Below are 132,012 nucleotides of genomic sequence, written 5' to 3' on the forward strand. Positions count from 1 at the left end.
CAGTGGGCTTGAGCTCCGAAAGCCCATATACCTAGTACCCAATATCCATTATAAACTTACCCCACAGAATCGCCCAGCACGTGTTAAACATATAATTGAAGGATTTGAAGGTGTGAAATTACAGTTTTGGGTTCTTGTTGCCTGAAAATGATGGGGGAGAGACACCCAAGTGTTTTCGCACAGACACTCCCACACGTGCACACGTGTATTAGGATACTCGAAGGGCCCCACAGGTAAATGGTAATGGAGTTATGTGTGACAGTGTGGGTGTGGGGAACGATAAGTCCCTCTCCCTCCCAGGTGTCTTGCCCTCTGTACATCCAACATTAAACCTTTTTGTTGTCTTACTATATAGTCCTATTCAATTCCTAAACCTCAAATAAACAGTTTTCTTAAAAATGATTTTTTTTTTGAAGAAATTATTGAAAATGGCTGTTTCAAGATCAAAATGTTAAATAAAGCTATTAGTTTATGAGTTGTTAAAAATGACCTTAATTAAAGAGCATGAATGATAAAAAGTTTTTTTTTCTTTTACAATATAATAAAAGGATGATGCCGAAATTTCAAGTATGTAACTCGAAATCAAAACTATGAAAACTCAAAAATAATCTCAATAATTCGAAATCATCTTATCGTCACAGCGTATCATTATTGAGTTCATAGTACAACTAAATCAAATGGATTATTACAAGACCAATTTAAAATTCAAGTATTATTTCAAATGGAAATGTATAATCTTCTCAATCCTCACCACAAAATAAATAAATAAACTTCGAAGTCTTCAAAGTGATCCGTCAATTCTGCTAATCCACACCTGCAGAACTATCTCATACACCATTGAATAGGTGCACCGGGATTGTAAACACAAACCCGGTAAGATTTGCAGCTCGTATGAGTAAAACAACAATATAACTCGTGTATAAATACAAAAGAGGAATCATGAAAATATTTAATTATAAATGTACTCATTAGTCATTGGACGGCCCATCTGGTTGTCCAATAATGTCTGAAAATATAAGTGCTCATGAGAAATCGGGCAACCCATCTGTTTACCCAAATACATGTATAATACGGGTACTCATGAGCGCCTAGTACTCATCTGTTACCCTTCATGCAGTACGCCGCCAGATATTGGGCAACCACTTGCTACCCAATATCCAAAAATATGGGTACTCATAAGCAGGTAACCTATCTGTTACCTCTCATGCCAGTACACCGACAGACAGACTAGAGCTCTAACTGTATCGTAACTGTCGCCCGGCCAACGCTAGGTTCCGACATGTCAACACGTCCGAAGACATGTCCAAAGATAACAAAAACGTTTTAACATAACTCAAGTTAAAACCACGTACAAAACAATCATCACATGATATTGTACAAAACCAAGTGACATACTCCAATAAATAAATATCAATGCTATAAATGAACTTATTTTGCAAACTGAAATATGACAGTATATAATATAGCAACCCATATATATATGTATCGATTTTACCAATTATACACATACACAACCCACTATATCATATACATATCATAGTTCAATCTTTTTAAATAAGCGCAATTATGAATCTCCGCTAAGGGTAGATTCGTCACTGTGAGATTTTACTCACCTTAGCTTCCTAAGCGTATTTCCCACAATACTGAAAGAAATTCTTCACTCGATTAATCGATCACCTAAAATCGAAAAGAAGTGATTAGAAACGTTACGTAAAATCTCAAATGCCGAAATAGTATTAATGATATATTGTTGAACAATTTTCGGTTTTTACGAACTTATTGTTCACGTATTACTGTTCATATACGCATTGTCCACGTATTGTTTTTCGTATATATATTATTTACGTATTACTCTTCATATACATACTGTTTACGTATTACTTAACCAGTAAATACAATTTACTAATTTACCTTTCAGAAATTATTTTCACAATTATTGTACGTAAAATAATTTTACATTCACCGTATGTAAAATAATTTATATTTACTGTACGTAAATTATTTTTTACATTCACCGTATAAAAATCACTTATTACAAACATTACAGTTTGAAAAATTAATGTTCACGACTTCCCTCACGCGCCGCCTAAGGCAGCGGTATTCTCTCCACCTCCTCCTCCGATCCTTCACCAAATCGACCCAAATTCCATCAACAATCCATCTCAACCATCAATTACAACAAATCTTACCTAGATTGCATGTTGGAGCCACCGGAATGTCGTCTGAGAGGTTCGGATCGCCGATCGTGGTCGATTTCTTGAAGGATGAGGAGCGGCGCGATTCTGAGTTCCAATCTCCTAGCATGCGGCTTCGGCGACGAGGATCAGTGATGGTGAGCCGGTCTCCGTGCTCTGGTCTAGTCGGCGATGAAGCTAGGACGGCGGAGGGAGTCGCGGGCCTCGGGTTGTCACGCGAGCTTCACAGCGGCGAGGGAGGTCGCGGCTTACTCGGGGTTTGTTGCGGTCGGGCTTGCAGAGCTTTTGCGACCGGTGGTGAGGGCCACGGCTGCCCGGTTGGCGAGATCGTCGGCGACGATTTCTGAGAGAGAGGGACAATCGGGGAGAGAGAGAGGAGCGGCTGCGGGGTAAAAAGGAGAGAGAAAGAGGATTTCCGAAAATGGAAACTCTAACTCTTAATACTTCCTTTTTATACCATTCTCCAAAATCGGAAACTAACTTCTGTCATTAATAACTTTCACGTACAACGCCCGATTAGAACGTGTAACTTGTCCACGAACTCGTATCGACGAGTTCTACAACTTTCATGAAGGAAGTTTTCGGAAAAGAGTGATAGAGTAAAAGTTGATTATCGCTTCGCGGAAACGTAATGTTTTTCCAATTTAGTTTTCCGAATACAGTTCTGTTTTCGATATCGACAACGTCGCGAAGCGAAACAAAAGCGTTTTATTAATTTAATGAAGTTTATTAATTTCTAAGAATGCATATAATTTGATCCCGAAAAATCGGGTCATTAAACACACACTCTCTCTCTCTCTCTCTCTCTCTCCAGATCAAAATTCTCTCTCTGTTTCTATTGAAGACGAAGACGACCTCGTCAGTTCTTCTTCTCCATCTGCATTCCGCCATTGAAGCTCCTCTTCTGATATCAGGTAATCACTGCGCGCCTCACATCAATTTCGTCTCAATGGTCATCGTTTTCTTGTGTGATCATTCAAATCATCATAGTTTATTTCGATTTGGGTAAATTATGTTGTGTGATTTTTCAGTTACAAATGTTGTATTTGATGTTAAGATAGGTTTCTAGCGTTGTTAGATTACATTTTGCTCTCAGATTTCGTACATTGCTCGAAATCCTTCAATTTTTTTGTAAGTTTCTTTCGTTTTGTCTCACAGTTATGTTGGTAGTTACTTTATCAGTTACTTGAGCTATTTACTTGATTTTAGCTGGTTTGTTAACTTTAGTAGCTGCATTTGTTATTTTGTTTTGTATCATGATGTTTCTTTCATTTTGTCTCACAGTTATGTTGGTAGTTACTTTGTCAGTTACTTGAGCTATTTACTTAATTTTAGCTTGGTTGTCAACTCTAATAGCTTCATATGTCGTTTCGATTTTGTTTCATTGTATTTTGAATAGTTAGTAGTTTTGTTTTGATTTCTTTCGGTATTCACATGTTGTTTTCCCTTTCGTTTTTGTCTTGTCAAAATGAAGAATTAGATTTGTTGATTGCTTCACATTGTTTTGAGTTTATAGTTTTGAATTTACTTTTGTGTGTTACTCTCATGTTCATAGTTTTATAATTTAGTCTGTTGCTTCGTAGTTACCTTGCTGGTAATTTGCAGCTCGGACAGTTACATGTATGGTTACTTACGTTGTTACAGTTCTAACACTAGTCACACTGATTGTATAGTTACCGGGTGTTTATGGGTACTATCCATCTGATTATGATTCATAATCTCTTTTGTAGGTGGAATGGATGGTTGTATAACAAAGCTTGTATATTCTGGTGAAGGAGCAGCTATTTCATTTTCATATAATTGTTCTTTCCCCGATTTTTGTCACCGCATACAAGATCGTTTTCCAAATTTGTGTAGAGGTGCTTTGAAGCTCAAGTATACTGTTCCTCCAGATACTACTGTTTACTAATTGGGAAATGAAGTTGATGTTTAGAGTTTTAGAGCGGTATAATTCTGATTTTGTTGATGAAGATGTCTGCTTGATGGATGCTACTTGTTCTTCCAGTGTAGTGAGCAATGATGTTAGTGACGAGTCTAGTGTGATGCTTTATGAAAATGAGTACTTGGGTTGTTATAGGCGGGAGCAACCAAAAATGTATTTAACGAAAGGATGAGAATCTCTGATTCACTCCAAATGTCAGATTTTTTAGGATGGTGTGAAAGAGTTTAGGACGAATTTGAGAATGTATGCAATTGAAGTTGGATTTGAATTTGATTTTGTTACAAATAAGAAACATTGTGTTGTTGCTTGCTGTAAGAACAAAGTTTCTGAAGGTAGTGAGTGGTCTATGAAGGCATCTTTAAGCAGGTATATTGTATAATTTTTTCATTCCAGTTTAATTACATTGATAGTTACTAGAGTTTTATCTCAGTTACTTTAGCAGTTCTCCTTGCAGTTACTCTTATTATTTTTATTATTGTATTGTAGCTAGTTTCATTGATGATACTTTTACATAGGTATAATGGTTTCTTTGAGATTAAGAAATTGGTGAACGAACATAAATGTCGTGGTGTTATCTGATTTCAAAAGAGTAAGATGATGGGAAGCAAGATTATAAAAGAGATAATGTTGGATAAGTTGCGGGAGAATTCTAACAAGAAGGCTATTGAAATATGTCAAGATATAAAACAAAATTATGGCTGAGATGTTCCTTATCGTACTGCCTGGTATGGTAGGGAACGTGCTAGAGAAGAAATTCTTGATAATGAAGCTGAGTCTTAGAATCATTTGTCATGGTTCTGCAACCACACCGTTGAATGCAACCCTGGTTCAAGGGTGACAGTACAATGGGATATAGAAACAAAAAGGTTTCTTCGTTTGTTTGTGAGTTATAATACTTGGATGAAAGGTTTCCAGAGTTGCAGACAAATTCTCTTTATTGATGCTATCTTTATCACCAATAAGTACAAATGACAGCTTCTTTCTGCATCAGCAAAGGATGCAAATCAAGGTGCATGCCCTTTAATTTTCTTCTTCTTTTTTGATTTCCTTCATGTGGACTTTGTGTATGTAACAAGTCAAGTAACTTCGAATATATGACTTACTTGACCAGAATTACAAATAGTTACATAAATGCCTCTTTATTTTATTATTTTGTTTTCTCACTTCCAAACATTTATGTGAAGTAACTATGAATCTAATTTGGTTATTTACATAGTTACGTATATAGTTACTTATGTTGTTTTTTGATTATTTTGCAGGTTTGTAACCGGTAGCTTATGCTATTGTAGATACTAAAACTGAGAATAACTAGATCTTCTTTCTGGAATTTTAGCTGAATATATGTCTACATACTCTACAAGGCAGATCACATTCATTTCTGATGGCAATCATGTGCTTTTTAAATCAGTCCAATCAGTGTTTCCTAACACCAATGTTGGTTGGCAGCTCTTCAATGGCTAGATGCTTTGGCCATTTTTGGACATGAACAGAGTACCCCTTGATAGACCATGGGGAATTATCCAATATATCCTTAGCTCCTTCCTCGCTGCGGACTGTGACTACAAAGAGGCGGTTCGTTGGATCCCTCTCATCTCTTGCTGTAACACCAACTGCCCCAAAGGAGGCCCAGGCAGTTTTTAGCATGCCAATAGTTGTGGGTTTGTGAGGGACCCTGTCTGCAAAGATCGCTGCTGCAAGTCAGACATGTTGGTTTAGGCTACGAAGGGAAAGCTTTTCTCTCATATGAATGATAAGGTCTTGTGTATAAGCATTCTCAATTTCCATCTCTGGCTTTTCGGTTTGTGCTTTGGCTGGAGAGTGATGTAGAGCTAGCAAGAGATATAAGGATAGGAGAAATATGGGTTTGAACTGAGGTGCAAGGGGGTAGGTATATACATCTTGAGGCTCACACCTTGAGGCAGAAGGCTCTTTCAAGATTAATGCAGTTGATAAGATTGCCCAGAAATTTAAGGCTAAGGCAAACTCAGTTTCCCAGACTTGCACAAGAAAGGCAAACAACAGAGGAGATGAAGTAGCCTTGCTTCTATGAGGAAAGAAGTAATTGTCTTGACAAAAAGGAGAGAAACAGAGATGCAAAAGCAGGGAAATCTAATTAATGGTCAATGGAGCTAAACTGAAAGGCTGAGCTTGATGGGATGGATGCAGTAGGTCGAAAACTTAGATTGTGGAAGATCTGTTGTAGGGGAGTCAATGGAATAGCGAAATGAAGGAGGTGAGTTAGGTAGCTAAAATTAATGTGAATGAAGCTGGATGGAGTTTTGTTAGAGACCAGGGATAGTTGTAGGGGCGACGATATGGGGAGGTGAATTGCTCACCGGAACTGAGACCAGCTCAGGAAATACTCACAGAGGAGTAGGGACTGAGACAAGCTCAGGGATACGTCCTCAGCCACATTTTGAACCAGTATAGGTTTTATCTGGTTGGGAAGTCGAACACCATGAGGGCCGCGATTTTCGATTCGTTCTATGCGGTTGTCCGGAATATGTGGCGTACAACGGTGCCTGTGGAGGTGGCTACACGCGGCGACCGCTACCTTTTCATGTTAACAAACGAGCGTGATCTTGAGAGGGTAAAGAAGGGTGGACCTTGGAGATTCCAGCGAGCTATGATCTTAATCAATGACAACGATGGCTTCTCTTTATATTATGCAAGTCTCGCTCGACTTTGTCTGGATTTGAGTTGAGATACATGGTCTTCAGCTGCTCTCTTAACCCCTGCAACGACACAACTCGTCAGGGAAACGATCGGTCGTGTTCTCCATCTGGATGGGGGATTCGAGGCTTTGCTAAGGTTAGACTGACCTTGCCTCTCAAAGATCCAGTAAAGATAGAGCGGTGTCTTAGGGTTTCTCCTAATGATGTAATCGAGGTTCAGTACATGTATCTACGACTTCTTGGCCAGTGTAGGGTTTGTACCCTGATCAATCATGGTGGCGAGCCTTGTCCTGCAGAGATTCCTGATGATGACGCCTCGTTAGTTTCGAACCCTAAAACCCCTGCTCCGCCGGCTCCTCCGGCTTTTGTGTTCTGAGATAACTCTGCTCCCAGCCTTATTGCTCCAACCTTGGCTTCTTTTTCATAAAGAAAAGCGCCAGGTCCAAATCAGGGAGATACATGTGTTTCTGTCACCGGCAAAGGTGACTGGAATTCGTCGGAATAAAGACGAGGCATAACCGAACTCAGGAAAGAGAACCAAGCATAGTTTGGAGATCGTTCCTTTGGCTCTTCGACCGGAGGACTTAGGGTTTGTGGTTGGATTTGATGGCTCAATTGGTATTAATCCTGTGTGATCAACAAGCTTATATAAGATTATTCGTAAATATTCTAATTAAAAATAACATCTTTCGTTTAAACTTACTTTCGAAATAAAGGTAGATTCATTTGTCGTGCTAATCATAAGGTGTGTATACTTTAACATTTATCCGTGATACATAATTAACAAGGAATTGTAGCAGCAGCTGCAGCACAATCTTTAGTTCTGGATGATATAACGTACGGGATCCCATAACGTACATGTGGTTACAATAATAAGAGAGACCCGAAGACTAAGACCCAATAATTGGTTGCTAAATAGCTAATCATTTGAGTCAAATATTTATACATCGATTCGATGCGTCCATAACATAATCACACAAAAATTAAATTCTCAAGTTATGCATTAGGTAGACTTGGTATCCAACAACCGATACATATATTTTCTTCATAATCCCATTAGACTGATCTTTGATAAATCAAACTGCACAAAAACACGAAATACTTGCATGCTCTACTTGGCAATTTGAAAACAAACACTTCTTTATTAGTGCATAAGAGAGCTAGCTGTTATTGATTAGAAGCTGCGGTTCAAACCTTACTTTCTCAATTTGTCAAAACAAATTTGAGAATAAAACTACAAACTCTTGCTTCCTCAATGCAACCAAAATGCGAAATGTAAATCCATATGGGTACGCAAAACTTTGCAATTACCTTAAAATTTGCACAACTTGGAAATGTGGGATACTTTAAACTGATCCCATCTTTTAAGGTATATTTGCTTCCAAAGGTGGCATTGTTTAAAACCCATTTCCCAACATATATATCAGTTTTGTGAGCTGTGACTGCTCCATGCAACTTCTAAAATCTAGAATGCTTCGTTCATTGACACCTTTGGTCAACTTGGTCGAACCATGATCGACAATTGTAATATCGATAAGAGGCGCGTTATTTGAAGCTCGGCCTGCATGTTGCTGTATAAGTTTCTTTTGACAAATTGTTTGATTCAGTGGTTCATCGAGTCATTGGATTGATTGGAGGCTCTGGTCGAATACTTCGATTCTGTTCGGTGTTAGTTTTTTTTATTTGCTGTTTGGTATTAGTCATTGGTCTTCATTTGAAGAAGCTTTGTGCTAACACCTTCCTCTAATTACCAGTGACGGTAACCTGGTAACGCCGGGAGTCATAACAATTTGCAAGGTAGCAACATCTCTGATTTGAGCTTCGTCATTGACGCCGTCCAAGATGGCTCGCATGAACAATAAATGCATATTATACCGGCCAACATTCCCACATTGAAGGAATGACCCATAACTTCTCTTAGTGCGCCTATAAAAGGTCCATGTAGATCGCCAGAAAAATGGTAATATATTTCTAAGTTTTTAACTCTCGATCTTAAATTTTGTTCTTGATTCTAACTTAAACTTCATAGGGTCAAAGACCGGCGCATCGCTAGCTCTTTGACTTGACGTGTATTGTGTGCATGTCCCAATGAGCTGACACTAGTATTGCACTGCTGTTTAGTGTTGTGCGAAACTGCGAATGAAGAGCAGCTGGTGATGCTGTTAAATGCACTCTTTAGGAGTTCTTGTGTTTATTATGTGTTCATGATAATGGATATTAGTTCGAAATTTTCCACCCGTTATGATGAGGATACATATTGTTTGATTGGGTAAATAGGATCTGGTACGTGTTTACAATTGTCTGATACCAACTTATGTTACTAGCAGTAATTTCCCCTAATTATATAGAACTGTTCGTTGTGAAGTCATCAATATTTACTGTTGTAGACACTAGACAGAATAAGAAGCAAAGGTCTGTATGAATATTTCCTTCGTAAATGATCTTGTTAAGAACTTAATTTCCTTTTAAATCAACTCCGAGGAATGTCTCACAAAGCAGATAGGATGTGTATGGTTCGGGTATAAGTCTTGACGACTACCCCAAGAAAACATTGAACATTTCAAGGTAACCATGACTTATTGCTAGAATTAAATGGCTATGAATTATATATGTAAGGTGTTGTTGAAGGTATTCTCAACCCTATATAATGCAAGTATAGAGAATAATCCTAGCAGATCCATGCCTCATGGACGCTCTCTGTCAGGAAGACAAAGACATATTTTTCAGACCTTACTTAACTTCTTTTTTGGTCCGCTGGTGACGCTTTTATTTTTCTTGATACCGGTGGCGTAACCAACATGTAATAATGTTTAATTAAGATTTATTTTTATCTCCACTACTATAATGAGATGGTTTGGTGTCAACAATTTCAACAAACTTTTGAAGTCTCTTGATGTGCTCATATTATCCTATATGTATATGCATTATATCCTTAGTTTATTTGTTTAGTTCTCTAATTTATGATTGATTTATATTATTTTAGTGTGTTGATATGTTTGTCTGAAAAAGAGAAGAAAAAAGATTGCTAATAACGATTAAATGACGATTATAAACTTCATTGTCAGAATCTGTATGTGCAGAACATCCAACTTTGCCAACGTCCTGAGAGAATTCCAGATCGAATCAGACCATGAGCCTTATACTATTAGAAATATGCGGATATCTAATTTATGTAGGATTTTACGGATCTTGATTTCGATACTCTGAGAGGAAGTTATGATTGTTTGAGTGACGAGGGGTCAGAGCTGAAATCTGTCCGGGTTCATTAGCATTCACGGAGAGTTCAAGTTGTGTTGCCAACATTCAATTTCAACATATCAAAGTCAATGATTCAAATGAAGATGAAAATATTATATGGATTCCTACTTTTACAAAAGATATTTTAAGGTTTTCCTATTCCATATCAAGTTAGGAGTCTGAAACTAAGTCTTACAATGAAACTGAAGTCAAAGATGAGCAAGAATCTTCCCTATATAAAGGAGCACGAATTTCATATGAGATGAGGTCTCCATAACACAATGTAGACGCCAAAAGAGCAGAGACCATCCATCAATCTTCATCATTTATTTCTTTTATGTTTTTGTTATATTTTCCTTAGTCGTAGTTTGTTAAACTTTTTTCTAGAGTTAGGATGATGCCCCTATCATGATTATTTATGTAGTTTGATGTTTCATTGATAAATTAATAGTTTATTTATGACGAATTCTTAGTCACTATTTGAATTGATGCTTTACGTTTAAGTTCTTTGATTGATTACCTTAAGGGTTTGCATCTAGTAATTAAAAGATGAATTTGAGGCGTACCTACAGTATAATTCAACTTAGCTTCTTGTGATTATGAGTTGTGAATTACATTATTGTCATACCTGAAATAATGGTTTGCATGGTTCTCTTGTTTTCTAGAACGTAATGAGTCATTCATGTTAAATTTATGCCGTACCTGGATAGACTGCATGTTAGGATATACGACCTATGCCGTACCTGGAGAGTATCATACACTTAAGGAAAACTATGATCTAAGTGTCGTACCTGGACTTAGATACGAGAATTGTCATCTAGAGATATAAAAGAATTCACTAGTTGTATCGATACATAAATATGATTGTTAGTAGTTGATTATGATATCATAGGTTCTATCTTGTTTGTTTATTCATTTAACTCTCGTAGCATTTGTTATTTGAAAATCCAAAAAATTATATCTTCCTTTTATTATTTATTTTTAAGTTCTTAGGTTAGATTAATTAAGTTAAAATTGAACCAATTCTCAATCTATAGTTGGAACGACCTCGTACTTGCATACTATACTAACGACGATTCGTGCGCTTACGAGTTTTAATTAAAATTTCACAACATCTCTAAAATGATCATACTAGAGATAAAAAGAGAAAGAAAGAATAATATGTGAGAGAGATAATATGATAAACTACAAAAAGAAAAAGAAAATTAAATTTAGAAAATCATGAGAAGATTGTGGATAGTGGGAAGTAAGGACTATAAAATCAAGAATATCGACGAAATCTCAGATTTTTCGAGATCTCGATATACCCTACGGTTACCGGACAAATATCGTTAGAAAATCCTCGATATTTCCGGAGATTTCGGCATTTATTATGATACTCACAATATTATCGAGATTTTCAGACAATATTCCTTATATTTGCTCCAATCAATGACTATTTCCTTCTATTTCATGCCACGTGCCCCTTAAATTTTCAGGAAAAAGGGGAGGGGCCTCGCGGGAATCGAACCCTGGTTGGAATTGCCAAATATATTTGAGCAAACCATCTCTGCAAATGCATTCTTGTTGTAAAGTTGTGCAACAAAATATAAATAGATTCATATATTTTTCTTCAAATTTCTATAATTACGATATTTTCCTGAAATTTCCATTTTTCAGACCTTTGATTTTTCAATTCTCGCCAAAATTTTAATCATTGGTGGGAAATAGATAAATCAAAACTAACTACTTTTTTTAAAGTAATTATGTAATCAGTAGAAATTTATACGGATAAAAGCTAGTTATTATAATTTGAAGTAGACATCCTCCCATGGTATATAGTATTGTGAAAACTTGTGTGCATCCGTATTCTCCCTCCTCATCAAATTCAAATTCCCAAAACTTATAAACAAGCAAAACCAAAAAAATCTCATTTCAAGCACCTAGGGTGAATAATTATCGGATGTGTTTATCACACCTTAATTAACAATAAGCATCAGAAAAGTCCAGACTAAGAAGATTTCCAGGTTAACCCACAATTAGTTCTGTAAGGTCGTTCTCATTTGGCATAAAGATGTATGGAAATTATTACATGCAGCCAATTAACATACGGAGGCCGATAGGGGCGATAGGTATTACATGCTATGTGAAGAGCAATGCCCTATACGGCTGTTGATGACATCCATTAGCTAGGGGGTTTAGGGTTTGGTAACTACTTATTGTCAATACTCAATACTAAGATATTGCCGGGATATTGGTCTACTTCTTTCACCATTAATGTAAGAATATCAGAAACCCGATCAAACTGGTCAAAAAAACAAAAAGGTCAATTGGAGCTAACCTAAATGAGCCCTCATTTGGTGAGCATTAATAAAAGTTTGGTCGGAGGGAAGAACCTGCAACAATTGACCGAAAGTGTTAACGAATAACTACAGTCAAAATTATTACCTAAAAATCACCGATATTCTCATATTTCTCGAATGATAGTACAATAGCTAGCAATCTCACCCTGGTCGATATTGAAATCATGTCCAGCAAACATGACTTCCATGGTTGGCCACGAACATTGAGGTGAAAACCCTCGTATCGGGCAACTATTTACATTTTATAGGATCACACAATGACACAAAGAGAAAACATTGCAAATCCGTGCGAGCTAGCTTGTACAAAGTGCAGAGCTAATTTCATGCACATTTTCACCTCGCAGGAGTAAGTCTTTATGACGAAGGGGTAAAAGTATGTTTAATGTTGTTATTCGTTGTATTCGTTCTATTCAATATTTTGGATATCAAAAGAAAAATCCGCATATATTTACAAAAGAAAAGGTGAAAACAATAGAGGAAAGACAGGGTCCCAAAAATGCCATGTAAATGAGAGAAAAAAAGCTGGTCTGAAAAAAGGAAATAGAAGGAAGCGTGAAAAAGACAGAAGGGAAAACGAGAGAAAAGAAGAGATGACGTTGTTTCTTTCAAGTGAAGGCGTCGTCGTCTCCGGGTGGTCGTGGGGTCTTTTTCAAAAGCCGTGGGTGGTGGTGGCATAAAATATTATTACCCAAAGGATCTAATCTAACCCCAAAGCATCCTTTGCAGACTAGTCTGTGTAGTCTTCCTTCCCTTTTCAGCCAGCTAGCTTCCAAGTTCCCCAACCAAAAATCCCAACTGTTCTAACCCCCACCCGGGTAAAACCCAGAAACCCTTCACGCTGGGGTTTAGGGTTAAAACTAGCTTGAATCTTGGATTGAGTTACAGAGATGGAGTTTGGGTAAAAAAAGAGAGAAGGGATTTGTTACCAGAACCCAGTAGTATACTGGACTTGGTGTCTTGTTGTTTAGATAGATAGATAGTACAAAGAGATGACAGATACAATGATGAGATCACAGAGATCTTTAATCCTCTTTCTGACCAAACACTGCCACCCTTACCACTGGCATCATCAACCTCTCCTATAGGCCAACACAGTATTTCCATCTCTACCTCCATTTTCCTATTCTGCCCTCCTCTCTCTCTCTCTCTCTCTCTCTCTCTCTCTCTCTCTCAAAGATTGAAGCTTTTTCCTACAGGGCTAGTTAGATTTTGAAAATTGGGATTTGGGTTTCTGTTTCTCTGGGTTTGCCTGCTCGTACTTTGAACTAGGCAGCACAGTGAGAGAAGGAGAGAGAGTGAGAGAGGGTAAAACTATGAATCTCCCCATAACATAGTTCCTAATTGGTGAAAGTATCAGAGCTGAAGCCTATGCATCATCAGAAAGTACCCCAAAACCTGTGTGATGGGTTAGGCTGATTTTCTTCTTGTATCTAAATAAGCTCTCTGTCAGCTTTGGCGTCTGGTTTTAGTAGGTTTTGTTTGTTTTGTGTGATGGAACTGAAACTATTGAATGGCAGAGCCTTTTGCTATCAGGTTTCAGAAATCCCAGAGCACCAGCAGCAGATAATCAACTTTAGAAAAAGCACCAGGCAAATTGAGAGCTGGGAGTGTAGAGATTCACGAACCCAATAAGCAAAAGTCGAGTCTTGCTATAGCTAAAAGTAAGTCTGATAGGTCTAGTACTACTACAACTGCTTCTTCTTCAGCTTCTGCTTCTGCTGCTGTTACTGTTCCATTAAAAGCTGGAAGAGGAAACACACAGGTCCTTGACTCTGGATCCTCAAGCGAGCCATTACTGTTTCCAGTACCCTCATTCTTCTACTTCAGCCATCGAATTTGGAGAACCCACAATCGAATATGCAGGAAGAAAAATGGGGGAGCAGCAGAGCCACAACAACAACAACCTCCACTACCACCACAACCACCGCGCCACCGCCTCGTCCTCCTCCGCTGCTGCTCGACAGGGTTTGGGGATAAGAACCACCACCTCCTCCTCCACGGCCAGCGAGATCGTGGAGACACGCGGCCACATTCTAAAGGCCACCGGCCGGAAGGACCGCCACAGCAAGGTCTGCACCGCCAAAGGCCCCCGGGACCGCCGCGTCCGCCTCGCCGCTCACACCGCCATTCAGTTCTACGACGTCCAGGACCGGCTGGGATACGACCGCCCCAGCAAGGCCGTCGATTGGCTCATCAAAAAAGCCAAGGCCGCCATCGACGAGCTGCCGCCGTGGCATCCGACATCTATTTCCGTCAACACGACAACGTCTCCGATTTTACCGCCTGCTTCCGCGGCGCAAGACACGCACAACAGCAGCAACAACAACGCTGGGGCCCTCCATTTCTCGATGGTGGGGGCCCCGAGCTCCTTGTCTGGTAGCCGGAGAGCCGCTGCCGCCTCAATGGTGGGCAGTGGCGTGGCGGAGCTGGTGAATCAGAACAGCTCGAACTTTCTGCCGCCGTCGATGGACTCGGACTCGATTGCTGACACTATAAAGTCTTTCTTCCCAATGGGCGCGGCGACGGCGGTGGAGACGCCGTCGTTTCACCCGAGCTATCCGCCGGACTTGCTGTCCAGAACCAGCAGCCAGAGCCAAGATCTCAGACTGTCTCTCCATTCTTTCCAAGACCCAATTCTCCTCCACCACCAAGCTCATCATCACCATCACCAAAATGAGCAAGCTTTTCTTACACCGAACCCTCTCGGGTTCGACAGCTCCGCCGCCACGTGGACAGAGCAGCACCAGCAGCAGCAGCAGGCGGAGCTCAACAGGTTTCAGAGAATGGTGGCTTGGAGCAATGCCGGTGGTGATAGCAACAACAGCGGTGGTGGTGGCGGCGGTGGAGGTGGGTTTACGTTTAACTCGCTGCCGCTGAGTCAGTCACAGTCAACAGCGGTGACGCTGCAGCCGTTCTTGTTCGGCCAAAATCAGTTCTTTTCTTCACAGAGGGGACCCCTTCAGTCCAGTAACACGCCTTCGGTTCATGCCTGGATCGACCACAATGACATTTCGGACCATCAACATCAGATGGCCCCGTCAATCAATAACCATCATCATCATCAGTCGTCCATTTCCGGTATGGGATTTGCCTCCGGCGTATTCCCCGGCTTCCACATTCCGGCACGAATCCAGGGCGAGGAGGAGCACGATGGCATCTCAGACAAGCCGTCCTCTGCTTCCTCCAATTCTCGCCATTGAAATCGAAACACTGAACTTCTCTCCCACCCGCCAAAGGTGCTTATTTTAATCAGCTTTAGTCGGTTGTTCTTCCAATCCAAGTTTGCTTATTTAGCAACAATTTTACACATTGTTTACTTGTTTGGTTGATATATATTTTTTAATTTCAGGCACATTCTATTCTTTCAGAGGATGAAATAGGAGATAGTTGCTGATGCGAATTCAGATAAAAGATAGAGAGAAGATTTTCCGGTCATTTCGATTTCAATAGCGTATGTAGACCTTGGGAGGAAGAAATCTGTGTCGGTTTTCGGGTTTCTTTCTAATCCCTCGGTTCGTTTATCTTAGTTTCTGTTTCATCACTTGATTTTATTATGTTGTTGTGCCTATGTTTCCTTGTTTTGAGTTGAGCTCTTAAAGCTTATACTCTGCTTAGTTTTTGTTGGGTTTGTTTTGTGTTTCTGACTTAGCTTTGAGAGTTGAGACTATTATGCAGTTTGTTCTATTATGTTCATTTCTAGAGTTGAATGGAACTTTTGTGCATTTAACTAATTAGTCCTGGCTACCAGAATATATTGTTATTCTAAATACTACTTGAAGCAACCTTATAGGATCACGGATCACCATATATGGAACTTGTAAATTGAAAGCTATGTTTTTTTTGGGTTACAAAATTGAGAGGAAAATAGATAGGGGCTTCTTCTCCCCATCTGACTTAGAAATAGCAAATTCTTTGGTCAATTGTTTTTGTTATTTAATAAACTTTTCACTGAAAAGGGTAAAGCTTCAACAAGTAGCTCAAACCGGCATAAAAAATTGAAACAGAGAATGTATCTCTATCAATGCTCTGGTTTCAGGGTCAAACTAAAAGTCATTTTCCATAGTCAGTACATATTGTTGGAGTTGAGCAGACCAGCAGCTCACAATCCCCCTTGAGTTAAATTTTCCCCAAACTGCTGCAGAATTGGGAAAATTTCCCCCAACTGAGAAAAGCAGGGTTTCCTTTCTCTCTTTTAACATTGCAGTCAAAGTGAAATCCTGAAAACCCATTTTACCCAATTCAGTCAGTAAAGATGGTCCTGTCTGAATGTTGTTGACTTGAAGAAGAAGAAGATCAGTGTCAGCTATATCCCACCTTGAACCCCATTTCACTCATCTGGCTCATTTAGTTCAACCATTGCCCTACATATTAATGTTGCTGCATATATTTGACTGAAAGAGGCTGTGAAATCTGGAAACTACTATGATATTTTTGACATATAAGGTCGGATGTAAAAGAATCTAAGGGTCATGGTCTATAACTCTGTATGAGGTCTGTAATGAGTACAGGGAGGGAAGAGTGGGGCTAAATCATCTGCTTCAGGAGGAGAAAGGAGAGGGATGAACAAGAACAACACAAGAAACTCAATTATGGAGAATACAATTCATTCATATAGAGCAGATGGATAGATACCACCAATAACTACTGGGACTTGCCCATCTGTATATGGTCCCCTGCAATCCCTCCTGTAAATCTTTTATGAAAGAGTACGTAGCTGGAAACTGCTTTGTTTCTTCTTTATATTTCCCTCCCCATACCTCCCAAGATAAAAAAAAAAAAAACATCTAGAGCTTCCATTGAGATTGAGATTAAGATGGTGACATCTTCGCTACACTTGTGTGTATTTTAGAGGAGCGCGCAAAAGAATATTGAGATATTAAGAAATATGGCTCCGAACATCAAATAATATGCTCACAAGTTTTAACTAGTAAAGCTAAAATATGAGCTTGTGAAAAGGGTTGAAAGTGAAAAATAAAGGCTCAAGATGAGTTATGTCTAATATATGCGTAGTGGCGTGCGCAAAAGAATATCAAGATATTAAGAAATATAGCTGCGGACTCCATATATTATGCTCTTAACTATTGCTCTATTAGAACTATAATTTGAGCTTGTAAAAAGGTTTGAAGGCGAAAAATGAAGGCAAACTGATGTATGTTTTAAGGCGAAAAATCAATACTTTTTCATTTGTAAGTGAAATTGATTATACACTGGTGAATCTAATATGTTATCTGATTAGTATTGTAAGAAGAAAGAGAGCTCATCTTTTTCCCTGCATGGTTGCTTTGTGCTCCACAGCTTTTCAGCCGATCATCAACCCCACATTACATAGCTTTTTCTTGTTCCTTTGCTAATGCAATATTAAGAAATGTAATTAGAGATTATAGAATTCAAATCATTGAGTTGAGTATTTTGTCCATCATAGCCCTAAGGACACACAGAAATATATATATGTATATATATCAATGTTGCACGGATGAGCATTAAAAATGGAAAAAATCATTAGGTAGTTATATACACATCATAAACTCACACCAACCACTAAAATACAAAACCAGAAGACATGAAATGTATTTAGTTTTGTGCATCCTAAAGCCATAAGTTACGATGTGGAGTTCCCATCTGAAACTAGCTAGTGGGATCATGACAGATACTATTAGGTTTATTAAGTCGATATTGTTGATTTCATTCTCAGCTGTAGTTCTAAGATAATGACTTGATCAAATTGCTGATAGTTGGCCGCGGAAATCACGACAAATTGGATCGAACTGCTCTTGTAAATATGCTTTTAATTTCATTGATAGAAATTCCAACCTCTCGATCATCTGAGAGGAGCTTCTGTTGGATTAGATGCTGACATTAATCTTCTTTAATAATATTGACGTTTCAATGCTGAATCATAATAACAAAGACTTCCCACTTGTGTATAGGAAAAATGCACAGGCAATACAGGTGAACACAACAACTCCAGGGACACAAGTCAATCAAAGTTTAGACACGAATGCTACCGAAGCAAACTTTACGACGAATTGAAAGCTTGAAAAAACAGAATTTGTGCATATATTGTTTGGATGTCAAATATTCTGGGGCCATTTGAGTAATGGTTTAGTACTGCAACTTACGCAGACAGCAGACTATAGGGCCACAAGTTTTTGTGATGGTATATAAGACACAGAAGAATAAAAAGGTCGCCTGAAATTTCCAGCCTTACATACTCATTCAAACTTCCTGCAAGAACCCTACATATATACGACTGTACGTATATACTCATTCATTTTCAAGCTTCCTGCAGCAACACATCTGCAAGTGTCATGCAAACAAAGTTATTTATGCTATGGATTCATACCAATACAAGTGAGATTGATACAATCCATTATATGGTAAACAGGTTCTAGTTTGAGACGCGTCAATAAAACAGAAGAAGCGTCCAGTGAATACTATCCGGCGCTAGCGAAGATAGTATGAAGCTAAACCTACTTAACCTAGCTAGTCAGTGTAACAAACTACCTATCTTGCCGGAATTCTCCCCCCACCAGATCGATATTTTTAGGTTTCTAAAGATGGCATTGTAACATATACATGTTCTCCTCGCAAGCTGAGTACCTCTTAAAGCTAAACAACCTAAATGCAAAGAAAGTTGAACCTTGGGAAGTCTTGGCTAGTGCAGGAAAGTTTTAGAGAGAAATCAAAAGACCAGAAACACCTGCTGAAATGGCTTTAAAGGTACTTATGCTTCAAGATTAATTCTACATTCATTAGCAATGATAGACTACAAGTCTGAAATACTGTGCCTATGCACGTTTTCTGAATGACTAGCAAACCAAAGCAAGACAACAACTACTTCCAAACTTTGAGTTGCAATTGTATGTGCAAAAAAAATTAAGAACAATGCTGAATTTTTGGTCCCGGCGGGGCTCGAACCCGCGACCTTCGGCTCATAAGACCAACGCTCTAACCAACTGAGCTACGGGACCTTACTTGTTAACTGAGACCACTTTATTTAATTTAACTGTGAAAACAATAATCACCTTCGAATGTTTCCCTTTTCTGTTGCCAAACGGCAGAAGCTGAATGTCATGCAACAGACCATGTTGATTTGTGAACGCCGTTGCTCTCGTTGGGAAAGAAAGCTACGGCAAGGAAAATTCCGGCGGGTCATATAGTTCACAAATCCATTGTGTAAAAACCTTACCAGCTATTTGTTTCATTTATGTTCGAAGATCCTGACTTCAAATGATAGAAAGAAATTCTTCACATTATCAGTTTATCACTATGATCTAGTTTCTGTATTGTGATGCTTTCTACTATATAGATATCAAGTATTCACGTTATTAGTTAGTATGAAACTATGAATGGATGATCTAGATCTTCATAAGAAAGAGAATCTGTCAAGGTTCTGTGTCAACCACCTCTTCTCATCCTTTACGTCTTTCTATATCTACCCATCCGCACGGATTTGACAATTGCAAAGCAACTCAACGGCTTATTTTGATGATTATGTAGAATGATTTGAGAGTTACATGAATCCCATATGGTGATGAATTCAACTAGATATAGAATCCAACATGATTAATGGCCTCCTAAAATTGAATTGGTCATTAGAACTTAGAAGAGATATAAGAAGAAAAGATCAAACAGGTAAAAGGAATCATGAGGTCATCAATGGACTCAAAACGATCATCCTACTATCTTCACATCTTTGATTACATTTTAAAGACATGTGCAAGACTCATATCGGTCCAACCATCTCGAGAAACATATAGCGTGTGAGAAAAGAAAATAAATGAAAACTATTGAAAGGATTACTAAGACAACGTGCATAATCTTCATTATAAATCGAAACTCTATTCTAAATCCACTTGGCTTTCAATTAATGTGATATGATTAAACACACCGGATTCTTAATACCAAACTATTGCAGCACGTAATCCTTTATTTCTTTTTCGGGCATATGCTTAATTCATTACAGAATCGACAGCCGAAGAAGATCAAGAACATTCATGAGATCACATAACCCAAAAGGAGAATCTTAGTGATATATGCCTTGGAAGGAGGCCTTATATTCTGTGTTATCAACAAAATCTTTGGCTTCCTTTATGTGACAAAAGAAATGGTGTCATGGAGGCTCCACTGTCCTTCTCAAATTGGGGGGTGGTACCTGGTTTTCTTGAAGCTTACCAGTTTTTCGGTTTTGTTATGAAATCATTCTTCAACTTGAGGATCGTTTTGCTGGCGCCAAAGTGGGTCCTTTGAGAAAGGTAGAGATAGGGTTTGCTGACTTTGCTCCTTTCAGTGTGTCACGGGAGAGAGAGAGAGAGAGAGAGAGAGAGAGAGAGAGAGATTTCAGTGTTGTAAAAAAAAATATCATAGAATGTGTCAATGTGATTCCTATTCCTTTGTCATATATCAAATTTTGTGACAGTTTCTTCTCATGAATTATGTGCCTGAAACCGAAATTTACCGTCAATTAAAATTTGTTTGTATATAGTATAATCCTGATGAGAAATTATAATATTGTATCTAAGGCTCTAAACCGAAGATTGAATCAGGATCTAGCACCAGTGGCACGTCCATATTTGGAAGAAATTCTCATTGTGTGATTGATGATAGAACAAAGAAAAACTCAATCTAAGCCTGATTGTGTTCAGAATATTCTTGTGTTTCACTCATTATGATGTAATTTGCTGATTGTCATTAACTCATTATGATGTAATCGGAAAAAAAAACTCCATAGAATCAATCAACTAGCAAAATACAATAATTTTCTAAAATTAAAGATCAAGATTATGTATGAATGATACAAACAATAGTAGATCACGATATCATTTTACACCGGCGTTCAGAGGGGCCTAATCAACTCCATATACAATCAGCAATTCAGATTCATAAAAACGAATTAAAAAAAATTTAGATTCATATACAATTGACTCCACCTTGATAGTTCACTTACACCTTAATACTCAATAGGTAGAATAACTTATGACTTTTTTTTTTTTGCAGAAGTGTGGCTTCATTTTATTTGGAGATCTGGATAAGGGTTTAAACTTTCGAACTAAGGTTTAGCTAACATCGTGAATGAGAATTGAGAAATATTACTCATTAAAGTAATAAGTAACTGGTAAGGAAGATGATTTAACTGGATCTAGTAGGTTATACTTTTGTAAAATATTCTCATTTTCCATGATTGATTTAACTAAATTAAGACCTCAATTCAAGCCCCATCACCATTAATTTTGAGAAGTTCTCATGTTTGTTTAAAGTAGTTTTCGTCATTTAGTAGAAACCAAATTTGGTCAAATGACTAGACTAAAAGATACGGTAACTCTTACGGTTTAATGATCACAATTACAAGTCTACGTGACAATAGACCTTCTATAAGCGCCCCCTGACTTTATATATATAATCAACGACGGTAATTACGATATATTTCAAGGATTTTCAGGCCTAGAGACTAATCGGCGCGAGATCTTATAGTATAAATTGAGATTTAAATTTCAAAAGACTTTAAAATATGAAGTAAAGAAAAATTATCATTGTCGAAAAAGAAACTAGCTAACTAATTGATAAGGTATAGCCATTGATAATTTGGCCTTGAAACGAGGCTGACCCATTGTCTCCTTATACAACTGATTGATAAGGTAAGTAACCAGTAGCTGATGATGATGATTTGACCTTGAAATTAGGCTTGATCCAATGCCTTTCAGATTATCTTACAAATATTTGTTTCAATTTATCTTCCAACGAGTTTGAAGCAAATTACACTTTCAAAAAATGCAATACCTTGCAACTCACTACATGGACCACAATATTCACCATCCAAGAATCCCATGTTCAATACTTTCACCCTCTAAAATTCCCATGTTAGGAATTTGGTAGTGAAAACCATGCTAGGAATTTCGTGTTGTATTTCAAGCATGCACAAATAGCATGTGTCTGTGTTAGAGACGGTTTTGAGAAGGGTCCTTGAAGGAGCCATAGATACCGAAAAAACGAAACAATCCAACAATGGTGACAAGCAAGAGTGGCTTGTAGCTCCATTTAGGCAAGAAATTGGAGAGAAAATCTGAGATGGGTGGGTTTTGCTTGGTGGGTGAGAACTCTAGTTTTAGTCAGGGCCGGCCCAAGAGGCAGAAGAGGCGGTCGACTTGGGCCTCATAATTAGGCCTCCTATATACATGTGTAAAAAAAATGCAAAAGAGAAAAAATATGTATAAAATAAATAGAATATGACTAGATGATGAGTACATGACTCGCAACAAGCACCTAGAGGTCTTTGTCTATTTGAGATTAGAAAGAAAATGATTGTTTCCAATCTTCCTTTATTTAATTAAAGCCTCAATCTTATAGATTGAAATCCAAAAGTAATTTTCTCTTCCTGTTTCTATCGTAATTTCATTATATTCTGATTATCGATTTGAAATCAAGTTTTTTTTTTCGTATTCATACAAGTTATTAAGCTTTCGAGTGCCAAATTTTGTAGCCAACATAAATCAGGCTATGTTGTTTTTTATTAATTCCGAATTTTGTTTCAATTTAGTTGTTTTTGTTATATTAAGTATTAATATGAATGTAGATGTAAATGCATATCCCAAATGTAGAATTAGTTTGTGCAGAAGATGTAATTGAACTAAATAGAGTGTTGAACCAAAAAAGATGGAAAATCCAGTGGAAACAAAACCTATTGAATGGGTACCACGTACATTTTCATTTTGGCAGAAATATTTTTGATCTTAGCCAATTGTAGAACATTGATTCAAATAACCTAAAAAATCAGTTTTCTTTATTTGTCGTTATTTTTTTTCATAGGAAGCCTCTCTTATTTCTGGCCTTAGGCCTCACTTGGTCACGAGACGGCACTAGTTTTAGTTGTCATGATGGAGAGCAAGTTTAGTGAGATGAGCTAGAAATCAGAGAGCTCATAAGAGTCGGTCTAGCAAGGAAACGAGGAGTGGAGCGAGAATTTTGGCAACAAATTTGACAGTGTATATTAGTATTCATAGTGCTCTAGATTTGCACATATGGTTTTGAATTTCGAAAACAATAGTTGGAAAAAATGGGGAGAGATTTTTTGGTCATAAATTTTGCCTATATATAAATAAGCTCCTCTCTTCTCTCTCAGACAAACTCAAACTAGATGTGAGAAAAATCTGAAATCCCCCCAACTCTGTTCTCTCTCTCTCTCAAAGTTTTCATCGTTTTCCAACTCTGTTTGTGCTAAAAACGTGCCTAGGCTCTTGGGTTTGTTCCCCTCTCTCTGCGAGATTTTGGGGTAATCTTAAATCCCTCCCACACAGAGATCGGTTGGTTTTCAAATCATGGTTCTTCAAAACCCAAGATTTGGGTCCTTCTCTCTCCAATCTTTGTTCTTTCTTTCATAAAACTCAATAACACATGATGTGATTTAAAGGGTTAAAGGGAGAGAGAGAGAGAGAGGGGTAAAGGGCTAAAGGCTCCCTCATGCTTTCTGGGTTTTTGATCCCACATTCATTCTTGCAATCCGTGTGAGCCCGTAGGAGTGTTAGATTAGCAGAAATGGGTGTAGAGGAAAAAACCCAACAGTGTACTAGTCCTAGTGGTGGCTTTGGGAGATCCTCAAATTCCAAAAAGACTAATAAGCAGAAGAAAGTGCCACAGAGAGGTTTAGGTGTGGCTCAGCTTGAGAAGATCAGATTAGAAGAACAGCAAAAGAAAGCTGCTTCTGTTTTGACATCACCAACCCCATCAACTGCCTCTAATTCCTTTCCTTCACCAACCAAATCATCTCCATGTGTTCCTAATCCCAATCCCATTAGAAATTACCAACCGCCCTCTTCAATCCCATTTCCATCTCTTCCATCACTGGATCTGCCCCCACCAAACTCGATTTTTAGGCCACCCAATGCCGAGGTTGTTGTTCGAAAACAGAACAGTGTTGGTACTGTTCCATTGCCTAACAATGGCTTCGAGATTCCGGGACATGGAAATGGTTATGTTCCCAACATGTGGAATCCCAATTGTGAGTACAATGGTGGTGATCTCCATAAGGAGAGTTCATCGGGAATCTTGGATCCCGGATTTGCATTTCGGCCTAGTTTGAATAATTTGCCTACTTTTGATCACTCCAACCCGATTTGGCCTCTCCCCAATTTTCCTCAAAGAAAACAGCAGTTTCATCACCAAACACAGCCACAACCACCACCACCACCTCCTCCTCCTCCTCCCTCATTGGTAAGAATCATATATATTACTTTTTAATGTGGTGATAGAAATGACTTTCTGAAGTTTGATCTGTGTTTTTTAGTATTTTGATAAGGCATATTGTTGTGTTTGTGCAGGTGAATGTGTCATCAGCTACTTCATTATCATCATCGTCATCTGTGTTAAACTTTCACACAGAGCCCCCTTCAAACCAAAGCTATTACAGCAGCTATTCTACACCAATGTGGTCAGATGAAGAAAGGGTATGATCATCTCTTTGTATTTAGCCATGTGATTGTTTTTCTAAGTAATGTACTAGTATTTTCTTCTCTTTTAACAATGATAAGTAGTACAGGCTGTTTTTTGATCAACAGAAGCATTACAATGACACTTAGCTGCTTAGATTCTGTGCATAGTAGTCTTTGTAGTAGTAATATTTGGTTGCCTTAAACTTGGATATGAGCGGAATTTGTTTCTGTTGATTAAGGATGTACCTAAGGTTAATTTTTTTTTTATTAATGGGGACTATATTTCAAATGTAGTAGATGATTGGCATGAAAAGGCCATATCCGTTTTCTCAAGACAATGATGCCCCCTCAATTAACTTCAAATTCCCAACCTTTGTTACTCAGTCGATGAGAACAGATGAAACAACCTCCTGTGGGAACAGAGGAGGCATCTTCAATTTAGACCCTAGAGGCAACACAATCTTCAGGTTTGGAATCGTTATCTTTGTGATCCATTTATATCCCTCAGAACATGTTTCCTTACACGGTTTTCATTTGTACCATTTCAGAGAAGGTCCTACATGCTCAACTTCGATTTCAGAGTCCAATTCAAGGATTGGCATCAAAGAAAATGGGAATGTTAATGGAGAATTTCTCACACTTGCCCCTCCTGCAAGTAATAGGACATGTCCAAGCCCAAAGTTCAATTTTCCTCCAGGTTATCTTGCGTTCCATAACCCTGAAGTCCCTGACTTTGCCTCGTTTCATTATCAGGTAAGATTATAGCAGATACGCTCACTTCTCATTCATTTGTTTGCTTTACTCTTACTATCTCATTCTCTAATTGCTTCTACTGAACCATTACAGGGAAATTCAGAAGATACAATTTTCCAGTCAGGACGAAGTGGTTCAAATCCACAGCAGGCTTTCTACACCTTCATCCCACCAGCAAAAGCACAAATTGTTAGACCAGCAGCAATCTTAAACAATTGTAATGGTGATGTAGGAGAAACTGTCGATCTCAATTTGAAGTTATAAAATAGTCTTATAAACTTTGCCAGGCTAGTCGTTCTCCAATCAGTGAACCGTGCTCAGAAATTATTTAGGCTTTTCATAAAGTTCTAATGAGTAGGATAGATATGTCTAAATTTGCATATGTAAGCTTGAGCCTTGTGAAAGCGTGGGATAGTTGATAAAGAAAAGGATATGGAGATTCAAACTAGTTGTTACACAATTTTATGAAGCCAGAAGTGTAGTGAGTTATACTATAGGGTTGTGGTTTATGGTTTGATTTCTTTGGTAGGTGGATGGCTCAAGTCACTGGTTTGCTAACAAAACCCTTGCTTGTTGATTGTGGAGACTCCGATTGTGCCATTTATCTTTCCTACCTTCTTTCATTGAGCCTTAGATCAGATCTTCATGAATTGTGGTCATCGTGTCCGGTTTGCACGGTGTTAGGCCATGAATTGTAGTTACTGTGTACCACTTGAAAGCAGGTACACCATTGTACCACAATAACACTGTTATGCAACGAGAGCAGGAAGCTTTGCTCATTGTACATAGCTGTGATGGTCGTGGTTCATGGTGAAATCAATTCTGCTACGCTGATCAATGCTAATCTTTGGAGTTTTTGACAGGGAGATAGTTATTTCATCAAAATGAAAAACACATGCCTCAATAGAATCCGGTTCAGGTATTTGATTCTAACATGCCTGGAAGGAAAAGGAAAACATGGAGCAACAAGATATGAATCTCCATTCCGAATACTGCCGTCAGGTGAGACTACGTGATCAACTTGTCCTTGTTAGTACAGTAACAAGCGGGACTGGTGCACTGGACGTCTATGACCAGCCAAAAACAAAATCCAGAACATAGATCAGTGCCACAGAGAAGGGATACAGTATGAAAGCAATTGATGATGTCCAGAGGGGGAAGGTGGTGCGTAAACTGGCAAAAACACCCATCACGGTGCAGACAATTAGAATGACCAGAACTTCTGCTGAGAAATCCCATGTTAATCCCCTGAAGTACACCAGGGCCAAAAAAACTGATAGGCAAAGCACATTCTTCATGGTAACTGAGCCATACAACTGCAGTAACGAAGAAACATATATTTCAGCAATCAACAAAGATGCCACAGAAATGAAATGTAGGCTGGTCGCATAAAAAGGCCACTTTCAACTATCAAATTATGAAGCATTGAGCTATTATCTGGTCTGCAGGGTGCCAAAACATAAAGGAGATGTGATATGTGAGACACAAACCTGAGAAAATGTCAAAGAGGCAGTTCGTATCTTTTTTCGGCTAGCGAATGTTATTGCAGACACACCCTCACTAGCAGTAAACAAAGGTAGCACAATGAATGAGATGAAGAAATTTGGAATGCTTGTGGCCTCTGAGAAACTGTCAACCACGTCGACCAACGGTTCTGCAACTACAGCTGCAATAAGAGTTCCAACCAACAGCATTCCTATCGCTTTGATGAATTGCAACTTGACATTTTTCCTTCCCTCAATGGCCTCCTCACTTTGATCACCAGCTCCCAAGAGATCATGCTCTTGCTTTGTCCTCTGTAGATAAATTTCTATATAATTAGTACATTATCATGGAAAAGAGAATCGGTGTTTGATAAGCAAACCTTACCGAGTGGAAGTCAGTTAAAAATTTAGGATCAGAGGGAGAGTTGGAATTTGCTACACGCTTTGCAACATTAAGCCACTTTGAGACACCATTGAAAAACTCATGAATATCAACGCGAGAATCGTGAGAAGTATCAAATTCTTCCATCAGTTTTTCCACAGCATCATCCTTATTCAACTCTATTTGATCAAACCGGACTCCGATAATAAGTGCTCTTAATTCAGTAGCCGAAAGATATCCATCATGGTCCTGATCAATTGTGTGAAACAGCCTGGAATACATGTGGTTAGCATGTAGAACAACATCCTTTGACAAAAGAATAGAGGCAACAATGTCTAAACAAAAAGCAGCAAGAAATTAGTACTAACTTGTCAATAACTTCTTTGTTGGGTTCACCATCATCATCAAGAAGCCATCCCAACGCACGCATCTTTAGATGTTGTAATATTCCTGATATAACATGCTTATGTTTTGCATAAGCAATATGTCTCTTCTGGACCCATGGCTGACTTACCTGCACCGACAGTAACAACTCAAATATGTAACAAGCTCTTAATTCTGATGCAAAAGGTGACTGAAACAAATTATGGTATGTGACGTGTGAGTGAATCAAAATGGACTCCAAAACCAAGACATGGTTAGATTAAACAAATTTACGTTTCTTTCAGTGGGGAACCTACAAAACCAATGGGGCATGTATGAATATCATGCATACCTGATAGACACAATACGAAACAAATAGCGTGACAGAAACGATTAGAGCAATCAAAACTGCTATTCGTCTTCCTGATTTTGAATTGAGAATCTGCGGTAGCTGAACAATGAGGAATGGAATGACAGAGGCAGCCATAATCCTTGCAGAATAGCTAGTCCAGATGTCAGTAGTGACACCAGAACCTGCAGTTACGAATAGTTCCTATATGAATCAGGCAATTCTAAGTTGTATCATTCCTCAAGTGAGAACACAATCATTTAGAAGACACAGTGAGTAAGGCCTTCCATGTTACCGATTATAAAAGCTAGTCTGAACTGTAATGAACACCATAAGTTAAGCAGAAACTACTACTTGTAACTTGTAAGTACACATTTCTTTGCTGGTCCTTATGAAGCTGACATTGGGGCATTAGGTTAGCTTATCACTGAAAAGGGTTGTTCTTTAATATCTTTGTGGTGGGTTGATAATCAAACAGGGTCATTTATGATCCAAACTCATCAAGAACCTACTTATATGCTGATTACACTTTGTTAATAATAATGTAATCAACATCTTTGTCAATGCTCACTAACTTGGGATGCTATACAATTTAAATGATGCATAAGTAGCTAGGTCAAGTTATCCAGTTTATTTGTTCAAAAGAAGCATTACGAAATATATGATTCCTTCCATTTCCATTTGATTACATACAAAATTTCTACTCACTGAAAAAATACCATTCCTGTCTCAGTTTCTAATTCTCTATGACTATTTGTTTCAGATAAAAAATGTAAAATAACTATAAATGCACATACCAGTGAAGTTAAACCCTTTTGTGTCCTGGCTGTCTTTTGCAATGGAATCTTCAATATCGCACTTGCCAACAACAACACAGGAGCCCCAAATTAGTGAAAGAACCAACACTGTTGAACCAGCAAGCAACCCAATTCCAACAGAGACCTGACTTTGAGCTTCTTCTGTACTCCCAGAGAGTCCGGATACTGAAAATAATGGGGGCAGTGCATAACATCATATCAGAAACACTTTAGAGCTAATAAGTACTACATTAGCATCAATATATAACGAACATGAAAGCCGAATTCAGAAACCACATAGGGTTGGAGGTGAAGAAGATTCACCGAGAATGAGCATGGCATCGGGAAGAGAAGTGAGGACTGGGAGGAACAAGCCTCCGACGATACCAGGGCCGAGAATCTCAAGCAGAATCTCGCTGCCGCTGGACAGCCACTTGGCTGCGGTATACATCAAGTAACCATAAACCAGCATGAGGAACATGTTCCCAAGAACGGTGGTGGTGCATGGCATGAAACCGTAGGTCTCCTCACACGTGAGCTCCACGGATGATAAGGGTTTGAGACTGAGGAGGTAGGATGAGGTCTCGGACCTGGGTTTGTTTATCCCGTCGGAGACTAATTCTGTTGAGGATGACCGGTAAGAGGTGAACTGGCCTTGAGCATTGCCACAGAGGACTAGCAAGAGGAAGAAGAAGGGTACGTAGGGTTTCACAGACATAGCTAGCTAAGCTAAAAATGGCTTCAGTAGCCTGAAAGTATCTATATCTGAAAAATTAGAGTGCAAGCTCTAGAATTTTCTGAGATATCAGAGAAGGAAATCTAATATGATAGACATATGTGTGGAGTTAAACAGAGAACAGGGAAAATGTGGAGCAGCAGAGTAAGCAGCAAGTGACAACTTCAGAGAACCACATGTTTCACATTTCGCCTGTGACTTCGAAATTTTCCAGGCGGAAACAGCCACGGCTAGTAGCCAGCAAGTACTTATTGACAGCTCAATTGGATTGATAACTATTGGCTCATATGGTTTTGATTGTTTGTGATAGGATACTTTTGTTGATTCCAAGTCCTGTTTTAAGGGTACTTCTTGATATCATGTAAATTAATTCAAAGTAATGACAATACAATAATTCTTATTTTGAGTTGGATTCAATATCTTTCTTAGTTGTAACCTTTTTCTTTTCTTTTTTGTGTTCTTTGTTTTGTTTTAGATAAATGAGATTGTTAGCTACAATTGAGTAATTATTGTGTAGACTATTACGTGATCGATTATTCCTGACCGATTATATCACGTACTTGAATGTTTGCAGTGGTGAACAAGATTTCTAATAATCAATCAGATGAAGTTGACTCGTTTCATTAGGCCGGATAACATGATCTTCCTAGGACTTGTATGTGCGTGTACCATGGTTGAGGACCATGTAATAACTTTTCACTACGACATAGGTAAGACAAAAAATAAAATAAAATAATTGAAAGTAAACTTTAAAATGTCAACTAACATATTGATATGCGCATTTTGTGCGACGTTCTTAATATATTTTTAGCTGCATTTGTACTTTGCTTAGCCCTTATTATTGTAGTATTGAGTCATTGAATCGAGTTATGAGTCTTTGGTGGCGTTTGTTGCATTTTGGTACTAAGACGGGTGTAAAACGCAGAAATTGTCGAGAGTACTATAGAGTAGTATTCCTTGTCGAACTAGGAAACCTAGTTGGGTTAGGATTTTTATTATTCGACATTTTTGTAACATTTGTGATTTATATTTATTCTTTTCTTTCCTTATTTTCAGAATTAAATCAGAGATAATGGCTTGAAAATTAAGGAAAGAAAGAGGAGAAGAAGGAAACAAAATGAGAAAAATGAAAGAAGTAATTTAGTTTTTGAATGAGATGAAAATGAAGAAGTATGCAGCCTCAAAACAGCGAAAGTTCATCCGGCCATAAAAAGAAAAGAATAAGAAAAGAAGGAAACAAAAAAAGAAAAAGGAATTAGAGAACTAAGAGATAATTCTGAAATGTATGTGGCCTAGAAGAAGGGAGAATGCATGTGACCAACAAAGATGATCATCATTCAATCATGAAGGGAATAAAAGAAGAAAAAGAAAATAGAGAATCTGTAACGACCCCAAAATTTCAAGCTTAAAAACTCAAAATTTCAAAGTCGTTAAACACCAAACAATCTCGATGAAATCGAAATCATTTAAAATGCCACAACAGATCATCTCTGAGTTCAAAATACAACTCAGTCAAACCGATTATTACAAACCAAATTATAATTCAACATTATAACAAATGGAAATGTATAATCCTCACAACAAACTCACAAGATAGTCACACAAAATCCTAACACAAGCTAGAGATAAATAACTTCAAGTCCTCTGAACGGTCCGTCAATTCCCGCTAATCCACATCTGCGGAGTTATCCACTATACCATCGAATTGGTGCACCGGGATTGTAAACAAAAACCCGGTAAGCTTTACAGCTCGTATGAGTAAAATGAAAATATAACTTGCATATTAATATATATACGAAAATCCACAAATCAAACAAATATAAATGCACTCATGAGTCAATGGACGGCCCATCTGGTTGTCCCAAAGAAATATGAAAAGAAGCGCTCATGAGAAATTAAGTAACCCTTCTGGTTACCCAAATGCATTTATAATACGCGTACCAAGAACGCTGGTACACATCTGTTACCCCTCTCGTAATACGCCGATATTGGATAGCCACCCGCTACCCAACATCCAAAACAATCTGAGTACCCATGAGCAGATAACCACCCGTTACCTCACATGCAGTACTGTGGCAGACAAACTAGAGCTCTAACTGTATCGTAACTTTCGCCCGGCCAAAGGCTAGGTTCCGACTTGCCAAACACGTACAATAATCTCACATCATATTGTACCAAATCAAGTCCGAAGACAAATCAACATTTTAACAATCTCAATGTTAAAATCACGTACAATAATCTCACATCATATTGTACCAAAAATCAAGTCCGAAGACAAATCAACATTTTAACAATCTCCATGTTAAAATCACGTACAATAATCTCACATCATATTGTACAAATCAAAATCACATGCTCTATATATAAATCTCGTCATCAAAATAATATAAATCACGATAAAATCATAACAGTATATTATATAGCAAACTATATATATATATGTACATATTTACCATTTATACAATATATATAATCCATTATATCATATACATGTCATATTTTATAAACACGTCCGAAGACAAAAACTCATTCGAAAACAAAACTCGTCCGAAGACAAAACGTTTTAACAAACACCATGTTAAAACCACGTACAATAATCACACATCATATTGTACAAATTAAATCACATGCTCAATATTTAATTCTCGTCATCGAAATGACCAATTCCAATGAATTTATAACAGTATATAATATAGCAAACTATATATATATGTACTTATTACCATTTATACAATATATATGTAATCCACTATATCGTATACATGTTGTAATTCAATATTAAAAACTCTTGTAAAATCTTGAATTCCGCAAGGGTAGATTCGTAAATATGTGAGATTTTACTCACCTTATCGACTCGAGTGTAATTCCACAATTTCCGAAGATAATTCATTTCCTTGATTTATTGATCACCTTGAAAAGATAAGAAAATAATTTAGAAACGTTTCGTAAACCTTTAAATGCCGTAACAGTAATAATTTGTTACTGTTCAGCAATTTCTGGTTTTACGAATTACTATTCACCGAGTACTATTCATATATTTACTATTCAGGTATTACTGTACAAATACTCATCCATTACGTATTCATGTACGAGTACATACTGTTTACGTATTTCTGTACGTATAAATACTAATCAACAGTACTTATTGTCTCAGTAAATATTAATTACTGATTTACCCTTCTGAAATTACTTTTTTACATTTACTGAAAGTAATTTATATTTACATTTACCGTATGTAAAATAAAGTTACATTTACCATACGTAAATCACTTTTACATTTACCGCACGTAAGAATAAATTACAAAATTACCCTTCAGAAATACTGTTTCACGCGCCGCCGCACGTGGCGGCGCGTGGGGTACACGCGCCACTCGCCGGCAACCGCGCGTGGGGCCCACGCGCCGACACCAACCAAGGCGTGTATGACGCCACCGCCACCCCCAACTTCTCCTCTCTTCCTCCTCTACCTCCCCACGGCATCACACCGTGCTTAGCCCCCTCAACGCCTCCACACGCGCCGCCTAAGGCGGCGGTGTTCATCAATCCAAATCCAACAAATTTCAATCTCACAATCACACACAAGCATCAATCACTTCAATTCTTACCTAGATCGTACAATGGAGCTGTCAGAACTCGTTGGAAAGGGATGGATCGTCGGTGGAGCTCGATCCCTCAAGGGGGGTTGCCTCGGCTCGAGTTGCGTAGTGATAGCTCATCTGCGGCGTCGGAGGGAAGAGAGGGGTGTGGATCGTGTGCTCGCGTCGGCGGAGGGCTGCTCGAACGGCGGAGGGCTGGAACCCGTCGTCGGTGGGCTCGGTGTGGTTCAACGATGCTTCGTGGCGACGCTGGAGCTTGTGCCATGATCGGTGGGACGTCGCGTCGAGCTGCTGAGTGCCATGGAGCCGGCGGTGAGGAACACCTCCCTCGGAGGAGGGAGATCGAAGGTGGAAGCCGAGAGAGGGAGGAGAGCTCGGGTGAGAGGGAGAAAGAACGAGAGAGAAGAGAGAGAAAGTGGGAAAAGGGAGGCGGGGTGAAGGGTTTCCGAAAATGGCAACCCTAACCCTTCAATTTTTCCTTTTATACCCTTTTTCAAATCGGAAACTAACTTCCGTCGTTAATAACTTTTACGTACGACGTCCGATTCGAACGCATGACGCATCCACGAACTCGTATCGATGAGTTCTACGACTTTCGCGAAGGAAGTTTTCACAAACGATCGACGGAGTAAAAGTTGATTTTCACGTCGCGAAAATGTAACGTTTTTCTAAATAAACATTTCGATAACGTTTCCGTTTTCGATTTACCGTTTCGCTAAGCGAACAAAATTCGTTTAAATAAATTTCACAAATTTATGAACTTAAAATCAATCCAACATTCGCTCCGAAAAATCGGGTTATTACAGAATCAACACATTACCATGTAGCCTCTCTCACTTATTCCTCTATAAATAACATGTCATTCCTACACATTAAGATCACCTCTCATTCACAAAGCTAAGCCGAACCTCTGCCAAAATACATTCAGAAAATTCAAGCCACAAGCATCATCCATCACCACCACAAACCGTGTTCATCTTTTCCCTCCTCCATAATCGAATTCATCATCCTTGCCGAATTCTTCAAGGTTTCTAAAGTGTGATTCATCAATGGCTTGTATTTTACTCTTTGTTTTTATGATTTTTGCGATTTCTATGTATGGATTATTGAATGTATTTTTCGGTTTTATATATGAATAACATAATTTCAGACTTGTTTGGTTTTATGTTCTGATTGTATAAACTCATGTTTATGTATGGATGTCGTGTCTAATGATTGGGGGCAGTAGAGTTTTTGATTTATATTTAGGTTTTATTTTGATTAATTCCTTGAACTTGTGCATTTAAATCAATGCTTGAGGAAGCCATGACCATGGCTCTTCTTGGGTTGCGATTTCATTCACCAAAGTAGTTTTTGATCGAGTTATGCGCTTCATGTCTCAATTATTGCTACTTATATAGGGCTGTGATAGTTCTAGGAATTTGCATGCTTAAACATGATGAGTGTCGTCATGCAGGTTTATATGTCTCCAATTCGACTTAATGTGTTTATGTGCTTCTTTGTGTTTAACTAATACGCTTCGTGAAGTTAGACTCTTTTTAGCATATGTTTAGGATTGAACGCTTCGGGCTCAAATTAGAATTGGAATTAAGATGAACTTGGATTGATTCGAAATATACTTGTTGCCTCTTAGTTGTTTTGTGCGTGTCTTACATGTTCATGAGTAGATTTCGTGTTTGGTAATGTGATGAGTGGTAGATCAATTGTATATAAGTAATTTAGGATTTATTTTCAGTAGTAATTTTATATTCAATCTCAAAACCCCCAATAACATGATAAGTTTTGAGTCCCCTTTGATTCCCCGGATTGAACGATCCTTACTTATTCTATCCTAACGATGATATTTTACAGGGTTTATTATAGACGTTCTTAGTAACGATCTATCACGTATAGACCTCCAGAGTTGCTTGTTGGGGGTACCAAGTACGGTTCAGCTTGTGATATGTGGTCTGCTGGTTGTTTCTTTGCCGAGCTTCTATGATGCCACGGCTGCCTGATTTTCAATACTATAACACTGAGGCAGGTGTGATGAGTAAGATTGTTAAGGCGTTTAGAGTTCCAGATGAGGCCTACTGGCTTGAAGTTTCAAAAGCTTCTTTGGTATAACACATACTTGAAGAAATGAAACCGCAGCAGAGGCCAATTAGGCTTCTTAGTGAGTTTTTCAGACACCATGACTGCCATGCTTTGGAGTTGTTGGAGAAATTGCTCACTCTTGAATTCTTGATCCTTCCAAGTGAATATCTGAAATGGGAACAAACAGATGCCCTAGAGCAACCTTACGTTCTCAGCCACCGGTTGCTAGCTGCACTGCCTCGCAGTCGCTATGAGTAGGCCTCGCCAGCCCTCTGTTAGGGCAATAAGATATAATCAGAATGATCGTTCTGCTTCAGGTATGGAAGCTAGTCGCAACTGGCTTTACTAGCTTTACCAGTGATGCTCTAACCGTTCTACAATAATTAGCATGACTCGATTTGTATATGTTCCCATCTGTTATATAACCAAACTGCCAAATTATAATATTAAAAAACTTTCTCCCCATAATCCGATCATTCCGATGCAAGAAAGAGCCAGCTTGGGGAATTCGAGCTTTATGTTCAATTTCTTAAAGCTTAAAATTTAGACCATGGTAAGTTTACGTACTTGTATGAAATGGTTGAACAATAAGATTGCCTTAAGGGTGTGAGATTGAAGACCTTTGGTAACATTACATACCAATATTAATAAATTGTGATTGAACACCTCATAATAACCTACTCTTCGTGATCATCACCTAAACTCTTCCTGATCATCATATCATTGTGGACTTGTGGTTTTGTCAACTAAGGACCAATGAGGTCTGCAAACAACGCTTTTCTGTATTACTCTGATCAGATGGAGAATAGAGAACCCATAGACCAAATATAAAATGTCTAAATGAGCCGTTTACATACAGTATTGAGAAAATTGGATGCAAATGTGCCTACTCACAACGGTAAAATTATTCAAGACTAGAAATCATAAGAAACCAACAGAACGTAAACTATGAGCAATCTATGAATCCATGCGAGTCTATGAGCAACCTATGAATCCATATGATGTCCAGAGTTTATGACCAGCCAAAGATATAATCCAGAACGTAAACCAGTACCAGGGAGAGTGGGTAAAGTACGTAAGCGATGGAAGTTGTCCAAAGAGGGAAGGTGGTGCGTAAACTGCCAAAAACACCCATCACAACGCAAACGATAACAATGACGAGGACTTCAGCTGAGAAGTCCCATGTTAACCCCCTTACGTAAACCAGGGCCAAAAATACTGATAGGCAGAGGACGTTATTCATGGTTACTGCACCATACAACTGCAAAAAATATGCACAGGAACAAGAGGTCAAATTTCTTGATTCAGTAGGGAAAACATAACTGCTTAAGAAAAAACCAGCAAAAAAGCTATGTGAAACTTATTTTACTTCTAAATTCTAATTTATTAGAGTTAAATAGAGAAGATTTGAGATTCAAACCTCAGAAAATGTTAGCGAGGCAGTCCTCTTCTTTTTACGGCTAGCAAAGATAATTGCGGACACAGCCTCACTAGAATTAGTAGCCAGTGGCAATGCTATGAAAGAAATGAAGAAAGTCGGAATGCCTGTGGCATCTGAGAAATTATCAACAGCATCTACCAGTGGGTCAGCAAACGCAGCCGCAATAAGAGTTCCAGCCAGCAACATCAATCCCGCTTTGATAGAGGTCCTCCTGGGATTATCAACACCCTCGACAACCTCATCGCTTTGATCTTCATCCACCCCCACAAGATCATGCTCTATCTTTGTTTGCTGTATATATTTCCAAGGAGTGAGTCATTCAGCATCCGGATAAAATCCTAAACTCTCAATAAGGAAACCTTACCTCATGGAAGTCATCTAAAATTTTCATAGTGTGACGATCAGAGTTAGAAGTGGGGCGTCCTGCACGTTTTGCCTCGTTAATCCATTTTCTGACACCAACTATGAACTCATCAAGCGATATTTTACGATCAAGAGAAGTGTCAAAATCTTTCAACACTTTATCTATAGCATCATCCTTATCCAACTCTATTTCATCAAACCGGATTCCAACCATTAATGCTCTCAACTCGGTGTGTGAAAGATGTTCATCTCCGTCCATATCAATTGTCTTAAATAACCTGACGTTCAGATGATAAGTATAGAAAGCAGTTAGAACAATCTCCAAGAATTAAAAGACGCACAAAAGGAAAGACATGGAGAACTCCAGGATAATACTATAATGTATAAATACACTAACTTTGTTACAATGTCTCTATCAAGTTCACCACTATCATCAAGGAGCTTTCCCAATGCACGCATCCTTAAATGTTTTAGAAGTCCTGATATAACATGCTTGTGCTTTGCATAAGCAAAGCGTCTCCTCTGGATCCACGGCTGGAATACCTATTATCAACAGCTATATATATATAAGGTCGACAAAAACCCAAATGAACATCAACTCTAAAAAAATCGAAACATATTACACTCAGGAATGGAGGCACCACCTGACTGAATCAGATTCAGAAATTTAGCAAGAAAGATTCAATCAACACAAATGGCTACGATTAAGGCCAGTCCCTTCTAAGAGAATATTCTAAAGAAACAAAGGAGGTTCTGCTTATCAGAATAAACAGTTGTCGGAACATAATTTTCAGTAGTGATATTACTAATACTATCATTTGAACAAGTAACAACCTAAACAGATCTAATCAAGTGCAAGATGCCAAGTTAACCTCTGTAAACAGTAAGCTCACGAGAAGATATGACCATATCTCATAAAAATTGATATGCACCAACCAACGATACAAAATCAATAATTCCCCCAATTTGTGGCCAAAAGAGTTCTTTTATTGTCATGTAATGCAACTGATGTCCAGTGACTTTTCTTTAACTTTTCTAAGAGTTCAATACAAACAAACTAAAATTACAGGAAGAAAGAATGGTCAGAGTGACTGTTACCTGATACAAGCAGTACGAGATCAATAATGCTAGAGAGAAAATTAGTCCAATTAACACTGCCCACTGCCTTGCTACGGTGGAACTGAGGAGCTGCGGCAACTGAACAATAATAAATGGGATACAAGATACAGCCATAATTATAGCAGAATAGCTAGTCCAGATATCAGTACTGATACCAGAGCCTGCAATTATAAAGAGCTTTAATGAGTTTAATCCCCTGAGATACTTTCCTCTTATTCCTGAGTGAAAAACACAATCATCTGAAAAGAGTTGGTCATGTTGGCAATGTAGCATATATTTTGAACCAGTGGACAATCTATGAATGAGTCATTTAGTTATGTGCATGAGTTACAACATCAACTCTATCACATGAAGTGAGCGAAAAGGTATGCGAGTATTCAAACTAAGTACCCTATCCCATGACACAACTTTAAGAATAAAAATATAAGCCAAGAGGTCTCTGCACTTTCACAATTTGTCTAGCAATGTAAGAACCTAAATAATTCCTCATCGCCAAATGTGCAGTAGCATATATTTAGGTATCAATTAGATGGTTAGTAGGATCCAAACAGCACACGGGAATAAAACGTTGACATACCTGTCAAGTTAAAGCCTTTAGTATCTCTGTTATCTACAGCAATTCCATTCTCAATATCACACTTGCCAATAATAACACATGAACCCCATACTACTGTGATGAGCATTACAGTCGACCCAGCTAACAAGCCCATCCCAACAGAAACCTGATCTTGAGCCGTTGCTGTACTCCCAGAAAGTCCGGATACTGAAAACAATACAATTCATTGTATCAACTTCAAATGATAGCTACTATCATCTGATCAATTAATCAAGAAAAAAAAATCAGCTTCAAAAAGAAAATCGTATTCATAAATTCCAAAATGGGTAGCCAAGTCTGATGTGGAAGACTAAAGGCAAGATAAAGTCCCCCACTTTACACATACAAAACAAGGACTGAAGGAACCATCCTTATGTCTGCTTTATTCTGTTTAGCTCCTGTGTTCTTTCTTCACTAAAGATTCATAAGCCAAACACAGTCCAATAAGTCCAGATCAGATTCTTGCAAAATGCCATTCAAATGGGACAAGGTGTAAAGCAACCAGATTGAATATCAATTACAATTCACACGTGGGGTCCTAATTCAGAAAGTGCTTACTATGTTATAAAATTTATATTCCTAGCGACTTTAATCCACAGTATAAAGTGCACTGAAACAAAAATTCCACTTCTTTATAAAATGAAAAATAAAAAAACAAGGAGCTCAAAATTCAGGAGCCGGAAAAGCAGCACCGGTAGGGTGACAAAATACAAAATATAATCTTCCAATATATAATTATAAAAAAAATCCGATAGTAACACATGTTTGAGCCATGATAAGTAAAAATAACAGTTTCATCATACACCGTCGGATTATGAGTGTATATTATAATGTCCGTAACGTATATAGTAAAAGCATTAACTACACTAGTAAGAGAAATTATAAACACACACCTCAAATCTCTTAATACACACCCATACTCAAAACACCACCTATCTAAATTTCATTCCAATATTTTTACTAAATACACCTCATAAAGTACCTAAAATACCATTGAATAAAAAAAATCACAGAATACCTTATTATTTTGCTATACACGGCTACTTTTTAGTGTGATTAGTATATTAATCTACAAAATAAAAGAATATATATATATATATATATCTAAGAAAAGAGAAGATGAAGAAGATAGAATGAATTTTCATGAATTACCTTGTTTGAGACTAAATATAGAAATGATTTTGTTGGGGTAAAAATTAAGGAATGAATAGATAACAAAACTTCCCGCTTAAATTTTCATCAAAATCTATACTAATTTAAATTTTACTGTAATATTTTAATTATTTCCAAATATAAATTATCTATTTTTCATAATTTAATTTCTTAATTGTTACATTACCTATTTTGGTTATTTAAATAAGAGTGTGTATTAAGTGATTATGGATGTGTATTTAAAACTTGTCCACTAGTAAACGTTCATTGCAATTTATGAGAAGAAAAAAAGAAAGAAAGAAGAGTAATTGACTGACCGAGAATGAGCATGGCATCGGGAAGTGCACCGAGAATGGGGAGGAACAGACCTCCGATGATTCCAGGGCCGAGAATCTCGAGGAGAAGCTCGCTGCCGTTAGAGAGGTAGGTAGCGGCCAAGTACATGAGACCGCCGTAGACGATGATGAGAAAAGCGTTGCCGAGGATGGTGGTGGTGCAGGGTAAGAATCCGTACGTCTCGTCGCAGGTGGACTCTGCTTTCAAGGAGAAGGTAGGGCGGGTGAGGGTGAGGAAGTTGGGTGAGTAGGCGGAGGAGGTGCCGAATCGGTGGACCCCATCGGAGAGTAGATCCGATCGGGGCTCCGGGAGGCTGTAGCGGGCGTGGGATTGGGGGCAGAGGAATAGGAGGAGGAGGAGGAGGAGGAGCTTGGACATGGCTGGAGTTTGGTGGCTTTCTCTCAGGGCATAGTGAGGTGAAGAGGAGGTGAAGAGGTGAGTGAGGAGGGGTCGGGGGGATTTAATCGTGAGGTGGCGACAGGTCAGGAGTGAGGAGAGATAAAAGAAAGAGAGAGAAGGAATGGGGAGTTCAGTGTGAGACTTGTCTGTGTGTTTGTGGTGGGGACGACTTAGTTTCCCTTTCAATGATGGCATTATTTGTAAATAATTGATGCATTTTTTCTATTTAAATCTAGCTGTTCTTCCCCCTATTTATACAATTTTCTTCGTCTAGACTTCTAGAGCATCCCATTGGATGAAGTAGGAATGTATCGGTAATTATATTAATTTCATTTTTCTAATATTATGTACTAACTAATAATTGGTATGAAAAATTCATCATTTAAACTAACTAATAACGTTGGTGTGTACCATTGCCACCCTAAAATGAAGAGTTTGAAGGTGAAAAGAGAGGGTGAGAGATCTGTTTATGTAATTATCAATTCGGTTTAATGGTAGAAAATATTATCGTTAGGTCAAGCAAATAAATTTCCATATTTTCTTTTTTGACCGTTGTACTAGATAATTTGTAACATCCGTTTTTATTACAATAGTTTTCATCGATTTAGTTAGAAGTCTTTCTTTATCTTTACAATTTGCTGGCCTTTCATTTTCTCTAAAAACAACCTTTAATTTTTATGAAAAAGAACGATGCATCTGTCCATAATCATTTACTAAGAAAACTATCAATTACAAAGAAAAACATTGAGCTTAAATACCTATTTATAATAAGCATCCAATAATCATTATGAAATAACGCAAGATCAAAGATCGAAAGCACATGTGAACTTATATAAATGCGATAAATATTAAGAGATCCTAATGTAGTAGCTCAATAAATCTTGAGATGTCCGTGCATAGAGTGGAAAGGTAGTTTGGTGAAGATCTTGTCAAAGAGCCGAGGCGAGATCTGAGTGACCTGTATATCCTTTTAAAGTTTTTATTATTGAAATATTGTTGCACTTCCGGTATTGGATCAGAAATGAATGAAAACTAAAATTCCCATCTTGTCCCATTTCTGACATAATTCCACGTGGTAAATCACGTTAGTTTGTACTTCAGGTTGGTAACTGCAGTACTCAACAGCATAATAATAACTACAAGTTCCAAGAGTCCAGGTTAGCGAGTAAATTGCGAAAAGTCTTCAGCACTATCTATAGCCATTGGTTTGAGTATTGTTGGTTTTGACTAAAGAATTTACAGCGTGCACACTCTATTAAAAGAAAGAAAATGTGGATATTCGCATAGTGAAGGGAAAAAGTTCTGAGTAAATTGAAAGTATGTTAAAATGCAGGGGGTTCATAGAAGTGAACTATAATCAGATAGGGGGACCAGACCAAAGGACCACTTTCCAGTACGTATAAGTGAGCTTCTTGCTTGACCCAGCACGAAAGAGTCACACCAGCTAACCATTAAGACACCACAACCAGAAAGAAAGAGTTACCTAACTATCCAAGAAGTCCAACCAAAGAGTCATCTCTTTCAATAGGCACGCCAAGTTCATCAATAGTTCTAGGAACTAATACATATGGAACTTCAGACCAATTCTTCAGTATACAAGTAACTGAAACTTGAAACGATTCCTTCAACAGCAAGGAAATTCCAATCGAGTGGACCAGAAGACAAGGAGATTAGAACTACCCAGTCAATCTAGAAAGTCGAACACACGATTAGTGTATTAAACAAGATCTTCTGGACCCTGATCGCAATCAACATGTTGAGACACTCAGTATTCAATTTTTCTCTTTTAGAGGATAATGTATTGGTTGATCAAACCCATCAACATTATCTTTGTCAGCAATGCCAGATTATGAAGTATGTGGAGGTATACTCGCCCCATATCTATGTCGGCAGAGTTATACAGACTTTTCTTCATGGCCTTCACTACGTTATATTAAGCACCAACTACCGATTCCATCACTAACACATCACCATCTATCCTTGGTTTTATTTATTTATTTTTATACTGGACATATACATCTCCCAGATGAAAAGGAATAAAATATGCACACATGTTAAACTTAATTAGAAACTTAACAGACAAGAGTTTGACAACTTGTATGAGTGGTGCAATTTCTCAACAATCTCACTTAACAAAAAACCTTAACTGCCAAGATCTTTGACATTGACTAATCCCTTGCCTCCAATTATACAATCAAAAACCTCAACATCAAACAGATCTTGAATCCACAACCCCTTCCATACCATTATCATCTTTGCTTCAATCTCCAGTCACTAAGTGCTTATTAGCTATAAGAAATAAAACGGCAATACAACATAATCATGAACATTACATTTATTACCCCATAAAGTTATACACTTCACAAATTTATACTGCCTCTAAGTATTGAACATGAAAATATGTGTACAAATGAGAATGTTGCAAAATAACTGCAGTTAACTATTAGAAAAGGCAAGCTCTAGAGATGATGAGAAATGTAGGCAACCCAGGTATAAATAAACAGACAAAGAGGAAATATGAAATCAATAAAGCTAGGTGGAATTTCAAAGAAACAATTGCATCCCGTACAGCTCTCATTGTTCAAACATCATATGTGAATTGGTGGAATTCCCACACCCACAGGGGCATGCTAATAGTAAGAATGGATATGAAAAGATCAGTACACAAGATAGCTGGGCTTCCAGGATACTTGTGGTTAGGCCACAACTTACCAAAGTTCCATTAGTATCAAAGCAAATAAAATGAACTAAAAATATTGAAAGTTTAGATGGTCTTAGGAAAGAATTGTAGCTCTAAGATAGATGGTATACCATATATTTGCTAGTATGTTCAATGTTGTAGGATGATTGGTAAGATACGGTGAGTGGTGAGTGACTGCATGTGTTGGATGGCCCGATCATGACGAAAAGTATATAGGATGTTTAGCAGACTTGCACAAAAGATACTGATGGTTGTTAACTTCTGTAATCTTAGTAGCTTTCATTATTGTCCACTAAACTAATCTTGAAATTAATAGAGGTTCTATAATAGCAGTCAAGCATACTAGTCCATGCGTACACTCTTTATCAATTCAATTACATTCAAAATCAAGAAGAGAGTTCACAAAATGTGAGGTACAAATACGACATTAAACCAATATTGATACATCTTCTCATTTAAACAGAAAGAAAATGTACTAATTAGAACTCAAAGAAGAGAGTTTCAAACACTCACTCTGGCATCTTTGGAGGCAGATGTCATTCCAGTTTCGTACTTGATGTTAATTTCCACAAACAGTCCGTGCACATGCATCAGGCAAGCATCAAGCTCAGAAAAACCGCACACAGAAACACAAGTATCAGGAATTGGGTCCTTTGAGAATGCACACTTTTTCTTCAGCATCCTCTTAGATGTGCATACCCTCTTGCAGACAAAAACCTCATCAAAAGTTCAGAACTCTTCTCCTTTCCTATAGCACTATTTAATTCTGCTTGTCATCACATCGTTTCGTCACTCAAAATGGTTGTCCTGCAACCACTGCAGGGATAGCAGCTAAAAGGGAACACCACACTTCCACCATCACCAAGGCAGAGGCTAATCTTTTCTTCAGCACTCTATAACAGCAAAGAAATAAAAAGATCTTAGTCATCCAGTCAGCTATAAATTTCTAGGTCATATATATCTGGTATGAATCATAGGATAAACATTAGAAAAGTAAGAATAGATAATCAGGTCAAGATGAGATGCATCTAAAAGATAGAGTATCACAAATTTCATTATATGCATACTTCTCTCACAATGAAGCAGGCAACAGTGCAACACCAATGTGATCAGAAGTTAAGGAGGTCATGAAATGTGTGCAGCTAGAATTGAATGATACAAGGAAAACCCAATAGTCGTTAAATTCCACACGACTAGCACAGCCAGAGATAGAATGTTATCACAGAAATTCCCAAGATGTTGAACTACATACAAAGAAAAAGTCTCTTCCATAGTACGGATATGATCATCAACAATAGGGGACCCTTTTATCCCATTACAGCCCACAAGCACAATAACAAACTAGTTTCTCTATAATGTACCCACAAAAATCCTAACCTTTTATTAATTCAACCCCATATGCCACTGTCTATAACAAGGACAATCAAAACAAACATTACCCTGATTTTGCCAACAAAAATTGACAATTGCATTTCGATGGTCTTCCACAGTCGCATCAAAAGAAACTAAACTCATTCACCTTACTTGTTCTAGGATTCAAACCCAGAACCCCAATAATGCTCAATACAAAGATATCTACTTAATCACCACCACTAATTAACAATTACCACACAAGATTATAAAAAACAACTATCTATTCATAATCAACCTATAAATAAAGCGAGACTGATAATTAAAAATGACCAAATATCAGATACCCAAAGCTTAAAACCCAGTTTATATATTCTTCTTCTGTTTTACATATCTGTAAAGGTCCCAATTGTTGTCACTCTAACCTTAATAGTACACTTCAGTGAAAATGATCAGAACATGAGACTTGAATAATAAAATTCCCAATTCGTAGAAATATAAAGTGAACCCAAGAAAACTTGAATGGTATTTAGGGGTTCTAGTAAGAGAACACTGTTGGGCATGGGGTTTAAGAGGCATTACCTGGTAATCAGCTGGTATATAAGATGAGGCGTCCTGCCGTCCCCTAGAGAGAGAGAGAGAGAGAGAGAGAGAGAGAGAGAGAGAGAGAGAGCGCGGGAGCGGGAGCGGGAGCGAAGGAGAGCGACGAATGTAGTTAAAGGTGTTTGAACTTGGGCTTAGAGTTGGGCCAATCAAAACTGGACTCCTAAATTTTGCTACAATGTTAATTGTTTTTGCTCTCGTTCTGTTAATGTTTCTTCTCACCCAAGTAAAGCTCTATGGTTTAGTCTCTAGTGAATGAAGTGATCTCTTTTCATTTTCCAAGGGGAAGATGTTGATCATTTTTGAGTAAAATCATGAGAAAAGCTATTTTCCCCTAAAGAGATTCACATGAGTGTAAGAGGGCATCGATTGAGCTAATAAATGAGCAAGTCTATTGATTTGATACGTACTCATTAGTGAAAAATTGGATAGGTTATCATACTCGCTCCTTGTTGCATGTTATTTGAATAGTACGGAAAATGTATGATAATTGATATATGCAATTACAAAACTATTGAAGTTTGTTACACAAAAAAATATTGAAGTTTGGGAGGTTATATATGTCACGACCCCAAAATTTCGAGTATGAAACTCAAATTTTGTAGTCATGAAAAACTCTAAAACAATCTCAATAAAATCAAAATCATTTTAAGGTCACAGCGGATCATTACTGAGTTCAAAATACAACTCAGTCCAATTGATTATTACAAACCAAATTTATAATTCGACATTATATCAAATGGAAATGTAAAAATCCTCACATAAACCTCAGATAAATCCACACAAATCCTCACATGAAACCACACAAATTCTCACCACAAGATAGGATAAAATCAACTTTGGGTCCTCAAAGTGGTCCGTCGTTTTCCGTTAATCCACACATGCGGAATTATCCCCTACACAATCGAATAGGTGCACCGGGATTGTAAACACAAACCCGGTAAGCTTTGCAGTTCGTATGAGTAAAACAACAAATACAACTCGCATAAATATATATACGAAAATCCATAAAACATCAATTATAAACGCACTCATGACTCATTAGACGGCCCATCTGGTTGTCTAACAATGTAAAAATATATATGCTCATGAGAAGTTGGGCAACACTTATGTTTACCCAAATGCATTTATAATACGGGTACTCATGAGCGTTGGTACACCTCTGCACCCCTCATGTAGTATGCCGCCGACATTGGACAACCGCATGTTACCCAATATCAAAATATATGGGTACTCATAAGCAGATAACCCATCTGTTACCTCTTATGCAGTACCCCGGCAGACAGACTAGAGCTCTAACTATATCGTAACTTTCACCCAGCCAAAGGCTAGGTTCCGACAAAAACACGTTCGAAGACAAACACGTCCGAAGACAAAAACACGTCCGAAGACATAAACACTTCCGAAGACAAAAACGTTTTAACAAACTCCATGTTAAAACCACATGCAATAAACATCACATCATATTGTACAATTCGAATCAACATGCTCAATATGTAAATCTCAACACCAAAATGAACTTATTCACAACGGAAATTACGATAGTATATAATATAGCAAACCATATATATGTACCTATTTACCATTTATACACATATACAATCTATTATATCAAATACATATCATAGTTCATTCTTAAAACTATAGCATATTCTTGAATCTTCACAAGGGTATATTCGTCATTGTGAGATTTTACTCACCTTATAATCTCGAGCGTAATTCCACGATGCCGAAAGTAAATCCTTTACTTGAATTATCGATCACCTTGAAAAGATAAGAAGTGGATTTAGAATCGTTACGTAAAACCATAAATACCGAAACAGTAATAATATTTCACTGTCTAGCAAATTTGTGGTTTTACGAAATTACTGTTCACAATTTACTATTCACGTATTACTATTCATGTAATACTGTACATATACATATTAATTGCGGAGGAAAACATAGAAACTTTGGCAACGTCGCGCGGCTTCACGGCGGCGAGGCGAGGCGTCTCGAGCTCGGGGTCGTGTGCGGTGGTCCATGCGAAGCTTCCTGGACCGGCGGTGTGTGACACGGACGGCCGGAGGGGCATATCGTCGGTGGTGATTTTTTGAGAGAGGGACAGAGAGAGAAAGGAGGGAGGCGGATGAAGGGTTTCCATAATCCCTAAAAATTTCTATTTATACACCCTTCCAAAATCGGAAACAACTTCCGTCGTTAATAACTTTCACGTACGAAGTTCGATTAGAACGCGTGAAGTGTCTACGAACTCGTATCGACTAGCTCTACAACTTTTGTGAAGGAAGTTTTCACAAACGAGCGACGGAGCAAAAGTCGATTCTCACGTCGCGGAAACGTAACGTTTTTCTAAATAAAAGTTCCGATAACGTTTCCGCTTCCGATTTCCGACGTCGCAAAGCGAAACAAACACGTTTAATGAATTTCACAAACTTTATAAATTTTAAAACAATCTAATAACTGTTCCGAAAAATCGGGTTATTACAATATATATGAGAATGGTACTATATTGAATCACTTTATGTATTAAATCTAATCTTACAAAAAATAATGGCAGAATTGTAGCCAAATGTGGCTACTAAGTACCAAAAATAAAACTTCTTCACTTTAGAGGTATCATTATTTAGGTATATCCGATGACATCATTGAGAATATAGACTAGAAGCAAGGATAGTGGATAGAGCAAGAAGGCAGCTATTGCCGTCCACAGAGGAAAGGTTGATTTCAAACTTGCAATGAGACCTACCACAAGGCAGACTATTAGAACTACTAATACTTCTGCAGAGAATTCCCATGTCATTTCGCGAGCATAAATTATGGTCAGAAGCACAGAAAATCCCAGCACATTGTTCATAAAAACCCCACCATAGATCTGCATGCAAAGAAAATCAATCAATCGTAGTCTCAATTTGATATTTACGTCAGAGCGACAAACTAAGAATCGAATGAAAATAACAGATTAACAGGTGAGGCCTTTGACACCAAATATTACCTCCGAAAATGTCAAATCAGTGGTTCTTGGTGTTTGGCGACTTGCTGCACTAATGGCTGAAGCTGCTTGTCTAGCATTGGTTGCTAACGGAACAAGCACAAAAGCTACGAAGAAAGAAGGTATGCCTACAGCAGTGGAGAAGTCCTGAACATTATCTATGAGAGGTTCTGCTAGAACTGCTAGCACAAGAAACCCTAACACCATATATGAAATGGCCTTGAACCAACTCCAGAATGACTTGTCAACAGGTCCACCTCTTTCAGTCTCTTCATCGACCAGCTTATCTGTAGCATCCCAAGTTCTCTGCAGAATCATTAATTTTTTGAAGAATTAAACTTCTCAACTATTATAGTCGAACGCGTTAGCCTGAACTAATGAATTGTACTAGTTTAGTCCTCAATAGCTTAATCTTTTTTGGGTTTAGATTTGTTTAACATGCATGCTTGGCCGGATCGGGCTAGATTCTTTGAGCCATGCATTTTGTCATGTATGGCGACGATAAAGCAGCTAATACATTTCTCTCGAGCAACATTCGTTTGATTGCACATATAAGATGCATCAAATGAGGTATGATGGTATCTAATCGATCGATGTTGACTAACAATTTCCAGGCAAGCAATAGCTAACCAGCTAATAGCTCGATCAGGTGATTGGTGTTACTACCTGCAGGCTAATGCGCACGTACAATTTGCAATTCATCATTTCCTATTATAATTTTGGAGAAAATCATGCTTAGTTAAGTTTACTTACTTGGTAGAGATCGTCCTCCGACTCTAATGACGGCTGAGCTTGGGTACCATGGGATATATTTATCCATTTTGTTAATCCTATAACAAATTCTTCCTCATTAATCATGTGATCTCCACTTGTGTCAAGTTCTTCTACCAACTTGTTAACTGCTTCATCCACTTCGAGTGGAATGTTACCAGACTTGATGTTCATGATCAGTTCTCTTAGTTCTGTTTCTGAAATATTATTGTTTCCATCTCGATCAATCTGTTCAAACAAGCTGTTGTTTCATGCAGAAAGACTTGGTGATTAGTCACCATATCACAATTATCATATATATAGCTAGGTCGAACAACTTGTATATATGGATTACACGTACTGCTAATCCCATCTCTCAGAGAGATTTAGCAAGCAATGATATCCGGCCATAATCTATCTAACGGTGGTACTTAAGGTGTAAATTTAGTTAAGGAGTTTCTTTCATGTGTTCTTACCGTCTAATATTGTCCATATGAGGCATGCCATTCTCTGTAAGAATCGCTCCAAGGGAATTGCTTTGGACTTGTCTTAATACTTCTGACATCAAATTCTTCTTGATTTCACGTTCTTTTCTTCTATTTTCAATCCAAGGTTGAAAGACCTGCGCAGTAAGAATTGAAAGAAGTTTATATACGAGCACATTAATGATCACTTCAATATTTAATTATTAGGACCTTTGGCAGAAAAATGATCGAGGAGATAGAAACATATAAGCAAAATCTTCTAATCTTTCACACTTAGAGATGGATGTGTTAGTGCTTGTTAGTGCTAGTTAGTGTGTGTTAGTGCTAGTTAGTGCAATTCACTTTAGCATGATTAACTCCACTTGTAATTAGCTTATATATAGATCATCAAATGTATGTAATAGGCAATCAATCAATAAACACTTATCTTCTTGGTATCAGAGCAGAAATCGGCTCTGTCTTTTTTTTTCTGTGTTTCTTTTCGAGCAGACGAGCTTCGGCGGAGCAGCAAAGACCTCAGAAAGCAAGCCTGCTCTGTCCCTTCCAGTCAATTCTATAGTAGTGTTTTCTGAGGCAGCTTGGACACCCACAGAACTTCTCAAGGCACGGAAGCTCCGCGATCTTGGTCCCAGAGACTGTTGAATGCGCTCAGCTTATTCCATCATCACAGAGCTTATTCCCTTGTTGATCAGCTATTCCATAAACCACTCTCCATCTGATGATGTAAGCTCTCCTTATAATTAGATTCAAATCATTCAGAACCTGAACCACCTCCAGGAAACTCCCACGCTTATTTGCACTGTCCACCTTAATCAAAGTGGCTTTCCTGCTTGTAATATTATCAACTATAACCCTTGGAGGGTTCACTCTCAAAGCTAGCTTCTGAAACTCGTCGTCAACAGCAAGAGAAGGAGACCAACAATCCATTCGTGGGGGCTCAGAAACAGAACAAGAACAACACCCTTCTTGTGATTTTACCAAAAAAGCTCAAATTTTGACTCTTTCAGAGACCTCGCCGGCCACCGTCCAGCGAGCTCTTTCCTTCCGACAGCGAGCCCCTTCCTTCCGGCAGCGAGCTCAACAAGCTTGTCTTCTTCTCCTTCCTGGCCCTTCCGGTAGCGAGTCTCGTCCAGCAAGTTTCTCCGGCGCAGACCTCACCGGCCGTCGTCTTCAGCGACAAGACCGTTGGCCGCGGCGACGATGCCTTCAACACCTTCTTTCCGAGACCGGCGCCGTCAAGCACGTCCCTCACGCCATCTTCGTCGACCTCGAGCCCACCGTAATCAACGAGGTCCGCACCGACACCTACCGCCAGCTCTTCACCCCGAGCAGCTCATCTCCAGCAAGGAGGACGCCGCCAACCCCTTCGCGTCGCCACTCTCGGTAGAGCTTCCGAAGCAGACCCACAATTTCTAGACTTCCCATCTTCAGATTCCAAGTCCTCCAACCCGATTCTAATACCTTCTCTTGGTGGAGCTCCCTTCCAAGACCCGACCCGGATTTTGGAGCCCAACATTCAACACCCGGCCCAGCCCAGTGTCCGGCCTAGCCCAGCTCCACTCGACCCGACCCGGTCCATCCTCGACCCGACCCGGTCCTTCATTCTGCCCGACCCGGTCCATCTTCTGCCCGACCCGGTCTAGATTTGGTTGTCTTGTTTGTCAGTGCAGGTTCACTGACAGTGCACGTACACCCAAGGCAGGTTTATATCCATTTTTTGGTGCTTCCGCTGTATAACCTCTGATTTGTCACATAATGTTCATCCCTACTGCATCCATCGTTAGTCATGGTAAAATTGGTATAACTCTAAATATTTCTCACTTTGTTGGCTTTGATACATGGATTATTGATTCTGGTGTGTCTGATCATATGACTTATGACAAATCTTATTTTACCATATTGTCTCCTTCACCTGTACCCTATGTTACTAATGCTAATGGTGAGGCATTTCTCGTCTTAGGAAAAGGGTCTGTTCGCATTACTCCCACTATAGAGCTTCACAATGTGCTCTATGTCCCTGCTTTATCTCATCATTTGATATCTGTTCCCCAATTAAATACTGACGCTAAGTGTTCTGTGACATTTTTTCCTATGTATGTGATATTTCAGGATCTTCTCACCGGAGAGTTAATTGGTCGGGGGTATCTGAGGGGCCGGTTGTTTCATCTAGATCAGACACATGCGGGGGAGAAACCAGGGGTACAATCTCGGACCACTTTAATCTCCACTTCTGATAAGCTAAGTGAAATTTGGTTATGGTACCGTTGCTTAGGGCATCCATCTTTTAGTGTTATGAAAAAATCTATGCCTACTTTATTTTTCAGTGTGGATGAGTCATCTTTACATTGTGAAACATGTGTTTTGGGCAAGAGTCATCGGTCTACCTATTCCCCTAGTAAATCTAATAAAAGTACTTTTCCTTTTGAATTAATTCATTCTGATGTTTGGGGACCTTCCAAAGAGTCTACTGTGTCAGGAATGCGGTACTATGTGTCATTTATTGATGATTGCATCCGTCTTTCGTGGATTGTTCTTCTTAAAAATAAAAATGAGGTTTTCCCGGCTTTTCAAGCCTTCTATACCACTGTGCAAACACAATATAATGCCACAATTAGAGTTCTTCGTTCTGATAATGGGGGGGGGGGGAATATGTGAATCATGTCTTTCAGGAGTTCTTTAACTCACACGGAATTGTTCATCAAACAACGTGTCCTTACACACCCGAGCAGAATGGCGTTTCTGAAAGGAAAAATCGTCATTTACTTGAAATGGCTCGGTGTATTCTTTTTAGTGCCCATATGCCTAAGTATATTTGGGGTGATGCTGTCATCACTTCCGCCCACCTCATTAATCGTCTTCCTTCTCGTGTCATTCAGGGTAAAGTTCCATATGAGGTACTTGCATCCCATGTCTCCTTACCCTCTTTTCATAATCTTCCTACCCGTGTTTTCGGTTGTGTTGCTTTTGTCCATCTTCCAAAACATCAGCGGTCTAAATTGGATGCCCGGGCGGTTAAATGTGTGTTTGTTGGGTATAGAGGCCATCAAAAAGGGTACCGGTGCTATCATCCACCTACCAAGCAGTACTATGTCACTATGGATGTTACTTTCTTTGAGGACATGAGTTATTTTGCCCCTTCTGATACTGCTCTTCAGGGGGAGAATTCCTATTTTGAAGAGCTATATCATGGAGAGGGGGAGACAAATAAGCTAGTAGATATGGTGACAGGTTCAGTTGAGATTACCAATGTAGCAGCTACACAGGCGCCACCGGATGGTTCCGGCGGTGTAGTCACTCCAGAGATTCAGGAACCAGCAGATGAAAACACAACTGCTCCTCATACCTCTCATACTACTGTTTCTACACCTGACCAATGCTCTTCTGGTACAGAAGATCACTCACCTGAGGTTAGTCATTCTATTAGAGCTACTAGTAGACAATATGTTTTGCCAAATAGGTCTACTCGGGGTCAACCAACAAAAAGATATGAACCTACCCTTTAGACTACAGCCAAGTATCCGGTAGCGAATTTTATATCTACCAAAAGATTATCTAAGTCATATGAGTCATTTGTGAATCAAATATCTACTGTATCAGTACCTAACAAAGTGCAGGATGCATTGCGAGATCCAAAATGGAGGAAAGTAATGGAGGAAGAGATGGAAGCATTACAAAAGAACAATACTTGGGAGCTTGTACCTCCACCATATGGCAATAAGACAGTAGGATGTCGTTGGGTGTTTACAGTGAAGCATAATCTAGATGGGTCAGTAAGCCGGTATAAAGCACGCTTAGTAGCGAAGGGGTTCACCCAGACATATGACATAGACTATGATGAGACATTTGCACCTGTTGCAAAGATAAACACTATCCGGGTATTGCTTTCTGTCGCTGCTAACTTGAACTGGCCACTTAGGCAGTTTGATGTTAAGAATGCATTCATTCATGGAGAACTAACGGAGGAAGTATACATGGATCTTCCGCCTGGATATATGGCCGCTTCTCCAAGTAACTCCGTATGCAGATTGATAAAGTCTTTGTATGGTCTTAAACAGTCACCTCGTGCTTGGTTTGGAAGATTCTCACAATTCATGAGGAAGATTGGCTACAAACAGAGTAATTCAGACCACACGTTATTTCTCAAACATCAACAAGGGAAGGTAACAGCCCTAATTATATATGTTGATGATATGGTGGTTACTGGGAATGATTCTGTTGAGGTGGATAAATTACAGAAACAGCTTGCCACAAAGTTTGAGATGAAGGACCTAGGTACACTCAAGTACTTCTTAGGCATTGAAGTAGCCCGGGGAAGTGATGGTATCTATCTGTGTCAGAGGAAGTACATTCTTGATCTACTAACAGAGACAGGTATGTTGGACTGCACTCCCATTGATACTCCTATTGAGCAGAACCATCGGTTAGCAGAGTATCCAGATCAAGTCCCTACTGACAAACCTCGTTATCAGAGGCTAGTTGAACGTCTGATTTATCTATCACATACCAGACCAGATGTTGCATATGCAGTAAGTGTAGTAAGTCAGTTCATGCATAATCCCAGCGAGGATCACATGGATGCTGTTGTAAGGATCTTAAGGTACTTGAAATCAGCTCAGGGGAGAGGAGTAATGTTCTCTAATCACAATAAAATCCTTGAAATTTGTGGCTTCACAGATGCAGACTGGGCTGGAAATATTACAGATCGGAGATCCGCATCAAGGTACTTTACCTTTGTTGGGGGTAATCTTGTTACATGGAAGATGTTGCATATGCAGTAAGTGTAGTAAGTCAGTTCATGCATAATCCCAGCGAGGATCACATGGATGCTGTTGTAAGGATCTTGAGGTACTTGAAATCAGCTCAGGGGAGAGGAGTAATGTTCTCTAATCACAATAAAATCCTTGAAATTTGTGGCTTCACAGATGCGAACTGGGCTGGAAATATTACAGATCGGAGATCCACATCAAGGTACTTTACCTTTGTTGGGGGTAATCTTGTTACATGGAAGAGTAAGAAACAAAAAGTGGTAGCCCGATCTAATGTTGAGGCAGAATACAGAGGTATGGCTCAGGGAGTGTGCGAATTGTTATGGCTGAGAAATTTGCTACAAGATTTGGGCATTGAGCCTAAGAGTGCTATGCAGCTGTACTGTGACAACAAAGCGGCTATTGATATTTCACATAACCCTGTGCAACATGATCGTACAAAACATGTGGAAGTTGATCGTCACTTTATAAAGGAGAAGCTAGACACAAAGGTCATTAATTTTCCTTTTGTTCCTACAGAAGAGCAACTTGTCGATATGCTCACAAAAGGAGTGTCTAAAAAGGCTTTTTATGACGCACTTAGCAAGTTGGGCATGGTTGATGTATATGCGCCAACTTGAGGGGGAGTGTTAGTGCTTGTTAGTGCTAGTTAGTGTGTGTTAGTGCTAGTTAGTGCAATTCACTTTAGCATGATTAACTCCACTTGTAATTAGCTTATATATAGATCATCAAATGTATGTAATAGGCAATCAATCAATAAACACTTATCTTCTGGATGTTTGCATAAATGTAAAGTAAAATGTGGAATCATACATGGCATGGCAGAATATTACCTGATACATGTCCTCCAGCGATCTTTCAGTATTCTCTTTATGCAGTATTTTGTACTCATCAACCCATTTTGTGAAGCCATTCACAAATTCATCTTTATTAATTTTTCCATTATTATCGATGTCAAACTTTTTCATCACTTCTGTTATTCCTTTGTCCTCATCATTTGCCAATGATGTGGAATTGATTTCCTGGAGAAGGTTTTTTACTTCAGGAACTGATATATGATCGTCACCATCTTCATCCATTTCCTCAAACAGCCTGCAACATATTCGTCATCGATTAGTTGGTATACATACCAAAATGGGGCTCACGGTTCTGCAATTTGCAAAATCTCATACCCTAATCAGTGGCATAATGCGGATTAATTTGAAAAGAATATCGACATGTATGGATTGATTCCGCGCAAGACTGTGAATTGGTGGTGAAACACTCAAACTCACCAGTCACCAACCGGTCTTATATATGATTATCTTTCGTTGATCTTTCACAGTACTTAGGAGAGGAGAAACAAAAACGGAACCCTTAATTAGTAGTTTAGTACCTTCTTATGACACGTACATTAGGTGCTCCTTGGACTGTAAGGATTCTCCCTAGTGCATGTTTCTGCACATGTTGTAAAATGTCTGATACTAAATTGCCATGTTTCACAAATTCTAATCTTCTCTTTTGAACCCAGGGCTGGAAGACCTGTACTTAAACATTGTAAAGATAATGGAGGTTATGCATGAGTACTTCACAGACATTTGTAATATTAAAAAAATAGGGTGAGTTCATTGACAAATTAGTCGTGAATGTGCGTACCTGATAGATGAAGTACAACAGTAGGAATATAATAGAAACGCCGAGAGCAACCAAGATGAAAATGTTTTCAACATAAATGGAGTGGAAGATATTCGCGATTTGCATTATAAGAAATGGAATCACTGAGAAGATCATAATTCTTGCGAGGACGCTGGTTTCCAAATCGATTGTAATACCACAATCTATAATTCAAGGACAAAAAATATTGACAAAAAGAAATGAGCGAATATTAAGGTTCTAATTACAAACAATTAAATTAACTTCCAAATTATGAGAGCTAACTAGCTAGGTAAACTAATAATTAAAAGTAGGAGATTAAAGAGAGGTCCTAATTCTAAGTTAAATGAATGTGAGGATGCTGGTTACTTTGGTTTAGTGAGCATGCTACAAACCCATTTATATGTGCGTGGATTGTTTGGATTGTTTGGATTGTTGGTATGCGTGTAACGTGTCATGTGACATGAACGGTTATTGTATGTCGTACTTAACTAATGTTGGTACTTGGTAGTGTATATATGGAAAGAACTTGCAATTATTTGAGAAGAGATTAAGAAAACTGACTTGTCAATAATGCAGGTGTTCTTGCCCACGACAAAGCTGTCGACGAATTTGCATCATTACAACTTGTGAAGTGTTGCCGGCCAACAATCACACAAGTTCCCCAAAGTACTGTTAGGAGCAAAATTGAAGTTCCAGCCAGCAACCCGACTCCAGTGTACACATAATCTTCAGCAATTTCCTTGGTGTTAAAGAACCCAGAAGCTGTGAATAGTTATTCAACATTCAAAATTAGTCAAAGAAATGCATCCTATGTGTACGTACAACAGTCAAATTTGAGTAATCATCACCTAATAAGGCAAAGTTAACACACTCGATCTATGTTTTTTGACGCCTATATACACAGATTTTGTACATCATGAAAAATTTACGTCGTCTCTCTCGAGCAAATATTGTATTACCGAAAATGGCCCGCGTCTTTTTTAACGACCGCGGATTACTATGTACAAAAATATTGGTTCTTCTCAGTTCTCATCACTAGCCTTTCAACTAGATTGATATACATTACCTGCCTGCCGATTTAATTTCAAATCCTATACTATATATCTATAATACCAAACATCAATGGTATCCAGGGCAAGATGATGATCGATCAGGTTGTTATCTTGAGTTTAACCCTACATTATTTTGGTATATTTTAACAATATTCATGAGAGAAAAAAAAAACTTCCAAAACAGTGAAAAATTACGTTGATTCTTCAAAGATGTACAATAGTCGACTTGAAAAGGAAAGTCTTTGCATTCCTCACTTGCTTTTCATACAAGGCACAACCGCATTGGCTTATTGCCAAACCTTTAATTATATATGCATCAACAAGTGAACACTATGTTCTAGCATGTAATCCCACCACTATTACAAGACTACATGTTAATTGGATGATAAGATCATGAATGATACAGCCGACGATGTCTAATACATGTGCAAAAACAGGTAGATGATTGAAGCCACATGTTTTTATCTAATTTTCTTTGGTCATGAGAATTATAGAAACTACAGTAATGCCAGCTATATATTCTCTGTATTCATGGTCGCGATCGATATATATCCAGCAAAATAATTTATGATAGCTGTATTTCCATATCTGATATTTGTCAGTCTTATTTTGCTGATAGAAAACGAAGTGATTGATCATCAATGAACTATATATCCGTCAGTTTTCATTTTCAGAAAATAATTAATGGTCGATCCTCTAATTAAGATTGACACTCTCGATGACATTACAAGATTCATTTGGCAATAGAAGAAACTGCGAGCATGGCCGGAAATTAATAAAGAGGCAGAGGTTGCTGAATACGTACCAAGAAGCAACAACGACTCCGGGAGGGCGCCAAGGACATGGAAAGCACTGGCACCGAAAACACCAGGACCCAGAATCTTGAAGATCTGCTCCCCTCCGGCTGCCAAGTACGACTCTCCTTGGAACAACAAGTACTCATACACCACCATCAAGAACACATGCCCGTAAACACTGTCGGAGCACGGCAAGAACCCGTACAGTTGCTCGCAGGTCTCGTTGGACTCGGCTTTGAGAAGATGGAAGGAGCTTATGATCGTTCCATTACTTTGGTTGAACCCAACATCATGATGATGATGATGATCAACACCGTCTGAAACCGATTGACCACTTGACATAACAGTAGTAATATACCGAAAGGAACGGCCTTCGACTTGGACTAATAAAATTGCACATAGAACGAAAATGAAATATGCATCATTTCTGCCGAGCGTGTTCATTCCCGCGTGACAGCTGAAATGAACAAGAAGACTTTTGCTAATGGAGGAGGTGGAAAATGATGTACGTATATATATGTTTACAGATTTGAATATATGTTCATTAATGGTACGTATATATATGATATATATTCTGGTGATTTGTAGAAAAGTATTGGGAAGATTGGAGGTGAGCGCGCGCATACATAAGGTCAATGTTCCTATGTTGATCGATCTTGGTGGATTAGGTTTATATTATTTTGGAACTTTATTTAAAACAAATAACACCCAAGCAGCCATGTTTTTGACAACGTGTACGTTCTCAATTTATGTAGTTATGAGATGATTTGGGAAAAGTAGGAATGATGAAATTTGAATAAAAGAAACCCTCAGTAGGCTCCATCATCATTCATATGACGTCTGCTGTTATGCATGAGACATTTATTTTATTTTTTCTTTTAAATACTTTTTGTTGAAGGATAATGATGTCCAAACGTAGTTTGAATATGTCAAATTCAGTTTTGTCAATTTAATTTAGTCTCTGAATGTAGTGATAAGGTTATATATTAAGTAGGACTTATGGCTTATTATCTGTTGTAAACATCCCATATATAAAGGTTTATTGGTTAATGAAAATGCAAATCACTTTCAATGTATTCACATCTTTCAAACTTTTCTTATTTTCACTTAAAAACGTTATTAGCATGAAGCTCTCCTAGCTTCCAATCCCCTTTTGCGTCTAGACACTAGCAAAGAAGTATGTTTCCAGGAGAATTAGATTCTTTTGTTGATTGTGTAACCACACACACACAATACTTCGAAATAGGTAATTATTCATCAAATTTTTGCCTCTTAAATCTTATTTGAGTAAGATGACTGGGTCATCTCTAGTGATTCATGGCCGAGGAAGAGCTCAATTCTTATTGCCAAATGACACTTTACTTGATATAACCGAAGCACTTTATGCTCTAATAGCTCCTCGAACCCTTTTGAGTTTTAAGGACTACGTGCTAATGGTTATCATTTAATTAAATACTCATTATGAAAATGGAAAAAAGTACTTATTTATTATTTCTGATGAAGAAAGTGCATAATAGAAAAACTTAAAGGTCAATCTAGTGGGTTATACTTAACCACTGTTCGAATTGTTGAATTCAATCATGTTATAACTAACCACTATTCGAATTTTAAAGCCCATCACTCATTTTGTAAAGCATGCACTTTAGCAAAATTAGGATCTAGACCATCCTATGTTAAAGACATTGTTGATGCATGTTCTTCCACAAGCTCAACCCAAGACCTGACATGCAAAAAAATCCGGACCAACGGTACTAAAGCCAAACCAAGCTTAATATCAAACCAAATGTAGATTAAAACACGTCACGCAATTCTTGTAGACCCAAGCTACGCTATGGGGCTTACATAAGGGGTTGTGATTTGAAAGGTAACGGATCTTGTGATGCCCATCGTTGAAATAGAGTACGTAAATAAATTTTGGGCTTGGGAACCAAAATGCATGCATTATGTGACTTTAAATTCGACATTGGGCTAGTAGAGAAAGAGATTTCAACCCAATCAAGCCAAAGGCCATTTCTGACCTAAAACCCATCACATGGCCCATAATCCATATCCATTTCAGTTGCATTTTCCTCTTCTGGTAAACATGTTCCACCCTTTTGTTGCTGGGACTGGTGCTCGGCCAATTCTGACAGCACCAGAGATTCAGGAAAAACAATCGCGCCTAGATCTTCTAAGATCTCTTCGATTTCCTATCCCCACAATTTCCTTTGAGCATGATTTAAGGAACCCATGATCTTTGGTTGGTGACAGCAGCACCAAGGTGTCGTCCTATTCCCCAGTCACCACCGTCCCTATACACTGAACGGATTCCTTCAATGAAATGAAGATGAGTCCCAAGAACCATTGGTCCTTGAGGTTCCCCTTCCCTTCCCAGCTCCACTATAAAGCAAAAGAGTTGTTGTTTCAATTGAGGAAGTCATTCTAATTCATTCCAACTCATCCCAACCCAGAAAAACCCAGAAACTTCAAGTAAGAGAGCAGACTTTATCTCTCTTATCCAAACCATTATCCACCTCGCCTTAATCATCACCCAAGTTATGCAATCGCATCTCTATTCAACTCATAAGCATCCAACTTCCTCACCACACCCCTTTTGTAAGTTTTGTTACTCTTGTAAGCATAGAGAATAACAGCTATTACAATCAAGCAAATCGTCGTTGTTACAGTCAAGTGAATCGATGTTGTTAATGTCAGATCAATCACAACAAAATCAGTCTTGGATCATTCCTCGATCGATTTTGGGCGTAGTCGCACCGTAAAAACACCCTCTTACATACACTAAATAAAATATTCAATTCTTACAAAGAATCCAAGAAGATATATGTTGACCCATCCATACATATAGTGGAGGCCATTTAGATACTTCATGGTTCTGGTGGGCGCATTGACACGTTGGTCATATGTCCAAATTATTCGACTAAGGGCACACCACTCATATCACCCTATAAAGTCAATATGCCTCGACAATGATGTAGAGTTTACATCTAAAACTTTTAATGATTATTACATATCTATTGGGATTAATGTTGACCATCTAGTACCACATGTACACACACAAAATGGTCTCGCATAAGCCACCATCAAAAGACTACAAATGGTTACTAGGGCATTGCTTATGCATACCAATCTACCTATATCTGCTTGGGGTCTCGCAATACTACATGCATCTTTACTTATTCGTTTCAGACCCATTGTCAATCAACCTTTATCAGCGTATCAGGTGGTAACTGGATATGAGCACGATGTCTCACACTTACACATATATGGTTGTGTAGTTTATGTGCCAATAACTCTCCCACAACGCACAAAAATGGGTCCTCAGAGATGATTAAGTATCTATGTTGGATACAATTCTTCAACAATAATCTGTTACATAGAACGTATGACAGATGATCTTTTTACCGCTAGATTTGCAGATTGTTGCTTTGATGAGACAGTCTTCCCGTCGTTAGAGGGAGATACAAACAATAATGTTCAAAATGAACGATAGGGATTCTCATTGTTTGTCTCATTCTGTCTCATCTTGTGTGTGTGAGATATATATATATATATGTATATAGTCTCTATCTAGAGTGAAGGTTCACTCTGAAGTTTCAGAGTGAAGTTCCAATTTTTGCATACTTTTCGGTCAAATTTTTTCACCATAAGCGATTCAATATTTAGTTATGCTATTCAAGATCATCTCTATAAAGTTTCATACAATTTGACAGTGATTTGAGCTTTCAAAATTGAGATTTACACGAACGGTTCACGTTGAACAATTTTAATTCATTCATTGATTTAATCTAATTTCAATACCTTAACGATGTCCGAATTAGATGAAATTTTGTAGAGATGATCTTGAATAGCATACCTAAATATTGAATTGCTTATGGTGAAAAAAGTTGACCGAAAAGTGTGCCAAAATTGGAACTTCACTCTGAAACTTCAGAGTGAACCTTCACTCTGGATAGGGACTGTATATGTATATATATATATATATATATGATGGACTTTAATTGCTCCAATCAAGTGACTCTAAACCATGGAGGGCATTTTGCATGAAATGAAAATGCTCTCTATATGGTTTAAAAAAATCTAGATGGATGTGGTATAACCGTCTAAATAATTACTTGATTGGGAAGGGATATGTGAATAATGATATATGTCCATGTGTGTTTATAAAAAGAACAAGGTATGTATTCACAATAGTTGACGTTTATGTTGATGACATGAATTTAATTGGTACTCTTGAATAAATAAGAGGCACGGCCAACCTTTTGAAATCCGAATTTGAGATGAAAGATCTTGGGAATACTAAGTTTTGTCTAAGACTTGAGATAGAACACCGAAAGAGTGGATATTAATCCATCAGTCTGCATACGTCCAAAAGATGCTAAGGCAATTTAATGTGGACAAAATGTATTCAGTTAATACTCCCATGATTGGTCGAACACTAGATCCAAAGAAGGATCCATTTAATGCTAAAGATGATAACGAAGAACTTTTGGCGGTAGAAGTGCCATATCTATGTGCAATAGGTGCATTATTGTACTTAGCACAATGTACTAGACCTAATATCTCTTTCGTTGTGAATTTGTTAGCTAGATATAACTCTGCACCCACACAACGCCATTGGAATGACATAAAAGAATATCTTTAGATATTTAAAGGGTACAATTGATATTGGCTTGGTCTATCTATAGAGAAAAGCTAGAAGAATTGACAGGAATATCAGAAAACTTATTCCATATGTTAAAAATCCTTATGATGTTTTGGTAGGTTTCACTGATGTTGGGTATCTCTCTGACCCACATAAAGGACGTTCTCAAATTAGTTATGTATTTACCATGAGAAATACGGCAATATCTTGGAGGTCTATAAAACAAATGCTTGTTGCCACGTCCTCAAATCATACAAAGATTATTGCGCTACATGAAGCAGTTCGTGAATGCATATGGTTAAGATCAATTATTTCACATATTCAAAAAACTAGTGACTTATCATCTACCACTGAAGAACCGAAAGCATTTATAAAGATAATGTTGCTTGTATCGAACAAATGAAACAATGATATATTAAGGGTGATAATACCACACATATTTCACTCAAATTCTTTTATAATGATCAGCAACAACAGACTTTCCCCAAGATTTAAGTGAATCAGGTTCAATCTGATGAGAATGTGGCGGATTTATTTACCAAATCTTTACCTAAGACCACATTTGAAAAACATGTGAAAAACATTGGTATGCTTAAGTTATCAGAATCAGGGGGAGTTGCGGAGTTCAGGGGGAGATTGTTATGTTCACGTTACTTTGAAGTTCTTGTACTCTTTTTTCCTATGATCGAGGTTATTTTTGCCCACAAGATTTTTGTTACTCGATAAGGTTTTAATGAGGCAACGAGAGGAGTACTACGTTTGGATCGCAGAAGGGGGAGTGTTGAAAGATAATGATGTGCTTATCCAAACATAGTTTGAATATGTCAAATTCAGTTTAATATTGACTATAGTGATAAATTTATACTATTTGTTATAAACATCCCCTATATAAAGGGTTATTGAGTAATGAAAATGCACATCACTTTCAACGTATTCACCTCTCAAACTCTTTTTTATTTTCACTTAAAAACTTCTCTCTCTTTTTTTGTCTAAAATGGGTAGTGGGAAGTTATTGGGATGAAAGTTATATAGAGTTTTTTTTAGATGTTCATTTCATTATATTATTTTACTATTTACTATATTATCCCACATATATTAAGAGTTATTTTTAAAAACTACTATATAGTCTAAGGTTATTTATGTAATTTCAATCTCATTTTAGTTGTCAAAGTGACTTATAGTTATTAGAGTATATATTTATATAGGATAATTACAAGATCGATAGTGTGTTTAGCAGCAGATCATGCTAGCTAGTTTGTTGATTTGTTACAGCAACATGATTTAGTTTTTGGGTCGTCTGATAATTGTCCTACCATATGGATGACCTTGCCGGCTTTCATGCTCCAAGCACCTGGATTTCTTCCGGTGTTCCCAATGGTTAAGTATCAGAATTAGACTATGACAAAAAAAAGGTTAATTAATTAATTAATCATCATATATGGAAAAGGTTGTAGTCTCTAATTAATATTGAAAATGAATGTAATACTGTATCTGACTTCATATACGTAAGTGACACTGTTTCAGTCCCTATCAATAATGGAACTTTTTCCACATTAATTTTCCTAACGAAGTTTAGGTTCAAACAAAAGCCATATATGTCGAGATTCAAAGATGCATAACTTACATGTCAGAATAAAACATAGACATGATAATGGAGGCCGATGATCATATGATTGACCATGATATTATCTAATTACATGTCTAGTTAGGTACGATTTTTTTTTTGTGAAAAAAATGATTTGCTCTTCTTTTCTTATTCTACAAACGGGTTGTTTCATACATGCATAAGAACCCAATCAACAGTTTTCTTACCTACGTATCATTTTGCATGCCCTTTAATTTCGACTCTAGTTTTTAGTATGATGATTGGCCGCCGAACATTAGCTAGATGAGAGTACTTCTTTGATCGATATCAGCCAACAGTAGAGATAATCGAGAATCGATATATAGAACACGATGATTACGTTCAAATTGGCCTAGTTGCCATGGATGAGGCAGTGTTTTCCCATTGGAGATAGCCACCAGTGGCTTTCATTTCATTCGTGTAGATTACATTGGACATAAAAGTTTAACTTCTTCTGTTTTGTTTTTCAGACATTATTTATTTACTAATTTATTATGTAATATGGAATTATATATTCACTTTAATATGGATTATTTTAATCCAGACAATTGAGTCGATCCAAAGAATATTGGTAGTCCTCTTATTGGTTGGTAAATGTACGCCTCATCATTTAGCCCGCGGACCCGAAAAGCCCGTGGAGAAATCCCGCCAAAACCCGCTTCCGTATGTAGAGGGCCGGACTTAAATTAGAGGTGTGAAAGCCGGCAAGGCCCGTGAGGCCCGGCCCGCCAAAAACCCGCAAGGCCCGGCCCGTAAAAGCCCGTCAAATAATAAAATATTATACATACATATTTTATTAGGTTTAGAATAAAACTATTGCATTATGAAGCAACTATATTAAGGAAACTTCTTGGGATCGATCGACACCAATAGATATGATCGGTATATATATTTAGTGACCCTGTAAAAATTTCATACAATTCGGAACTCATTTGACCGTCGGAATTTCCGGTAAACCGAAAACAACACTAATATGTCATAAGGGAAGACCCATTACCAAAATGCGAACACCAAAAGTCGTTTGCATATCTGAAATCACCTAATTTTTGTCACCGATTTTGTGTGGTCGCACCAAGGAAACCAATTTGGCAAAACCCCGGTCAAAGAGGATTTTAATATGTCAAAACACATTTTTCTTTGTTAACCGTAAGTACGGACGGTCAAACAATATCCAAAACGGACGAAATTTTTACGGGTTCCCTAAATATATATATACCGATCACATCTACTGGTGTCGATCGACCATATTTTGAATTTGAGTTGTCGATCACCGAAGTGTCCACTAATGTATTATAACCTTATATTAGGTTTATAATAAAACTATCACATTATGAAGCGACTATATGAATGAAACTTCTCGGAATCGATCGACATCATCCGATGTGATCAATATATATATTTAATGATCATTTTAAAATTTCATGCAATTCAGACCTCGTTTAACCGTCGGAATTTCCAATAAATCAAAAACAACACTAATATGCCCTAAGGGGGGACCAATTACCAAGATGCGAATGTGGAAATTTGTTTATATATTTGAAATTACCTAATTTTTGTTACCTATCGTGCGCGGTCGAACTGAAGAAATCTATTTGGCAAAGCCCCGGTCAATGAGATTTTATTATGTGAAAATGCCTTTTTTTTGTTGACCGAAAATTCCGACGGTTAAACGAGGTCCGAATTGGATGAAATTTTTACACGGTCCCTAAATATATATATCGATCACATCTATTGGTGTCGATCGATAATATTTTGAAATTAGAATTTATTTGTGACTTTTGTTTTAGAATGTTTTCTAACAATTTTTTTATTGTTTCAAACCCTTAAATTAGAGTATTATATTATTTTTCTAATACAAGCCCGTAAGGCCCGGCCCATAAAAGCCCGCAAGGCTCGGCCCGGCCCGGCCCGAAAAAGTCCGCAAGGCCCGCCTTAAGTGTGCGGGCTTAAATCTTCGTATTTTTGAAAATATCCGGCCCGACCCGTCACTTATTTAAATTTATTAAGACCCGGCCCGGTCCGGCCCGTTGATGAGCCCTAGGTAAATGGCCTGGAAATATGGAATTGAATTGAATTGAATTAGTCTTGGGTCTTGGACTCTTGATCTGAGAAATATGAAGGAAAAGTATGTATATCAATATTAACTAGTTACCATTTGTTAATTTCCAAATGTTTCCATAAAACCAAAACAATCTCCAATTATGGTCAACATTGCAATGCTAGCTAGCCAGGTCATATTTGGTACTTGAACCAATGAGCATCAAGAATTACTAGTTGGTTTTGAGGTGAACATTAGTGAAGCTGAAATAAATGTAAAACTTTATCTGAAGCAAGAATGCAGCATTATTGTTCTAGCTATCCAGCCTAGCCAGAGACTACTATTTCTTTTCATCTTTCTACATTTCAAATTTTCAATGTTGATCTATGACCAGCCAAAGATAGAACGCAGGATGTAAACAAATGCGAGCGACAGGGGATAAAGCAGGACAGCTAGTACAAATGTCCAAAGAGGCAAAATAGTATGCAAGTGAGGGACTGACGAAACAAGTGAGGGAATTACTAAGCACCTTATCATGCTACTAGGTGACTTACGAAACAAGTGAGGGAATTACTTTCAGTGTCATGAAAGTTGCACGCAGGAAATAAGGTGAGTAAATCTCACTATGACGAGTCTACCCTTGACGGTGACTCATATTTACGATTTCTTAAAAATATTAAACAATGACATATAGATAATATAGTGGATCGTGTTTACCAGTTTTATACATATATACAACCCACTATATTATATACATGTCATAGTTCCATTTTTTTATGAAATCGTAAATATGAGTCACCGCCAAGGGTAGATTCGTCATAGTGAGATTTACTCACCTTATTTTCTGCGTGCAATTTCCTCGACACTGAGAGCGATTCTCTCACTCGTTTCATCGATCACCTAATAGCATGATAAAACGCTTAGAAAAACGATACGTAAAATCTCAAGTGGCAATTCAGTATGAGTGAACACTGTTCATAAAATTACTAAAATTATTGTTCATGAAACTACTGTTCACGCGCCGCCACAGACGACGTCATGTGGGGCTCACACGCAGCTCACAAACCTCACAATTTCACTTCCTACGCCGTCCTAGATCAATAGCCTAGCCCCTACCACCCTCACCTTCTCCCTCGCGCCACCACAGACGGCGGCACGCGCTCCACCACCACCACCACCTCCGACCAAAATACCTCAAATCAACAAACTTTCAACATGAAAAACGTAGATCACAAGGAGAGAGACACAACCATACCTTCAGCTTGTCCCAAGCCGGCCGGAAACCGCCGGAATCGCCGTCATAAGATCCCATATTCGAATTTAGAGATCGGAGTAGCTGCAGCTCGATTTGAGTCTCACCGCCGGTGGAATCATGCAGAGAAGGAAGGAGGAAGACTCGTCGTCTTGGCCCTGAGCTCCAGCGTCGCTGCCGACACTGATGTAGCAATTGTCCTCCCTTGGTGGCGCCGTGTGTAATAACTGGAAAAATTCATATCTAATTTAAAATGAATTCACAGATATTATTAAGTTGGTCATTGTCAATTTTATTAGCCGAGAATGAAAACGAAAGGGTTTGAAATATTAATTGTTCGGAAACGTTCAATTTGACGAGTCTAAGAGTTGACTTTGGACTCATTGGGATTCTTAGGAAACTTCTTACGTGAAAGTCGTAGAGCTCGTCGATAGGAATTAGTGGACATGTGGCACGCCTAAATCGGAGTTCGTATGAAGAAGTTACGAATCAAAAGATATTTGGACAATTTTGGAAAATAGTATAAATATGGGAATTAAAGAGAAAATGGGAGAAAAATCATAAATTCGGATCCGTACTGTTCACGGGCACTGTTCTCCCCGAAAAAAATCCAGAAATTTCTCTCCCAAGCAGCCGACTTTGGGCCGCCGGATCTCCGCCGTCCGGCCACCATAGAGTGGCGCACCGGTCACGTTTGAAAGGTTGCTGCATCCCCTGTCGATTGGTGGTAGCGTCACCCGCCATCTCACCGCCGTTTAGAACAGTGAAGCCCAGAAGTTCTCCCGAAAAAGCATATTTCGCCAAATTTCAAGTCGTCGGATCTCCCTCCTCTGGCAACCAATCGGTACGATTCTTGTTTCATTTTGAAGGTCTCCTTCCATATTACAAACCCTCCAAAATATTTAACCCCAATCGTTGTGTGCTAGGAGAAACGAAGAAAAGAAATTCTAGGTTTTTAAATTGGGGTTTTTCGGTTCTTGTTAAATTGAAGTGTTAAGGCTCAGAATTAGACTTTGTGGTGACCTAGGAAGTTGTTAGGAATTTCATTTACATTGTGGTGGTGAATTATGGTGATCATTGGTGGCGGTCGGTGAACAGTGACGCCGCATGAATAGTACCGTGAATAGGATTCTGTAACAGTAAATGTGAACAGTGTTTTAGTAAACAGTGTTTCATTAAAACGGTACTGTGAACAGTGTCATGGCAAAAACAGTAACTGTGAACAGTATTTTAGTAAAAACACTGATTAGTAAACATGAACAGTGTTCTGTGATCAATGTTTTATGAACAACATTTAGCTATACTGAAATCGTCACATGATATTTTAAGTATCATTTTCTAAGCATTTATCATGCTATTAGGTGACTGACGAAACGAGTGAGGAAATTACTTTCAGTGTCGTGGAACTTGCACGCAGGAAAGAAGGTGAGTAAAATGTCACTTATTTATGAATATACCCTTGCGGAGATTCAAGATTTTGCAAAATATTAAAGAATGAAATATGACATGTATATAATATAGTGGTTTATATATATATATTGTATAAATGGTAAATATGTACATATATATAGTTTGCTATATTATATACTGTTAAGATTCCGTTGTGAATATGATCACAGTGGTGATGGGAATTATATATTGAGTTGATGCGATTTGTACAAATAATGAGTAGATTATTGTACGTGGTTTTAATGTTGAGAATTGTTAAAACGTTTTGTCTTCGGACGTGTTTATGAAATATGACATGTATATAATACAGTGGATTATATATATATATATTGTATAAATGGTAATAAGTACATATATATATAGTTTGCTATATTATATACTGTTAAGATTTCGTTTGTGAATGCGATCACAGTGGTAATGAGAATTATATATATCGAACATGTTGATGCGATTTGTACATATAATGAGTAGATTATTGTACGTGTCTATGTCTTCAGACCAGTCTTCAGACGTGTTTGGCATGTCGGAACCTAGCCTTTGGCCGGGCGAAAGTTACGATACAGTTAGAGCTCTAGTCTGTCTGCCAGAGTACTGCATGTGAGGTAACAGATGGGTTATCGGCTCATGAGTACTCATATTTTTGGACGTCGGGTAGCGAGGAGGTTGCCCGATGTCGGACGTTGGGTAGCGAGGAGGTTGCCCAATGTCGGGCGTTGGGTAGCGAGGAGGTTGCCCAATGTCGGCGGTGTACTACGTGAGGGGTAAGCGAGGAGGTACTGATGTTCTTGATCAGCTTCAACACTCATCCATCATCTCTAACAGCAGTAACAGGCTCAACCTGTTCTTCCTGTGGAGCAGCCTCCTCATAAATGTTCTCCACGTTGCGGACTCGGCCTGCGGCCCTACCGCAACCTCGGCCTCTCGCCCGTCCTCGGCCCTTATCTGAGTTCATCACCTTCAAACAAGGAAACACTTAGTCAATACTTGTGAACTCTCGAATTCAACCAAAACAGATTCAATAGATATTAACATGAAATTTCAGAATGAGATGATTCATCGAAGTATCATCACGATACTCCTTAGAGGACCAGACCATAAGGTATGGCTCCTGATACACTCTCGTGTGCCCGACGACATATCAATACCGAGGAGCATGTGATGGGTGCCCACCTGCAGTCGGATCATCGCTCCCGGATGATATTGATAATCGCCAATTACGCACTTAGGCTCTGATACCAACTGTAACGACCCTAAAATTTCGAGTAGAAAACTCAAAATTTCAAAGTCGTGAAACACCAAAACAAATCTCAAATAATCAAATGCACAGCGGATCATTACTGAGTCCTCGATACAACTCAGAAAACCAATTATTACAAATCAAATTTATAATTCAACATTACATAAGATGGAAATGTAATAATCTTCACAATCTCTCACAAACCTCACAAATGAATCCACACCAGTTCTCACACACAAACCCACACTAGAAACCTCACCACAAGCAGGATACGAACAACTTCGAGTCTCCGGAGTCGTCACTCAATCTCCACTAATCAACATCTGCGGAATTATCCCCTACACCATCGAATTGGTGCACCGGGATTGTAAACACAAACCCGGTAAGCTTATAGCTCGTATGAGTTAAATGTAAATATAACTCGCATATCAAAATATACGAAATTCCACAAATCAACAAATATAAATGCACTCATGAGTTAATGGACGGCCCATCTGGTTATCCTAAAAGCATATGAAAAGAAAGTGCTCATGAGAAATCGGGAACCCTTTTGGTTACCCAAATACATTTATAATACGGGTACTAATGAACGCTGGTACACATCTGTTTCCCCTCACGTAGTACACTGCCGATATTGGGCAACCACCCGCTACTCAACATCCAAAACAATATGAGTACTCATGAGCTGATAACCACCCGTTACCTCACATGCAGTACTCCGGCAGACATACTAGAGCTCTAACTGTATCGTAACTTTCGCCCGGCCAAAGGCTAGGTTCCGACTTGCCAAACACGTACAATAATCTCACATCATATTGTACAAAAATCAAGTCCGAAGACAAATCTACATTTTAACAATCTCCATGTTAAAATCACGTACAATAATCACACATCATATTGTACAAATCAAAATCACATGCTCGATATATAAATCTCGTCATCAAAATGACATCATCACGATAAAATCATAACAGTATATTATATAGCAAACTATATATATATGTACATATTTACCATTTATACAGTATATATATAATCCACTATATCTTATACATGTCATATTTCATAAATACGTCCGAAGACAAAACGTTTAACAAACTCCATATTAAAACCACGTACAATAATCACAACTCATATTGTACAATTAAATCACATGCTCAATATTTAATTCTCATCATCGAAATGACCAATTCTAATGAATTCATAACAATATATAATATAGCAAAAAAAAAAATATATATATATATGTACTTATTTACTATTTATACAAATATATATATATATATATACTCCACTACATCGTATACATGTCGTAATTCAATATTAAAAACTCTTGCAAAATCTTGAGTCTCCGCAAAGGTAGATTCGTAAATATGTTAGATTTTACTCACTTTATCAACTCGAGCGTAATTCTACAATTTCCGAAGATAATTCATTTTCTTGATTTATCGATTACTTTGAAAAGATAAGAAAAGAATTTCGAAACGTTTCGTAAACCTTTAAATGCCGTAACAGTAATAATCTGTTACTGTTCAGTAATCTCTGGTTTTACGAATTACTGTTCAATGTGTTTACTATTCATGTATTACTGTACAAATACTCATCCAATACGTATTCTTGTACGAGTACATACTGTTTACGTATTTTTGTACGTATAAATACTATTCAAATATAAATACTGTTTCAGTAAATATTAATTACTAATTTACCCTTCTGAAATTACTTTTTACATTTACTGAAAGTAATTTACATTTATATTTAACGTACGTAAAATAAATTTACATTTACCATATATAAATCATTTTTACATTTACCGCACGTAAAAGTAAATTACAAAATTACCCTTTGGAAACACTGTTTCACGCGCCGCCGCACGTGCCGGCGCCTTGTTGTACACGCGCCACTCTCCGGCAACCTCGCGTGGGGCCCACGCGCCTACTCCGGCACCGGAGCGTATCACGCCACCTCCGCCCCAAAACTCTTCATCTCCTCCTCCTCCTTCCTACGGTCTCAGACCACCTCCTACTCCTCCCACGCGCCACCTAAGACGGCGGCATCTCCCTCAAATTCATTCTCCTCTAATCTCCTCCAAATCGAAACCAAACAACCACAAAACAACAAGGCATCACTACAACCTAATTAAGCTAACCCTCACCTCAATCGCGTTTGAAAACCACCCGAGATGGCTCGGGTACGGCGGAGGAAAATTGCAGAAATCGGCGTCGTTGGTGGAGCTCCGGCGTGGCGTGAGAGAGAGCGTCGACCTCGGGGTCGCATGCAGGGGGTGGTGCGATGCCTCCTAGACCAGCGGTGAGGGCCACGTCTCCCTGAGAAGGGAGATCGGTGGTGAAGCCGAGAGGAAGAGGGAGAGAGCTTGGGGAGGAAGAGAGAGCAGAGGGAGAAGGAGAAAAGGTAGGCGCGGGTATGGGTTTCCAGAAATGGAAACCCTAACTCCTATAATTAACTATTTATACTAGTTTCTAAAATCGGAAACAACTTCTATTATTAAAAACTTTTACGTACATCGTCCGATTAGAGCGCGTCACATATCCACGAATTCGTATCGCCGAGCCCTATAACTTTCGTGAAGGACGTTTTCGCAAACGAGCAACGGAATAAAAGTCGATATATTCGTTCGGAAACGTAACGTTTTCCTAATTAAACGTTCTGAGAGCGTTTCCGTTTCCGTTTCGTAAGGTCGCAAACAATCAAATTCTTTTTAATTAAATTTCACAACTTTAAAGAATTCAAATCAAACCAAAAAGTATTTGAAATTTAGGGTTATTACAAACCTGAACCGTTCGTGTAAATCTCAATTTTGAATGCTCAAACCATTGTCAAATTGGATGCAAATTTGTAGAGATGATCTTAAATAACATACATAAATATTGAATTGCTTATGGTGAAAACATTTGACCGAAAAATATGTCAAAATTGGAACCTCACTCTTTAATTTCAGAGTAAAACTTCACTCTGGATATGGTATATATATACATACGTGCATATACGCCGGGGTTCTCCTCATGCATGCAAGTCCTCCTTTGCTCTCACTGGTAAATTGTTGCCTTTGATTGTATGCACGAAACATAAATGTATATTAAGAAATGTCTCTCGAAGATCTAAAGCAGATCGATAATGTCTAACATGAGAAAAAAGCCAGAAGCCTGTCAAGTTAGCCAAGAAGACTGCATGAGAAACCAACCTAGGTCGATTTCTACCTAGTCTGGATGTTGATCATGAACCTGATTCAGGAAGCAGGCAAGTCATTCTTGGCTACCAAACGAGACTCCTTTCATGTTTGGTATCTCTTCAATCCTTTGAAATAAGCACTAACCAGGGGCCGGTCCAAAGTGTTTGAGGGTGATGCGAAATAAAAATCTCGGACCATTTGTATTTATAAAAGAAAAAATTGAGGGAGTAGAAATAAAGTTATCAAAGAAACACACATTTTTTCAATCTTAATTTTGGAGTAGAAATTGAAAGAATTTTGATGAAGAAAAGAAGAGATCATGAACAGTAGAAACAAGAGAGAGAGAATTATAGGGAAAGTGAATTTCAACCAGTAAATAAGGGGAAACACGAAAAAAATAAAAAGAATTAATGGGAAGTGAATTCTAACCCGTAAATAAGGAGACAAAAACAAAATGAATTAAAGAGAAAGTGAATTCCAACCAGTAAATAAGGAAAAAAAACAAAACAAACAAAAGGAATTTAAAGAGAAAGTGAATTCCAACAAGTAAATAAGGGAAAGAAAAACCGGACCAGACTCGAACCCCCGACCTTGTTGTCACTCCAATTAAAGACACTCGCAAGTAACCAATCTACCAACCAATTCATTTAGTTATATCTTGATCATGCTTAATATATGTAAACTAACTTATTTTCAACTGAAAAAGTAAAATAAAACTCAGGCCCTTGCCGGCCGGATGACTTTGTGCGGCCGCACCACCTTGACCGCCCCGACTGGCTCTGGCACTCACAATGCTCCAATGGGATGCTAGTACATACACAACCACATCGAGAGAAACACTTGTTTGATTCGGATTCGCCGAAAGTCAGCTATATATATATATATATCCTCATCGATCAATTTACTTTCATATATATCATTCCATCAAGTATATATTTTGCAAAGATTTTCTGACCTCCTTTTGGCTTTGGGACGATATGGTTTGGTTTGGGGCTGAGAGGCTGACCAATCTGATGAATGGAATATATTCTTTCAAAATTAATTCCCTAGCATGCCGATTGTTATCTTCTATCTATTTCTTACTAGGCGTGGAAAATATAATATAATTACCCAAGGAAAGTAAATTCATGGCTCACCTCACAAATAAATGTTAAGTGTCATTTTTTTCAACAAAATTATAACCATGGTTATTATAATAGACACTTGACATTTATTTATGAGGTAGGCATGGGGTGAGCACAATAAGGGTGAGCGACAAATTTGTTTTCTAGCACTGTATCCATATATAAGTTCCTACTAGATGTGGTTATGGCTGTCAATGAGTCGTGTCGGGTTGGATTCGTGTCGGGTCGCTGTGTTTTACGTGTCATAAAATATAAACTCAAACTTAACTCATTTAATAATCGTGTCAAAAATTTAAAATTAAACTTAATGTACTTATTAATAGGGTTACCCATTTCCAACTCATTTAACCTATTTAATAGATTTATATATCGTGCAATTTTACGTAAAATAAGAAATTAAAATAAATATTTAAATAAAATAGAAAAATAATTTATCTTATTACCTATATTCTAGTTTAAAATGAATAAAGACTTATTAAAACTATAGTATAGATGATGCTACTTTCTTAATTGGTCGTGTATATATTTATTTTATATATAATTTTACTTGATCTTATATTAATCGTGTCATGCGGGTTTATTTCATATTATCGGCTTGACTCATAGTTAACTCGATTATTAAATGGGTTATGGCGGGTTAACCTACCGTTGACCCGTTTTCTAATCGTGCAGGTTAAACCCGGTTTTATTTCGTGCGGGTTTTGAATCGTGTTATCGGATCGTGTCGGAATTGATATGCCTAGATGTGGTACCAAATATTTTATGATAAAATTCTCAAAAAAAATTAAAAATTTGTAACTGATAGGGCCAATGTGGTCAATGTAGCACTGAAACTATGCCTAGCCAGGGTCGTTCTGTGAACAAACTATACTCTCCTCATCGAAGGAAATAACCGTTACAAATCGATGATTAGCTTCAATTTCTCTTACGTCGATTCTAAAACAAATCTACGATGATCAACCTAAGAACAGAGGAATTGATTCATTCATTTGTGCATGACTGCATGAGTGATTAATTACATATCGGTCATTTTTCTGTTGACTGAATTTTGATTGATGATGATTGATTACGTTCCTTGGCACTGTGGTGATAGAGCTAGACCCCAGCGCGCAGCACCCTTATCAGATCTGCGAGGTTTTCTCCTCCATGATCTCGACAATCGAGTACTAGTGCCTATGATTTTCACCGATCAGATTCCAGTCGATACTAAACAATTGCAATTTTTGAATGATGCATGCCTTGATAGTCTTGTTTTGTTATTCTAGGATTCTCTCCTTTATGTCGGACTGTCGGAGTTCAATACATAGGTTAGAGCTCTACAGCGTTAGTCATGCAGAGAGAAATCAGAGAATCAAGAACTCATCAAGAAATTAAAGATTGAAAACCCCAGTTTGAAAGAAATAAAAAAAAACCTACTAAACCAGATTCTTTTACCCGACGTTTAAGAATGATACACATCTCTAGCTATATATTAAGTGAAAAAAAAGTGAAATGTTATATTAATTGATTGATATCTTGCTGGTAAATTGTTTCTCTTTCCCTCAATGCAGTTCATTGCCTTTGATCGATGTCCAGTGCCAACCCATCCTGATTAGTTAGATCTGTAACAGAGATAATAGGTAGTCGACAAGGACAAAGATCTGTTAAACGTACTGGAGTTGTTCCGGTCAACAACGTTGTAAAAACCCCAAGAACCGTGAAGAAGAGAATTCGAAAGAAGTAAAAACGATAAACGGGAAGAGACGATATCTTCACTCACTCACTCCCATAAGCTCTCTCTCTCTCTCTCTCTCTCTCTCTCTCTCTCTCTCTCTCTCTCTTTGTTCATCATAAATCAACTCATCAGAAGATGAGGAACATGAGGAACAAAGAGAGAGAAAAGAGCGAAAGAAAGCAGAGATGTTTTCTTCTGTAGCATTTTTTTTTTGGGTAAGGACGAGAAAAGATTTCAGGGGAGGTATGAAGAGAAACTTGGAGCTATTTATTGGCTATCGCAAGCTTGTAGGGTATCGTGTTAGGAAACCCTAACGGTCGGTATGTCGGTCATCTATACAAGAGCTGTATTCAGGTGTTAATTACGTAGGCGCCGCCAATAGATTAAGGAATAAGGAAAACCTGTGCAACCGACAATAGAAATTCCTTATTTATATATATATATATATCTCTAAGCTCCTCCTTAATTAACTGATCGAATTCTTTATTCTTTTTAGCTTTTATCTACTCGATCTCAAAAGAAAAAAGGAGAAAAAGAAACCCTAACCTCTCTGCTTTCTATCGCTTTTATCTCTCTCTCCGTTCCCCATGTTCCTCGTCTTGTGATGAGTTGATTTATGATAGAGGAAATTAATCTTGCTTATTGATTTTATTACACTATAATCATTTATATATACACATATAAAATGTTCTCCACTACATTCTCTATTACATATTTCACTACCCGTGATTCCCTCACCTACTACTCTCTACTCACACTCCCCCTCAAGTTGGCGCATACATATCAACCATGTCCAACTTGCCAAGTGAGTCATAAAAAACTTTCTTAAATACTCATTTTGTGAGCATATCGGCAAGTTTCTCTTCTGTAGAAACAAAAAGAAAACTGATGATCTTCGTGTCTAGCTTCTCCTTTAAAAAATGACGATCAACCTCCACATGTTTTGTACGATCATGTTGTACAAGATTCTGTGAAATATCAATAGCTGCCTTGTTGTCACAGGACAGCTGCATAGCACATTTAGGTTTAATACCCAAATCTTGTAGCAAGTTTCTAAGCCATAACAATTCGCATACTCCCTGAGCCATACCTCTGTACTCTGCTTCAGCACTAGATCGAGCTACCACCTTTTGTTTCTTACTCTTCCATGTAACAAGATTACCCCCAACAAAGATAAAGTACCCTGATGTGGATTTTCGATCTGTAATATTTCCAGCCCAGTCTGCATCTGTGAAGCCACAAACTTCAAAAATATTTTTGTGATTAGAAAACATTACTCCTCTTCCTGGAGCTGACTTCAAGTACCTCAAAATTCTTCCAACAACATCCATGTGGTCCTCACTGGGATTATGCATGAACTGACTCACTACACTTACTGCATATGCAACGTCTGGTCTAGTATGTGATAAATAAATCAGACGTCCAACTAGCCTCTGGTAACAAGTTTTGTCAGTCGGCACTTGATCTGGATACTCTGCTAACCGATGGTTCTGCTCAATAGGAGTATCAATGGGACTGCAATCCAACATACATGTTTCTGTTAGTAGATCAAGAATGTACTTCCTCTGACACAGATAAATACCATCATTTCCCCGGGCTACCTCAATGCCCAAGAAGTACTTGAGTGTACCTAACTCCTTCATCTCAAACTCTGTGGCTAGCTGTTTTTGTAATCTATCCACCTCAACAGTATCATTCCCAGTAACTACCATATCATCAACATATATAATTAGGGCTGTTACATTCTCTTGTTGATGTTTGAGAAATAATGTGTGGTCTGAATTACTCTGTCTGTAGCCAATTTTCCTCATAAATTGTGAGAATCTTCCAAACCAAGCACGAGATGATTGTTTAAGACTATACAAAGATTTTCTCAATCTGCATACAACGTCACTCGGAGAAGCGGTCATATATCCGGGCGGAAGATCCATGTACACTTCCTCTGTAAGTTCTCCATGAAGGAATGCATTTTTAACATCAAACTGTCTAAGTGGCCAGTTTAAGCTAGCAGCAAAAGAGAGTAATACCCGAATAGTATTTATTTTTGCAACAGGTGCGAATGTCTCATCATAGTCTATGCCATATGTCTGAGTGAATCCCTTTGCTACTAGGCGTGTTTTATATCGGCTCACTGTCCCATCTGGATTATGTTTTACTGTAAACACCCAGCAACATCCCACAGTCTTCTTGCCATGTGGTGTAGATACAAGCTCCCAAGTATTGTTCTTTTGCAATGCTTCCATCTCTTCTTCCATTGCTTTTCTCCATTTTGGATCGCTCAATGCATCCTGCACTTTGTTAGGTACTGATACAGTAGATATTTGATTCACAAATGATTCATATGACTTAGACAATCTTTTGGTAGACATAAAATTTGCTACATGATACTTAGCTTTAGCCTGAAGAGTAGGTTCACATTTTTTTGTTGGCCTATTTGATAATACATATTGTCTACTATTACCCTCACTAGTATTAGCCCCAATAGAATGACTAACCTCAGATGAGTGAGGTTCTGTACCAGGAGGATCTTCTGTACCAGGAGAGCATTGGTCAGGGGTAATACGGGAGACATGAGGGGTAGTTGTGTTGTCATCTTCTGGAGTGACTACACCAGAATCATCCGGTAGTTCCTGTGGGGCTGACACATTGGTAATCTCAATGGAACCTGTCACTGGCTCACTAGGCTCCCCCTCTTCATGAAACAACTCTTCAAAATAAGAATTCTCCCCCTGGAGAGCAGTATCAGAAGAGGTAAAATAGCTCATATCTTCAAAGAAATTAACATCCATAGTGACATAGTACTTCCTAGTAGGTGGATGATAGCATCGATATCATTTCTGATGGCCTCCATACCCAACAAACACACATTTAACTGCCCGGGCATCTAACTTAGACCGCTGATGATGTGGAAGATGGACAAAAGCAACACAACCAAAAACACGGGCATGAAGATTATGAAAAGAGGGTAATGAGACATGAGAAGCAAGCACCTCATATGGAACCTTCCCGTGAAGGACACGAGAGGGAAGACGATTAATGAGCTAGGCAGAAGTGATGACAGCATCACCCCAAAGATATGTAGGCATATGTGCACTAAAAAGAATACACCGAGCCATATCAAGTAAATGACGATTTTTCCTTTCAGAAACCCCATTTTGCTCAGGTGTGTAAGGACACGTTGTTTGATGAACAATCCCGTGTGTGTGAAAGAACTCTTGAAAGACACAATTCACATATCCCCCCCCCCCCGTTATCAGAACGAAGAACCCTAATAGTGGCATTGTATTGTGTTTTAACAGTGGAATGAAAGATTTGAAAAGCTGAAAAAAACTCATTTTTAGTTTTGAGAAGAACAATCCATGCAAGACGAGTACAATCATCAATAAATAAAACATAATACCGCATCCCAGATACAGTAGGAGCTTTGGAGGGTCCCCAAACATCAGAATGAATTAATTCAAAAGGAAGAATACGTTTGGGAGAAGTACTAGGGGAATACGTAGATCTATGACTTTTTTCCAAAACACACGTCTCACAACGTAAAAGGGACTCATCGACACAAATAAACAAAGTAGGCATATATTGTTTCATAACATGAAAAGATGGATGCCCTAAGCGACGATGCCATAACCAAACTTCACTTAGCTTGTCAGAAGTGGAGATTAAAGCGGTCCGAGATTATGCTCCTGGTTTTGCTCCGGCATACGTCTGATCCAGATGAAACAACCGGCCCCTTAGATACCCCCGACCAACCAACTCCCCGGTGAGAAGATCCTGAAATATCACATACATAAGAAAAAATGTCACAGAGCACTTAGCATCAGTATTTAATTGGGGAACAGATAGCAAATGATGAGATAAATCGGGTACATATAGCACATTGTGAAGCTCTATGGTGGGAGTAATATGAACTGACCCTTTCCCTAAGATGGGAAATGCCTCACCATTAGCATTAGTAACATATGGTACAGGTGGAGGAGACAATACGATAAAATAAGATTTGCCATAAGTCATATGATCAGATGCACCAGAATCAATAATACATGTATCAAAACCAACAAAGTTAGAAATATTCAAAGCCATACCAATTTTACCACGACGAGCTATGGATGCGGTAGGTAGAGCGCTTCCCGCTGTATGATGATCATGCCCAACCACACCATAGATATCAGGTTCCTGGACTAACTGAATAGCTGCTTTCGCTTTGGGACGATAATTAGGCCTCTTGGGCCTAAGGTGTGGATACAATTTCCAACAGGTCGGACGAGCATGGTTAGTATCATGACAATAAGAGCAAGGAGGGCGGGGCAAATTCCCGAATCCTGGTGGTGGTCCTTGCTGATGAAGAGGAGCTGAAGTGGCTTGCGGAAGGGGTGGTGCTGGGGATCGAGCATGAATAGTAAGGCTGGAAACTGTGACGGGTGTGGGAAGAAGACTCTCCTGTTGCGATTCATCCTTACGGATATATGTGAAAGCGGTGAGGAGACTAGGAGGGTCGGTCTTTCGGAGCAATTCGCCTTTCGCACTGTTATGCTTCGCATCAAGACCTTTCAGAAATGGTGAACTCATTCAAGCTCCTCCTTTTGGTACCAAACAATATCCTCGTGATTCTTGATCATGCAAGGACGTTTTACATCAATTTCAGCCCAAATATTTTTTAGTTTTGTGAAGTAGTGCGACACTGGTTGTCCATCCTGGTGTATTGCCAAAGCTGTGCACATTAACTCATGAACCTGAATGAAATCAGAGTCATTAGTATATAAACCTTCCAATGTCTCCCAAATCGCCTGCGCAGTGTTACATGCCTCCACCAAATCAACGATCTCGTCATTCATAGCTTTCCACAAAACTGACATGACAAGACCATCATCGTCGTCCCACTTAGTATAGGCAACAATGTCATCAGTACTTGAAGCTTTAGTGATTCCGGTAACATGGCCCATTTTGTGCATGCCTCGAAGATGAGCTGACATAATTCGCTTCCATTTACGGAAATTGGTCACATTGAGTTTAACGCCCCCAAAAGAACCGCTATCAGAACTCTTGATAGATACTTCAAATTTCGGAACCATAGAACCCTCTCCTTCATCTCCAGAACCCATGAAATCGAAATATGAGAAGAAAAAACTGACAAGAATCGGTTGTGGGTGCACTTGCACTGACAAAAGAACTGCAGGAGGACCGGGTCAGGTCGGAAAACCGGGTCGGGTCGGCGAACCGGGTCGGGTTGGCAAACCGGGTCGGGTATTTGGGGCGGGCTGTGGAACTGGGTCGGGCTGTGTGGATGTGGGCCGGGCTGTGTGGATGTGGGCCGGGCTGTGTGGAACTGGGCCGGGCTTGTGTGGAAATGGGTCGGTTTGAATCGCCGAAAGAAAGAGGATGAGTGGTGATGGCGACGGTGACGAATCCGGAGAGCAGCGGCGACATTGGTGGTGATGGCGACTGTGACGGCAGCGTCGGAGGGCAGCGGCGACGTTGATGGAGCGGCGGTGACGTCAGGCAGCAGCGGAGACAGCTGAGGAGGGCAGGAACGGCAGCGGCAACGTCGGAGCAGAAACGGCGACGTCGAGCGTGAGGGCCGGCGGAGGGAAGCAGCTATGTCGACGGGAAAATCCGGAGAGGAGCGGAAGCGGCGACGTCGTCTGGTCGACAGACGAACACAGCGGAGCCGGACGAACACCGTCAACGACTCGGAGGGCAGCAGCGACCGTGCAGGGGTGGAAGCGACGTGAAAAACGTCGGAAAGCTACGGTGACGTTGACGTGGAGAGCCGGAGCCGGTTGGAAGCGAGAGAAGACAGCGGCAGCGATGTCGGCGACGTCGACTGTGCTCGGGAGAAAAAACCCAGAAAAAACAGAGCAATAACAAAGAAAAAAAATAGGCTCTGATGCCAAGAGGAAATTAATCTTGCTTATTGATCTTATTACACTATAATCATCTATATATACACATATAAAGTATTCTCCACTATATTCTCCACTACATATTTCACTACCCGTGATTTCCTCATCTACTACTCTCCACTCACAATGATGAATAGAGAGAGAGAAAGAGGTGTGAGAGAGATAATGGGAGTGACTGAAGAAGAGAAGAGGCCAGAGTTCAGGTTTCGGGAGAGAATTCAAGTTTATTTATTTATTTACTTCTTTCTGCTTCTTGAGTTCTTGGTGAATTCTTTTCGTTTTAACCGATTGTTTTCTACTTTTTTTTGTTCTCAGATCTTGGGACAGGCTAGTTCTCGACATATAGAAGTCGACAGAAAAGGATATCGGCATCAAGAACTTGGGGTTTACCTTGTGCTTCTTTTTGGTTCTTGGATTTTCTTTATTAATTAACTGATGTTTTCTCTGTTATCAGATCTTGGGGACAAGCGCTCTGGACTTAAAAGACGTTGACATAAGCTACAGAAAGATCGCAGGGAGACAGAAAATCTACATAATGTGGTGGAGCCTTGACGGGCGTGCATGACGAAGTTGTAGACAGAAGAAGGATCACCGATCAAGTATAGATAAAGTTGAATTTTCTAGATTTGAAAATATGAGATCGGATCACGCCCATTATGATAATTTTCTCAAGTTTATATCAAACTTTGATCAGCTTGTTGTAGGGCATCGATCCTCATTAGTTTGTCTGCTTTTGAGTATTGCAAGAGATTTATCACTAGCTATATAGTTTGTAAGCTGCACTTAGTTTTGGATTCAGATGCCAGTCATGGTACATTGATAATTAATTTGTACGTAATATATTTGTTACCATTATGTTCTTTTCTTGATTATGAGGGTATAAACAGAATCATATCGGTTGTTAGACGGAAGCTGATTTGGAAGGTTTATTGGAGCCAATCATGCATATTGGTTTATCAAAAGCTCAAAACAAAGTAGAGATGATATATGTTCAATACCAGTGGATCATAGATGCATACTTTTTGCTTACCTGGAGAGCAAATTATGTCAGGGATTTTGTAAGTACGTACCCTTGCGTACCAGAGAGTTCTAACAGAGAATTTTTGGTGATGTTAGTTGTCTCTCTTTCTTTGTTAGGCTTCCTTTAATTTTGGCAAAAGTCATCCTTAATACAGAAATGGCTAGAGAATTCGAATAATAAATTTCACTTCTATTTCATTTCCGACTGTTCAAGACCTTGATAAAGATGAAACTGGATGCATGTGTTTCCAGTGATGAATTTAGGGATTTAAATCATTTAATCATCAAAATTTAGATCTGAACAGGGAGGTTTGGAGATGAATTGATGATCATTTGCATAATTTTATGAACTCTATTGATTAGTCAGGTAACATAAACTCCTTGTCAAGTGTTAATTTTTTTCTTTTGTAGTCACTACCAGAAAAAGTGACTTAGAAGACGATGATATTTTGTCACCTAAAGACCATATTTCGTCGTCTTACCGCATAAGATGATGAAAATATTGTCGTCTAAGTTCCGTCAACTAACTGCTGTCACCCAAGTATTTAGATGACGAAATTAAGTTATTCGCCACCTAAGTAAAAAGCAAGACGACAAAATGCTCTTGACATCTAATAAATAAGATGACAAATGTAGATACTTAAATGACAAGTCATATTCGTCACCTCTTTGGTTGGCTCACAAAATTTATTAGCAATTTTAATTTAATTCTCATAATTGTTATCAATTTTGTATTAAAAATACGCTTTTATACTGTATTTTCGATATTATTTAATAAATTGAATATGATGAGTAATCAGCTGATTTAGTAAATTAATTTAGTTTTATAGGTCATAATCGTCCTTAATTTACCACCACCAACGCCGTGATAGTTCACCACATCGACTTCCACGCTATTAAAACCACCACCACCATCCACCAAAACCAATACCACAACCACAACCACCGTCAACAATAGTACACCACCAGCACCAGCACCACCAGCACCTTCCAAAACTAATACCACAACCACCGCTACCACCATAATGAATACAACAACCACCACCTAACAACGGAGTTTTACACCAGATACCATCGGACCTCGGTGATAACTTAGGTCCAAAATCGAACAAAACCTCTGATCTAAAGTCAGACCGTATCTCAATCAAATTTGAAGTTGAAACTCATTAGATCCTAACCAGGCCCCACTGATTTGTTTTCGATCGGAGCATCAAGCAACGCAACCCGGTTCTACTTGACTAAGCCCCGTGCTCGTCCAAGGAGGGAGTTTGCTTTACCCAACTCCCTTTTTGATAACAAGGCGGAAACTCCCGCCCCGACATTCATTAGTTTCAAATGAAGAATGAAGAGTACCCTGCCCCAGAAAGCACCTGACGATTCTATGCGCAGACGTGAAAGCTCTATCGATAGAAGCATTTTAGCCTATTTTGATTTAGTTAGAGAAGAGCGATTCCCCCCAATGAAGTAAAGGGAAGCACATTAATCCTTAGGGAGCGAGCCAAATGTAAAAAAGTAAATTCAATGAATAGATAGAGTCAACGATACGACAGACAGCGCTGCCTACACGCCCGAGGGCGAGCAGTATCAATTTCACTACAAGATTTGCGAATGGCTGGGCCACCTTGAATGGCGTGAGCCGCATGCGGCGAGACCTGCACGTACGGTTTTTAGGGGGATATCTGGTCGAAAGACCGGCCAGCGCCCACGACCCATGAAGGGTCCGTAGCCAGGTAGCGGAATTGCTCTGTAAATAGAAGTTAACAATGGAAACGTCAAGGTTATGAAATGAATCCACTCGGCAAGGTTGGTAATGCTTGAAATGACTACCCCTGAAAAATGAGGTTCTGCAAGGGAGGCACAAAAGCATCCTAGATAGGAAAGAGCCATGAGACCCTTGGATAGGCATTCAGCATCAGAATCGATGAATACTCTGGGTATCGGGTTCATTAGACGAATATGACGAGATTAGCCGGTGGCGGATATGCGTCGTTGTGTGGAGAAGAGATTGGGAACGAAAGAAAAAGGAGATGACAAATCTCTAAGTAGTGGAGTTTTTAAGATTGGGAAGAAATCGAGATAATAGATCCAAGGGATAGATCTGGGTTAGAATCATACCTTTCATGAATTCATGTCGATTTAAGGAAGCAGGAAGGAGGGAGGGAGGAGATCGATTGGGTTGTGTGGGGACTGGTATGGATCGTTAGATTTGGACCATACCAGCGGCTAATATTATGATCTGTGCCATGGCTTTTAATTGGACCATCTCAAAATCGATCCGCACCTATATCAAATAACTACGCCCAAGTTTTCTACTTATATACAGTACTAAGATTGAACGTCCTTAATTAATGGAAAGTTTACTTTTCAAATCTGTTTTGTATTCATATATATAGAATGAAATAATAGGTCCTTAATTGCACAACTATATATATAAATCCAATCACTACTATTATTTTTAAAATTAACAAATTACTCAAAAGTATCAGACAACAATTTAGTTATGTCTTGGATTTTTACTCTGATCAAAGAGCAATATAAGCCATCTGATTCATTTTATCCCTCTAATGTGATAACAAATTTACTCACGTTTGACTAGATTATAAGATTGAAACAAATCAATGTTTTATAGAATTTTCTCACCATTATCTTTCTCTCCTTTATTTGGTTTATCTCATACATACTATAGTGTATTTTCTATTCTTTTTAATTTCTTATTTTTAATTAATATTTCGACAATAAAAACTAATTTCTACCTATATAGTTAGGTCATTTAACTAGTATAATCACAACTATACATAAGCTTGACCCATCTTAACAAAATTCATGGCTACGCCATTGAAATTCACCAATATCAATCATAATTAAATCTATCTAGGAATTTTAGAATTATAATTATTATTGTCCTCAAACGTCAATGCAAAACAATAATATGTTTGTCATCTAAGAAGACCAACTTGTCACCTAAGTATCACTAAGACGACAAAATTTAAGTGTGTCATCTAAGTGATGAGTTTAAATAACAAAAACACTAATTCGTCGACTTAGTTGCTATCTTAGCCGACGAAAATCAATGTTGTCGTCTTAGGGCTCCCACTTAGATGACGATATTAGTTTTTGTTGTCTGAGTGTTACTAAGTTGACGAACTGGATGACAAAATCAAATTTGTCGTCTTACCTTTTCTTAGGTGACGGAATTTTTTAGATGTTGTCGTCTAAGTTACTTTTTCTAGTAGTATATGGTGGTAGTGATATGTGATTCACTGCCCAAATTCGAAGGGGCAAGTTTTGCGATTTTGATTAATCAAATTCCTTGTAAACCCGATTTTTTGGGATCAAATTGTATGAATTCGGAAATTTTTAAATTTGGAAAAATTTAATAAATCGCATTTTGTCGCTTTAATCGACGATGTAAAACGAAACGAAACCGAAGTTTAAAAGTTAAAAACGTTACTTTTCCGCAACACGAGAGTCGACTTTTACCCCGTAGCTCGTTTCCGAAAACTTCCTTTACGGAAGTTGTAGAGATCGTCGGTACGATTTCGTGGACATGTCACGCACCTCATTCGAATGTCGTATGTGAAAGTTATCGACGACGTAAGTTGATTTCCGATTTTGAAAATTGTATAAAAGAAGATGATTGGAAACCCTAGTTTCCAAAAATAGAAATCTCTCTCTCTCTCTCTCTCTCTCTCTCTCCTTGTAGTCGCCCCCCTCTCGACCCGACCTCCCTCTCAAAATTTCCTCCTTCAATCGCAGCGTGGCTCTCACCGCCGGTCCTAGGCCTTCGCAAGCTCGACCTCTCCCTCCCCCAGGCTAGACGCGTCCTCCCTCGCCGCCGTGAAGCCTCGCCGACAAGCGGCAATTTCTGCAACAACCACGCCGCCGATCCAAGCTTCTCCGCCAATGAATGGAGCCATAGATCGTCGCTTATCGACGCTTGGGATGTGTATAGCAAGAAATTGGAGGTCAAATAAGAGGTTTTAACGTTGGAGAAGAATTTTAAATTTCCGAAACTTCCTAGCGACTTTCCGGCCAAACCCCGGCGATTTGGGTTACAACGAAGGTATGGTTGTGATCACTTCTGCTTTTTCTTCATCTTTCATGTTGATTGTTTGTGATTTTGTGGAGTTTTGGGTGGAGTTGTTGGAGTGGCGCGTGTCGCTGACTGTAGCGGCGCGTGGGTGGTGTTGGAGATGCATGGACACGACGTTAAGCCGTGGAAGGGAGGAGGGGAAGAAAATGAAGGGTTTTGGGCGGCTGTGGGCGAGCTACGCGCCGGTTTTGGAAGTGGCGCGTGGGCCCCACGCGCTGCCACTATGGGCGGTGCACAAACGCCACGCGCGTGAACAGTAAACAGTATGTATTTGTACATTAATATGTGAATAGTATTTATGTGAACAGTAATTTCATTAAAACCGAAAATTGCTGAACAGTAAAACATTAGTACTCATTCGGTATTTGAGGTTCCACGTGACGTTTCTAATCACTTCTTATCCAATCTAGGTGATCGACAAAACAAGTAAAAGATTTGCTTTCGGTATTGTAGAAATTACGCTCAGGAAAATAAGGTGAGTAAATCTCACTATAACGAGTCTACCCTTGGTGGTGATTAATAGTTACGCTTTATTTTAAAAGATCGAACTATGATATGTATATGATATAGTGGGATGTGTGTGTGTACAAATGGTAAAATCGATATATATATATATATATATATATATATATGAGTTGCTATATTATATACTGTCATATTTCTATTTCCAAATAATTTTATTTATAGCACTGATATTTATTTTATTTAAGCATGAATCGCTTGTCTTTTTGTGCAAGAACATGTGAGGAATGTATTGTACGTGGTTTTAACTTGAGGTATGTTAAAACTTTTTTCTGTCTTCGGACCTGCCTTCGGACGAGTTGGCATGTCGGGACCTAGCCTTGGCCGGGTGACAGTTACGATTCAGTTAGAGCTCTAGTTTGTCTGCCGGTGTACTGCACGAGGGGTAACAGATGGGTTACCGGCTTATGAGTACCCATATTTTTGGATATTGGGTAACATATGGGTTGCCCAATGTCTGACGGCGTACTGCACGAGGGGTAACAGTGAGTACCCGTATTATAAATGTATTTGGGTAAACAAATGGGTTGCCCGATTTCTAATGAGCACTTATATTTTCAGATATTATTAGACAACCAGATGGCCGTCCTGTGACTCATGAGTACATTTATAATTGATTTTTTCCAGTGTTTTTTTCTTGTATTACTATGCATGTTATATTATTGTTTTACTCATACGAGCTGCAAAGCTTACCGAGTTTATGTTTACAATCCCGGTGCACCTATTCAATCGTGTATGGGATAGTTCTGCAAGTGTGGATTAGCAGAATTGACGGACTACTCTGAAGATTTCGAAGTTTCTTTATTTTATTTTGTGGTGAGGATTGAGATGATTTTACATTTCCATTTGATACAATGCTTGAATTATAAATTGGTTTTGTAATCATAAATTCGACTGAGATATGCTATGAACTCAGTAACGATACGCTGTGGGGATAAGATAATTTCGATTTATTGAGATTATTTTAGACTTTTTCATGACTTCGATTTCGAGTTTCATACTTGAAATTTCAGGGTCGTGACATTCATATTTTGGCTAAAGCATATAATTAAATAGAAAGCCTCCTAATTGCTAGGGTTTCAACAAATCATAAGCCAACGGTGCTCTCTCGGTCTTAGATGATTTTGGGTAACATATGGGTTGCCCAGTGTCACATTCGTATGTTTGTCTTTAAATGTTATTTAACACATTTCATTTGTATACGATGTTTGTTTACTGTTGATTTACTCGTATGGCCTGAAAAGCTTACCAGGTTTGTGTTTATAATTCCTGTGCACCAATTCGATGGTGTAGGGGATAGTTTTGCAAGTGGGGATTACCAGACTCAGAAGGTTTACTCTGAAGATTTCTTTCTTCTGTTTGTGGTGAAAAGTGATTGAATTTGACATTTCCATTGGTTATAATACTGAGGTATATACTGGTTATGTATTATTCAAGTCGATTGAGTCATGTTGTAGACTCAGTTTCTGTACATTGTTATGATAAGATGACTTGAGATTGTTTCAGTTTTCATGGCTTCGAATTCGAATTTTTATCATTCGAATTTCGGGATTGTGACAGGTGATGAGACTGCAAGTATGATTGGAGGTGAGACTACACGTGTGACACCTAATGTGACTGGTGGTGTGACTACAAGTGCGACTTGTAGTGGACAACATTATACGTACCAATATGACTCCTAGTGTGACAATATTCACAAGTATAGTCATACTACCAGTCACAATGGCAGTCACATTAGTATTTATAATGGTAGTCACACTAACAGTCACAAGTGTCCCTATTGTAACTACCGGTGTGACTAGTAGTGTGACACATAATGTGACTATATTTGCTAGGTGCCGAAAGAAATTTGTAAATCCTCGAAATTATATTAAAATTCAAATGAGATCGATATGATTGTGCTCCGAATGAAATGAATAGTTAGAATTATGGAGGATTGAGCCCCGGTTTTGCCAGAAAAACTTGGAGCACCGCCATGTATGGCGGCAACCCCTTTCAAGGATTTATGTCCCTTATACGATGGTCAATTCGGAGTGGGTATGATATCAAATGAAAAAAGGGAAAAAGATTTTTTCAACGGTACCAACCATGATCAAAATCATCGTCATACGGAAAAATGATGATCGGAATAAGAAAAAGAATGAAAAAAAAGAAGAAAAAAGTGAGAAATAGCAAAACAATCAACAAAATATTTAAAAACTGATTTTTTTTATAATTTTATTTAAAGCTTGTTGACATTTTTATAATTTCAAATTAAATGTGAATACCATCTTTTAATTGAATTTTCTTTTTTAACTTTTTATATTTTAAGATTTGATTTGGTATTAAACTATCGTTTGCCCTTTATATTTATACGCTGAAGCCAAAAAGGAAAATGGTTATATTTTTCAAAGTAAATGATTATATTAAAAGGGTGATTTTAGTTGGGCTTGAAATAATAAAGTGAAAAAGATCTATTAGAGTCAAAATCAGAAGAAACCGTAGTGGTTATAAATTTGACTGACAACATACTTGTTCTAATATGTTACTTATTGTATTTGATACAATGAAATATTATAGTATATGAGTGACGAATATGAAAATAATCTATCTATTAAGGGCGATGCCGCCCGAGGGGCGAGGTTACATGATATAATTTTTGCCGCTTGGAGGGCGATGCCGCCCGAGGGGCGAGGTTATGTTATATCACTATTCCGCCTGAGAGGCGATGCCACCTGGAGGGCGATGCCACCCGAGGGGCGAGGGTACGCGATATTACTTTTCCGCCTGGGAGGCGATGCCGCCCGAGGAGGCGATGCTGCCCGAGGAGGCGAGGTTACATAGCCGGCAATGATATGATGATTTAATACCCTCTCCGTGAATGTGACGTGACGGTATTAAAAACTTGAGATTATTTATGTATATATTTTTCCCAGGGGCATATTGTATGACGTCGTCATTTATTTTGGCTAGCGGGATTAGTCCGCAGTTTACTGATTATCCTATTTGACTAGCGGGGCTAGTTTACTTTATGGCCTGAGATATCCCTTTGACTAGCTGGGCTAGTTTACTTTACGGCCTGAGATATCCCTTTGACTAGCGGGGCTAGTCCAGTTTATATTATTGAGTTATTAGTTTGACTGGGCTAGTCTACTTTTTATATATTTCTCGAATAATTATCCGAGATTCGAAGTCTCCTAAATTGATTAGATAGTTCTGAGATTTTAGTAATTATTTCGGGAATTATATTTTACGTTAAATAACGACTTTGGTGGTCGTAAAGTGAGTTGAGTGGTTGTGGTAAGAGGAGCGGAAAGCTCCAAGGATCGATCGATGTTTTGTGTCCTAACGTCACATAGCGTAATGGACGTTTTTATGAATATTATAGGTTGAGAATCTTTATTGTTGATGCTTGAATTTGTTTAAATTTTGTGGAGGTCGTGTTGATTGGATGAGCAGATGGCTCCAAGTGTTGAGGTTGGATTCGAGATTTTCGGAGTGTTTTTCGTCCAGGTAGGGTTAGTTACTTTCAAGGGAGACTATGCCGAAATTTTTGGTATATCTCCTTGACAGTGGTCCCCGCACGATCCGTCTCGAAATTAGGGTATAATTTGGGGCGGGTCGTGTCATGCGCACCACCGATTCCTCCGTCCAAATTTCCTCAAATCCACGGACATTCAACATCTAAAATGTAAATCAAAAAGAGGGAGACACTTTCGTACTTGTATTGGACTCTAGAACCGCCGGAAAGTCGCCGGACACGCCCAAGATATCGACGGTGGTTGAAACCGTGGAGGACAAAATGACGGCGTGACTTGAGCTCCCAATCACTTACAAACGAGACCAGAGGTGAGGATCAGCGGAAAGAAGTTGGCCCCAAGCTCTGGTGTCGCCGGAGACGAGCTTGGACGGCGGCAAAATTTACAAAAACTTCGAATCACCTATCTGGCTTCAAGGAGGCAAAAGGCAGCATGTCTTTCCAAGGGTCGAAGCTCCAGACCGTGCGGTGATTTGGGAGTGGTTTTTGAAGTCACAGAAAATGTAATATTTTTCAATTTAAATTTCCGAGATCGGTTTCTTTTCTCTTGACATCGATGAGAAAACGAAAGATGTGATTTCCAAGTTACGAATCAAGGATTACATTGATTTTGTGATAACCCGAATTTTCAATACTATTTGAAAATTAAGGGAATAGTAATTTTATTAAATTCACATATTACGTCTTTTATTTTGTTGTTGTTCGAAGTAGAAATTGGTTTCGAGAGCCAAAAGTGTGTTATTTGATTAAGTTCATTTGACCCAATCGTTGACGTTTAATCCGTTACTTTTTTCAGAAAACTTGCTTCACGAAAATCGTAGAGTTCGTTAATACGAATTCGTAGACGCACGTTTTAATCGGATGTTGTATGTGAAAGGTGTTAGCAACATCAGTTTGGTTTCCGATTTTGGAAGGAGTATAAAAGGAAGGAGAGAAGATTAAAAATTAAGAAAATCAGTTTTTATGTGAATAGTGCCGATTTTATGTTCTTCGTCAATTGGATTGTTTAGTCTTCAATTTATACTTTGGTGTCTAAAACGTTGTTGGAAATGTTGTTTGGGTTGTGGTGGTGAAATTTGGTGATTATAGGTGATCACCAGAATTAGTGGCGGTGCTGCCACTATCGGCGGCGTGGTGGGGCATGTTTTTGAGTAATGTTTTCGATACGAGCGTTTACATAGGTCATTTGCATGTGTTAGGTTAATTATTTAGTGAGTTAGTTGATGTTAATTTTTGGTGATTATAGGTTGAAATTGTTTTTGGTTGTTTTCAGGAGTTTGACTGTTCTCTATTTGGTTGTTTACTAAGTGAGACTTGTGTCATTTAGGTACTTAGAGTTCGTTGAACAAAGTTAGTGAATCTCACTCGAGGTTGCAAGTTGCTAGTGTGAGCGAAAAGGTGAGTAAACCTCACGTTTAAGCTTGTTACCATTGGTGGTAACTAGACGTATTTCGTTTTAAATGCTTGTCGTTGTTTAGTTGAGATTGTGAATATATTGGTGATATATATATATATATATACCTAAATGGTAAAAAAGATGTGCATATATTATCATTGAATATATATGGTTACGTTATATTTGTGAAATATATATTTTGTAATTTTGTTGGATTAAAATGTACCTCTCGGTAAATTGGATATTTGTTGATGGAATAACTATATAGTTGAAGTGTTTGTTTGTGTTGTTTGACCGGAAGGGAATAAAATGTACATTCCGGTAATGTTGTGGTGCATTTGTGAGTTTAATTGATTTCTTGAGTTGTGTTGGTGGAGGAAGGGACCGGGAGGGTAAGAGAGGTACCTCCCGGTAAAATGGATTTGTTTGTGGGTGTGTTGATGTGTTTGTAGTAGTGTGATTTTGTACTGTGGCCTTAGTGGCATGTTGTGATGTTGTTGTGTTTGCTGTTTTTCTTTGGTTGCATTAACGTAGTCCTTGGACCATTAACCAATATAATCATTTTAAAATATGTTTTGTTTAAAAAATATGAACTTGATCGATAACGGTACATATGTAAGTAAATTAAATTTTATAAAATAGTTTCAAAAGGTTTATGGTCAAAGACTATGTTAAATGTTGAGTATAATTATATTGATGTTGTGGGTTGTAGTATTGGTTTCTGATTTCTTTGTTCTTATTGTATGTTTAGTGATTTTCTGAACTACATTAATATGTAGGAATCACTAATTATTCATTTGTTTTTGTCTTATATGTGTTTAGTGATTTCCCGAACTATGATTTTATGGAGGAATCACTAATCAATATTATGTGCTTCTTTTTAGGTGTAATCTCCTGAACTAAAACTTATGCATAGATTATACTTTTTATATTTATTTATCTAAGTCATATCCTGAACGTGGTAGTTGTAGGTTAAGGTCTCTACTATGTGGCGAATGAGACCTATGTTGTGTGATGGTTTCGGTCTCTCCGATGTGGGGTATGAGATCGATGATCACTCTTATGTGGCGAAGGGGATCATTAGGCCTAAGTGTGTTGAGGGTAATGACGTTGTGCATTACGCCTGTTTGTGTGATTAGGGAGTGAGGTAATAGGTTACCTTTTACTTGCCTTATGTGTTCCGTGTTGTGTTGTGTAATGTTGTGTAGTTTGTTGTTGTGCCAAAAGGGAGACCTTGTGGCGATACGCAGTGTCTACTTTTCATGGGGGCCTGAGCTAAACAACTCATGAATGACACAATGACTATTGAGTATCATCTAGGATGATGCTAGTGGTGTTGAGTGGTGTTTGTATGTTAATATGGTGATTGTTATTTGTTTACTTATCTGTTGTATGTTATTGTATGTTTAAGTGCTTTCTGGACTATGCAATTATGCAGGAATCACTTATCTTCTTATGTGATTTTCTTCTTGTTATACGTGAATTCCTGAATTATGTTTTCCTGTAGGATTCACTAATTGTTTTCTTGTTTAGTGGTGTGTGTTGGACCTTGAGTAAGAGGTGGAGAGTGTTGTAGAATGTGTGTTGGGTGTGTTGTTATTGTTCTTGAGATGATTATGTTAAGTCGCGAACTTAACTTTGATTGAGATGTGATGCTTTATTTATTGTCGTTGTTGCATGTTATTGTTGTTGTTTATTTGTTAAGTAGTTATATTCAGTTTACTCATACCAGCTGTGAAGTTGACCGAGTTTGTGTTTGCAATTCCGGTGTACCAATCAATGGTGCAGGGGTAGTACCACAGGTTGTACGTAATTGTAGTTGGTAAGTCGAGCAGCTGTCAGCAGCATGATGTTTGATTCAGTTCTTTAGTTTTTGAGTCTTAAGTGAATCCTACAACTGTAATACTTAATTGAAACAGTGTGTTTGTATTCAAGTTGTAATTGAGTTTATTATTTAAACTCAGGATCGGTATTTGTATTGTAATTTCAATTACATTGGAATTATTATAGAGTGTTATCATTCTAAATTTTGAAGTTTCTATTCAGAATTTATGATCTTCGTTGCCCTGAAGCTATTTCATAGGTGTGCAAAATGTTGCAAAAAATCTGGCACTCTTCTTCTGTTGCATTCCCAAACAGGAAACTATCGTATGCAAACAACAAATGGTGTTAGGTGGGAGCATATGCAGTAACCTTAATGCACTTGATCCATCGTTGATTCACAAAATACTGGATAAAGGAAGATAATCCCTCTGCACATAATATGAAGATATATGGCGACAAAGGGTCACCTTGTTGTATTCCCCGAGAGGGCTTGACATAACTTTTTACTTCCCATTCAACAGAAAAGAATAACTCACTGCGGTTATAGTTGTCATGATGAGGTCCACCCATTATGTTGCAAATTCGAGTTTCAAGAGAACGTTCTGCACAAAGCTCCACTCCAGCCTATCATAGGCTTTACTAATATCCAATTTCAGCGAAAAGTGCTCCTCGACTCTCTGATTTGTATGCAGAAAATGTGCTACCTCAGTAGTTACTAGGGTATTAACCGATATTAGTCTACCGGGCACTTTGCAATGGAGATACAACACTATCAAGAATATTCTTCAACCTGTTTGTGAAAACTTTTGAACACATTCGATATAACACATTACACAGGGCAATTGGGCGTAAATAAGTCATGTCTTTAGGATCTTTTACCTTAGGAATCAACGTCACATGAGTGAAATTCATTTATGTTGGGAGTATACTAGAGGACAAGAAAGATCTGACCGCTGTGCAGACATCATGCCCAACTAGCTTCCAATATCTATGGAAGAAGAATGGTGACATGCCATCAAGTCCGGGCGCTTTAGATGGGTGCATTTGAAAAAGCACTTTCTGAACCTCTTCATCAGAATATGAAGCTAATAATTCTTGTTTCATGCTTGCAGTTACTCTTGTAGAGAGAGTATTGAGTATCGAGTCCATAGCACTAGAATTAGGGGTGGACAAACTGACCCGAAAACCGAAAAAAACCAGACCCGAATCCAAATCGAATCCGAACAAACCGAAATCCGAATCAAACCGAACCGAAAATAAAAAAACCGAACCGAACCGATTCTATTTGGGTTGGATTTTGGGTTCAGTCCCTTAGAAACCGAACCGACCCGAACAACCCGAAGTCAATGGTCAACGTTACAAAACGACATCATTTTGTCATATTTATAATTTTACATTATTATTATTTTTTAAATAAAAAAATAGTGTGGTCGGCCTCACAGCCGCACATAATTTCTAACCTAATTGATCTAATGTATAAGAGGCGCATTATTTAGCCGTCTTGCTTCCTTCATAATGCGATAGTTTTATATACCGATCACATCGGCTGGTGTCGATCGATCCTTAGAAGTTTCCTTCATATAGTCGCTTCATAATGCGATAGTTTTATTTTAAACCTAATATAAAGGTTATGATACATTAGTTGACACTTAGGTGATCGTCAACTCTAATTCGAAATATGGTCGATCGACACCAGCAGATGTGATTGGTATATATATTTAGGGACCCCGTAAAAATTTCGTCAATTTTGGACATGGTTTGACCGTTCGTACCTACGGTTAACTAAAAAAGAGGCGTTTTCACATATTGAAACCCCATTGACCGGGACTTTGCCAAATATATTTATTTAGTGCGACTGCGCATGATAAGTAACAAAAATTAGGTGATTTCAGATATGTAAACGGCTTTCAGCGTTCGCATATTTGTAATAGGTCTTCCCTTATGGCTTAATAGTGATGTTTTCGATTTACTAAAAATTTCGACGGTTAAATGAGGTCCGAATTGGATGAAATTTTTATAGGGTCACTAAATATATATAACGATCACATCGGCTAGTGTCGATCGATCCCTAGAAGTTTCCTTCATATAGTCGCTTCATAATGCGATAGTTTTATTTTAAACCTAATATAAAGGTTATGATACATTAGTTGACACTTAGGTAATCGTCAATTCTAATTCGAAATATGGTCGATCGACACCAGCAGATGTGATTGGTATATATATTTAGGGACCCCGTAAAAATTTCGTCCATTTTGGACATGGTTTGACCGTTCGTACCTACGGTCAACCAAAAAAGAGGCGTTTTCACATAATAAAACCTCATTAAACGGGGCTTTGCCAAATAGATTTCTTCAGTGCGACTGCGCATGATAAGTAACAAAAATTAGGTGATTTCAGATATGCAAACGGCTTTCGGCGTTCGCATATTTGTAATAGGTCCTCCCTTATGGCATAATAGTGATGTTTTCGATTTACCGAAAATTCCGACGGTTAAATGAGGTCCGAATTGGATGAAATTTTTATAGGGTCACTAAATATATATAACGATCACATTGGCTGGTGTCGATCGATCCCTAGAAGTTTCCTTCATATAGTCGCTTCATAATGCGATAGTTTTATTTTAAACCTAATATAAAGGTTATGATACATTAGTTGACACTTAGGTGATCGTCAACTCTAATTCGAAATATGGTTGATCGACACCAGCAGATGTGATTGGTATATATATTTAGGGACCCCGTAAAAATTTCGTCAATTTTGGACATGGTTTGACAGTTCGTACCTACGGTCAACCAAAAAAGAGGCGTTTTCACATAATAAAACCTCATTGACCGGGGTTTTGCCAAATAGATTTCTTCAGTGCGACCACGCAAGATAGGTGACAAAAATTAGGTGACTTCATATATGCAAACGGCTTTCAACATTCACATCTTTGTAATGGATTCTCTTTTAGGACAAATTAGTGGTGTTTTCAGTTTACCGGAAATTCTGACGGTCAAACTAGGTCCGAATAGGATGAAATTTTTTCATGGTCACTAAATATATATACTGATCACATCGGATGATGTCGATCGATCCTTAAAAGTTTCCTTCATATAGTCGCTTCATAATGCGATAGTTTTATTATAAATCTAATATAAAGGTATGATACATTAGTGGACACTTCAGCAATCGATAACTCCAGTTCGAAATATGGTCGATCGACACCAGCAGATGTGATTAGTATATATATTTAGGGAACCCGTAAAAATTTCGTCCGATTTGGATATTGATTGATCGTCCATACTTATGGTAAAAAAAGGCGTTTTGACATATTAAAATCCTCATTGACCGGAGCTTTGCCAAATGGATTTTTTTGGTGCGACCGCACACAATCGGTGACAAAAATTAGGTGATTTCATATATGCAAACGACTTTTAGTGTTCGCATATTGGTAATGGGTCTTCCCTTATGACATATTAGTGTTGTTTTCGGGTAAAAACCCATCGGGCTTGCGGGCCTCGGCGAGCTTTTCAGATCCACGGGCTAAATGATGAGGCATAAGTCAATTAGGTATGAAATAATCATTACACTATTAGTTTTTCATCTTTATGTTAAATTTTGTACGTTTAAAATTAATATATAATATTACGTATTTTACATACGGGTAAAACCGAAAAAAAAACCGAACCGAACCGAACCGTACGGGTTGGGTTGGGTTGTGGGTCACAGTCTCTAAAATAGAAAAACCGAACCAAACCGAACCGAACCGAATTTAAAATTTGGGTTGGGTTATGGGTTTTGTCCAAAACCGAACTGAATGGACCCGTGTCCACCCCTAACTAGAATTACTACCTTCTGTAGAGAAAATGTCATTATAGTACTTCGCAACAACCTCTTCAATTTTTTGGAGTTGGTCACCCAAATGCCATCACTATTGTGCAAACCTTTAATTGCATTTCTCTGTCGTTTATTAAAAGCCCGACGATGAAAGTATCATGTGTTTCTATCTCATGCTTTCAACCACAAAGCTCTAGAACGCTGAATCCAAAATGTTTCCTCTTGAGTAAGTGTTATGTCAGAATTTCCGGCGCGGGAATTCCGGCGAACCGATGAAGCTCTCCGTCACCTGAGATCCACAAACACACGACATTACGGGGAGAAGATCAAGTTGGCCGACCTTCAACGCTCTGATGCCTAAGTCAGTAAGGATAGACATGTAGGATATGTGTTAGTGGAGGATAAGAGGCCTAGGAATGTTTACCTTGATGTGGAGAGGAGAGACATATTTATAGAGATAAATAGGGTATAACCAGTGAATTTGCCAAACTGCCATCGTGGGCTAATAATAATTGCAATGAGCTTTTCGGCCAATCCGACCTTAAAGCGGCGAGCAATCACGATCTTTCGCCCATTAAAGAGCGTAGCGTTAACAAGTCCCCAAATTCCCGATAAAGAGACTTTATTGGGTGGAGATTTTATCAAATAAAATATCGAGAGTGTGAGCTTGAACGAGTGCCAGAGCACTAACAATGACACTACCAGTCCCCCAAGTCCCCATGCAAGAGAGGGACCAGGCGGCGCTATGTTGTGGTTAACAGCCGAAAGCTCTAACCAACTGAGCTATTCCAGCATGTAAAACGAAATGTGTGCAATGATGCGAGGTCTTGATATGATGTGAGTATTGTCTGTGGGACGTGTTATGGCGATGATGATGAACATGCAAATGGTGCACGACGAGTATGCACGTATTGCAAGATGAGCACGCATATGATATATGATGAGTGTGCACATGATGCATAATGTATAGTCCCTTGGTCTCCGTATGACAGGACAGACCGGTGGAAATACGTCAGACCTCGGAGAGACCGGGTGAGGAAATAAGTATGATTCCGGGAGAATCGAAATCAAGACAAGCAAATGTTACAATCCTGAGGAGCATGTAGCAGCGTATACAACATGCCGACATATGGCAATACGTGATCCGGGGGATCATATGGCAATGTGTTCGATAGGTGTGGTGTGGTCCGGGGGACCATATGGCGATGCGTACCGTAGATGGTCATGGTCTGAGGGATCAAACGGCGATATTGGTGACATACGGTTGTCTCTAGGTACTAGAGTGCCTACGTACCCATGTATGAGATCAAACCAGACGTGGTTCCTTTAGAGTTAAGCCAGGCCAGTGCTACCGGGGCAAGGCGAGTATGCATGAGCATGTGATCGTGTGGCAGGTGAAACATAAAGTCCCCGTATTCGGGTCAAAGCGAATTGGTAGCACAAGTCCCCTGGTATTCGAAGTTGTACGAACCAGGCCGGGGATAGTCTAAATGTCTGCCCGGATAAGGCCGAGGCAAGATGCGGCGGAGGCTGTCGAGAAGGGGCCGGTGCGGCCAAGGCAAGGTACGACCGGGGCGAGTGCGGCCGAGTCTAGTACGGCCAGGGCAAGACACGATCAGGCTGGTGCGGCCGGTGCACGACACGACCAGTGTGAGTTCGGCCGAGGCTAGAGGTGGCAAACGAGCCAGGCCGGGCCACCCCGGTCCATTTTATCCAGGCTAAAACTGTGCTCGTGTCGTGCTTAGGCCGACCCATTTACATAAACATCAAGCTGGCCCGACCTTGTCTCATGCCTATATCGGGCCATGTCAAGAAGCGGGCTGACCCGTCCCATTAGCATTAAGACACAATTACAATAAAAAATATTATATAATTAGAATATTTTTTTTATATAGCTATTTAGAATAGTAAAATAAATAAAATACAACATATTATATAATTTTATTTTTAAAACGTTATGTATGTCAAAACAATGACGATTTTCTTCACTACTTTGATAATATTTGTGAAATATTGTTGTTAAAATAATGATATAATGAAGACATTTTAATTTAAAAGTTCTAATATTCAAGTCTAATAATGATAATTGTTTAAAATATTTTATATAAATAATATAAAATTATATTTAACGGGCCGGCCCATGAATTTATCGTGGTCAGGCCATGCTGGGCTCGGGCCAGACCCACGGGCTCAAATATCTCAGCCCGGCCCAGCACATTACAATAACGGGCTCGGGCCGACTTTTATCAGGCCAGGTCCGTGCCGGGCTCAGGCTTTCGGCCCATTTTCTAGCTCTAGCAGAGGCTTGTGCAGCCGGGGCTAGACACGACCAGACGGATGTGGTCGGGGCACGGCATGACCCGAGCCGGTGTAGCCGGGGCAAGATACGACCGGGGCCGTACTGGGGAGTGTACCTATTTTTTAAGGAGACACAACAACAATTATATTAAAGCAAGGAATAAGATAGTAGTTAATTATCTATTTACCTGGAGAAGAAGTTTTCATATCCCCATATTTGGCCTAATATCCCAGTTCAAATTGCTCGGGACTCGGGCCGACCAATTCGTGGCCATGGAGAGTGATTTAGGACCTCGGGGCTAGGAACGTGGGTTAACTAGCACACTTGGAGCGTCTATGGATCTAGAGTGACCTAGGTATGCCGGGGTCAGGTGCTGACCGCCTGGTCAGGTACTGATCGTATGGGACACCCATGGATCTGGGCGAGGATCTCCGTATCGGACGCGAGCATCGCCAACTTAGAAAGTGGCCGAGATCTCAATGTTAGACAAATGTTAACTAACAAATGCAGTTAGACACGTGGGTTAACTAACATATGAGCATCCCTGGACCTGGAGAGTGACCTAGGATCTCAAGGCTAGGCTCGTGGGTTAACTAGCACGCTCGTAACATCCATGGATCTATAGATTGGCTTGGGTCGGTGATTTAATTGAATCTAGAGTATCATGGCGAGTCCCCAAAGTCCCTATGCAAGAGATGTCACCCAGCGATAAACACCAAAACATGCAGGACAAGTAGCTAGCCCACCCTGGGGGTCCGGCATCTAGTGCCAGGGACAAACATGGGGCCCATGAGGAGGCAAGGCAACGCTGATAAATTATGTAAAAATATGTGCGTCATCTTACCCACTGAGAGACGGCCGGGGCGAGAACCGTTAGTTTTAGGACTTGTGGAGCGAGTGATCATCAAAAGAGAATGAGTCAAGCAAGCATATGTAAAAATATGAACAATAGGTGATTGAGGGGCATAAAGTGTACGCACGTAGATAAACATCGGGTGTAGCTATTTAAATGTTACCCCGGAGGCGTTACTGTGTGGCGTGACATATGTGTATGTTCAAGTGTAACACGCATGCTCAATAATAATGTAACATATACAACATAATGGAGAACGTAATGGTAAACGTATATGGCGATAATGTAATGAAGAGTCAAGTTTAAAGGGAAGCGTACCGGAGACTTTCGAAGATGTCGATAATATATAAAAAAATGGAGCGTTGGCACTCGTTGGTCATATAGGAAAGCGTCCTTGTGGCAGTTGCATCTCACTGAGGAAATATATAAGTGTCCGGGCATATAGCTTGCCCATATAAGAAAGCGTCCCGGTGGTAGTCGTATGACTCGTATCTCATTGGGGAAATATATATATATAAGAATAGTCCTCAGTGGTAGTTGTGCCTCACCGAGGGAAATTAAGAATGTGGCCGGATGAGATAACATACTGAATGCAGTAGGGCGGATGCCAAATAAGTCCATACAAGGAAACGTCCCGGTGGTAGTTGTACCACACCAGGAAAATATGTGTGTGGACACATAACTTACCCAAGAAGTCTTTAACTCAAGAGATAGTGGAGAGTCAAATAATGAGGCGGTGGCGTCAGGGCGATGGAGTATGGATCAATATATATACGTGGGTGCCAAGAGGAGACCTGCTGGATGCCTCTAGCAGCTGCTTCGGTGCTTCCTCTCTTTTTATTTATAATTGTCGTTGGAATTAACACAGTAACTTCCAAACCGCTCCAGTAACCACACCGCTGGGTGATTTTTTCCTTAGTGACACAATTACTCACATAATTCGCATGCATAGCGTTGATGTTACTTTTGACCGGTTAATTAGAAAATTTTCCGGTAGCTGTTGTACATCACCAGGGATATACGTAGATATATGTCGATGGAGAAAGGATGTGACTGCCGGCCACACTAATGAGATATACCATATTCGTATGTAGTGGCTAGTTTTCAAGATAGGAGATAACAGTGGCACCCAATGCGCTAGTTATATAGGCCTGCTAATTTTTGCATGTATACTGCTATCACTGCCATGTAGTAGATGTCAATTTCCACTTTAAAATGTGCTTCTGGCAGACAGTAAAACCATAGAGGCATGCATGCGGCACATATATGGTTATGTGAACATTTGGAGTCATGTATGCATCGGCATTTTAGCATTGGCGCTGGCTATACTGTGTGTGAACAACATTAAAGTAGTGGCCCTGCAACTTAGTCCCCGTGTCATGTTATAAAAGCATGTATATATGTGTGGTGGGGAGTATGTGTGCTTACCATATGGCTCTATACCATATGTCAGGGCGGCAGGTGAGTGTGTCCGAGCCATATACAATTATGGCATGACTTAGATAACTTTGCAGAATAAGGAGTGGAGATGCGAAAACTCATCTTGTTAGCACGTAGCCGGATCAGAAGCGTCATCCTACCATCAATCGCAAACTTCAGCTCCTAGAAGAAATCAATGCTAATTGCCTTAGGCGTCCAAAGTATGTTTCTGGGTGTCCATACTTTGGCGGTGTTCACAGAGGAGGCGACTTCTGTATGGCGCTAGAATTAGGGCTGTTAATCAGTTCCGATTCTTTAAGGATCCGTTGGAACCGAACCGGTTAAGAGGAGTTCGGTCCGGTTTCTTAGAAAAAATTAGACACTTTTCACTAGAACCGAAACCGTATGAATAATAAACGGTTCAGTTCAGTTCCTTATCTGAAATTCATCAGGAACCGTTGGATCTGAAACTTTTTTCTTGGCCTTTAGATTTCTATGTTTAGGTGATGAATTATACTAATATACTACGCGGCGGCACAAAACTTCAACTTTTGTTCTCCTTCCAGACCTCGACTTCTTGTTCCATTCCTAATTTCTCGTCTTGTGCCTCAGCACCTCGGCGGCGAAAGCTGCTCATCATCACCATCCCTTCTCGTTCTAGACCTAAGCACTTAACAAAACAAAGGATCAGCAGCTGGGTCGGTGATTCATCTTCTCCATGGCTTCTCACGACTTCTTCTTCCTCCTATCCTTCCAAATTTTTTAAATACCAACCATGTCCTCCTCCACCGATTCGCCTCCTCCGCCTCGCCCAATCCAACCACGTCCGCAGTGACTTCAACTTCGTCCTCCACGATGCTCTTGATTCTTCCGGAATCCTCATCTCCCACGCAGAGTAAGCATCTCTCCCAGACTTCACATCCAAATTTCACTTCCTTACAACTCCGAAACGCTATAAAAGCTTGTGATTCTGTTTATACTTGATGTAGCTGATTCTCGACTGTGTTTTCAATAGCAATTGATGAATTTGTTTGATTTCTAAATGGATTAGGATGTTAGGGAGGGATTCTGCTCGCAGATTCAGAAAATGTCGGACATAGAGAGGTAAACCAGCATTAGCATCAACATGTGCGTTGATTTGGGGAGAACTGCTCTTTACATTGCAGCGAACATATGATATACATTATTAGGTCATGCATGTTCTTTGTTTGACAATTGAAACTTCAGAATCCTAAAAGCTCGCTATTTCCTTTGATATCATATCTACTACTGTATGTTTGTTACCTAGTTTAAGAGTAGATTCACAACAAGGTAATCTTTATTGGGAAGAGACTGGAGATAATCTCTAATTTTCCTAGTTATTGATAGACAACTATTTCAATTTACTATTATTTACCCACCTTAGCCAGTAATTGACTCATCATGCGACTGAATTTCATGTTACTTCCTTTTTCCATCTCATCAACATTTTACCCTGATGCCTACATCATTAGTATATATATAGGCCTTATATAATAAGAGATATGAATCTACTTGATGAAGGCTTTCTATGAATGTCACCTTCTTACTTTAGCAACTTGATTGTTGTTTAGGTTTTCTTGAAAGAAACAGTTGTCTAGGTTACCACAGTATCGAGTGCCCCAACAATTGGTGCATTGTGATAGACCATATAGGTTCAAGATTTTCGCAACCCCTAATGTTCTTGAAGGGTTCATTGGCTCTTGTTCTTTCCCAACGGCTTTGGCAGATCATGCCAATATATAATATTAGTTACTTCTTTGAGGTATCTGGTTTCCTTTCATATGGATTTGTTGATATTTTGGTTTAAATAAGGCTTGAAAGCTATGTTATGAGTTATGACTGCTTATGATACATATAGTTTGGATCTGATCCTAGTTATTATATTTGATCAAACACACATGTGTCTTTAGTTTATGAATGATTTGAATTCAGTGAAAATGATTGATTGGGAAGTCTTGTTCATACGGTTGGGAAAAGCTCTGATGTCTCAGATTCTTTTTTTCATCTTAATCATTTTAGATATGTAGGAGTTCCTAATAAAGATGGTTCTGGACCATTTAGTTTATTTTGGTCTTGAATCAATAGCCAATATCTATATGGAGACCATGCAAAATTGTGAGGGCTACTGGTGTACTTGAATGTTGATTGAATGATTGTAATCATGAAGCATGTTACTCTGGATATTAGCATTACTAGTTTATTTACTTTGTTACAGGTCTTCCACAATTGCATATTGCAATTATTATCAAGAAACATTGATGTTTAATTGTTTATATAGAGTTTCAGCTACAAGTTTTGCAGGAACCGTTTGAAACAAGAACCATAACGGAACCGTTTGGTTCGGTTCCTAACGGTTCCTACTCTAAAAAACACAAAAACCTAACCGTTTAAATTACACGGTTCGGTTTACGGTTCTAGCTATTTTTGGCGGTTTTGGAACCGTTAACAGCTCTATCTAGAATTGTGTTGCAGAACATAACGCTTGGAGTTGCGCGATAATCCCTACAGTTGCTCTGAGAGACTTGAAGTTTTCTGCCGGGCCGAGTAGAGGGGCTGCTGGGGGATGGAGCAGCCGGCCAGGAGCATCACTGAGCCGGGGGAACCGATCCGGGTGAAGAAACGGCTGGCCGGCGCTCAGAGCCGGGTTGAGAGTTTGGTCGGGAGAGGGAGCTGCTGGAACGCGAATGGCTGTGGTGCTCTGGGCGGGAGAGCTGCTGTGATGAGACTCGTCTGGGCGATTTGGAGGAGTCAACCCGGTGAGGTCTTGTATCTGTCTTTCATAAAAAAAATTCTTTTTTGTTTCGGCAATGATGAAGAACCTATAAGTTTGGACCCAAAGCTGATTATAGATCAGAACATGCCATATTACCTAGAGAGGAAATTCTGGGAATTTGGTGGGTGTCCAGAGGAAACTCAAGCATGACTGTGCTGGTGGCCTGCGCTGTTTTCCGGCATCGGAGGACGAAGCGGAGGTCGTGGTCGACTGGTTAGATGCTGGTGAGTCTCATGGTGGCGGTGGTGGTGGTTTAGTATAATGATGCTTGCCAAACAGCGGGGACATAGGGTCCAAATTTGTTTCTCCCTCCTTAAATTATATGTCAATGAAAACGCAAAAGCCAAATATGGAGAGGGTGAAATTCAGAAAAATTGTGGAGTTGCTCGCGGAGAGTTATGGGTGTGAGGCTGACGAAAACCCTCATTGTAGCGCCAAATGTTACGTTAGAATTTCCAGTGGGAGAACTCTGGCGAACCGATGAATCTCTCCGTCACCTGAGATCCACAAACACACGGCGTTATGAGGAGAAGACCGGGTTGGCCGGCCTTCAACGCTCTGAAGTCTAAGTCAGTAAGGATAGACATGTATGATATATGTTAGCGGAAAATAAGAGGCCTAGGAGTGCTTACCTTGATGTGAAGAGGAGATGCGTATTTATAGAAATAAATATGATGTAACCAATGAATCTACCAAAATGCTCTCGTGAACTAATAATACATCCAATGAGTTTTTGGACCAATCAGATCCTAAAACGGTGAGCAATGACGATGTTTAGCCCATTAAAGTTGAGGGTAAAAATTCTTGAAACCTAGATTTATGGTTTTGCTTCTCCAAATTGAGAGCTGGATCATACGGGGCACTAAGTTTATCCATTCTAGACCGTATAGCCTTCATCTCCACTTGCCGAAACATGAACGTTGGCTTCCGCCATGTTGCTAGAACCCTGCTCGTGTTGTTGATCTTTGCAGCAGTTTGTCTAATCGGATCTCCATGAACCATTGTTTCCCATCCTCCCTGTATGATTCTTTCACAATCCGGATGTGTAGCCCAAAACTGTTCAAATATGAAAACTTTATTCTTTCTTCTCTCAAGTGCCGGAGATCCCCAGAGTACCAATAGTCACATCGATATGCCTTGCAGAGTACTGCCTAATGTTCACTGGGACATCATTCATCCATAGGAAGGCAACACCTGTAGACCATCTCCCCTCTCCTTGCCCAAACAATTATCAAAACCCAACCTTATTCTTAAGGTTTCCAATTGTTTTTGGGTACAGAAAGTTTCAGAGAGAAAAAGATTTCTTAGTTTCTCTTGCCTGATGATATCAAGTAGAGCCTTTCGGCGATAGGCCCCAACCATTCCTCTACAATTCCAGGGTATGACGCGAAAACTCATCATTCTTTACTGGAACTTGTCCGAATCAAGAAGGAAAGGCAAAGCCGTTCGCACAGATCTGTAGGGTAAGATCTGATAGGTTAAAAGAGTGTTTAAAACAGAAAAATGGAAAGAAGAATAGGTGTTGGTGTAAATCGATCGAAGATCTGGCCAATTTGGGAAGAAATTGGGGTAGCTAATTTGGGGATGAAATTAAGAAAGAAAGATTGTAGATGGAGTAATGAGAATGGAAAGAGGGAAAAATAGATCAGAATGATCTAAGACAAGGCCAAAGAGACCTGGGTTGAAGGATTGGATCCATGGGTTTGCATTGAAGAACAGTGGGGAAATCTCAAAGTTGAGAGGAGATCTGAAAGTTGGGGATTGGGGCTGTTTGCCTTGAGAGGAAGAAACCAGAGTTGTACCAAAATAGAAAAGACTTCCAAGGAGAATGTTTCGGTTTTTTGTGAGACAAAGGCATGGACTACAGAGATATGTAATCGGGTTCCCATATTTATTCAATTTCGATTCCTTTTGTTTTCTTTTGTTTTGTTTTGTTCTTTCAATGTAATAATGTATGTCACCAGCTTATTCCTTTGTTATGCTACTCTTGCGGGTTTAGTAAGTTCTTTATATTAAGTCAGCCTAATTCTCGCAACAACTGACTAGCACAATTGAAAAGTAAATAGAATATCTCTTTAAAAAAACTTGTATTAAACAAAGAGAACTTACAAGTGTGCTTACAAGTATGCTTGAAGGCTTATTGCTTGATGCCTCAAATGTGAGGGGTGTCTTCCTATTTAGAGGTCTCCTCCTCTTACATGAATAGTTCTACAAAATTCTATAACTATGTACAAGTATAGAGACTTCTAGAGAACTATATACAAGACTCAGAACTATCTTGAGTATTCTAGAGACTTCTGGAGTGGTCTTGGTCCCTTAGCCTCACCATGGTTCTAGAGAAATCCAGAGATGTCTCAAGGCTTCCCCTATTCTTCCGGAGACTTCCAACGCCTTCTAGAACCTTCTATGAACTTCCAAAGAGTTCTAAAGAGTTCCCTCATTTTTCGGATGTGCTTAAAATGCTCAAGTGTATTCCGTAACCTTCCTTGAGTCATGCTTGTTTCAAAAATGCTCAAGGTAAAAATGGCTAAATTTGGCGGGATGTGATATGTAGCTGACTAGCTGCCAGAAGAATAATATTTTGTTTTTGGATGACTTGGCAGTTCAAGCTGCAAATTTGGTAGGAAACAATAAAACTCTGTAGTACATGGCCTTGTATCCCGAAATCATGAGGACGCTATTGTATCTGGAAAATAAAATGCCAACATCATGATCAAGCGTTATTAGTAACTTAAAATGGTGAAACAAAGAGAGTGTCGTTTTGATAGTGAAAGACAAACACTTTTAAATTGAATATGAAGAAGCGAATGCATGTCTAGCGTTTTTGAATTAAATCTGAAGAAGCGAATGTTGAGCATGAGAAAAAAGAGCTTGTCAAGTTAGCCAAGGTGACTGCCTGATAACCCAACTAGGTTTTGATATGTGATTCACCTCTTTTAGGAGGCAGGCAAGTCATCCTTGGCTACCAAACGAGACTCCTTTCCTGCTTGACATCTCTTCATGCTTGATCAAGTGGTATAGGTAACTTAAACTGTGAAACAAAAAGAGTGCGAAATAGATTAAGTGTCGTCTTGATACTGAGAGACAAAAGTGTTTTTGAATAAAATTTGAAGAAGAGAATGCCGAGCATGAGAGAAAAAGAGCTTGTCAAGTTAGCCAAGGTGACTGCCTGAGAACCCAACTAGGTTTTGATATATGATTAACCTCTTTTAGGAGGCAGGCAAGTCATCCTTGGCTACCAAACTGAGACTCCTTTTTTCATGCTTGACATCTCTTCATGCATGCTCAAACGGGATGCCTATACAAAGTTATACGACCCTCTATTTATATACAATCACGAATACTAAGAGTAATTAGATTCGTATTCGCTCACGATGATATATAGCTGCTTTCTTCTAAAATAAGAAGACGAAGCCATGTATTCTCAACACTAATTGCCTCATATCCCTATTCTACTGTTCTATTTTCATTAGCTTTTGATCCCCCTCGATCATCAAGTTGACTGATGGACCATAATGCGAATGTATTCGCTTGCATATCAACTCGACTACGAGAGCATCCTCTGTTCTCTTCTAGATTTGGGAAGAAGGCATATTTTTGGACAGCGAAATATGAAACCTATCATTTGATCATTTCACTCTATATGTGGTAACTTAATATGGTCAACCATTCGAGATCCTCCATTCTGTATCTAATACCATTTTGGGGAAGAATATCTTGTTGATTTGACTTTAAACAAATAGGCTTGGATGAGGTCAGGGTTGGCATCTTAGTTGACACTTGGCACTTTTTATGAGCATTGACATAATTTTCATTTGGATTATCCCCAAACGGTTGATAAGTTAATATGAAATTATGAATGATATATATGGTAATCAATATCGAGTTAATTTCCATGGTTATAAGTTCATATGAAACTATTCAAGTTAACATAATATGTATGATTTTCAATTGCAGAGGATTGTTGTACGAGAACTAAAAGTTAGACTACGCTATATATATATTTGGTTTGATACATGATCAAACTCTGATAATGTGAAACCGATGAATGTGTTCTATCTTCCACACTTGACACTTCCCCTAAATTTTTTCCAATGTAATGATATATGGCTTATTTATCATGTGATTATTGTCTTCAAGTGGAGAATATATATATTCCATATGGTCTGTCAGCTACTCTTTTTAGCTTAAACGAACAAATGGATATGGTGTAAATGATGAGGGTGTATAGCAGAGACCGACAATGAGCGAATACGAATCGAGGCATACTACTGTTTGCCATTGTTATAAATAGAGGATGAAATTCCGAGTAGCAGCTCCCTTACTAGTAAATCTATTACAAGTAACGAGTACAATTATGCCACCGAAATTTCGAAGGGGATCGCCATTACTTCATATCATAGCATCAATGAAGCTAAAGGTACCCGACTTGGAGAAGAGTTGCTGGCATCTTTAAAATGCCTGGATTCAGAGAAACAGATCTAAATCCCAGCTTTTGAGCACTATTCATTCTCTCAAGACAATAGCAATTATTGTTATGGTTTACATTTTTAGCATTGATAGATGGATGCTTCAGCACAAAGCAATGTTTAATCATCAACCAATGGGGGAATCTAAGAGTGCAAGCTCAGGTCTAAATACCAGAAAGGGTATTATCTACTACCTAGTACCTACAGTACTGTTGCCTAAAATCCTATGACCACGTACAATTATAGGTATAAGGAGGTGTGTTTGTGTATAAAGAGCTGTGTGAATAAATTATCTCTTGAGAAATGGGAAGGCCAAGCTTCCACTCACTTATGAATTGCAATTAGTCTTCTTCGATCACTTCATTTCTTTTTTAAAAAGGAGGAAAGGATCTGGCAAAGCATTAGATAATGTTGAAGATTTATGCAGGTTAAAGCTATGGTGTATATCTTAAAAGTAACAATCACACCTATTTCAAATTCTCATCTGGTTTGTCCAAGGAGGACACCATTACTTCCTATGTACAATTGAAGCTGTAATCCTGAATTTTCGAGTTTAAATTCGTATAAATTTTTGTAAATTATTAAGCTTGGTAATTCGAGTAAAATCGCATTTTACGTCTTTTCGTTGATGTCTTTGCAAAATCAAAACTGATTTCGAAAATTTAAGGTTGAAAAACGTTATGTTTTCAGTGGCTTCAGTGTTGACTTATATTCAGTTGTCATCTCCGAAAACTTCATTCACGGAAGTTGTAGAGCTCTTCGATACGGGTTCGTAGACATGCATCACAGCTTAATCGGATGCGCATGTGAAAGTTAACAACAAAAGTTTGGTTTCCGATTTTGGAAGACTATAAAAAGGACATTTTTGGAAACAAAAATCAGAAAACCAAAAGAGGAAACCGAGCCGGCTTGACCCGATTCCCCCTTTCAGCCAAATCATTCTCACCGGCGATCTCTCTCCTCTGGTGTCGTTGGAATATCACAGCCGGGCCGCATCGATCAGTGGTGGTGGTGACCCACCCCGCACAGCGTTTCAGCCGCGCCCGAGGAAGCACAGTGAAAGCTCCGTCGAGCTCAACATCGTCGGTGAGAACGGGGCACGAGGCGACCGTCGGAGGTCCTCCCTCCTCCTCCTACACACGAATCCATCAGCGGTGAAGTTCGAATCGAGCCATTTCATCTCGGATCTTCAACCACCGATCCGGGATCTCTCGGCGGCGATTTCGGCGGTCTCCCGCCGACTTGGAACTAACCACAGGTATGGTTACGATCTCCACCTTGTGATCTACGTTTTTGTTGTTGGAAGTTTATTGATTCGATGAAGTTTCGGCGGAGGTGGTGGTGGTGCGCGTGCCGCCCTCTAGGGCGGCACATGGGAGTAGGTGAGGGCGGCAGGGACTAGGTAATAGGCCTAGGACGGTGTAGGAAGGAAATCGTTGGGTTTGGGGCTTGCGAGTGAGTCACGCGCGGCTGCTTGGCCGGCGCATGAGCACCACGCGCGGATACTTTTGGCGGCGCATGCATGGCGATTTGTGACGGCGCGTGAACATTGTTTTCGTGAACACTATTTTCTTTATGTAATTAATAATCACCTGTTGTTTTGCAAGTAGTTCATCTAAGTATGTTGTTATGCTACCAGGTGACCGACGAAACGAGTGAGGGAATCGCTCTTGGTGTCGTAGAAGTTGCATGCTGGAAATAAGATGAGTAAATCTCACGGTGTTAAGTCTACCCTTAGCGTTGACTTGTATTATGATTTCTTTAAATGAGAGAATTGTGATGTCGATATAATATAGTGAGTTATGTATGTGTATAAAGATGGTAAATACAATACATATATATGGTTTGTTATATTATATAACGTTACCGTTTTTATTTAAAATATGAAATTTATTGTTTTCGATTAATTGTGGCGGATGTGACCGGAAGGGGAGGTAATGTACCTTCCGATATAATGGATTACTGGAGTGACATGATATATATTGTTGTGCAAGAGTCACTTGGTTGTAGTACATAAACATGCGTGTATTGTTATATTGTACGTGGTTTTAACATTGAGTCTTGTTAAAACGTTTTCTGGCCTTCGGACAGTGATGGCATATAAATCGGAACCATGCCTTAACCGGGTGTTGGTTACGATCAGTTAGAGCTCTAGTCTGTTTGTTTTGTATTCATGAGGGGCAACCAGGTGGGCCACCCATCTCATAAGTACACATATTATTAAATGATATTCGGGTAACCAGGTGGGCTGCCCGAGTCTGATGTGCACACATATTTTTAAATGATATTCGGGTAACCAGGTGGGCTGCCTGAGTCTCATGTGCACACAAATTTTTAAATGTTACTTGTTACGTGTAACTAGATAGGCTACCCGAGTCTCATGTGCACGCATATTTTAAAATGTTAATTGTAAATTTCCTTTGTATGTGATGTATGTTTAAATGTTGATTTACTCATACGGGCGGAAAAACTTACTGGGTTTGTGTTTGCAATCCTGGTGCACTAAATCGATGGTGTATGGGATAGTTCTGCAGGTGGAAATTAGTATGCTCGGAGAGCTTACTAGGAAGAGTACTGAGGGTTTCCTTCTTCCGTTTGTGGTGAGGATTGAGTGTATATTATATTTCAATTGTTATAATACTTGAGTGTATAAACTGGTAATGTATTATTTAAGTCGACTGAGTCGTACTGTGAACTCAGTTTCGATACATTGTTGCTATAAGATGATTTTAATATATTTGAGATTATTTTAGAGTTTCCATGACTTCGAATTCAAATTTTTATCATTTGAAATTTAATGAACAAAATAAAATCTGCAAGGAACTGCAAAATGTTATAAACAGTTAAACACACCATATAGGTTAAACATTCAAATGATTGTTTCATGACAATAAACAAGGATCCGGATACGTTACTAGAGAAAACCTACGTTGAACAAAGTTACTTAGTTCCATATTAATACTTAAATAATTAATTTCATCTTCTGAAACTAAGCCACACTGACACCTTTAAACTATGGTGAAGTGGATAGGTAAGAGACGCGAACGCAAGCAGGAGTTGGATCAAGGGGGGACACGGAAAACAAAATCTCCTGTTGAAACGTCCCAACCTTCATCAGAGTATTCAAACTTGTAGCTTTTCCAGCCAACAGACCCACATAAATTTGATTCCACCCAGCACCAGGAATATGTTTTAAGTCACGAAGAATCCGAGTGGCATTATCGGATAATTTGATGCGAACATCACCCTTACCCACAACATCCATGGAGTTACCAACAAAACCATAAACCTTAATTGCCAATAGTATGTGTGGTGGATATATAGAGAAGATCGTGGGACTAAGAGAATCTCTAACCGTTATTTTAAAAATTTAAATAATTTCTATTATAAAAGAAAAATATTAAATTTTAGCTCAAATAGCTCATTTAAACCATGAAAAAAATTTCAGGGCTCCTGGAGAATAACGGGACAATGTTCAGTTGTCATTCTCACATGTTATATTTTGACACATTGATTTATTACACCAAAATTATAATTTTTTATTTTTTATTATTTATGAAATGGTCTTCATAGGTATTGATAATTTTGAACTAGAATTTCGTGTTTAGAGTTTAGAGTTTAGAGTTAAGAGTTTAGGGTTTAGGGTATAGGGTTTTAAAGTATAGGGTTTATGGTATATGGTTTTAGAATTTAGGGTATTAGAGTGTATGGTGTAGGGTTTTAGAAAGAAATCTAAATTAGTTTTTGATAAAATAGCTTAAATATGATATTTTAATTAAATAATTATTTCTTAATATAAATTATGGCAGTATGAAATTCAATTTGCTTTTCATTTAATTTTATAAAATAGAATAGATGAGTTGTTGGAGTTGAGGTTTTTTTTTATAGAGATTTGATGTTTTTATCCTCTATAATTGAGAATTTTAAAAGAGCTGTTGGAGATGCTCTTAGAAGTTCATATCTCCTACCATATGTTTTAAAAAGAAACTCGTCTCAAGGCTTGTCTGAGACTTAAAAAGCTTAAGGCTACTTATAAAACGCCTATATTTTTCGGTCTAGATAGTGAGGCTTAAAAAGCTTACGCTTTCACATCTATATCTACGTTTTTCAAGCATTTTATTTTTTTTACGCCTTAGAAAATAATATTTTTAGGTTTTTTTATATTTATATATATAATGTGTTTAAATTGATGAAAACTATCTAAAAATTTTGGATGATGAATTTCATTATATCTAAATGTAATATATTGGTAAGTTTTCATATATATATATATATATTTGTTCTTTTTGTATGTGTATAGTTATATATTTACATATTAAAATATTAATTTTTTATAACATAAAACTTATGCATCTCAAGTTTTAAAGTTCAATACTATCAAGAAAAAGCCTTGAGTACATTTTTGCTTTTTAAAACATTGCTCATGCCTTAGAGGTAGGAGTCTGAAAATGATCGTAAGATAGATGAAATTTAAAGTACGTAGCGATCGAAGCAAGTCAAACCAATAATATATTCTTCAAAGGAAATCATGATGTCAATGTATTTCGGTTCGGTGGAGCTAGGATCTCTCGAGTTGTCGATATATAAAACGATATAAGAATAATATATATCAAGTCAAAATGTTCCAGAAATGGAGCAAAGTTAACAGATGATATAAGCAGATTACTAATTAGGGAGAGTGATACGGAGGTATATATTCCCCAGCATGTGGTCAGTCTATTTGATGATGAGCTCAAAAGAATAATGAAAACAGATCGAGATAAGAACAATGGGGATACGAGGAAAATTGATGAGAACATATATAGCTGACTTCGACCTAATAAGAGTCCAATTAATCTGATATCCATCGTTATAAATCCTAGCTTCTAAGCACTATTAATTTTCTCTGGAGAGACACTAAGAACTATTCCTGTCACGACTCCGAAATTTCAAGTATGAAACTCGAAATCAAAGTCATGAAAGACTCTAAAACAATCTCAATAAATCGAAATCATCTTATCGTCACAGCGTATCGTTACTGAGTTCATAACACATCTCAATCGAATTTATTATTACAAAACCAATTTATAATTCAAGCATTATATCAAATGAAAATGTAAAATCCTCTCAATATTCACCACAAAATAAAATAAAGAAACTTCGAAATCTTCAGAGTAGTCCGCTAATTTTGCTAATCCACACCTGTAGAACTATCCTCTACATCATCGAATAGGTGCACCGGGATTGTAAACACAAATCTGGTAAGCTTTGCAGCTCATATGAGTAAAACAACAATATAACACTCATAGTAATACAAGAGAAAATACTGAAAATATTTAATTATAGATGTACTCATGAGTCGCAGAACGGCCCATCTGGTTGTCCAATAATATTTGAAAATTTAAATGCTAATGAGAAATCGGACAACCTATCTGTTTACTCAAATGTTACCCCTCATGCAGTACGCCGTCAAACATTCGACAACCCATCTGTCACCAAATATCCAAAAATATGGGTACTCATAAGCATGTAACTCATCTGTTACCCCTCATGCAGTACACCGGCAGACAGACTAGAGCTCTAACTGAATCGTAACTGTCGCCCGGCCAAGGCTAGGTTCCGACATGCCAACACGTCCGAAGACAAAAAAAACGTTTTAACATAACTCAGGTTAAAATCACGTACAATACAGTCCTTACATGTTATTGCACAAAAAGACAAGCGATTCATGGTTTAAATAAAATAAATGACCGTGCTATAAATAAACTCATTTGAAATATACATATGACAATATAGCAACCAATATATATGTATGTATCAATTTTACCATTTCTACACATACACAACCTACTATATCATATACATATCATAGTTCGATCCTCTAAAATAAAGTGTAATTATGATACACCACCAAGGGTAGACTCGTCATGGTGAGATTTACTCACTTTATTTTCCTGAGCGTAATTTCCACAATATCGAAAGCAAATCCTTTACTAATTTTGTCGATCACTTAGATGTATAAAAGGTTGTTAGAAACGTTACGTAAAACTTTAAATACCGAATCAGTTCCACTGTTACCGATAAGCAATCTACAGTGTTTACGTAATTATTGTTCACGGAATACTGTTCATGTATGTATTGTTCACATATTTACTATTCATATATGTACTTTTTACATATTACTGTTCATGTACGTACTATTTACGTATTACCGTTCCAGTAAATACTTATAACTGATTTACTTTCAGAAATTACTTTCAATATTATAGTACGTAAATTACTTTTACATTTACTGTGTATAATTTACTTTTACAAAAAATTACTGTTTGAAAAATACTGTTCACGCGCCACCTCTGGCAACCGCGCGTGGCGATCACGTGCCGCCCACAGTGGCAACACGTGGGGCCCACGCCCCACTTCCAAAACCGGTGCGTAGCTCGCCCACCGCCGCTCAAAACCCTTCCTTTTCTTCCCCTTCTCCCTTCCACGGCCTAATTCCGCGTCGTGCCCCTGTCACACTCCCTCATGCGCCGCCCTAGGTGGCGGTATGAACCTCCCCTCCTCCTCTGAAACTCCTCCAAATCGACACAATTTCAACCATAATCAATCTAAATAATCACATTAAACAAACTCTTACCTAGATTGAAACTTGAAACCACCGGAATGTCGTCGGAGAAGCTTGAACTTAGGCGGCGGTGCAAATCGAGCTCCAATTTCCTAGTAGGTGGCATAAGGGGTGAGAATCGGAGGTGACAAGCTAGCCCCCGGCGATGAGCTTGGACGGTGCAGGAAGTTGCAGAATTCTCGGGTCGTCGCTCGAGCTTCATGGCGGCGACGGAGAGTTCGTCTCGCTCGGGGTTTGATGCGGTCGAGCTAGCGGAGGTCGTGGATGCGGCGGTGAGAGCCACGGCGGCCGGTGAGAGGGTCGGGGAGAGAGAGAATGAGTGTTTCCGTTTTTGGAAACCCTAGTTCATAATAATTCCTTTTTAAACCTTTTTCCAAAATCGGAAACTAACGTCCTTCGCTTATAACTTTTATATATGACATCCGATTAGAACGTGTGACGTGTCCACGAAATCATATCGACGAGCTCTAAAAATTTCGTGAAGGAAGTTTTTAGAAACGGGCGACGGAGTAAAAGTCCATTCCCGCGTCGCGGAAACGTAACGTTTTTTCCAATTTAGATTTCCGAAGACGGTTCCGTTTTCGATTTGACATCGTCGTGAGACGAAAAATGCGATTTAATAAATCTTTCATGTTTAATAATTATAAGAATTCATACAATTTGAATCCGAAAAATCGGGTTATTACAATTCCTATCAGTTTCACTTTCCGTATTCATGAATAGAAGCCTTAGCACAGAGCAGTCTGGAATCAACCAATGGGGATTCTGAACATGCAAGCCCAGGGTACGTAACAATGTTTTCAAAAACGAAAGCGAAGGCGAAGACGATTAGGGGTCGCCTCGCTACGGCGAAGCCTCAAGGCGATGGTGACCGCCTTTCCAACAATTAAGATTTTAATTAAATACATATAAATGTAACTTAATGTATATAAATGGTATTTTTTATATAAATAATGTGGTGTGATTTGAATGAAAATTGGGGAAAAAAATCAAGTCCCAACAAAAACCCATGAGATAAGCCCACATATACAAGTGTTGGCCAAAACCCATCTTTGAATTGGCCCAAAACCCATGTTTTGATAGAAAGCTAGTCGGTTTGACCAGCAGAAAGAAGAAAACTCTGAACCGCATCAGCCATCGCCTTCTCCAAAAACGACTGCCCCGACGCTTTTTGCTTCGCCTTTCTAGCAGCTCGCCCTGGTTTGAACAAGCGAGGCGTTTTGTCGTCGCCCCGCAACAAAGCGCACACTGGCGTTGCCTCGGCGTCGTCTTTGATAACACTGGTAGGTACTACACAACCAAAGGGTATAATGCATTAGATGTTTGTTTCCTAAGACCTCTGGATCAATATAGCAGTTTAGGGTTCGAATATGTAACTTGTATGTACCAAAAAAAAGTTCCCATAAAATAAGTTATTAGTTCTAACATTAAACAAACCATATCAAAATCAAAATTAGAAAGAGAAGAAGTAAGACTAATAATATCTCATCACTGTCATTTTCTTGCTCAATTCACGCGAACCAGCAAAAATAAAAGATAGTTTGCTCCAAGTGATTTTCTCTCCTCACAGCAGCAAGACAGTCCGTAAGGAACTCCAATAAGTTACCAACATTCACCAAATACAATAGCATTCTAAGAAACATTTAGATAAGAGTAATGTTATGTCATAATAAACAGACGATCATTGCTTATAGCTAGGTTCATTCGAGAAAATCCAGGATTAGAAAGGTTACGAAGTTCCATACTGCTACTTGCATGATTGATTCTTCAGAAAGACACTGACGCCTTCGTACTAGGGTGAAGTGGATAGATAACTGCTCCATATGAGGATTTGGATCTTGCCAAAGTTCATGGAACTACCTACTGCCAGGTAGACCTTCCCAAAGTTGCCACTGGTATAGTTCTCCATAATCTCCCGCTGTGCTGTAACATGATAGCTTGATGCAGTGCTGAAGACCTATGACTCCAATGGACTCTCCACAATCTAAACTGGAGTATCTTGGTTTGCTTGAGTGGGATTAATTTCCCCTGAAGCATTACCAACCTTCTTCATGTGTCCAGACTTCCCCAAAAACCCTAAAAAATTGAAAGACAAAAAATTAGGCTCCCACCAGAACTATATAATTGTTTCTTCATCCAGCATGTACCAGCAAACAAAATTCAACACATCCATTCATATTATGAAAGAAAAAAAATAAACAAGATTTGGTATCTAGAAAAGAACAAAAGAAAACACTACAGGTGAGATACACAGACAATTGTTGTTTGAAAAAGGCATACCTGGTTTCATTTTTCTTACTCTGTTTATAAAAGACCTGCTTGGTGTCAATCAGTAAACGTAGGATTAGAATCATCAAAGAGGTCGCAATTCATGAGTTGTTGAAATATACTAGAGATTAAAGAGTAACAACATAAGTAAAAGGTTCTCATCATCCTATGTAAATGTTGAATCTTCTTCCAAGACTACATGAATTGCTCCATATAACCCACTACTCAATTAACAATCACAATCTCAAGGAACCAAACCCTATAACTCAATGGCCAAATTGACACATACTTTCTATCAAATTAAGCAGATCAGTCTCAACTACATAAGATCTCTAGTTTCTCCACTACACAACTAACTCAATTAACAGAGAGAAACATGCTACGGCAAAGGAATCAACCAAAAAAACTAATCCATGATAATACGGTTATGTAGTAAAAAGTAAAAAGCATATCAGAAGTTGGCAAGAGACTTACTTTCGACGGCGAGACGGAAAAGATTCAGAGAAACGAAACTTAGCGCTCAATGGCAACCCTTGCAGTGAGCACTTGGAGAAATGAGGAGAACCCTAAACTTATAAGACTGAGCGGTTCTTTTCTTTTGATTTTGAATTATTTTTTCTCTTATAGGATTTTCTAGTTGAAGACTTGAAGCCCAATTCTTATACTTCCTTTCCTTTATAATGAAAGCCCAATTTGGAGAATTGTAATTAGTTAATTACCATCTTCACTTCATTTTTTCTTTTCTTTAAAAATTATTAGTAATTTTATATAATTTGAGAGCCTCGACAATTTACTCCTTGACTTTTAATTTCAAACCATTACTCCTTTCACTCTCAATTTTCAACTAATTGGTCATTTTCGTCCACCACCATCCAAATTGTCTATTAAGTCAGTGTTATAAGTCACTTATAGCCCTCATTATAGGTCTTCATATAATAACCTCCTTTATTTATCAAATTTTTTTTGTTTCACAATGATAGATTGGCTCCTAACCGGAAAAAAAAAAAGATAGCTTGGCTACTAAAAGCACCTGAACCACGCACTACACAGAACTAAGTGCAGAAAAATTTGTCATTATGTTGAGATATTAAAATCTCAGTAATATTCAAACTATCTTTTCTTATGGTCAGAAATATTCAAATCTCAAGTGATCAACTTCTTTTAACCATTGACACAATCAAAAAATTGAGAAAAAAATTGAACTTTAAGTAAAGCAAGCATATTCCATCCCTTAAAGAAACTCAGATTTCAACAAAGAAACTATCTGCTAGGTAAATTCAGCACCAAACAAATTTCGGAAAAGCAAATGAAAAATATGACTAAAACCAATCAATCTATACATGACAGAATCATAAAACACATCATCATCATCATCACCATGGAAAACTGCTGGAATAAAACCCAATAATATTTGATGTAAAAGATTGAAACTTTGCATTGTTCAAATACTTTATTGTAGAAACAATTAAGCACCTGAAAGGGATCGAGCAAGCTTGACGACCCATCTCTCAAGATTCAGAGCTTAATAGCTTATTGAGTTGGATAAGATATTCACTACCAAGCTTAGAATTACATTAGAGCCAAAATCAAAGCATTACATGGTGGTCGAGGAGTCGGTCATGCTAGAATCGTCGAAGTCGGCGAGCTTGTTCTCATCGACGATGCCGTCTCTGCCGAAATCAAGAGTATTGATGTCGCATGATCGTCCATGTCACCGAAGAATTCCATCGCCGTGGGCTTCATCATCGTAGCCGGTGTTGTTGATCGCCTCTGTCTTGTTGAGGCTATAGCAACGGAGTGTCGCGCATATTGGGTTTTTGTTCGAGAGGTTGGTTTTTTTTTTCCAGATGCTGGTAGTTTAAAGATAGATAAGGGTATTTAAGGATGTAGCGACCCTAAATTCTGACAAGTAAAATTTCAAAATTTAGAATGCTAACACTCTATAATAATCTCAATGTAATTGAAATTATAATATAGCGGTTGAATATCGATCCTGAGTTTAAATAACAAACTCAGTTATAACTTGAATCCAAACACACTAATTACAATTAAGTATAAATTACAATTGTAGCATTCACTCGAGACTCACCAAACTAAAGAACTGAATCAAACAACACGCTGCTGACTATCAAGACCCCGAAATTTCGAATGATAAAAATTCGAATTCGAAGCCATGATAACTCTAAAAAAATATCAAATATAATGAAATAATCTTATAACAACAGTGTATCGAGACTGTATTCTCAGTACGACTCAGTTGACTTGAATAAAACATTACCAGTTTATGCACTCAAGTATTAAAACAATTGGAAATGTATTATTCACTCAATCCTCACCACAAACAGAAGAATGAAACCCTCAGTAATCCTCCGAGTAAGCTCTCCAACCCTGCTAATCCCCACCTGCAGGATTATTCCCTAAACCATCGATTTGGTGCACCAGGATTATAAACACAAACCCGGTAAGCTTTGCAGCCCGTATGAGTAAACCAAGATTATAACATATATCATATACAAAGGAAATATAACAGATAACATTTTAAGACATGTGTACTCATGAGACACTGGACAACCCATCTAGTTGTCCAATATTATTTTAAAATATGTGTACTAATGTGACACTAGGCAACCCGTCTGTTACCAAATTTAATTTAAAAATATATGTACTCATGAGACATTGGGCAACTCATCTCTTACCCAATATCATTTAAAAATATGTGTACTCATGATACACTTGGCAACCCATCTGTTACCCAATATCATTTAAAAATATGTGTACTCATGAGACACTGGGCAACCCATCTGGTTACCCAAAATCATTTAAAAGAAGAGTACTCATGAGACTCAGGCAACCCATTTGTTACCCCTGATGCAGTACACTGGCAGACACTGGGCAACCCATACGTTACCCAATATCATTTTAAAACATGGGTACTCATGAGACCCACGCAATCCATTTGTTACTACTCATGCAGTACACCGGCAAACATACTAGAGCTCTAACTGATCGTAACCAACACCCGACCAAGGCTTGGTTCCGATTTATTGCCAACAATGTCCGAAGACCAGAAAACGTTTTAACAAGACTCAATGTTAAAATCATGTACAATATAATAATTCACACATGTTTCTGTACTACAACCAAGCGACTCTTGCACAACAATATATACATAATATCACTATACTAATCCATTATGCCGGAAGGTACATTATCTCCCTTCCGGTCTCATCCACCACAATTAATTGCGACCAATAAAATTTCATAATTTAAATAAAAATCGTAAATTATATAATATAGCAACTCATGTATATGTATTGTATTTACTATTTTTGTACACATAGATAACTCACTATATTATATCGATGTCACCGTTCACTCATTGAAAGAAATCATTAATATGAGTCACCGCTAATGGTAGACTTGTCATAATGAGATTTACTCACATTCACCATAGTCCATAATCACTAAAACCTTTTAAAATCATTTATTAAAATAGCGTTTCACTTACCCATGAACTGTAGATGATCAAGTTCACGTAATTTAAACTAAAACATATTTTTAGAACAATTTGTATAAGCTAGTGATGCAATGACTATGTTAACAACTCAAACTAAATTCAATAATTATAACACTACTTCGATCATGATGATCATTGTGAGGTTTACTCACCTTAGCTCCCGCTGCGTTTTCTACTCAAAACAAGGAAGGTACTAGCTACCATAATCACTCCATAACCAAGCAACAAGTACATAATTCATATCAAGGTTGCAAGTCATTACCACTTGAGACACGACAACAACAATTAACCAAGAATTGCCAAACCTTTAACAACAAACAACTTACTTAAGAATTAACCTCACACATGAAAATGACCTATGTAAACGCTCGTATCGACGAGCACATCACAAAGGAGTAAAGCATTACTCCGACACATGACCTAACACACCGCCACCCGCCATTACTCCGACACATAACCCAACACACTGCCACCCGCCGCCAACAGTGGTGGTACTACCACTGTTTCAGTGACCACCAATGATCACCAACATTTACCACCACAATTTAACAACATTTTCAACAATTTCTAGCTTACAACAAAGTCTAAATCCAAGCCTAAACAGTCCAATTGACGAAGAACATAAAAACTGCAATATTCACATACCCTAGAAAAAAAATCGTCGATTCTCCTTGTGTGTTTGAAAATAGATAAAACTGTTTTAGAAGTTTGATAAACATCATACAAGCTTCAAAACACGAGAAGAATCACCTTGATTGGTTGCCAGAGGAGAGAGTTCTCCTCACTTCTTCAAAACGAGACAACTGCCTTGTTCTTCATTTCTGGGCTTCTAACAGCTCGAATCTCTCCCAAAACCTAACTCAACTCAGTAGCGGACGAAATGATGGTCCCAAAGCCACCGATCTCACTTAATTCCGTTGCCGGACGACGGAGATATGGTCGAAGAAAGATCTGGCAACAAAGAGGGAAAAATCGCGTGAACAGTACCAGGCTCGGGTGAACAGTAACTGAGCTGATTTGGGATGAGTATAAAAAAAAGGAGAGAAGATTAGAAATTAAGAAATTGTAACGACATGAATAGAATTCATTCTAATAATGTCGTTTTCTTTTTTCTTTATAGGGACTATAAACCTAAACCTTTAGGTATTGTTGTTGCGTGGGTGCTAAGCTATACAACGAATGAGAGGTCGAGTCAAGTATATTGTATTAAGTGCAATAATGTGTCTTTGCACTTGTATAGGGAATCTCATTTCCTGACACTTATTCGTCATCTTTCATTTAGACGAAAACGGATCTATCTTTAAAGACTTCGACTGATCATGGGAACTATGGAAGCCTCACTTTTAACATTTAGAGTGTTTAAAAGCCGATTGATGGTTAATCATCAATATTACAGTCCTCAAGATCCATTTTTAGATTGTGTCTTCCCAATGATCTTTTTCATTCTCGACTTAGGATTTGTAATGGCGACATCTTTTTAGTTCATCAAAAGACTCTGCAAATCCATATTGAATACGCAATAACATAACACATCTGATCACTATTCATAATCAGGTATTTTACTTCGTGAACGTTTCAATTCCTTTTGTAAAGCTACGTGATCTAGAACCATTTTTTGGTGGATAAAGTCTGTTTTATGACTTTCATGTATATCTATTAATTTCGATCCCCATATAGATACCTTATTTCACCATTCATAAGCTGCATTTGTCAGATTTTTGGAAATTACCAAACTAATAAGGTAGTGGAGTGCAATGACTTCCATTACGAGAATATCTCTTTATGGTCCATTACAAAAGAATATTTCCTCGTAGTCGATTCCAGTGTGTTTGTGAGTGACCTTGCGCCATAAGGTGAGTCTATATTCTTAATTCTCATACGCATCCTAACAAAAATATATGATATGGTTTACACTTGTGGTATCGGCTTCACCTGCCCAAATACCTATCTCTTTGTTAGTAAATTTTAGTTCATGCTGGATCGCTTCTTTCCATTGGGCCAAAATTACTACGTTGTTATTTCTAACAACGAAGTATGGTTCGATATGAAGACTCAATATCCTACATCCTCATGTGGTTAGTATTTAGTAGAGATCTCTATATATTCAAGGATTTGTTCTAACATCTGAGGCGTCCCCCAGTGATAACCAAAATCCAGGAATTCTTATGAGGCGGATGTGAGATTATGGATCAATGGATCCAATTGTGCCAAACTCGCTTTCTTCCTTTAATCGAGTATATATCGAACATAAGGCGGTCTTCCCCTCTTCCTTGGAGAGCCACGGCCTATGACACCATTTATGCCACTTTATGGTGCCAACATGCCACCATATATGGTGGCAACGCAATGCCCAATTCCTTTTGGGTGGCGTCATGTCCTCTTCTTAGGACCTTGAACCTTGCAAGCCTATTTGCAGTTAATATCTGTGATCTCATCACTTGTGCAATAGTGGGGATCAAGATGAGACACAGTGGGGACAAACCACGACAATTCTTGTCGTTCCACTTGAACATTCTTTGTTCTTATCTCCCCCTAACGACGGGAAGACTGTCTCATCAAAGTGATACATATCTAGCGGAAAAAGAAATCGCTTGTCAAAGTTGCAATATAAAGGACTATCTGGATGCTTGTCTCCAGTAAGAACATTTATTAATATTAGTTGGCTTCACCATTATGCGATGTGGCGTCGCAATTTGGCACGTAGGTTAATCTAGTTGAGCTCAAGGATTGTAGATTTGTGTCAATCCTGGTGAGCTCAAGTATTTCGATCCTTTGATGTTATCGATTGTAATTCCTTTTGCAATGATTAAGGTGATAGCCAAAAACTAGTGAGTAATAAGTTGTTTATGCAAAAATTACATTACCCTAAACGGAAATATTGGTGCATATTACCATTTACCAATATCAAGACTAGTACTTTAGTCATTTTCCGTGAGACCAAGTGGGTTTGTAACTAGCATAAGTAACATTAGATTTAGTAGGGAATGGTGTGATGACACGTGACCAGCGTGTTGACACATCAACCAACACCATAAATTATTTAAAGTGTCCGCAAGTTGGTTGAATTAATCCACATAAATTTTTTTTTGGATTCAATCTTTGAACATAGTGACAATACATGTCATTTGCATAAGATGATCTCAATCCAAATTTCTTTGAGAGCTCGATAAGCTTTGAATGATTAGCTTTACATACCTAATCACAATGGATATAAAAAGCATAATATGGTGTTAGTGCATATACTTGTGCATCAAACATTTCACGGTTCTGTCTTAGGGGAGCGACGAAATATGGGAATGAAATCACATCTTCAATTCCTCTATAAAATTATCTTGTAAGGATTTTCACAGTTCTTTGTTTTTGTTGTTCTTACTTCTATTTTTCTAAAATATTACTGTCCTGGTGTAACTCCTATATAATATATAGACACACATATCATGACCTGGGTATCCCAGTAAATCGTGTCAAAGCCCAAATATGTTAAAATCCGGAAGGTCAATTTCTTTTGACGTTGTTGGATAAGTATATAGGTATGACATGAAAATGGAATATAAACCCAATTTATTTAAAGTAATTAGATAGAATCGTAAAACGATATATTCATCTCATAATGCATGTACATTTTGAATTCCGAATAATTATATATTTAGCGATTATTATTAATATTATTATTTATATCCACGGATATAGTACGATTATTCTTCAGTACTACTACTGTATGGATCGCATGATGTATTTTTTTGCATTCAGTTATTCATGTCATACTAATATTTTGTGAAGTTGATTTACTTTATGCGGTACTTCGCAAGGTCAAATATTAAAAATCGAACCATAAAATCGAACCGCGTATATCTCGATTAATATTCGAATATTCTCAATTCATTGAGAAAAATTAATAACCTTGGTTGTATGTTAACGATTGCATCAAGGTCTTGTCCAATCCAAAGGTACTTCAATACCGAAATTTTAGGCATATATAATAGCCATTACAATTATATTTTTGAAAATTAGTGACAGACTATAATTTAAGTCTGAAACATTTTGAATTGACATAGATTTGTGTCGCTCTTACATTGAAGAGCTTTCTCCTCGTAGTTTGATATTGAATATATTTTTTCAAATTGTCGTACTCTCATTATTCTATACTCTTTTGTAAGAGAGCATTCCATTGGTCATATCATATCTCTTTGCATTTTTTAAATAGTACATTGTTATCAATTGTCATGGATCGGTTTGTATGAACCTACATGTTCATAATATTTTCCCTTTGCTTTATGTTTATTTCTTCATTATTATTCATAGTTGGTTTTGAGAAATTTTTTTTAAAGACATTTCTTTGTCTTGAGAGATATTTTTTTGTCATTCAAGATTTTAAATATGCTTCCAAGTTACGTGTAGGAAAACATGTTTGTATAACTCGATCATGGTTGCGCCTTGGTTGGCTTGTAGGGAATGTTGGTACTCAAATTTTTTAGGGTCCAATATATGTTGTTGTAACGACCCCAAAATTTCAAGCTTAAAAACTCAAAATTTTAAAGTCGCTAAACACTAAACAATCTCAATGAAATCGAAATCATTTAAAATGTTACAGCGGATCATTACTGAGTTCTCAATACAACTCAGACAAACCAATTATTACAAACCAAATTTATAATCCATACATAAAATGGAAATGTAATAATCCTCACAATCACTCACAAATCTCACAAATAAAACCACACCGATTCTCACACACAAATCCACGCTAAAAACCTCACCACAAGTAGGATACGAACGACTTCGAGCCTCCGGAGTTGTCACTCAATCTCCACTAATCAACACCTGCAGAATTATCCCCTACACCATTGGATTGGTGCACCGGGATTGTAAACACAAACCCGGTAAGCTTATAGCTCGTATGAGTAAAATGAAAATATAATCGCATATCAATATATACGAAAAATCACAAATCATCAAATATAAATGCACTCATGAGTCAATGGACGGTCCATCTGGTCGTCCCAAGAAATATGAAATAAAACGCTCATGAGAAATTAAGTAACCCTTCTAGTTACCCAAATGCATTTATATTACGGGTACCAAGAACGCTGGTACACATCTGTTACCCCTCTCGTAATACACCGCCGATATTGGATAGCCACCCGCTACCCATCATCCAAAACAATCTGAGTACCCATGAGCAGATAACCACCCGTTACCTCACATGCAGTACTAAGGCAGACAGACTAAAGCTCTAACTGTATCGTAACTTTTGCCCGGCCAAAGGCTAGGTTTCGACTTGCCAAACACGTACAATAATCTCACATCATATTGTACCAAACATCAGGTCCGAAGACAATTCACATTTTAACAATCACAATGTTAAAAATCACGTACAATAATCTCACATCATATTGTACAAATCAAAATCACAATAAAATCATAACAGTATATTATATAGCAAACTATATATATATACGTATTTATTTACCATTTGTACGATATATATATATATATAATTCATTATATCTTATACATGTCATAATTTATAAACACGTCCGAAGACAAAACGTTTAACAATCTCAATATTAAACTCACATGCTTGTCATCGAATTGACCTAATCCAGATGAATTCATAACAGTATATAATATAGCAAATTATATATATATGTACTTATTACCATTTATACAATATATATAGAATCCATTATATTGTATACATGTCGTATTTTAATATTAAAAACTCTTGCAAATATCTTAGAATCACCGCAAGGGTAGATTCGTAAATATGTGAGATTTTACTCACCTTATTGACTCGGGCGTAATTCCACAATTTCCGGAGATAATCCTTCCCTTGATTTATCGATCACCTTGAAAAGATAAGAAAAGAATTTAGAAACATTTCGTAAACCTTTAAATGCCGAAACGGTAATAATCGGTTACTGTTAAGCAATTTTCGGTTTTACGAATTTACTGTTCAATGTTACTATTCACTGTTACTATTCACTGTTACTATTCACTGTTACTATTCACGTATTAATGTACAAATACATATCCAATACGTATCGTTGTACGAGTACGTACTGTTTACGTATTTCTGTACGTATAAATACTATTAAAATATATGTATTGTTTCAGTAAATAAAAATTACCGTATTACCCTTCCAAAATTACTTTTTACCTTTAGTAAAAGTAATTTAAATTTACAATTACCGTTCGTAAATAAAATTTACATTTACATTTACCGTACGTAAAAATAAATTACAAAATTACCCTTCTCGGAATCACTGTTCACGCCGCCGCACGTGGCGGCGCGTGGGGCACACGCGCCGACGCTAACCACGGCGCGTGTCACAACACCGCCGTCCCCAAAACCTCTGTTTTCCTTCCCTCTTCCTTCCCACGGTTTCAGACCACCCATAGGACATCCCACGCACCCCCACGCGCCATCCAAGGCGGCGGAAATCTCCTCCTTTTCCTCCTCCGCTCCCCCTCCTCCGATCTACCTCAAAACCTCTCCAAAACATTCACAAATACACCAACAAGCAATCCAACTATCGAATTAACCAAACCCTTACCTAAAACACGATTTGAAGTCGCCGGAGTTCGTTGGTTGGATCGGACCGACTGCGTTTGGATCCCGCGAGTCACGCCGAGCTTCACGGCGTCGCTGGTGACCGCGCCTTGCTCGAGGGGAGGTCGCGTCGTGGTGGTGAGGCCGCAGCTGCCGGCGGTGAGGAGCACGACGCACGGAGGGCGGCGATCCGTCTACAAGCCGAGAGGCTGAGAGAGTTTTTTCGGGGGAGAGGAGAAGGGAGGCGGAGAGAAAGAAGAAAAGAAAGGGGTTTCCAATTATGGGAACCCTAGCTGAAAACATTTCCTTTTATACTAGTTTTCAAAATCGGAAACTAACTTCTATCGTTAATAACTTTTACATACATCGTCCGATTAGAACGCGTCACATATCCACGAACTCGTATCGATGAGATCTACAACTTTCGTGAAGGAAGTTCTTGCAACCGAGTGACGGAATAAAAGTCGATATATACGTCGCGGAAACGTAACGTTTTTCTAATTAAACATTCTGAGAACGTTTCCGTTTTTCGTTTCGTACCATCGCAAACAATCACATTTGTTTTAATTGAATTTCCCAACTTTATAGAATTCAAGTCAAACCAAATATTGTTTTGAAAATTAGGGTTATTACAGTTGTATTGGTTTAACCAATTGTAAATGGAGTACGAGACTTATTAGTTTCACAGTCTAAAATTCTAAATAGACTTACAAGAAAATTAAACATACCAAAATACATTATGACCATTTTGGATCTTTATGAAGTTGCTTTATCACAGTAAAGATACATAATTTAATTAATTTCCAAGAAATAAAAATCGGATTGCAAGACCAAGAATTGAAATGGTCGTACTTTTCGATGCTTCATTAAAATATTTTATCACAAGAATATGTTTGTCCTCTCTTTGTTTTTGAATTATAAAATTATCATGAAATTTCGTTATCATGACAATGCTCATATCATATGCTAAATAACATAATTATAAAAATTATATAAACATAGCATATACAAAACTTAGGCACTTATCGTATTCATGATACATGTCAATGACCATGTATAAATATATAATGCTTAAAAATTTAAATCATAGCCTCACGATTTAATGACATGCTAAGTAATTAAATTTTGATAAAAAGCATAGCATATAACGTGAATAATATTTAGAGAGTACTTTGCTCATATAACATATTTCATTTATATGAATGAAATGCAATAAAACCGACAATACTAATTTAGATCTTACTTGTCAGTTTGCCAAATAAACTGCATATTTAAGCGATTATTGATCTCATGATTCCATGTTGCTCGTCACATGGTTATAAATAAATCACATGCAAAAAACAACAACACTTGTATGATTAGTCACTTTAATCATATGTAATGAAATTGCATTTGATTTTAATTTACCTTATTCAATAAAGATGATAAATAATATATAAAAAGTAAAGTGGATTGCACATTTACCATTTACACAGTAGTTGTTAAATTGAGATCAGTAACATCGAATAGTAAATATGATTCACTCAGCGGTAAAAGTAATACAATAATTACCTTTAACTGTTTACCATAAGAGGTAATTAAATTTTTTTAATAACCAGAGGTAAAAACTTTTTTTCATGGGTCGGGTCGGGTAGATGGATCCGATTTAGGAGTTGCCGGGTCGAGGTCTGCAACCGCAGATCTGAGTCAACCGCAGATTTGTAAATTTGCCAAATAACTGCCTGTAACTGTGGTTGCTTTCACGCATCGCATTTCTCGTATTAATCGTCGTAGTGCAAGTGATACGTTACATACAAAACAATTAGAATTATATGATTAGGTCGCATTTAATCATATAACGAATACTAATTTACTAATTCACCACATAGAGTAGCAAATAGTTATATAGTAAATTAAATGATTAGGTCCTATTTAATCCTAATTTCCATGTAAATTAAGTGAATAGAAAAATATGATTCATGTAATAATTTAAATTACCTTGTCAATTATACCAGAAAGAGGTAAACAAATTTCTTTATGTTCTTGGGTCGAATTCGAGGCGACGATGCAGGGGAGCGGCGGTGGAAGGGTGCCGACGGTGAGAACAAAGAAGAATGTGGGTGCCCTAATAAGAAATCTGGGTGCTTTTTGCCTTCTTCGTCTTCTTCTACAAAATTTTTTTCGGCATAAGCTATGGGTGTTGTTTTTCTTTGGCTAAAACTCAAATCCAAAGCAAATGTGCTGATAACGTGTTGTAGAGAAAATAGAATGAATCTACTCATCTCATTGATAATCCCCTTTATATAGGGGTCAAGATTACAATAGAAATAAATGGTAATCACAATGGCAATTAAGGCTACATAATGGTGATTGATCCGTTACATCCGTTGACCATAAATGTCGTTAACTTATTCCTTTATTTGCTTCAACGAAGGCACACTAATGGTGTTTTTCCTTCAATGATAGTTTTTTTTAAAAAGAGGAAACAAATATTAAAAAAATTGATTTTTTAAAAAAAAAATCAAAGTTTGACCGATATTTAACCGTTGACTGATATATTCAACCGATATGAGCGATATCGTATCGTTTTCTAAATATCACCGATATATCCGATATTTAGAACACTGAATGGGAGGGGGGTAGGTGGAGGTGGGGGCAATTCCCCAAGACCTCTCATCGGGTTCAATCATGCTACTTGTAAAGTATCAGTAAGACATTCTCATATGTGATATGGCTATTAATTTTCACCCAATAACAAATCATATCAAATTCAATATTGAAAAAGAAAGAAGTAACACAAATAATAACCTATCACTGTTCTTTGTTTGCTCAACTCAGGAGAACTAGAAACAACTAATGATGGTCTGCTAAATGTGATTTTCTACAGTCAGTCTTTAAGGAACTGCAATCAATTACGGACATGCACCAAATAAAGTAATATTCTAAATAACATGTAGATAAGAGTAATATTATACCATAATAAACAGAACTTATAAGCAATATTCATTCGA

The 132,012-nt window shown here is 38.3% G+C and overlaps 5 protein-coding genes, 1 non-coding gene and 1 pseudogene across 7 annotated transcripts; 2 read left to right on the plus strand and 5 right to left on the minus strand.

The window, feature by feature from the left end:
• The first annotated feature begins 13,111 nt into the window (after positions 1 to 13,111).
• Positions 13,112 to 16,115, plus strand: LOC126788180 (transcription factor TCP4-like). Of its 2 annotated transcripts, none has more exons than XM_050514154.1 (2): positions 13,112 to 15,627; positions 15,760 to 16,115. In XM_050514154.1, the coding sequence occupies exon 1, from the start codon at positions 14,263 to 14,265 to the stop codon at positions 15,589 to 15,591; it is 1,329 nt and encodes a 442-aa protein (XP_050370111.1). In that variant the 5' UTR covers positions 13,112 to 14,262; the 3' UTR covers positions 15,592 to 15,627; positions 15,760 to 16,115. The 2 variants fall into 2 exon arrangements, with proteins under 2 accessions (XP_050370111.1, XP_050370110.1); XM_050514153.1 differs by having other exon boundaries at positions 13,113 to 15,627; positions 15,741 to 16,115.
• Positions 16,116 to 19,288: 3,173 nt separating this feature from the next.
• TRNAI-UAU (transfer RNA isoleucine (anticodon UAU)) lies at positions 19,289 to 19,362 on the minus strand. Its single transcript has one exon. It is a non-coding gene; the product is annotated as a tRNA-Ile (tRNA).
• A 4,446-nt stretch (positions 19,363 to 23,808) lies between these two features.
• Positions 23,809 to 26,211, plus strand: LOC126788179 (verprolin-like). Its single transcript, XM_050514151.1, has 5 exons — positions 23,809 to 24,595; positions 24,703 to 24,828; positions 25,111 to 25,280; positions 25,362 to 25,566; positions 25,660 to 26,211. Exons 1-5 carry the CDS (start codon positions 23,921 to 23,923, stop codon positions 25,828 to 25,830), a joined length of 1,347 nt encoding a protein of 448 aa, XP_050370108.1. The 5' UTR covers positions 23,809 to 23,920; the 3' UTR covers positions 25,831 to 26,211.
• Positions 26,212 to 26,599: 388 nt separating this feature from the next.
• Positions 26,600 to 29,659, minus strand: LOC126788186 (sodium/calcium exchanger NCL-like). The gene is made up of 7 exons (XM_050514158.1): positions 29,266 to 29,659; positions 28,942 to 29,127; positions 28,148 to 28,329; positions 27,801 to 27,946; positions 27,436 to 27,703; positions 27,057 to 27,362; positions 26,600 to 26,882 (listed from the first exon to the last, which is right to left on the minus strand). The coding sequence occupies exons 1-7, from the start codon at positions 29,657 to 29,659 to the stop codon at positions 26,634 to 26,636; spliced, it is 1,731 nt and encodes a 576-aa protein (XP_050370115.1). The 3' UTR covers positions 26,600 to 26,633.
• Positions 29,660 to 36,113: 6,454 nt separating this feature from the next.
• Positions 36,114 to 40,820, minus strand: LOC126788175 (sodium/calcium exchanger NCL-like). The gene is made up of 7 exons (XM_050514147.1): positions 40,337 to 40,820; positions 38,850 to 39,035; positions 38,252 to 38,433; positions 37,551 to 37,696; positions 37,155 to 37,431; positions 36,770 to 37,081; positions 36,114 to 36,610 (listed from the first exon to the last, which is right to left on the minus strand). Exons 1-7 carry the CDS (start codon positions 40,731 to 40,733, stop codon positions 36,362 to 36,364), a joined length of 1,749 nt encoding a protein of 582 aa, XP_050370104.1. The 5' UTR covers positions 40,734 to 40,820; the 3' UTR covers positions 36,114 to 36,361.
• A 3,110-nt stretch (positions 40,821 to 43,930) lies between these two features.
• On the minus strand, positions 43,931 to 44,314 carry LOC126788184 (uncharacterized protein At5g64816-like; annotated as a pseudogene).
• A 3,585-nt stretch (positions 44,315 to 47,899) lies between these two features.
• LOC126788171 (sodium/calcium exchanger NCL-like) lies at positions 47,900 to 58,371 on the minus strand. The gene is made up of 9 exons (XM_050514142.1): positions 57,891 to 58,371; positions 56,595 to 56,795; positions 56,034 to 56,215; positions 55,774 to 55,919; positions 55,232 to 55,490; positions 49,624 to 49,769; positions 49,151 to 49,409; positions 48,401 to 48,703; positions 47,900 to 48,280 (listed from the first exon to the last, which is right to left on the minus strand). Exons 1-9 carry the CDS (start codon positions 58,324 to 58,326, stop codon positions 48,032 to 48,034), a joined length of 2,181 nt encoding a protein of 726 aa, XP_050370099.1. The 5' UTR covers positions 58,327 to 58,371; the 3' UTR covers positions 47,900 to 48,031.
• Between the last annotated feature and the right edge of the window lie 73,641 nt (positions 58,372 to 132,012).

Source organism: Argentina anserina, chromosome 3 (genome assembly GCF_933775445.1).
Source record: "Argentina anserina chromosome 3, drPotAnse1.1, whole genome shotgun sequence".
Lineage (NCBI taxonomy): Eukaryota > Viridiplantae > Streptophyta > Magnoliopsida > Rosales > Rosaceae > Argentina > Argentina anserina.

Coding starts and splice junctions, on each gene's coding strand:
- LOC126788180 (XM_050514154.1), top strand. CDS start 14,263: ATGGGGGAGCAGCAGAGCCACAACAACAACAACCTCCACTACCACCAC.
- LOC126788179 (XM_050514151.1), top strand. CDS start 23,921: ATGGGTGTAGAGGAAAAAACCCAACAGTGTACTAGTCCTAGTGGTGGC. Junction 24,596..24,702: donor CTCCTCCTCCTCCCTCATTG/GTAAGAATCATA, acceptor GTGTTTGTGCAG/GTGAATGTGTCATCAGCTAC. Junction 25,567..25,659: donor TTGCCTCGTTTCATTATCAG/GTAAGATTATAG, acceptor GAACCATTACAG/GGAAATTCAGAAGATACAAT.
- LOC126788186 (XM_050514158.1), bottom strand. CDS start 29,659: ATGTCTGTGAAACCCTACGTACCCTTCTTCTTCCTCTTGCTAGTCCTC. Junction 28,330..28,941: donor AAAAGGGTTTAACTTCACTG/GTATGTGCATTT, acceptor TCGTAACTGCAG/GTTCTGGTGTCACTACTGAC. Junction 27,363..27,435: donor TTTTAACTGACTTCCACTCG/GTAAGGTTTGCT, acceptor ATTTATCTACAG/AGGACAAAGCAAGAGCATGA.
- LOC126788175 (XM_050514147.1), bottom strand. CDS start 40,733: ATGTCCAAGCTCCTCCTCCTCCTCCTCCTCCTATTCCTCTGCCCCCAA. Junction 37,697..38,251: donor TCTCGTACTGCTTGTATCAG/GTAACAGTCACT, acceptor TGTTGATAATAG/GTATTCCAGCCGTGGATCCA. Junction 37,082..37,154: donor TTTTAGATGACTTCCATGAG/GTAAGGTTTCCT, acceptor AAATATATACAG/CAAACAAAGATAGAGCATGA.
- LOC126788171 (XM_050514142.1), bottom strand. CDS start 58,326: ATGAACACGCTCGGCAGAAATGATGCATATTTCATTTTCGTTCTATGT. Junction 55,920..56,033: donor TGTTGTACTTCATCTATCAG/GTACGCACATTC, acceptor GTTTAAGTACAG/GTCTTCCAGCCCTGGGTTCA. Junction 49,410..49,623: donor CATATGGACAATATTAGACG/GTAAGAACACAT, acceptor ATGAAACAACAG/CTTGTTTGAACAGATTGATC.